The sequence below is a fragment of the Eretmochelys imbricata genome, chromosome 5 (assembly GCF_965152235.1).
Source record: "Eretmochelys imbricata isolate rEreImb1 chromosome 5, rEreImb1.hap1, whole genome shotgun sequence".
In the NCBI taxonomy this organism is placed as follows: Eukaryota; Metazoa; Chordata; order Testudines; family Cheloniidae; genus Eretmochelys; species Eretmochelys imbricata.
Genome location: NC_135576.1, coordinates 119,420,256 through 119,564,434, shown reverse-complemented (window position 1 = coordinate 119,564,434; position 144,179 = coordinate 119,420,256). Strand labels below are relative to the sequence as shown.

The 144,179-nt window shown below is 42.0% G+C and overlaps 1 protein-coding gene across 6 annotated transcripts; it reads right to left on the bottom strand.

Annotated features, from left to right (window-relative positions):
* Positions 1-30,432: 30,432 nt before the first annotated feature.
* Positions 30,433-135,239, bottom strand: LPAR1 (lysophosphatidic acid receptor 1). Of its 6 annotated transcripts, XM_077817755.1 has the most exons (6): positions 134,077-134,143; positions 128,094-128,139; positions 127,398-127,455; positions 96,831-96,984; positions 81,175-81,922; positions 30,433-32,732 (listed from the first exon to the last, which is right to left on the bottom strand). In XM_077817755.1, the coding sequence occupies exons 4-6, from the start codon at positions 96,888-96,890 to the stop codon at positions 32,431-32,433; spliced, it is 1,110 nt and encodes a 369-aa protein (XP_077673881.1). In that variant the 5' UTR covers positions 96,891-96,984; positions 127,398-127,455; positions 128,094-128,139; positions 134,077-134,143; the 3' UTR covers positions 30,433-32,430. The 6 variants fall into 6 exon arrangements, with proteins under 6 accessions (XP_077673881.1, XP_077673883.1, XP_077673884.1 ...); XM_077817757.1 differs by lacking the exon at positions 128,094-128,139 and having other exon boundaries at positions 134,077-134,174; XM_077817758.1 differs by lacking the exons at positions 127,398-127,455; positions 128,094-128,139; positions 134,077-134,143 and adding an exon at positions 135,040-135,239.
* Positions 135,240-144,179: the final 8,940 nt, after the last annotated feature.

Sequence of the window (144,179 nt, the reverse complement as noted above, 5' to 3'; positions counted from 1 at the left end):
CCTTCAGGATAGGTTGTAGATCCTTGATGATGCGTTGGAGAGGTTTTAGTTGGGGGCTGAAGGTGACAGCTGGTGGCGTTCTGTTATTTTCATTGTTGGGCCTGTCCTGTAGTAAGTAACTTCTGGGTACTCTTCTGGCTCTGTCAATATGTTTCTTCACTTCAGCAGGTGGGTATTGTAGTTGTAAGAATGCTTGATAGAGATCTTGTAGGTGTTTGTCTCCGTCTGAGGGGTTGGAGCAAATGCGGTTGTATTGTAGAGCTTGGCTGTAGACAATGGATCATGTGGTGTGGTCTGGATGAAAACTGGAGGCATGTAGGTAGGAACAGCCGTCAGTAGGTTTCCGGTATAGGGTGGTGTTTAAGTGACCATCACTTATTAGCACTGTAGTGTCCAGGAAGTGGATCTCTTGTGTGGACGGTCCAGGCTGAGGTTGATGGTGGGATGGAAATTTTGAAATCATGGTGGAATTCCTCAAGGGCTTCTTTTCCATGGGTCCAGATGATGAAGATGTCATCAATGTAGCGCAAGTAGAGTAGGGACTAGGATAGTATCCCTTTAAATAGTTTGTGAGCCCTCCTTTGGTGCTCCCTGTATTCAGTGTTTCAGAAAACAGCCAGAGCAGGCATGTGTATATGTAGCTAGGCCTTGCATGTTGTGAGTATGTAGTAAATGTATTTGATCCCCTCTGTACCCAGATGGTTCCTGTACATTACACTTGTTCTGTAAAAAACAAAAGACACACACAATTACTTCCATGACCCTAGCCGATTTGAAAGAGAGATCAAAACCAATCAATAGATTTAAATGCAAAAGGTCTCTTTACTTTACTTTACCCTTTACTTTCTTTGCTCTTTTCAGGGATGGGGTTAATTAAGATAAGTCAATCATCCTTTCAAAAGCCCTGTCATAGTATTTGTGCTCTACATTCACTTCATATTATTATTATTAATTAAGACTATGCCTCATTCAAAATTGCACATGCAATTTCACACCTAATTTTTGCAGGCAACTATCATCACTGCATATTCAAGTGGGGCATTTACTCAGGTTAATAACCAGCTACTGCCATCATGCATGCAAATCCTCACTTAGATGATTGTGTGTGCAAATTAGATCCACAATTGCATGCATGTTTTTTACATTTGTACACATACAGTTGAGCCCTATGTTTTTGCTGGAGAAGGGAAAGAACATGATTTGCAGTTCTTTTTGTTTGTTAAACAAACAAATCAGGAGATTAAAATTTGAAATGTTCTAAGAGTTTCAAGACAACATCTAGTCCAGGCTCCATATAATGACTGTCCCTCCCTGACTTGTTCTAATAATCAGATCCTCTTAAGCCATAATGGCATCATGGAAAAAAGGAGAACTATCAATGTTATGGTCAGTTGAAAACAAAATAGGGCCCGATCCTTGGCAAGAGATGCTCAGCAAGAGAACTGAGCCCTTGCTGAGCCAAAACAAACCTCAAAAAAAAGCAATAATTCCACATCCTCCATATTAAACAAACATTCCATTCAGTTTATCGACTTACATTGTTTTATTGCTTTGGTGTCCAGATTCTAAATTAAGTCCTACATTTTATAGGAAACCAGAGGTCAAAAGCGATCCTTCAAAAGCAATAGACATCTCTTGGCCTCTGCATGGCCTTTTGGACCACCCACGATCTCCTTTATTGCATGTTGTGGGCATGCTTCCAAAAAGAGCGGAAGATCAACTTCAATAACAATGTTAAACGTAAATTTTAAAAGATCTTTGTTCTTAGAACAGACTTCCAAAAATAAAAATAATGTTGAAAGGCAGCAAGGTGAAACCTCCATAAACTAGTGTTTTATGAGGGACTTCTCTGCTGCTTTCACCGACATATTGCTACACTTCGAACCAAATTGTGACTATCCTTCTCTGGCTGTACTAGATGTGTCACTGGCTCAGAAAAGCTTCTTCCTCCATTTGTGCACCCAAACAGGAATTAGGTGTAAAACTAGTTGTAGCCAGCTCTCCAGTTTCCCACCTGAAAACCAGCGACAGAAAAGTGGGTGCTGAACCATTTTTAAAGGAGTAGGTTGGGATTTTCAAAGCAGCATATGGGACTTAAGCACTTGACTCCTACTGGAATTCAGTGAGATTTGAGTAAGTGGTAAAATAGGTAGGTAAGGAGGTAAAATAACACAGCTCTCCCTCCTATGCTAAAAGTAGAGAGAAAACTCCCCACTTCTTTTCTTGGTTTGTGTAAATAGCACTCTTCCACAGCTCCCTCTCCTGATAGACTGAGGGCTCCCTATCCTGTTTCAATCTGACAGTGTTGCCAACTCTCATAATTTTATACCAAGTCTTGTGATATTTAATGTTTTTCTTAAATATCACAGCTCCAGGAGTCATGTGATTAGTTGAGAATCTTAGCTTTCATTTGCAGTAAAAGGTTCTCTTCAAGTACAGTGAAGTCAAAGCATGCAGAGAGTAGGAATTGGTAATAAGAAGTACTGCCACCTAATGGTTAAACTTTTATCCTACATTCTAACAGGCCATCTACAACTAAAAATTCAAATACACCACAAATATTCATCATTCTCTGATTTTATACTGACTGTCCTAGTGTCCACTCAACAATGAGGCACGACTTTTAAGGAGAGACATTCCAATCCACACTTGCAACTGACTAATTTTTTTTGTCATTTCCCTTTGATCTCCTCATTTCTGAATTATTTTGTCAAATCACTGTTCCTTACATGTACGTAACTCCTGTTGCAAAAAGGGGAGTTGAATGGATCACTTAAATTACTCTGTAAGTGCTACACTGCTGAGGGGAGGAGGTTCCATATCTATGTGCGGTTGATAACTCTGATATCAAATATCTTCAGTTTAGAAGTCAAGAGATGATTATTTTCTCATTGCTATGCCTGCAAAATCAGCTGGACTCTAGTAATCAAGCTGCTCTTTCTGTGTTTTACCTTTTCACCAGTAATATAGATTCTGCAGTCAGATCATAGCTGGAAATTTGGTGGGTGATGCAAGAGGCAGAAGAGCCTCCTGCTCTTTCATAGCTGCAGTAGGCCTGCTGTGCTAACAGGAGTCAATAAAGGAAGCAGATATGACTCCGAGACATTCAGGGAATCGAATAGCAGAGTAAGAAAAGGGATATTTTTTCCCTTGGTCATTTTCCTAATCATAACCACTCCTCAATTCTGATCATCATGACCTGCTGAGAGGAAAGTACATCCCACAAAAAGGCTGAAGAGTCCATCTTAATATCACATGTTCCTATGTTCCTAAAACTGAATCAATATCCTGCCAGTTTGTCTTCTGTTCATTGCCCTGCTTTTGTATAAATTAATTAAGAAATTATGCATCTTAAAGTTCTTTCTACTTTGATTTAATTAATCCAAATAGGAGGGGTTACTTTCTGCTTTGTGGGTTATGAGTTTGTCTAGCAGGCTAACATGATCACCAATTTAAAATAACCAGACACACCAAGAAGGAGGTTGTACAAGACGCAGACAAAGAACACAAGTACCCTGCAGTTAACTAGCAGAAGTCTAGAGACAGGCCTTGTTATCCTTACCACAGGATTTTGTGCACAAGATATAATAATAAAAACTCTGAGGTGCACTTTTAAACCATTTTAAATGACTTTACAGGATGTAGCAGATACAAAGCCAAGTGTTTGGAGCCAACTTGAAAGACTTGGGCTTATGCTGAATGTGTATAAAAAAATCAGTGGATCTATAAAATATTGGTGATAGTGGAACCCCAAAAGGTTTGACGAGTTGGACCAGATGCTTTCCTGAAGCTTATCTAAGTCACCATGCCTGGATCAGGCTCTTGCATGAGATTTCTGCTTTCAGATGAGCTAGAAATACCACAAGAGACTCTCAAATATTTTGGTTCCTCTGTTTCTTTTGCCAGCCAAAAGCATAAGCACTAGAAAATGACTGAAAAAGGGGAAACCAAATATTTTCAACACTTAGAGACATTGGGGTCAGGACAGATGAAGACTTGGGTGAAGTATCAGTTCTTATTTTATCTAATGTGGTTGGCTCAGCCCTATTTTAAGCGTGTTTTCAGTGGGAACAAGATTGGGACTAACAATGACATGACACCTGTCAACTTCAATTGGAGCAGGATCAAACCCATGGTGGTAATGTTCATAGATTATCAGAGTTGGAAGGGACCTCAGGAGGTCATCTAGTCCAACCCCCAAAGCAGGACCAATCCCCAATTTTTGTCCCAGATCCCTAAATGGCCCCCTTAAGGATTAAACTCACAACCCTGGGTTTAGCAGGCCAATGCTCAAACCACTGAGCTATCCCTCCTCCCTTGATACATGTGCAACAATGTTAGGATACATTCTCAATCAGGGTATGTGAAAAGATTGGGGGTGCACACAAACAAACCCATTCTTGTATGGCTGAACTCCCTCCCATACCCCAACCCGCTGCCCCAGCCTGGAGTCCCCTCCCACACCCAAACTCCTTCCCGGAGCCTGCACACCACCCCAAATACCCCACACCCTGCCCTGCCACATCCTTCACCCCAAACCCCTCATCTCCAGCCCCACCCCAAAGCCTACACCCCCCCGCTGGAGCTCTTCCCCTTCCCCCCGCATCCCAACCCCCTATCCCAGCCCGGTGAAAGTGAGTGAGGGTGGGGGAGAGCAAGCGATGGACAGAAGCGGGATTGGGGCCTCAGAGAAGGGGTGGGGCAGGGGGCAGGGCAGGAGTGTATGGTTTCGTGCAATTAGAAAGTTGGCAACCTTATGTACCTTACCCAGCCCCTGGTTCAGAGCACAGGCTAGAAGGCTCCCTTGTCCTGTTCCTATGGCCGCTTCTTTGTGCCCCTCCCTGCAGCCCCCGTGTGAGCCCAAGTTGCTATTAATTCCATAGTTGCATGCAGCGTAGATTGCCTCACCCACCTTCTCTCTTTTCCTATTAACTCCTCATTTATCAGGGCCAGAGAGGGCCTCTATGCCAGGCCTTGCTCAAATGTTGTAGACTCCTGCTCATCCTGTTGCATTTATTGAAGCAGGCTTGTTGTTGAAATGGTTGTTAGGTGGGACTTGCTTTGTTAAAAGGATGGACATTTAGTTCCCCAGCAAAATTGGACCATTTTCAAAAAATCAAAAAGAAAGGCAAAAACCAGTTTTCCAATTTTATGTTGGCTTTTTCACATCCTTCTAAAGCAAACCAGTTGAACAAACCCTTGGAGCCTTCTTTTATACGTTCTCCTCGGGAAGATGGCCTGGCCTGTTTCTTACAGAGGAATAGGGACAAAGCAGCATATGTTTTATGGGCTAGTCATAAAGCATATGCATTTTCCAGTGGCCTCACAGGTGGTTTTGTAATCTGGAGTCCTACCTATCTCCACATACCTTGCTGCTTGGCAGTCACACATTTAAGGCCTTCTCAGTGAGCAGTTCCACATTGTTACTGGCTATAGGACTCTAGTATCATGCTATTTTTAAATTAATACACAGCCAGTTTTCCCTCCCTTATGGAAAAGTCATATAGAGTTTAATAGAGCTAGTGGACTAAATTTTGCCTGCCTTACTCATGGTGAGTAATGTCTTACCCTGTGAATAGTTCCATTGACAACAATGAGTTGTGGCACAAGGCACTCCTCAGGGTGAATAAAGATGGCAGAATCTGGCCCTAAAGCAATTTGATTTTGATTTTCTGCTGGTTGAACTGATAGAGGGTGGGACTGCAAAGGGTATAGGGTTATTTTTTTGCTTTAAATATTAAGATATTTCAGGCAGAAAAATATTCTTTTCCCTCCCTCTGGTTGCACTATGGCCTTTCCCTACATTTGTCCCACAAAAGCACTCCCCCACCAAAGTTACTGTATATCACTTCCTCACTTGTCTCATGTTTCCCCTCAGCAAATGTACATCTAACTCCAGTGTCTTTTAACTCATGCATCCGATGAAGTGGGCTGTAGCCCATGAAAGCTTATGCTCTAATAAATTTGTGAGTGTCTAAGGTGCCACAAGTACTCCTGTTCTTTTTCCAATGTCCTTGTGACTGCCCAAAAATTCCTCCCAGACCAGTTTCCTGGAAACCAAGGGTCAGCTCCAAGATTTCTTCATTAATCATTAAGCTTACTGCAGCCAGCACCTACATGACATATGAGTTCTCTCAAACGAAACCCAGCACAAAGTGACCTCACACCTTTTCATATGCCACCCCCCTTTGCCTGCATTGCCCTCTCTGTACTCCAGGTGTCTCACTCTCTTCCTCCACGGCTTTATATCCATGATCCCTTGCATACAAATGAGCCTGATCCCGGAACTCTTAGTCAAATAGTCCCATTAAAACCAATATTAGAGAGAGAGAGAGAGAGAGGTTACACCTACATATACAGTCAAATCAAGTATGTTAATCTAAGTGTCTTATACATTCACTAGCTGAGGGAAGGACATTGTGAAAGTCGATGAGTGAACCAGGAAGGCCTTGCTGAATGGTGCAGTTGTATGTGGCCAACATCTTGCAACTGGCCACAGAGGCAAAGAAAGAAGTAAACAAAGGCCCCACTTATTGTCATTCTCAACACATCTGATCACTCTGCTTTTGAAGCGATTGAGCTTTAGAAGCAGAGTGATCAGATGTGCTGAGAATGACAGCATGGACAGTCAAAACCAGGGGGATCTGTCCAGAGATAGCCATTGGCTATGTCTGATGCTTGTTCTTGCCACTCAGTATGCTGCCTGGAAGTCATATTGAGACTCCTTAGGGGAACTATCCAAGCGGGGTGCCTCGAGCTGAGACAATGGCTTGGACTACTTGCCTGAGAAAGGATTAGAGGATCAGGTTCATCCAATAAATAGGAAGACATTTATATTTCGATTTGAGCATGTCCATTTTTTCATGGCACAGCAGCAGAAGAGGAAAATATAACAACAGGATAGGGAAAACTCCTAGCACAGCAATAACATGAGCAGATGACTGGAAAAAAAGTCAAGTAAATGCACAATTAGCATGCAGCTTCTCACATTCATATTGATGGCTCCCCACAGTCCTGCTCATATTTTTTTCCAGCAAGATCATTTCAAGTGATGGAATCCAGAGAGCAGCTGGCAGCATCTAGTCTGATTCACATGCCCTCAGATGCAACAGGCAGGTTTATAGCTAAACCAGTGTCCTTTGAAGCTTAACGGTATTTGTCCAAAAGCATCTTGACAGGCTCAGCAGCTGAGTGAGATGGACCTTTCTGCTTGACAGTTCTCACCATCATCAAATACGTGGATCACGATTCTAACATATCATGTCTCAGACCACAGTCCGAGTTTCTTTCCTTTGACATAGGTGGACAGGCATATTAAAATTTCCCACAAATTTCCTCCCGTACGTTGGATTTTTTAGACGTTTTAAAATCTAAATTTGCTCTCTTCATTAAACAAAACACAAAATTCTCCAAATCAATCTTTCTTTTGTTTTGGTTTTCTACTAGGGCAGCTATTGTGACAAATCATCCTACTCTTACCCGACATGACTACTTTTACAAAACTAGTTAGGCATCGTTATTACCAGCATTTAGTTCTATTGCATTACAGCTCCTAGAGGCCCCATCAAAGATCAGGGCCCTGTTGTTCTAGGGGCTGAACAAACATATAGTAAAGAGACATTCCCTGCCCACAATTAAGGACAAGACGCAACAGGTGGATGAAACAAATGGTAGGAGCAAAGCAGAGAGAATGAGGTCACAAGATGAGCACATTTTCACAGAGACTAGCTTTTGCCGGGGACAGAACAGGAATGGAGTCTTAGAATTTAGTAAGTAATCTAGCTAGGTATGTGTTAGATTATGATTCCTTTAAATGGCTGAGAAAATAGCTGTGCTGAATAGAATGAATATTCCTGTCTGTGTGTCTTTTTTGTAACTTAAGGTTTTGCCTTGAAGGATTCTCTATATTTTGAATCTAATTACCCTGTAAGGTATTCACCATCCTGATTTTACAGAGATGATTTTTTTTTTTACTTCTATTAAAAGTCTTCTTGTAAGGAAACTGAATACTTTTTCATTGTTCTAAGATCCAAGGGTTTGGGCCTGTGGTCACCTATGCAAATTGGTGAGGATTTTTACCAAACCTTCCCCAGGAAGTGGGGTGCAAGGATTGGGAGGATTTTGGGGGGAAAGACTTGTCCAAACTATGTTTTCTCAGGAACCCAGATAAAGTTTGGTGGTGGCAGTGGAAGTCCAATGGTAAAATAGTTTGTACCTTGGTGAAGTTTTAACCTAAACTGGTAAAAGTAAGCTTAGGGGGTTTTCATGCAGGTCCCCACATCTGTACCCTAGAGTTCAGAGTGGGGAAGGAACCTTGAAGTACTCCTTTTCTTTTTGCGAATACAGACTAACACGGCTGCTACTCTGAAACCTGTACATACCATGTAGATCACCTGCAGCCTCACTGTCCTCACATGACAATGTTCTGTAGGTATAACCCATGCTTGGTCGTCCTCTGATGACCAGACCACTTATAGAGGTTTGTATGATGCCCCAGGTTAGGCTGTCTACAGGGTTGACCCTGCGACTTCTGGATCTAAAAGCATGAACCTCTGTCACTTGAGTTAATCAACCAGGTCTCTTAGCCCAAAGGCAGTAGTGGACTCAGACAACCTCTAAAGGGGGACTTAAGCCAGTAGAGGGAGATTAAGAGATACACTAGCATCATGGGAGAAGCCAGTCTTAAGGCAGGATTAGGAGGAGAGGAAGATAATGGCTCCACCATTCTTACAGGAATGTGTTCCACCCATAATGGGTGGCCTGGAAGATAGCATGGAGGTTCTTGAGGGAGAAGTAGGCTAATAGGGGGTGACTATTGCAAGAGGCTGATAATGTGATAAGATGGGTACATTTGACCAGTAGGCTGGAGCCAAGCTGTGATGTTCCTTAATAGGGCGACCAAGAAGCTTGTATCTGATGAGGTGGAGCTAGGGGAACCCCTGGAAGGATTGAAAGAGGTGGTGATGTAATTGAAACTGTGAATAAATATCTCAGCATCCACAGGCTTGGGAAAATGTGGAACTCGTACATTGCTCACATCAGCCTGCAAAGAGCAGGTTTCATCTGTGGTGCTCAGGGTCCCCTTTCAGGTACAACAATAAAAAGGCCAAACAATGTTGATGACCCATTGAGGAACTGCACACACTCGCAAGGCTTACCCCTGGAACTGGGTACAATAGAAACCTCTCATCAATAGCATTAACAATGGGAACTGTTTGACCCAGGTCATAGCAAAAGAGCTTTCCAGCAAGTTGGAAAACAATATAAAAGGTGGGGGGGTGATGTCATGACTGGGCCCCACACCTGGAAACACCTGAGGAAAAAGACTGAACTGGGGGAAGTAGAAGGGATGTCTAGCCTGTGTATGGAAGCATGATGGACTGTTTGTACTATTTAAAAATGAGTCACTGCTTGATTCAAATCCTATCTAGTATATAAGACTTAGACTGCGATTTTGTTTATTTCTTAGGTAACCATCTTTGATCTGTTTGCTATCACTTGTAATCACTTAAAATCTATCTTTCTGTAGTTAATAAATCTGTTATATATATTTTTACCTAAAACAGTGTGGTTCGAGTGAAGTGCTTGGGGAAAAATCTTAGCTCAGGAAGGAGAGTTGGTGCCCGTTCACTTTCCTTTATAGAAATGATGGACTGGGTAATAACTCATATATACTGATCAGGCTTTTGACCGGGGCAGGACGGTACAGCTCCGGGGTCCTGGGCTGGGGAGCTAGCTGGAGCCTCTCTATTGTTGCTTCATGAGTGGCTGGCAGAACATTCATGAACACAGCTGGGTGTGGCCCCTGCCAATGGATGTTTGTGTGAGGGCAAGCTTGGAGGGCTTTGCAGCCTGTCACAATGTCACAGTGTGAGAGGAAACCCAGACCGGTAAGACAGAGGGCTCAGTGATACCCCGGGTCCAGGTGGCACCCCGGGATGGGGGGGTATCACAGTCTGTCTGTACCAACACCAATATTCTGAGCCTTCCAGTTCCCCTTTGATTGCCATTTTAAACCATTCTTTTAAGTATAATAAAAACATATTGCAGGCTAAATCTTGACATGGCAAGTGCCAGCCTGAGAGTGTTTTATCTTTAAACATTACAAACAATATCCTGAATGAGTGGAATGTAAAAAAACAAAAACAAACCGTCTGTCATACTCAGTGGGGTTTTTTGGTTTTGTGTTTCGCATTTGTCTAGTCATATTTTTATATTTACAAAATACTAATTTTCCGTGCAAATTATTTCCTTTGGCTAAATTACAACACGGGATGCCTTAAATACATCGGGATTTAAATATGGCACCGTGTGCTGGTGCAGCACCACCGTTTTAATGAGAGTTATATGATCAGGAAAGGTCATTAAGAGCATGACTGTCAAAGCGCACGGCATCCAGCTACGCACACAAAATATCAGGTGAGGCTTTGTGCCTAATTGGCATGTGCATAAACCAGGACTGTGCAGGCAAACTGGGGATATGCACATGCAAACGATCAGTTAGACATATTTATGTATGCATGTCTCCAGTTTGCACATACAGCTGTGCTCCCAAGTTAGGTGCAGAATTGCGTATGAATTTCGTGCCCAGTTGTGTTTTTCATCATTTGAAAACCAGGTTCCAGAGGTCATTAAGTGAATCATAGAGGTAAAAGATGGAAAAGCCCTTACAGTTCCTATGAACTGATACCCCTGCCCTCACAGGAATGTCCCTAACAATGCTTAGAACTGGCCACACTCTGGATCTGCTGGTTGGGTTGGGATTGGAGATTGAATAGCCACAGCATTGTCCAATCATTGTTTCCTGTGGTTTGAAGTTGGGGCCAGTTTCTCCTGTTGGGGATGAGAATCAGGACCACCTGGCGATGGGGAGGGGGTGGAAAAGGGGAAGTTTGCTCCAGGCTCCCAAAATGACAGAGAGGTGGGTAGGCCTAATTTGAGTGAGTCATTGCAACCTGGCTCATGGGTTCACAGCACCACTCAGATTTGCTAGTTCAGGGAGTGACTCACCTAATCTGGCAGGGCTCAGATCCCACCATCATCGCTGCTGGCATCATCTTGCTGGGCCCAAGGCAACCTGCCAAGCCAAGAGCTGAGAAGTAGGAGTGGGATCGCAGGCCAGGGATACCTCTCCCACTGGCAGTGGGGCTGGAGCTCAGGGAGAGGTTGGACTAGGAAAGATCTCACAGCTGTACTCAGGGTGGAAACCCTCATCCTCTTGGGGATGACAGTGACCCCACAAGCCTTGGCCTTCTCTGACCCCCCATTTCCTCCCATCTTCTTAACACTTTCATCTCCATGGTAATTTTTTTGGAAGGGTGGGGGCCTCCATTTCAGATTTTGTCCCAGGCCCCCCAAAACTTCTGTGCAGCTCTGCTGGGGATCTGTTTGGGGCTGGGGATCTCATACAGCCCGAGTGCTCCCAGACTGCAGTTAGGATGAATAGCATGTGGCCAACAGGCCTATAATCTATCAATGGCTGAGCGCAACTTCATAATGATCTCTTGTCCTGGTAGCATGACCCACAGGCTCCCTTTTCCACAGCTTCATTCTCGCAGCCCACAGCAGCTTATGGATGGCCTGTAAAAGATACAGCCAGAGGGAAGGCAGGAGTGCTGGAGAGAGAAGCCTCCTGGGGAAGCTGAATGGTTGGTGGTCAGAAAGATTTTCACAAGTCCCTGACCTTGGAATTCATCTCCCATCTTAGTCCAGAACAGCCTGAATTGCTTTACCTTCTGGCTACTTGCAAAGCCCGTATCTCAGGGCAGGGTTTTGTGGCCAGCTGGGTGTCCTTTGGGAATTGGCACAGTGCAGTGATTTTCGTATAGCCTGGGGATGGTGATGCTATTTTAGTTTGCCCTGGTTTTAGTGAGCAAAGACAGCGGGTGAAATCCGGGCCCAACTGAAGTCAATGGGAGTTTATCCAGACTTCAAGGGGGTCAAGATTTCACCTTGTCTTCCTAACTGATTGCACAGTTGCAGAGTGTGGGATTTTCAAATGTCCTCAGCATGGACCTAACTCTGCTCCCAGTGATGTCAGTGGATGTTTGACCATTTAGCTTCAGGGGAGCAGAGTTAGTTTGAGCTGAGTGCTCGAGAGCCAATGGATGGACGTTTTGTGATTGTTTAAATCCAGATAAATACATTTTCTAATAGAATGTTTTAGCTGCTTTGAAATACTCAAAGCAACAGCACCTCCACCATTAATGTAGGGATATCACTCCACAGTTTAGCAGACCTGGCAGTCAGGAATGTTTTAATAATCAGCCTCAATGTTCCCTCTCTTAACTTCACCCTCCTATTTATAGCCTCCCCTTTCCACTCTCCAAATAACTCCTCCTGCCCTGGTATTTACACCCTTCAGTCATTGTGTACGCTGTCATGCATGTCCTCTCCAGAGTCATTCCACAGCAAAGCTTTACTTAATCCTATAATCTGCCGTCATTATTCAATCCTTTCCATTCACAAACGATAGGAAATGGTCAAATTATGCAGGTAATTAGAGACAGCACTCATGTGTTTGTGCTGATATCTGATGGATCATGTTCTGAAGGGCCTTCAGAAAACCAGTTGGCAAGGTTTTTTCTATCCCCCATGGCAGAATGCAGTGTTTATTTCTTTAGAAGTCCAAAGAGGTGAAAGGTCAATGAGCAACTCTGGATTTTTAGCACTTCTACCTTAGCTGGAGATGGAGGAGGTGCTTTAAGAGCAGACCATGAGGTGGGCTTTTTCCTGTGACTGACAAGCATTTGGTCAGGCAGGTCAGGAATGTTAGCTATTTGCAAAGGGCCTCCATGGCTGGAATTTCGAGAATTCTCCAACGGAGGAAGAAAGTTACATTTGGCCAGCAACACACAAACCAAAAACATACTTCATATTTTCAGAAGCATCGATAACCAAACTCCTATAAGTTTCTGAAGCTTCCCTTCCTATGGCCTCTATTCATCATAAACATGACAACACAGTGAAGATTTTTGCATGTGAGTGCATGGTAGACGAGTGAATCAGCACATCACCAGCTGTGCAAACTTTATCAAATGCCTTATGGGAAGATTCCATCATAAAATTGCACCAGAGACTGTTTGGAAACAGGTGCTCTGCAACAACATTGCAAGGGCAACAAGGTTGTCTTACACAGGGTGGTCCTTAGGAGTAAACCACCAGGCAGTAGCGGACATGAAGGTAAAAGAAGGGGTGGGGAGGGAGAAAGAGTGGCAAGTTATTCCCTAATCTTTAAAGGGGTTAATGCTGTGGATTCAGTGTGAGTTGAGCACAATAAGCATCTTGCAAGATCAAGCCCTTAGACAACACTTACAAGGGGAAAAAAAACCTAATTCCAAGAACAGTTATACAAGGGCAGTACATAAAAGGCCAAATCCTACTCCTAAATCTGATTTAGGGCACAAAATTAAGAGAGGTAAATTCCAGATTTATAGTTTAAAATCAACTCTTATCTAAGTATAGTTGCCATCCAATAGTTGTGCATGTTGTAATACACCATACGTTCGATACTTTCCACTGCAGAGTGAGTTCAGAGAGTAAATGGCAGCCTTAACGCCAAGCGCCTTTGGGTAAAATCCTAGCCCCATTTCAGCCAATGGGAGTTTTACCATGGACTTCAAAAGGAGCAGAGTCAGGATTCTGGTTTTAGTTATGGAGGTGTAAATCTGGAGTGACCCCACTGGCTGCAGTGGGTTACTCTACATTTATACCTGTGTACATGATCCAAGAATCTGGTCATTAATGTTATGACAACATAACTTTTTATATTTCATATTCTTGGTTTTTATGGCAGTGCAAATAAAATATCACAAAGAGACACGGCTCCTGGGATTAAAAGCCTTTGACGTTGGTCATTGATTTAAATCCAGCCCAGTGTAGAGCCATCTCAAGGCCTATGGGAAAAGAGTTGATGGACCACTTTAGTTAGTGGACACAAAACGGAATTACCACCTTAGCTGAGCACTAAATGGATCCCTATAGCAGTCGTGATGGAGACACGAAGGACAGCATGGACATAGGGAAGGAACTAACCTCGAAGTCAGAACATCTCTGCAGGTCAGGACAGAAGTGCATTGTGAAGAAGCTTGCCTTGCTGGTCCTGGGTTGAATTGGTCTGTGGATAATTAGTGGGAAGACCAAAATTCATGAAAGCACAAGCAGCAATCACTTTCCTAACAAAGGGCAGCACCCTCAGTTTGCCTTTCTTAAAGTGTCTGGTGCACTTAAAAAGCCTGAGAGCAAAATTCTGCTCTTGCCTCAGCATTTTGATTATTGAGCCAGGTCGTCTGATCTTTAACGGCTTGAAAATGCTCACTGCTGCTGAGCAGACGGGTTTTTTTTTTTCTTTTTACAAGAGTGCAAAGAGAGATTTGGAAAAGGCCAAAATAAAATGGTTTCCTCTCGTGTTGGAACGATTGGACTGACTCGGGGAAGGAGGCAGAGGGGTGGAAGGGTACGGCATTCTTTACCACCAATTCTAATTCAGCTCATGTTGGCCAACATTTGTTACCACTTGATGGCTGATCATAGGCCGGTACAAAGTGAGTTTGTTGGTCTCGGTCCCATCGCCTGCTGAGAGGCATCAGTTAAATCATCACCACCACAACTGCCATTATTCGTGGATCCCCCTCGCCGAGGAGGCTAAGGACTGAGTGGGCACAGAGGCTGAACCATCCCTTCTCCCTCAGTGCCATGGAGGAGATATATTGCCCAGCAACATGGGGAAATGTGTGCTGCCACTCACTATGCTGCGTCTGACCTGTGCCTGACCAGATGATTCTAATCTCCAGTAACGTCAGAGAGACTAACACCTTTCCCCTACCATAGGGCCTCAATTCAAAGCCCTTTCAAGTCCTTGGGCATCTTTCCTCTGTCTTCAGGATTTTGAATCAGGCCTGCTGTCCCATTCAATTAAAAAAATCAAAATCTATTCAAAACTATGTAAATGAGAAGACTCACAGGTGGGCTGAGACCTGGTACTCCAGATTTTAGTCCCCTTGCATTAAAATGCCTGCTCTAGAAACAAAGCCCCTCAAACACCGAGTTTGCCACTCTGAGGCTTTTGATTATAGTAGCACGGCCAGGTGCTGTGATGCTAAGGCCCTTTTTATTGTTCCTAGGCTTGCCTGTGTTGCTTTGTGGCCTGTCCGTAAATAATGGCATGGGTGCACAGTAATGCTGCTGACTTCAGCGGTTGCACTCCAAATTTCTGGTCCCTCCAGTGCTGCTGTACTGTAGACTGATTGTCTTAATGAAATGCCTGCACTGTATGCCTTGCATACCAATCATACTCGCTTGGCTCCACAGAAGAAATGGGGAACACATTTCCATACAGCACAAAGAGGGAAAACAAAACAGGAAACACAGGGCTGGCAGCCTGACAGCTTAGGCTGCATCCTACACAATGCCCAATAGAAAACACCCCACAACAACTTGGCAGCTGGCTAGTGGAGGGCTGCTTTGATATGGTAAACAGAGTCCTTATCTTCCTCAAGGCTGAAGGTTTCATAGTGGAGTCTGTGAAGGCTCTCTCTTCCCATGTATGAAATGAACACGCCTGTTACAGAAAACCAGGGACCATAGCTTGGTGATGCTTTACACTAAATGGACATGGATTAATAATCCCATCTGACAACCACGTGTCTAGGTAAAGAATTCACTGCACTAGATGCCAAAGAAAGGCCTCAATAATTCACTACTTGCAAAGTCCTTCGGGTCTACAGCACATGTTAGGGCTTTATTATACTGTTCCTTCCCTTACTGTTTTGTCAGGGCAAATTCCCTCCTCCCTCCTCTTGTATTTCTACAGCGATGGCACCAGGGAATCATAATGAAAACAGACCTCAGGTCTGGAGGCTGTTCTCAGACCTTCCATCTTCTTTCTCATGAACTGAAACGAGAATGTGTCTGGCTGAATAACTAATACAAACCTTCTAAGCCCTTATGGAAAATACAGCACTCTTATTGCAGGGAACTGATTTAGGGCCCAATTTGCACAGGAGCTCAGCAACTGCAGCCTCTTTGACTTCAAGGGGAGGTTGAGTGCTCTACCCTTTCAAAAATCGAGCCCTCACGTGAGATCCTGCATGGTGCTCAGCAGTCTGGCCACTATCTAGCAAAACATCTGCTTAACTTGAAACACGTGCATAGTCCCATTGAAGTCAATGGGAGCACACGTGTTTCTAGTTGCTTTGCTGGATCAGGGGCCTAATGCTGGCGAATCTTCAGACATATCACAGTTAAAGCAGAAAGCCATTTACTTTTCATGTTTTTATTTTTTTCACCCTGACATCTGCCAACAGTGAAAGCTGTTTATGTTTCACCCTCTTCCTAGATCATCATATTTTGAGCCCTGACCAAATTCCAGTAGGTAATTTCATTCTGCTTTCCTATAAACACTGTCCTGTGTAGCTTCAGTTGCATATAACATCTGTGTCTTTTTGCCATGTAGTGCTGCAGTGTGCAGTGAAGTGGTTGCTGTCTTACACCCCAGAGGTGGCTGCATTTTTGAGGTGGGTAGAGGGATCTTTAGGTTATTATCTGTATTACAGAGGCACATTAGAGATCACTTCCATAAGCAAGATTCATTCATCATTCTGAAGTCTCTACAAACACATAATAAAACACAGTCCCTGCCATGAAAAAATAATAATAATCCAGATAGACAAGATAGGCAAAGGGTGGGAGAACAGAAATACTACCTCCCCTTTCAAAGGGGGAAACACAGATAATGTGCTTTCAAGGACACACAGAAAGTCTGTAGCAGAGCCAGGAATAAAACCTATATCTCCTGAGTCTTAGTCCAGTGGATTAACCATTCGAGCATCATTCCTCTCTACAGCTGAGCCCTAATGTTAGTTGAATGCAAATGGGTCTACGGGTTAAAAGCAGTATTATAAGTGACTGGTTAATTTTAGTGCTGCCGAACTCCCGTGTAAAAGTGCTATATTCTGTCTGTGCAAATTATTATTATTCCTAGTGCTATTATTACAGCATGTGAAGTCCAAATGTTTGTAACATCACGATCACTTCTATAGCATCAGAATGCAGTGCCAGAAAGGGCTGGTTAGTAGGGAGGGGGAATAGGCCCATGGAGGATCTGCATTGCAAAAGAGAGTATTTGGGAGGAATCTAAACTGGGGAGTAAGCGTCTTGGGGGTGCACTTGGGAGCAGTTTGCCTGAGGGTCTGGATGGGGAGAGACGCATGTCTTCTGTGGCCTATGCTTGTAACACACCAACCTGAACTGGGACCCTGCCAACGAGCCCACCTCTGGCAAGGCTGTAAATCGTTCAGCAATCTAGAAGTACCAGAACTAGGAGGGCAGGGGGGCTTGGCACCCCCATAATGGAAATATTGTGAGGGCTCCAGCCCCCGCAAACTTATGCAGTCCTGCGGGAGGGAGACAGAAATGAGAATGGGACCCAGAGGGGCTGGACCAGTTGCTGCTGGGCCCAGGATTGGGCCGGCGGGAGGAAGATGGACCCAGCGTGGATTGAACAGGCCCAGGAACAGATAGGATCCCCTGGGACCTTCATTCTCAGCCAGGAGCCAGCTCTCCCCCGACAAGGCTGTCATAACTCCCCTTGCTATCTCTCTGTGTCCCCATTCTCAGGGACTGTCTGCCCTCTCCTAGCAAACTTACAGCACAATTCTGGTCTGTAAAGCAGGACTGCCACTGGGCTGGGGGTAAATAAGATCAGGATCAGGTTAGGGCTGGTAAAGAAACCACAACTAGAGGGAAACCCACCTGGTTTTGGGTTTCATTACAAAGGCTCATTCAGCTTAACTGATGAATGATGGGACCTGCCTTGTTTTGCCCTCATATGCTTGAGTTGCACACAATATTAGCTAATGAAATCATGGTTTTCTTTATTAAAATCACACACACGTGTCATTATTAGTTCGTAGCAAACCACATGGGGCTTCACAGTAAATTTATGCTCAGTATGATTTTTTCCTCACTGCTAATGAAAAGCACACTCTTGTGTTTGGAACATTTCCATATTTTTGGACAATAGAGTTACTCACTGAAGGTGGAAATGGACAGCGAGGTTGCTTTAAACATTAATATTACTAGTAAAGCCACTTACTCCAAAGAGGTTTCAGAGTAGCAGCCGTGTTAGTCTGTATTCGCAAAAAGAAAAGGAGTACTTGTGGCACCTTAGAGACAGTGGCTGGATCTCTTGATGATTACCTGTTCTGTTCATTCCCTCTGGAGCACCTGGCATTGGCCAATGTCAGAAGACAGGATACTGGGCTAGATTGATCTTTGGTCTGACCGAGTATGGCCGCTCTTATGTTCTTAAGTCCTATATAGCCAAGGCAGTGTATACTTTTACCGTGTGCTCGTTGGCTGATGTAATCAAGGGTGAGGAGTCTAGGCTACAACTCACCACTTAACACATGTTAAAAGCATACACTGTCTTGTGTACACTTGACTTTTAGACCAGGCTAACTCACACCTTCTAACAACAGAACTTTACATCCTAGTCAAAACAAACCTGTAGGAACATACTGGGCCAGATCCTCAACTAGTATAAATATTTTAACTCCTTTAAAACCTCTGGAATTACATTGATTTACACCAGTGGATGAGTGAGTTCACAAGGTTTACAATTGCTTACAGAAAAGTAAGAGCAGGAAAATAAATTGTGTAACTCCACTCGGTTACACACCACTCTTAGCTCTGTCACAAAACTCCTGTGTCTTTAACAACCACAACTGCATTTGCAACAGGGGTCAAAGGCACCTTCCAAAGCACAAACAGTGGCTGCTGTTTTGCAATCTGCATTCCCTAATGATAGAAATGTAGCTCTATCTCTGTCTTCCCACATCCCAAGCAACATGCTTTAGCCTCCCCTTCCATGGCTGTTGCAACAGTGCAAATATGAGACATGTGAATGAAATCCGTCTAATTCTATTCCGTTATCTGACATCACTTTGGAAATCAAAGGTCAGATTCAGAAGCCAAGGGAGCCTATTCTCAAACTCTGCAACCCTTCTAGAACAGTATGTCATTCACTAAAAGTTAGACCATCTTTTAAGGACAGCCATAAAATAAAGAACTTTGCTTTCTACTGAACCTTTTTGGGTTTCCAGAATCAAACCTTTTGTACAATTTCAGAGCACTTAATTACGTTCAGTGGGTGGTTCATTCAATGGCTGGTTTCAGCCCAGCTCCCACAAAAAATCATATATATTTTGAGATTTTTATATTTTGCCTATACATTGTTAAATGCTTATCCTGTGAACGTTCATGATGTTTTGCTGAGTGAAATGGGCATGGTTTTCTTTCCAACAAGGGCAGCCCGGTTGCACCAATATTTAATGTAATTACCTAGAAACAGTCAATAACTGGAGTAGTCATTTCCTGCTGGCCTCTACCAATCTCAAGTAGTAGGGTGGGTGCAACCAAGGCTCTCCTCATTCCAGGAGAAAGTAAGCAAGCATAGAGCACCCTGTTACACCCTGAGTACCCACAAAATCATAAAAAACTCTAAATGTTCTTACTCCCCTGCATGTGTGTCATCATCCAGCTTTTAGCCATCCTTTGAGCCTCATTTCTTCATCTATCAAAGGGAGCTATTAATTCTTCTCTAGCTGACAGGAGAATAATGAGAATGAGCTGGATAGTACTTGTAAATGCTTTGAGATCTTCAGGTGAAAAGCATAAGAGAAGGACAAGCTGGATATGAAGAAATAGTCTATTGGGCCAGAAAGTGTGTATTCTATAGGTTATTTATTGATCCAATAAAAGGGACCACATTATCTACCTTGTAGTATATAGATAGAGGGTCGTATCCTTTTAAATGACTCATGAACCTTCTAACTGTGCTCACCATAGTCTGTGTTTTAGAAGCTGCCAGAAACCAGCCAGGGCTGCAGTGGGTTGTGTATAATTAATAAACACCACTATTTGGAACCCAGCTGTGGTGGTCTGGTTCCTTCAGGTTGCTGTTGCCATGAATACCACACCATAAACCCTTTTTCTCAAGGCCTGATGTTCATTGCAGAAGGTTCCTTTATTGAGGAGGCCTACAGTAGTCATGAAAGGGTGTGATATTTAAATAGTCACATTCCAAACCCTACTTTCTGCTGATAAAACTCTCTTGATTTTAATTTTGATTAATAAACAGGTTTACGCATTCATCCGTATGGCTTTAGACTGACAGCTATTTTTGCAAATCGCTTAAATACGAATTACGAAGCATACGAATGGCAGAGCCTGTTCCTTAAGTGCGTGCCAGCTAGCTAGTTGGGAATCTGTAAATCGTCGGGAAAAAAGTATGCAGGGTCACCAGATAGCTGAACCAAATATCACTTAATTCATGTAAACAATTCTGGCCACTTAAGATGAATTAAGTCTTGCCCTCTGGGGGTCACCCCATGAAAACAAGAGAGTATAAAGTAAACTGGATATGAACAGCATGATATTTATCAGCAGTAATGATCCTCTGGATTTTGCTGATATGGACTAGTTTATATCAAACCAGTGTTTTACATTCCTAGCTTCCCCCTTATCAGTCAAAGTAAATAATCTTCACTCAGTAACCTGTAAAAACCTTTATTTTAAAAAGGGATGATTTCCACAGATCCTTCCTTCATCTCCCGGCAGTGGAAGTAACACAACTCATTTTTCCCTGCCCATCCCCAAATCTCAGGTGTCTGGATCATGGCCTACTACACAGAGAATATTGCTACCCTTCTCCTCATATGCACACAGGAGTGCGAACACATGCCCCCCTCGCCTGTAGCTGGGTCAGTAATTGTTGTTATATAGCAGCAGTGCCTAGTGGACGTAACTGTGCTAGGTGCTGTCCATACATGTACTGTACAAATAGAGGAGCTTGTAATCTGGATAGTTAAGAGAAGCAAAGGGTGGGAAGGAAAACAGAGGCACTGAGAGCTGAAGTGATTTGGCCAAGATTATAGCAGGTCAGTGGCAGAGGTGGGAATAAAATCCAGCATGAAAACCTTGCCTCCTTGAAGTCAATGGCAAAACTCCTACTGACTTCAGTAGGCCCAGGATTTTAGCCCAGATCTCTTAAATCCCAGGGCAGTAACCTATCCATTAGGTAATGCTGCCTCCCATCGGTATTTATTTAGACTGGGATTTTCAAACTGCCTAGCACTGGCCTAACTCAGCTCCCACTGAAGTCAGTGTAACTCTGTGCCCAGGGAAGTCAACCATTTAGCAGAGGTAGGCCATCACTTGGCCCTTTTGAAAACCTCACCCTCTGCCTTCCTCTGTGGCTCCTGCTTCTTAAGGCCCCCTTCAAACACCCCTTACCCAAGCCACATTCCAACTGACTTCGTAGTGGTGAGTCTCCCCACCCCAGGTCAGTCATTTTTAAGCCTTGAGCCACCCTTGAGTCAGGAAGCTGTATGTTTTCTTAATGTGCCTCTTTAAGAAATGCCATCTGAGGTAGGCTGCTTGCTTGCGGGATAGTGCATTAGCTGTAAGATCACGTATCTGATGCTGGCATCTCCCCCGACACAAGAATTTTTAAACAAATTAAGTGTCGTCTGCTAGCGTCCAGCAACAGCCCCAACTCAACCCTCATTGTTAACAAATGGCAGAGAGGTCTAGAAGGCAACAGCAGCTGGAATGGCTCAAACTCATGCACGTTTTTGAGCAACTCCCTTGAATTGCCAAGTGTGTATAGATATAAAAGATCCCGAGACGACACTTGAGGAGAAGAGAAAAAATTGCAAGCTTTTTAACAACAGGGAAGAACAAGTCATCCCAATACCCAGAAACCGGGACTCTGGGACAATCAGAGCAATGAAAAAGCACAGGGTTTCAAGCTTTTCAGCATCCTTCAATTAGTTAGTGGTAAAGTGCCACTTATTTAAAAGTAGTTGAACTCCATGTCAAATGTGGGTGGGAAAAGGGAAGGCTTCTCCTTGTTTAAACTGGCTCTTTGAGCTCTTAATAAATGAAATGCACCTAAAACAACACAAAGTCTTTTAGCCTCCATCTGGAAAAAGCCATACCATGCAACGCGCATTATTCCTTTTGAAAACAAAAAGCCTTCTCTGAACTTGTCAGAAACCCCCTGAAGAAATCACCATCGAAGCTCTGCGTGAAAGGGTTTCAGTCCTCTCTCTTTCTTTAATTTTTCCCTTCCCCGTCTCCTGATTTCTCAAATCACTCCATTTCATTGAGTGTTCCAGAGGGTCCCATGCAAGGCTTTAGGCAGCTCAATGTTCAGCTCTGAGCAGCTGACGATGAAGAATTATGTGGACAACATGGGGGGAGTTCAGAGAAGAGCAACAAAAGTGATTAAAGGGCTGGAGGATTCTTATGAGGGAAAAGTAAAAGAGCTAGATCAGGGGTGGGCAAACTTTTTGGGCTGAGGGCCACATCGGGGTTCCAAAACTGTATGGAGGGCTGGGTAGGGAAGGCTGTGCCTCCCCAAACAGCCTGATCCCCGCCCCCTCCCACTTCCTGCCCCCCTCAGAATCTCTGACCCATCCAACCTCCCCGGCTCCTTGTCCCCGACCGTCCCCTCCTGGTACCCCCCCGCCCCTAAATGCCCCCCCCGGTACCCCAGCCCCTATCCAACCCCCCCCTGCTCCCTGTCCCCTGACTGCCCCGACCCCTATCCACACCCCGACCCCCTGACAGGACCCCTGGAACTCCCACGCCTATCCAACCCTCATGTTCCCCATCCCCTGACCACCACCCCCCGAACCTCTGCCCCATCCAACTGCCCCCTGCTCCCTGTCCCCTGACTGCCCCCCAGAACTCCCCGCCCCCTTACGATGCTGCTCAGAGCAGTGCCGGCATCTGCGCCGCCCGGCTGGAGCTCACAGCCCTGCCGCCCAGAGCGCTGGTGGCCTGACAAGCTGAGCCTGCAGGGGAGGGGCCGGGGGCTAGCCTCCGTGGCCGGGAGCTCAAGGGCCGGGCAGGATGGTCCCAAAGGCTGGATGTGGCCCGCGGGCCGCAGTTTGCCCACCTCTGAGCTACATAGATGGATTGCTTGGGCAAGTGATGAATAGAGAACATGCCAGCCATGTAGCACACAGATATTTGAAGGGCAAACACACCCAGGAAGGGGAAGAATTAGACAGGACAGTGCTATGCAGTATAATTAAGATCTCATCTACATGATGGTTAAAGCCCCATGGTCATTTGTGAAATACTGTGTCCGCGCATAGGCCACAAGTGATCTGACAACCAGTTAGAACAGGCTGATTTTCAACTGGTTTAACAACGGGTTAAACCTAAAAAGTTCAACTTGAACCAGTTTAGTGTCAGTGTCCATGCAGAGTACCAGGCGGCTGAAACAGTGCAACTAGTCCTCCCACTCCTGTCCCGCGGTGGGGCAATCTCCCAGCATGCTATGTACCCCTGCTCAATGGAATCCTCACCCAACTGCTGAGGGCAGGAGACAGAACTAACAAGGAACTGAACTCATTTCCACAAGAGAGAAAAATGGCCACAGGCATCATCACTTTCAGAACAAAATGTATGTGGACACAAACACCTCCCCCCGCACTTGGAGGGAGAGCTCACTGAGATGAGCCCTCCCTCCTATAGATTGGGAGAAGCTGAGATACTACAGAGCTGGGGGCCATGCATACCTCGACAGATAGATCTGTCTCTTTCCACGCAGGTGGTCTCCCTTCTCTCTCTCTCTTTCCTCTCAGTAGGGTCAGCCTTCAAGGAGCTTCCTCACAATGGTTTCTGTTGCTCACACAACCATGCTGTTGTCCAGAGCCAGGCTAAGGATTTTGGGGAGAGCTAGTAAGAGAATCCATGGGGGTATACGTCATAGGTAATGGACTCATTTTACAAAGAGCAGACATGAAGGTTGCCCTTGGCCACCTGCTGCAGAATCAGAATCAGCTGCATGTTCTTTTTTACACCTAGCGTAAGATTTACCTTTCCAAGGCTATCTGCGTATGCACTTATTTGCTCTAAAAGCTAAAAATCTTCATTCTGTTCCTCCAGGTCAGGGGCCTGTGGCCACAAGCTTCATGGGCCCTAAGAAGAGTTGTGCCCAAGATTCTCCCTGCCCTTGTCTTCTCCTTCCACCCTCTGCTTTCCCCATCTCTGTCTGGCTCCCCCTTAATTTCCCCCATCTGCTAGTCTCCTATTTAACCACCCGTCCCAGCTCCTAGGGGATTGGGACTCCAGGACTGATCATATAGCTGCTGCTTGGCACCTCTGGGCCACCTAAGAGACTTCCTCCACCCAGCACAAATCTGTCACCTCAACTTTTCCTGCTCTGAGACACACACAACGGGAGCTGGAGGGGAAGCCAAGCTGGGTGAGAGCTCTGGGTGACAGGCTGGCTGGCCAAGAGGAGGAGGAAAGGGAGCCTCAGCTGCTGGCCTCTCGCCTGCCAGTCTCCAGGAAGCAAAAATTTACAAAAAAAAATCATAAAATGTTGGCAGCCAGCCAAGAAAAGCCAGAACTATATGGGCAGCAGGCCAGGGAACAACAGGAATGAGAGGGTCTGGCCAAATGCCACAGGTTAGACAGGTCTTCCATAGGAAACCATCCTGCACCAACAAACAGATGGAGCAAATAGATGATCTAGTAAGTCTTTTCAGCCCTAACTTTATGATTCTCAGGTCCTTCTTCTCTTACATTAAATAGATGGCACAGCACCTCCCTGTTCTCCAGACTTGGGCCCTGCACCAAATGGGCAGACTTCTGAGAACCCATGAAGCTCACTGCAGAATCTGGGCCTTAGTATCTAAACTCTACACCAGTGGTTCTCAACCTATTTACCATTGTGGGCTGCATATGCGGCCCAGAATGTGTTATATGGACCACATCCAATACTACCTGTATGGCCCTGGGGATGTCACATGGGCCGCAGCTCTGTGCTGACTGGGCAGCAGGTTGAGAACCACTGCTTTAGCCTACTTCTCCAAATTATTGTTCAGTTTGGTGCCTAGTGCACGCCTAGCCCGTGTGCCCTGCATCACTGCACATGTTGTTTATTCAGTGTTAACAGACTTCAATATAAATACTCCGACTTCCCCGGAAAATGGTTATCCAGGTCTAAAAGAAATCCCAGAAGTACCACAATGTTTTCATGAGGCTTGATTTGTACAGTAATTGTTTATGTTGGCTTCCTGCTCGTTATGTCAAAGCAAGGCAAGCTTTATGGAAGCCTCTTTACGTTGCACATGACATGTCATGGAGGCTCCGTCGTTAAACTTTAAATATTACATATAAAGGACTTTTGGGGAAAAAATTGAGATTGTGCCTATTTTGCATCTTTATGAGGTGTTAAAAAAGCGTGAGAGGACTTTTTCCCAGGCATGTCAACTCTGGTTTTGCTGAAGGACTTACTCAGCTCACAGTATATAAAATGTTAGCTTTCTACCTTAATTGAAGGCCTTGGGTGGGTTGCTGATTCTTTAACAAAGACCTTTTTTTGCAAGAGTGTTAACTAGTCAAAGTTAAACAGAGGTTAAAAACAAACCAACAAGGGTTTTAAGCAGTCTGAGGGCTGAACTACCCACAAACGGGCACTAAAATAACTAAATCAGTTTTAGTCCACTCTCTTTCTTATTGTGGTGCAAGTCTGTGTGTAGACATGCTGATTTTGGAATCTAAGTGTCCTATTTCAGTTTAGTTTTAGCTGATATTTTATCTACTTCATCCAAATCAAAATGGGACACACATTCTGACATGGGAGTCTACACACAGACTTGCACCACAATAGTAGAAGATAACTGAAATTGATTTAGTAACTGTGTGTCTGTATAGAAGGCCCAAGTAAAAATCCCATCCCTTCTCAACTGCTTAACTTTCTCTACCAGCCGTTCTAATGCCATCATTTCACAAGCTCTTCTGTCATCATAGTGTGTCTTAGATTGTAAGCTTGTTGCGGGGTGTGTGTTTGTATAGGACCTAGCACAATGGGGTCCTTGTCCATGACTGGAAATGTTAGGTACTATGGTAATGCAAATAATAAACAAAAGGCTAAATTTCTATTGTGAATATCTAGCCGAAAAAATCCCAACCACTATCAGGCCGCCTTTACAAATGACAGAGCAGGAATAGAAAGCACAAGCCTAATTCTTTCCCCCATGCTTAAAAAACTCAACGCTATGTAACCAAGCCTACCATTATGCTCGCGTAACTCTCATTTATGCATTATGGCTCTCTATCCCCCTTTCATGGCTGGACCACATAGTGAGATTTATGAGTCTGCTACTGGCAGTGAGCTAACAGAGCTGGGTTTTCTTAGCTCAGGCAGTAGAAGCCTGTGGTTTTAGAGCCACAGGTTCTGAGTTTTGATCCCCCCATACCAACAAGCCACCTGGGGCATCACGATACACTTGCACCCAGGTAACCCCTTCAGAGGCATGAAGACCACCTGAGATTAAAATGCCACAATCATGGATTTAAGCAGCCCAGAATAAGGGCCAATGGGGGTTTGACAGTCTGGAAGAGGAAAGAGAATACAGAGCTACACTCAATGCCAAAAACGAAAACATTTAAACTGGCTTTGATTTTAATATGATTCACCAGAAATAAACATCCCACAATGCTGCTAAATCATCCCGGGGCTCCAAAAAGCAAGTGTATTGCCCGCTGGAATGGAGCTGATTGCACCTATATGCAGACATATTTGTAACAAACTGTCCCCACAGGAGAGCTCCCCTAAAAGGTCTTCTCACATACTTCATATTATACATGCCAAACACTTCCCTATAGTAGGTATAATCTATAAACATGTATCTGAACTTGACATACCATTAATTTGCCAAGTAGTGTTGGCTCCATCCGTAGTTAAGAGTTATGAGAAAGTACTTTCATTTAATTAGGGGGAAAAATAACTAGATTCCCTAGTCTCCCACATATACACCTCTCCTTACAAGGAGTTTATTACAGGCAGGGAGGGAACATGTTGTGGGAGCCTCTTGTTAAAGTGTTGGCAGCACTCTCACTGGTCTGGATTTACTTAGGACGATGTAGCAGACAATATGATGGTTTAAGATCACAATATATTTGTCCAGTTGTATTTTTATATTGTAGGGGTTTTTTCCTGGTAGCTTTAGAAATATTTATGAGGATGAGCAACTGTGTCTAAAAGCCCGTAAACGAAGAAAAGGAGAGGAAGGGATATATCGTATGACAAGGCATTGTCTCTGAACGTGAGGTAGCTGAGCACTTGAAAAGACTTTTGTGACGCTTTAGAAGGACTTTCTTCTAAAACTGGACAGCTGAATTAACTCATAAAAACTGGATGCAGTGGTTGGAAATTGAGTAGATTGTAATGGTAGGTAGCCTCAATTACGTAGACTAATCCCTAACGGCAGGATTGGAAGACTAAAATGTGATGCTGGGAGGCTCCATTAGTATTTATATAAAGCTTTGACCGTCTCTTAGCTCGTCTACGCTGCAATGGATAATTGTGTTTTAACACATGGTAAACACCACTCTTGTCGATTTTACGTAGACAAGGAACAAACATGTGTCACTAGTTGTGTTTCACCTTAACAACACTTGGCATTTCTTCAGTGCCTTTATTAAGGACTTATCTACACTACAATTTGCAATCTCATTAGTTAATGTGCTAAAATATTATTACAAATTCTAGTGTAAACAATCCTTTAATAAAGACAATAAAAGGATGCAAAGTATTTCATTTATATAAATGTAATTCATTATGTCAATAATGCAACATGTAAAGAATGAAAATACTTTTAAGGCAACGTCACCACATTTTATGATTAGAATGGACAAAACAGAGTTCTAGGTACAAAGCACCTTCATGGCTTGGCTAAGTGTCCTAGGGTAATAAGTCTTTCCTAACTGTATCTTGTATTATTCTCATGTATTTCAATGAATTTGTGTGCGCGCGCGTTTAAACCTCTCAAAACCATGGTGTCCCCTTTAACATCACTCAAGAACTTCTGTGCACATAATTTTATCGAAAAATTGTTTTAGGCGGCGTTCAGATAGGATGATGCTGGGAGCCCTACAAATATAGTCGAGAGAGATATCTGCTCCCTCTTGATAACTGTACGTGCTTCAACAAACATTTAAAACACAGTGCTGGTCAATACTGTTTGAAGTTTATGCAGATATTTTAAGAATAAACTATTGGCTCTTTGATGTGCAAACTACCTTGCCTTTAAATCGGGGAACTTTTGATGGGGAAGAATTCCCTACAGCCTCTTTGCCTTTTGAAATGCCCTGTGCCTGCGCTTAGCTCTACTGACCAATAACTGGCTGGGATGCCTGTTTGTAGATGTGACCCCAGGCATTGAACTCTAGATCCAGATCTGAACTTTAAGTGTAATTTGGATTTGTGGTTTTAGTGATAGGAGCCAGTCGTAAAGTTCAGCTCTGTTCCAAACTTCATTACACTCTGCTCTGGGTTTTCAGGTTAGGCACATCTCTAGTTATTACAGAATCTGAGCTCTTCAATAGATATCGGAGGTCACTGATCAAGAGGCAGGGTTCACAACAAAAGAGATGCTGCAGCTAGAACACGATGAAGATTTGTGTTTTTACAAACTATAAATTTGTACAATTAATAGCTTCAGAAAAATTTCCCTGCCTCATCATGAAAGTATATATCAAGACAGCTGCAGCTATCCACTCCATCTAGAGTAAAAACAGGGAACATGGAACACGGAACACAATAGAGGTAAGGAAGCTAAACATTCAGTGAATGTTCTGTTTTTTTATCTTGCAAAGAAATCTGTGGCACCCCCAAGAATGCCCTAACTCAGGGGTTCTCAAACTTCATTGCACTGTGACCCCCTTCTAACAAAAATTACTACACGATCCCAAGGGCTTTAGCCCCAGGCAGAGGGCCTGTAACCTGAGCCCCGGGCACTAGGACTCAGGCTTCGGCTTCAGCCCCAGGCCCCAGCAAGTCTAACGCTAACCCTGGCGACCCCATTAAAACAGGGTTGTGACCCACTTTGGGGTCCTGACCCACAGGTTGAGAACTGTTGCTAACTATTTCCATTTGTCCACAGAGAACTCTGACGCTAGGGCTGCTGCCAAATAACTGAACTGGGAAAAACATTTTGGTTATTGACATGCAAATGACCTCATCAAACATTTCACCTCATTAAAGAACTCCCATGCTTACAACTGTCTGAGCAAACACCACCACATTTGAACTTGGGAAATATTTGCTTGGGCGAGACATACAAATATGTTACTTATGTTGGGAGAAACTTTGGAATTTTAAAAAAAGTCTCCCAAAACCTTTTATAGGATTCCTAGAACCATTGTTGAAAAAAAAATTATTTAGCACTGTATTTTAACACAACTGGAGACAATTACACAACCGCCTAAAGAAACTGAGAAATCCAAATGACAGATTTCTTGGTTTCTCTGCCAAAATAAGTGACATGAGAACCATCAGAGACAGGAGGTTGAAAGAATCATTCTCTTCCAAACTCTTGTTTTCATTTCTTTGCTCATGGCAGCTGTGATTACATTAGCTTCCAAAAGAACTAGGCAGTTGGCAATTCAGAGTTCTCAAGGATATAGGACGGTAATTTCATTAACATACAGCACCAATTACATTTTTAAAAAGCCACGTGCTCAGTTCCTCCAGTGGAATCTTATAAAATAAGTTTTGCACTCTATTAACTTTAAGCAAACCGCTGAAGTTCACCTTTACGTAGTGAAAAGCCACCTGCGTAACAAGTGCTCCTGGATTAATCTCTTTGATGCATGAGATGTAATTGCTGTTGCAAGTTCAAAAATTCTAGCTTCCAGCACTGGCTAGTGTCACTCTGGAAATGGACACTGGTTAGAAGACGTAGGTGGTGACTTCTGCCCATTGTACCAGCAATTAAAATCTACATAGGGACCATCACTTGACGAAGAAATAGAAACATCACAAAACATTCATCATGCATGCTAGGCTTGTCAACCCTTCTGTCTTTTGCAAACGATTCTTGCTGATTCAATCTTTCCCATACCTTTTCCAAAACTTTCAGTCACCTACATTTTAAAATATTTGGGGGGGATGAGAGGTGTTTGCTGCCGTCTTCTGGACCTCATTCCGGGACTAGAGTTGGCTGTTTCACCAATCGGCTGATCCCTTTCCCCTTCCTTCTATGACAACCCACCAACTTTGAATTTCCACCATCAGTCCTACCGACTCCCACATGTGACATCAGAAATGCCTGCAGGAAAGGAGGAAAACCACTATTATACCCAGATAGTGTAGTGCCCCCCATTTCGCTGCAGGAGACACTGGAAGCTGGGAAGACTCTTCAAGTGCTGAGTCCTCTATCATGCCTACCTCCTCACTAAAGCAACCAGCAGAAGGGAAAGCAGATCTGGGAGCCAGGAGAACAGAGATGACATCCTCCCCAAACCTATTCCCCTCTTTGGGGAATCACCCTTATTCTCTGAGCACTGACAGGCATGCACACCAAACATTGTACACTCATTGAGAAAACTTTATTAGTGGCTTAGCGTGGAGGGTCTTTTCCCCCCGTTAAGTTCAAACAGCCCATCTTCTAGTTCTCATTGTAGTTACATGCGTGAAAAATCTGAGTTCATTGGTTCTCAGCCTCAGAAAAGAATATAGCTGTATGTGTTTTGTACAAAGTACGCGTAAATATCCGTCCCTTGTTTAACTGATGCATGATCCCTGGACACCTTCTCTAAGCCCACCTGCCCGCTCTCATCTCCCCCACTTTCACATTGCCCCTGCATACCTGCTAAACATTACAGGTGAAAATCCTGGCTCCACTGAAGTCAATGGCAAAACTCCCATTGATTTCACACACACTGGCAACTTTACGCTCTCTCTGCCTCCTTGGTGCTGAATTCCCTTTTTCAGGAATCCTTCTTAAATCTACATACTCTATCCACCTCTGCACAATAGCCTCATGACAGTATTCCAACACCTGTTACGTAACATTCCAGAGCTTTACACTGACTGATAAACCTCAAGCAAGTTATTATTTAGGCATCTAACAACATGGAAAATCGCCTCTCATGAACTTTACTTATGGTCCATTACATTGTTATGCACACTTGGGCGCACACACACAAACAAGTAATTTGGCATACAAAGGTCCCAAGTTCTTTAATACAAAGATCTCTTCTTCACTAAAATTTATTTGATGGCAGACCATGGATTTTCATTAGTATTTAATAATTCATACGAGTTTATATTTGGACAGGTGGTATCTCTTCTTAAAAGTAGCCATGTATGAGATGTCCAGATATTTGGCTGGCTTATCATAATGGAGGTTTCAGTTGTTTGACAGATTATATATTTGGTCTCATTAAAAAAATTAAATTGTACCTTAGCTCCAAGTAACTACCGTTGATGAGATGAAGGGTAAATAATTGTTTAGATACCCTCAAAAATGTCTCCCTCTCAGTGCAAAAAAAAAAAAAGATTTCTTTTTTTAAAAAAAATGTTTACAAAGTACGCTATATTATGCATTAAAAAAATCCCTTTGCATTCCACAATGAATGAGGAAAAACACTCCAACACCATAAATACATCTTACAAAACACTCTTGTGCTTCAGTTTAGCCTCAGGACTGTGTCTCTTTTAGAGCATTAAAGACATATCCTACGTTAAGGAGCTGACCATGAACAAACTTTGGACCTCTTGTGTATGTTACCTATTTCAAGACCACACTTCAGAAAAGAAAGTTAACTACCTTGTGACTAGAGTACTGTTTATTTCATAATCTAAACAAACACTGTAATACAGTCTATGCTTTTCTACTTTCCTGTGGACATTACAATGAGCATCTTTTTCCTAATTAAAATAATCCACCAACACAGAGAACAAGTGTGCTCTCACACCAGTGAAGAAGGTAGGAAGAGTCAGAATTTCCATCATTTTCCTGTGGCCTGTATTAGAAAAATATTTTTGTTTTGTTGTAGTTATGGTATCGTAGCAAAGAATACAAAGACTACAGCATGTTTTTTTCTCCCTGCACAGTTAATGTCCATCACAAGCATGCGGATGGTGATAAATATTAAGTGTCTATTAAATGAAATGCGTTCTTTTTTTAAAAACAAGACTAAGGGTCTACATGTAAATGCAGTGAAGCAGGTATACGCTTAATTAATCGGAGTTGATTTCAACTGGCACCAAGACAAAGCATATTCTGACAGTCTAGTTAGTGTAGTCTAAATAAGACTTTCCTAGTGCTACTTATGAATTCCATTGCAAGGCATCTGCTTTCTACTTTCAGAAAGTATAAGAAAGGACGAGGGCTATAGCATGGCCAGTTCTGCATACGTGGTTGGTGTTGTGCGTGGGTGCGTTTTCTGGAAAAAAAAAAAAAAAAGAGTTCTGTAGTCCATTAGTATTTAAAAATGTCTTGTGAGTTTGTTACTTTCCTTGTGCCCAGCCCTCTCTATGTGGTTTTCGAGCCTGTTATTGTTTGTCCATCAATAAAAATTCTCGGCGGTTCTTTTTGATCTTTCAGTTCCTTTTTAAACCACGGAATGATCATTACTGTGTACTCCAGCCAAGATGGTGTGATTGAGCGACGAAGCAGAGCGGTCAGAACCTTCGGTGGGGCCATTGGCATTCTCACTGCGCTGACAGCAGAGGATCTGTTTGAAGGTAGCACTCATCTCCTTGTCCCGGTAGGAGTAGATGATGGGGTTCATGGCAGAGTTGAATTCAGCAAGTAGCAGGAAGAATTTTTCATAGGCCAGGACATTACACTGAGGACAGCAAACATCAAGGAGCAACAAGACTAATCCTGGGGTCCAGCAGATTATAAAAGCACCTAGTGAGAAAGAAAAATCAAATATCAATGCTTTAATCACATAAAAGGCTGTGCAAATGATCTGACCAAAAGCAGCAATATTTAATTTTATTTTTCTACAATAAATATACTCCCAGCAATGATTTCTTTGAGAGGTTTCTCTCTTAAAATCTGAAAATAACGTTTTCTGGCAGCACTTCAAACCAGAAGAAGAGCCACCCCCCCCTTTAAATATCCCCTCCTTGGCAAATATATTTCCATTTAAAGGTGATAATGAGGAGCATTTTTCCACTTCAGCTAGAGACCTTTGATTAAATCTTGCTCTGGGGAGACAATGCTGCAATTTACTTCTCAAGCTAACAACAACAAAGACAACCCTTCTGTTAGCACTGTGAATGAAGCAGCAGAAAGAGAGAAGCGATGCAGGGAGTAATTCTCAAGGAAAAGAATTTGTTTGGGTCCTGCTAATCCATTTCAGGCCCATTATGTAACAGAAAGTACTAAACATGCCCTCCGTGCACTGAAAGGTAGTCGGTCAAAGGGCTTTATTTCCTTTCTTAGAGCTCTCTTCAGCAGAAATTCAGAAGCTCCTAAGGCTTCAGTAGCACGATTGCCAAAGAATCTTGCATTGATTAAACACTTTTTCTCCCCCCCCCACCCCCACTTGCAGAACAGAGTGTGGGTAAAGCTCAGAACAAAATTCTGTATTTAAGTGCAGGGATGAAATCAAGTAGCTATTATTTTAATAGGGACAGTGAATTTAGGTATGGTACTCTCTTACTGAGCACTTCAAGATGCTTCCAATATATACATAGAAGAGGAAGCTCTGACATGAAAATATTTGAGAGAGAAAATGGGGGGATTTCAATGCTCCTGAGATTTGCTGGATTGACATCAATGGAAAAATAAAGTCCCTGCGTATAGACATATTTAGCACAGCAATGACAATACAGGCTTCTGTATATTGCCCTGTACATTCTATTCTGTTTAGGTTCTTATACTGCAGCCATCACTATGGTATCTGTTAGCGTACCGCCATTGTGACTGGAGGGGTCAACTCAAGGGGGAAAATAGTTTACTATGCATGGCCCGTTCATCCCACAGCCTCTTTGCTGTGTCTGCCAAGAAGGTGTCAGTTATTCTCACCTATGGCAAATGGTGGTTTTGTGCAATTTGGACACCTTTCCATTGGAAAACAGATAGGCCATCAAACTCATTTCACACAGGCCATTGTTCAGCCACAGACCTTGCTCCAACAGAATGAAGGCCCCAGAACACTTATGCGAAGACTCAGGGTTGCACTGTTCTCTTGTTACCTACTTTTATAGACATGCTTGTATGCTCGGTGCCTCTGGGTGAAATCTCAATTATCTTTTTTCAAAATGGTTGAGTAAATAAATGCCATGCACTGACTGCACTATCCCCAGACCAATCCAAAGCAACACCACAATTTAAAGGAACTTTCAGACACCATTCCTCCTCAGGCACCTCCCATTCAAACTTCACCGAAAGACTGAGGCAAAGGCAACCTTCATAGCCCGAAGAATCACTGATGTCCGGGGTGACATGGAATGACTTCCAGGTCTGACAAATGAAGGGAGGACTGTAAAAGGAAGAAGGTCAGAATGGATATTCAAAGAGCATGGGTGAAAGGGCACTGCGTCCATCAAGAGGATTTTAGTGTTGGTTTTTTTTCAGGGAATGGGTGCTTTGCAAATATTGTGGCTATGCATAACAATAAAGTAGCCATGAGACCTTATTTCTCCACCTGTTGTAGCTCTTACATGATGCATCTGGTCTAGGATTCAAATGAAATATCTTTGTGGCAGAGACTGTCTCGCTCCATGTTTTGAAAATACTTAGCACATTTACAGGTTTCGGAGTAGCAGCCGTGTTAGTCTGTGTCCGCAAAAAGAAAAGGAGGACTTGTGGCACCTTAGAGACTTGTTAGAACATTTAGGGGGCTATCACAACAAGCAAAAATCATCATCATCATAAATCTGTCTTCTTAAAGAATAGGAAACAAAGGGTAGGAATAAATGGTCAGTTTTCAGCATGGTAAATAGCGGTGTCCCCCAGGGGTCTGTACTGGGACCAGTCCTATTCAACATATTCATAAATGATCTGGAAAAAGGGGTAAACAGTGAGGTGGCAAAATTTGCAGATGATACAAAACTACTCAAGATAGTTAAGTCCCAGGCAGACTGCGAAGAGCTACAAAAGGATCTCTCAAGACTAGTGACTGTGCGATAAAATGGCAGATGAAATTCAAGGTTGATAAGTGCAATGTAACGCACATTGGAAAACATAATCCCAACTATACATATAAAATGATGGGGTCTAAATTAGCTGTTACCACTCAAGAAAGAGATTTTGGAGTCACTGTGGACAGTTCTCTGAAAACATCCACTCAATGTGCAGCGGCAGTCAAAAAAGTGAACAGAACGTTGGAAATCATTAAGAAAGAGACAGATAAGAAGACGGATAATATCATACTGCCTCTATATAAATCCACAGTATGCCCACATCTTGAATACTGCGTGCAGATGTGGTCGCCCCATCTCAAAAAAGATCTATTGGAATTGGAAAAGGTTCAGAAAAGGGCAACAAAAATGATTAGTATTGAATAGCTGCCATATGAGGAGAGATTAATAAGACTTGGACTTTTCAGCTTTGAAAAGAGACTACTAAGGGAGGGGGATATGATAGAAGTCTATAAAATCATGACCGGTATGGAGAAGTAAATAAGGAAATGTTATTTACTCCTTCTCATAACACAAGAACTAGGGGGCACCAAATGAAATTAATAGGCAACAAACAAAAGGAAATATTTTTTCACACAAAGGATGTTGTGAAGGCCAAGACTATAACAGGGTTCAAAAAAGAACTGGATAAGTTCATGGACGATAGCAGAAGCTGGGAATGGGCGACAGGGGATGGATCAGTTGAGGAGTACCTGTTCTGTTCATTCCCTCTGGAGCACTTGGCATTGGCCACTGTTAGAAGACAGGATACTGGGCTACATGGACCTTTGGTCTGACCCAGTATGTCCGTTCTTATGTATGTTCCACTATCTGTGTTGTTGTATGTTCCAAATTTGGAATGGCTTGGGTAAATATGACATAACTGATTTACAAACAGTGAACAATTATGCACAACAGATGAATGGTACCAAATATTTAACTGTGATAAAATTTTTTTTTCCAAAGACATGCCTCATGAGAATAAACCCTTTGAGAAGATGGCATACAACACTATTAGCTGCTTGGACTCAGAGGGAACATAGTCTCCTACTGTTAATGTTTGGAATATCAACAAGAAAAGATGTATAATATGAGTAAGAACAAGATTATGTCATGGAGGTCAGAGATTCCATGACTTTCAGAGACCTCTGTGACATTTTCCACTTCAGCCCCGGCGCGGTGGGGCCCCCGCAGTTCTCAGCCACGGAGGGCAGCAAGGGGCCTGGAGCTCTCAACCACTGTGGTGGTGGGTGCTGGACCTCCCCCATTCGGCAGGGCTTAGGCTCTCATTCCCTTTCTCTGGCTGCAGTTGTCCCCCCGTCAATCCTTCCCCCCTATTATTTTTAGTAAAAGTCACAGACAGGTTGCCGGCTTCCATGAATCTTGGTTTACTGCCTGCAACCTATCCGTTACTAAAAATATCTGTGACAAAATATCAACCATAATTATGAGAAGATACTGCAGGAGTGAAGTACAGAACATAAAGGACCATCCTGAAACAAAGTGATGTTTATTTAGGTCTCTGCTTCAGTGCAAGATGGATAGTAGTCACATTCACACTTTACATCAACTAGTCACAATCTGTCAGTTTGGTCAATCATTGACGACAGTCTATTTTTCCTCTACCCATATATGCGGTCTTCAACCAATGGCTTTGCTTACACAAACAACGTGAGAGCCAATGAAAGAACAAGAGGCCCTCTTCTGAAGAAACAGACATTGCTGGAAGTAGATCTGACAAGTGTGATTGAGAAAAGAACACATTTTCAGGTTGATGGATTTTGGGATTTGTTTGTTTTTGCAGATCCAAAACCAAATGAAGGTAAATGGACTTCAAGCCATTACCCCAGCATGCACAAGTCAGGCTTTCTGCAAGGGAAGAGAACTTGGTCTAGTTTTACTCGAGTTTCATAGATGTTTTTATTGCAGTTACAGAGTGAAAACAGAGCCCTGTTTTAGCTAGAAACCTATCCAGTACCAACTGCAATATAATGTTGTATTAAGCTTCACTTTGATGTGATTATTGGAAACTCAGAGACAACTTGTTCCCTTAGGGCTCAAGTGAGCCCAGCCCTGTAACAGACTATTAGAAGCCAGTCCCACCTGTGGCACTGGCTTCCCCGGACAAAGGAGGGGCAGGGCCAACGTAGCTGGCCCTGAGAGGGAGAGAACATATGACACCAAAGAGTGGTGCACGTGTCACATTCCTCCTCTGCTTGTAGACAACACACCCAAGAACTCCCAATGGGCTGCTGTGTCTCTCTGCTGCCCCCTACTGCTCCGGTTTTAAGCCACAAAACAGCCTCAAGCCTTCACATTGTCCCACAGTAACCCACACGCCAAAGAGTTACGTGCTAATTTTTAAGTTACCAGACTGAACGGCAACTCTTTTAAAAGTTCTTCGATTAGCAGATGATGCATTTCCTAATTAGCGCTTTTTGCCCTTTTGCCTAAAATGGGATAAGATTACATTTATTGCATGAACATTCATTTTCTCCTACTTTACAACTGCAACATAAAATAGAAGGTGTCCCTGCCAAGTCACGCACCATGGTGATTTGCCTATTCCCAGTTTTCCAAGCTCAACAATTCCCCTGCTCCTCCCCCCTAAACGGGAGAGGAATATCAGCACTTCTTGCGAATATAAAAATAAAGTGTGTTTCGCTTGGACAAGAAAACAACGAGGAAAAGCCTGAAGGAATGAAAGAGACCAAGGTAATAAAATCTGAAAGAAAGACAGGAGGAAGGAAAAGGAAGTTATTGCACAGCTCTGATAAGATGTGATGTATTCTGAAGCACTCACTTCCTCCTGTTTAACCGTATAATTCCCCCCCTACATACTCCCCTCTATCCCAGGCCTGGCTGCAGCATTGCATTCACCATTTGCAAGCAATGCCTTTAACCTCGTCATGCCTGGTTCCTCATTTGAAAACTGGGGTGATTACTCCTCATATTGTAAAGTCTCACTTGGACTGGAAGCTGTCTGGGCAGAGAGGTCTTTTTGTTTTGTGTTTTCACAGCTCCTAGCACAATGGGATCCTGGTCCAGGATTCGGACTCCCTAGACACGACCCATAAAACAAACAAATAATAATAGTGACACTTACCCACCCAGGAAAAGTGCTTATTTACCTATAAACTGCTGTAAGTCCTCTGTATTATTAGTTACTCCACATTAGTCCTTCCATAAATATGTCCATCCAACTCTCCCATGCACAGGACTGTCCTCTCCCAGTACCCAAACTCCTCCCCACTTTTGTCCCCCTCCACTACGCTAGTCTCCGCTGCCCTGCTCTCCAGCCGGTCTCTCCTCCTGTTCCCATCAGAGGATTTGGCCTGGGCAGCTGCCTCTCTTGAGTCCACTCCCTACTCTGTTGGAGACATTGAGACCTAGGGCTAGGAGAAGAGGAGTGCTGCAGCTGTGAGGAGGATACTGGGTGTTGCAGCTGGTTACCTGCAGGGGAAGAAGTGTCGCAGCACTTGGATGGTGAAGGAAAATGCAGGGTCGGGAGACTTTTGGGGTGGGAAGGGCAGGAGTGGAGAAACCCCTTAACTGAGCAAAATACAGGCAGAAACGAGGCTCTGAAAGATCAAATCCTAGAGGAGTCAAAGCGTGGTCAAACAGAGCAACAGGGATAGCGTCCATACTGCATGACAATTTCTAGGATTTTAGTCATGACAAATGCTAAATAGCTAAGTATGATTAATTTCTCCATAGGGAAAACTGTTAGCTCCAGTAACTTGGAATGTAGTTAATTAGCCACAAGACAGCCACATGGTTTTCATGCCTTTCATATCAGTAAGCTTCCTTAGGCTGCAATTCTCGTGTGTGTAGCATGAAGAGCTAAACTCCCAATTAATTACATTAGCATTTATTTACAGCTTATTGTCTTTTTCCATTAATACAAAATTCAGAAGGTTCATTCTAAGTTGAATACTATTATCTGTAACAAGTAATAGTGAATACAGTTAATGGTTCTGCAAATATACAGAATAGGAGTAATTTTTCTTCTATTTCTAGCCAGAAATGATGCTCCCTGATTTTCTCCAAAATGGCTAAGGTATCACCCAAAACTCTCAGCTCAAGAACAAATAGTTATTACTATGAGTTTGAAGCTTTGGTTGGAAATTTTGAGTCAGGTTTTTTCACATAGTTTTTATTTCAATTTCTAAAATGTGCCTGTCTGAAACTCAAGCTCTATGAAGATATTTTTTAAAAAAAGGCCAAGTTCTAACCAACCCAATTCAGCTCTCCACAACTCATCACAACAAAAGCTCTGCCCTTCCACTGACTCCCTCAGAAAATGTCTAGGGAAAAAGATGTTCCCTTACAAAATACACAGAAAGTCAACAAACTCAGGCTTCAGCAGAGCAAAGGGGAAGCAAGTTCCAGATTTGAAATCCCTCCTCTCAGAATGAGCTAGCCGATAAACATATGTAGGGACAGTGGCTTTGTTGAACACAGGGTAAAAGAATTTTACCTAGCAGTAAATGCCATCACAACATGCCAACAGTTTCTGCCACTTTCAGAGAGTTCATCTGAGCAAGCTGACCCTCTGGTATGCATTGCTGAACAAATATGGAATAAGAAATGTGTTCCTGCGTGAGCGTGACACTACTGTACACCAACACAGAAGTGTTTTGTTTAAAGCATGGTTGTGCTCTGACCTATATACATTGTATTGTATGCTCTGCTGCAGTTCCCACCAGTTGTTTTTTTAATTAAATGCTTTGATTGTATGCAAGAGGCAAACGTGATCTGTAACCGTTACAATGAAATCAGAAAAACATGCCATATTCATCCCACCATAAAACAGCATGTACATATTGTAAGAGAATTCAGAGCAGGAGAACCAAAGCTAAGAGAAAAGGAGTACTTGTGGCACCTTAGAGACTAACCAATTTATTTGAGCATGAGCTTTCGTGAGCCACAGCTCACTTCATCAGATGCATACCGTGGAAACTGCAGCAGACTTTATATATACACAGAGAATATGAAACAATACCTCCTCCCACCCCACTGTCCTGCTGGTAATAGCTTATCTAAAGTAATCTTCAGGTTAGGCCATTTCCAGCACAAATCCAGGTTTTCTCACCCTCCACCCCCCGCCACAAATTCACTCTCCTGCTGGTGATAGCCCATCCAAAGTGACAACTCTTTACACAATGTGCATGATAATCAAGTTAGGCCATTTCCTGCACAAATCCAGGTTCTCTCACTCCCTCACCCCCCTCCAAAAACCCACCCCCATACACACACAAACTCACTCTCCTGCTGGTAATAGCTCATCCAAACTGACCACTCTCCAAGTTTAAATCCAAGTTAAACCAGAACATCTGATCCATAAACCTGGAACTCCTGGGCGCCCCATCATTTCAGGCATTGGCACCCTGACAGCAGGATTGTCTGGCTATGTAGACTCCCTCCTCAGGCCCTACGCTACCAGCACTCCCAGCTACCTTCGAGACACCACTGACTTCCTGAGGAAACTTCAATCCATCGGTGATCTTCCTGATAACACCATCCTGGCCACTATGGATGTAGAAGCCCTCTACACCAACATTCCACACAAAGATGGACTACAAGCCGTCAGGAACACTATCCCCGATAATGTCACGGCTAACCTGGTGGCTGAACTTTGTGACTTTGTCTTTACCCATAACTATTTCACATTTGGGGACAATGTATACCTTCAGATCAGCGGCACTGCTATGGGTACCCGCATGGCCCCACAGTATGCCAACATTTTTATGGCTGATTTAGAACAACGGTTCCTCAGCTCTCGTCCCCTAAAGCCCCTACTCTACTTGCGCTATATTGATGACATCTTCATCATCTGGACCCATGGAAAAGAAGCCCTTGAGGAATTCCACCATGATTTCAACAATTTCCATCCCACCACCAACCTCAGCCTGGTCCAGTCCACACAAGAGATCCACTTCCTGGACACTACAGTGCTAATAAACAATGGTCACATAAACACCACCCTATACCGGAAACCTACTGACCGCTATTCCTATCTGCATGCCTCCAGCTTTCACCCTGACCACACCACACGATCCATCGTCTACAGCCAAGCTCTGCGATACAACCGCATTTGCTCCAACCCCTCAGACAGAGACAAACACCTACAAGATCTCTGTCAAGCTTTCTTACAACTACAATACCCACCTGCGGAAGTAAAGAAACAGATTGATAGAGCCAGAAGAGTTCCCAGAAGTTACCTACTACAGGACAGGCCTAACGAAGAAAATAACAGAACGCCACTAGCCGTCACCTTCAGCCCCCAACTAAAACCCCTCCAACGCATTATTAAGGATCTACAACCTATCCTAAAGGATGACCCAACACTCTCACAAATCTTGGGAGACAGGCCAGTCCTTGCCTACAGACAGCCCCGCAACCTGAAGCAAATACTCACCAACAACCACATACCACACAACAGAACCACTAACCCAGGAACTTATCCTTGCAACAAAGCCCGTTGCCAACTGTGCCCACATATCTATTCAGGGGACACCATCACAGGGCCTAATAACATCAGCCACACTATCAGAGGCTCGTTCACCTCTACATCCACCAATGTGATATATGCCATCATGTGCCAGCAATGCCCCTCTGCCATGTACATTGGTCAAACTGGACAGTCTCTACGTAAAAGAATAAATGGACACAAATCAGATGTCAAGAATTATAACATTCATAAACCAGTCGGAGAACACTTCAATCTCTCTGGTCACGCAATCACAGACATGAAGGTCGCTATCTTAAAACAAAAAAACTTCAAATCCAGACTCCAGCGAGAAACTGCTGAATTGGAATTCATTTGCAAATTGGATACTATTAATTTAGGCTTAAATAGAGACTGGGAGTGGCTAAGTCATTATGCAAGGTAGCCTATTTCCTCTTGTTTTTTCCTACCCCCCCCCAGATGTTCTGGTTTAACTTGGATTTAAACTTGGAGAGTGGTCAGTTTGGATGAGCTATTACCAGCAGGAGAGTGAGTTTGTGTGTGTATGGGGGTGGGTTTTTGGAGGGGGGTGAGGGAGTGAGAGAACCTGGATTTGTGCAGGAAATGGCCTAACTTGATTATCATGCACATTGTGTAAAGAGTTGTCACTTTGGATGGGCTATCACCAGCAGGAGAGTGAATTTGTGTGGGGGGGTGGAGGGTGAGAAAACCTGGATTTGTGCTGGAAATGGCCTAACCTGAAGATTACTTTAGATAAGCTATTACCAGCAGGACAGTGGGGTGGGAGGAGGTATTGTTTCATATTCTCTGTGTATATATAAAGTCTGCTGCAGTTTCCACGGTATGCATCTGATGAAGTGAGCTGTGGCTCACGAAAGCTCATGCTCAAATAAATTGGTTAGTCTCTAAGGTGCCACAAGTACTCCTTTTCTTTTTGCGAATACAGACTAACACGGCTGTTACTCTGAAAGCTAAGAGAGGAAGTGATACACCACGGAATGAGGGAAAGATGGCGTTCAGAAGGTAGCATGCCAGACAGAATACCACAAAGAGCCAAGAATTGGTCATCCTACCGCATCATTGTTTCCAGCAACATTTCACCAGGCCAGCCATTGGAACTCCCTATAGACATCACCATTCCAGAGTCACCTGTAAAATCCTGGTTCCATTCAAGTCAATAGCAAAACTCCCATTGCCTTCCATAAGGCCAGAATTTCACCTCAAATATCACCACATTTGCTGCATTTTTCGGTCCATTTGCGAAAAGAATTTTCAATAAATTGTGTCTACCAAGATTACATCCCTCTCCTTCCTGAACCCCTATCTCTTTTTGATTCTTTCTTGAGATTGTTGGGATGTTGAGTTTGGTCCATTTTCACACAATGTAATACCCAGACTACCTATTATGCAGACATCCCAACTTTTCCCAGTATTTCTTTCCCCTCCCTTAAGGAATAAAGCACATGTCTGCTTTGATATCTGTTGCCATCTGACGCTGATCATTTAGGCATAGAATTTGTTCAGATTTTAGCAATGTGTGTGTGTGTCTCTCTCTCTCCTAGGACCGTGGCTGTTCTCCTCTTGAGCCACTTACACACTTCAACATTCTAATGACTTAGTATCTTGTGAAAACATCCTTCATGCTCCACCTTTGCTCTGTTTGTGCTGGGAACCAGTGCAAACATCTACTGACCTCACAGGGCTGACTTCATCCCGGGGCTTACTATTTAATATCTCACCTTTGTCTTCCTTACCCTTTAGTTGTTTTTTTTAAAAAAATCACTCCATCTTTCCACATTATTGATGTTTCTAGCATGCTGTTACAGTAGATATTTCTAGGGGGCATGCAGGATTCTTTGGCATATGTTAATCTTTGAACTCTTTTTCTGTTCTCTACCTACATCAATGTCATCACATGTTCTAAACCATTTATAATTCATAATATATGTGTACGTGATTTTCACTTCCTCACTGTATTCTTTAGGTTGAGTGCATAATTTTAAAATCTTAAAAAATTAAAATAAAAAAATTTTAAAAGTGTATATGTTGCTAGTTCTTTTTGCTTTTGGTTATGCTTCCTACAGTTCTACACTTTAGAAAGTGACTTTTTCTGAAGTATTATTTTCATTCCTTAACTTCCTCCATCCTCCTAGTATCTCCTCTGCTGGTTCCTCATCGCCATCCAATTACCTGCTTAACTGCTCAATAGAAGTGTGACGCTGTCCTGCGGTAGCTCAAGAGCCTGGGTACCACTCATAGGGCAGACTGTTAGGAAACATGACAAAAGCCCCAAACTGGTTGAGAGTTCTATTTGCACCAACCAATCATCAAGAGTAAACTCTGCAGGTACTATAACAGCCGTAACATGGAGTCACAGACAGTCCCCTTGGATACTCCCCAGTCTCGCCATCCAGATAAGCATACCTTTGTGACAGATGGTCCCTTACATCAAAGACCACAGCAATATTCAGGTTACTCCCAGTCCCAAAAGTAGCAGTCGCTCACCCCAGGTAAATTACACCTTTGATATCATACCAAAGACAGTGCTTGTAGCCAACCCTATAATAAACTATTTAAAATTTATTACTAGGAAAAGGAAATAAGACAGTTATTTACAAGCAGGTACACAAATGAGCTACAAGGTAAGCAGATACACAAATGAGCTACAATCTTAAGTTTGAAAAGGTAATAGACGCTTCTATAATAAGTAAGCTCTAGATTTCTTTTAGGGCCAACTCAGAGTCCAAGCAGCATAGAGATACAGTTCCTTCTTGTTAAGGTTTTTATTCGTTCCCTCCCATGTACTCTGAACTGTGAACTCAGCAGATGGGAGGAATTCACTTGCATGACTCTTTCATGGGGTGTGTGGAGGGAATAGCTGAAACACAAAGCCTTCTATCCTTTTTAATGTCTCACTATAGTCCATCTGGTGCTGATGGCCTTTTCCTGTTGGGAAGGACGTAACATCTTCTGCTGGAGATCAGCATTTCACACTAGTTAATCTCTCTCTCCTGTCTGGTGATAGTTACAGAGGCTTACGATACAAATGATTAAATATTACCTTACAATACGGAATACAGATGTTGATGAATGCATGAAGCAACTCACAAGCATTCAATGAACACTAAACGCATTCTTATAATCTTCGTGCCTATTTGAAGAATACTAACACACAGGTGGGCAAGACTGATTCCAACTATCTATTTGCCAGCTTTCAGCTGAGACCTGGGGACCTTGGCATGAGCCGACACCTAGTTTGCCAGCAGCACAAGATTTACCACTCTAGCCAGCCACTTCGGCTGCTTTGTCCATCACTATCTACCCAGAACTAAACATGTCACTGACAGTATTTCTGAAAAACAAAAAACTCTTCACAGTTAAGCCTTCATCTTATTTAATGTTTCCATCTCTATTGCAGGTCACGGCACATGCAGTTTATTGACACTAATGTCACTGGCTTTAACATGAATCAAAACAACTTTTTCCTTCCTGGCTGTTGTTAGAGGTTTGTGCACCCCGGGAGCAATGTCTCCTACACTGGCATCCAGAAAGCTCCAACTTCTAGAGACAACTGTTAAGTTGCAACGTTCCCGATGGAAAGGAATTCTATCCTAAACTAGTGAGGAAAAACCTATTGAAATCTGTTATATTCCTTCACATTTGGTGCACTGTAATGGAAGACCATCAGAATGTTCCAGAGAAAAGACTGCATTTGCCCATGATCGCTAGTGAGTATGAGTCACAACTGCACAGTGTGCTAATTAACTTCACAGGGCACATCTTGAACAGGACGTAGCATGCAGGATTCATCACCTAAATTCTTCACCACAGTCCTTTTCTCTCCTCTTCAAAGGAGCAGCAAAATCTCTGTGCCCTCTTCAGATTTTTCGTGCTAAACTCTTTTTGGGCAACTACACTGCTGGGTTTGCTATGCCAACCTGCTTGGTCACCACATTGTTGTTCTACCCACAGCTGAGCTCCAGTTTTCCACTACATTATAGACTGCATATTTGTCATGTTCTTGGCATGGTTGCTTCACTTTTTAAGAGAAAGAAAGGAAGAAAAAGAGAAAGAAATAAATGGCAGTTTTCCGCCCAATAAGATTGGCAAGTGACAATTTATACTGTGAGAAAACCAATCCTAGTTTGTTAGCAGCACATGAGGTCTAGGAAAAACAAAACATATACATAGTGAGTCTGCTATAGTCTCAGACTAATACACAAGCAAGTTTGCTCTGGAAGACTTGGCTTGATGGCAGTCTTTCCACTGACAGTTGGATAAAGCCCTAGAACAGTCCTATTGTTTAAACAGTAGTTATATGCACATGTGTTGTCTGTGGCTTGCTTATATCTAATGCTTGCAAATTACCAAATGCCCCTTCGTTTTCGATTTAGATTTAAGAGCTCTTGAAACATCTCACAGCAACAGCTAAAACCCAGGAAAATATGAAGAGAAAAAAGAAAACGGGAGGCAGTGGAGATGCAAAGAGCAAGACTGATCACCTTATCTCTAAGTTGTGGGTTCAATTCCAGCACCAGTGCCGACTGAGAGCCGCTGCTGTCTGCTAGCTGTTTAGTAGCCACGTGAAATAAATCTGAGGGTCTCTGTCCCAATTGTAAGGGACCATCTCCTCCATCAGACTTGACAGACTGACTGAGACACTCCTACAAGAGAAGCCAAATACTGAAGGGACATGGAAGTAAACCATACAGGTTTCCAATTATAATACCTTTTTTTAAATTAAGGAGCACACAAAAGTCCTGCATTTCACATATACAGTGTAAGTTATTTATTAAAAGGCATTCTTTGGGATTGGTGCATGAAATCTCCTTTCCTTGAACAACTGTAAAATCTTGGGCTGAAACAATTTAGCAACATGCATTTAACATCTCTTAAATTAAAGATCTGAAGGGAAAAAAATAATTCACCATTAATCCAATAACGGAATTTAGTGAGATTCATGAATAAGTGAGTTCATTTTTTCCCTAAAGGAAGACAGTAAACTGTTTATCTATAGAAAAGCATTTTAAACAAAACAGGAAATCATTAAGTGACAATGGTCAAGATTTTGGCTGGTTTCTAAACCAGAAAGTTATGGGAAGCTAATGTATGAATGAGGTCCAGCTGTTCCCAAGGAAATTTAAATATTTTTCCCCTCCATAAAATAAAATGACAGTTCCCGAGCCTCATCCTTGCCAAAAACCTGACACAAACAGGAAGTTTTGGTGTCTATCATCATCTTGCAAAGTTAAATAATGGCCTTAGCGCTCCTAAGGGGCACAACGGGTGACACAACCTCGCCTGTAATAGCAACTTGGCTGGAAGGGGTGCATAAAATATCGTCGATGACAGGGTCTTGCAGAGTCTGACCTTTGCGGTACTTGTGCCATTGGCACAGACCTATGTAATACTGTGTTACACATTGGACAAGGGTCAAGGAAAAGCAGATGATGGTTAAAAGAATTCAGATTTGGGGAGAGCTGGAAGGAGGAGAAAATATTTTCAGTGCATATATCCCCTCCCACCTGCAGCTTTTTAGGCTGGATTTGACTATTTGTTGGCAGCTGGACTACACAAATTTATAGCTTATGGCTATCACTGGATGTTATTTGCTTTAATTTTTTGAAAGAAACTGGCCCCCCAAAAAGTGAAGTAATTAATATTAGTTGGTCTGAAGCAGATGCTTAGAAGACTATGTAATCCCCCCCTTTCCTCCCTGGGTTACTTGGGAGCCAGCAACACTCACCTGCATGACCAGGCGCCTGATGCTGTTGACATTAAAAGAGATCCTGAGTATACCAGTGGTGATGTTGGATAGGTGAGAATCCTTTATCTACCCCTCTGCTGCAGTCCCTTTACTCCTAAAGGAATTTACAATTGGCGGTGCCTCCCTCTGGCTGATCCCTGTACACACTCAAGGGTGTGCCTCGGGAACCTCCAGGAATAAACCTATACTAACAACCACCACCTGTGGCATGGGTCTAACTCAAATACCAATTATAAATAATATACATCCCATATACTTAAATTAGAGTTAACACACTTTTACCTAACAACAAAGTCATGGGTATAACCGACTAAGATTAAATGTCACTATTAATTTAAATCCACAGAGGGCAGTTGAATAAAACCAATTAACAAATATACTATACAGTAATAAATGAAACTTATCTAACTGGCATTTACACAGCCACTCTTTACCCCACCCCGGAGTGTAAATTTCTCTGGATTTCAAGTCCTAGGCGCTTGCGTGGGCATGCTGGAAGATCTGCAGCTGGAGACAGCACTCAGTTAGTTAGTTCTGTGGATCAGTCCAGCCAAGGCAACAAGCTGCACAACCCCACTGACGATTGGAGCCAGCCCCACCAAACGTCAGCAGCTCTGGGTCCTGGTTCGGTGTGATGATCACTCTGCCTCTCCTCAGACTCAGTCTCTCTGCTGTGCCCCTCCCCTTGCAAGTACTTGCCCAAACCAGAGTGGGGGTTACTCCCAGCCCTTCACCCAGTCAGCTCAAGGCACAGCAATAGTCTCTGCCCTGGCTCCAGGGAAGCCACCAACCACCTATGAAGCTCCCTGCTCAATCAAGGCCCCTACAGGCTCTCGACAGCAGCTTCTGGCTTCCTAGCAGCAGCTCCTGGTATGGACAGAGCTCCACACCAGCAATCTGGCTCCTTTCCCAAAATTGAGCCCCATTGCCTGCTCTCCTTGCACTCCTTGGAAAAGCAAGCATCTCACTTTTTCCCCAAGGCATCATGGGAGTTGTGGTCTCTAAGTCTAGATTGCAGCACACAGGATCTTCCCAACTGGAACACTCCCAATAAAGTTCAGAGGCCCCTCTAGTAAAGAGGGCCTAGAACTACTATGTCCAAGATTTTTTAAAATGACTAATGAGTTTGAGGTGCCAACCTGAGAGACCTTAAAAGGACCGCCTTTTCCAAAAGTGCTGAGCATCCACTCTATGAGAATCCGGCCTCTTTAGAGATACCTCTCGTCGGACATTCAAAAACGTAGGTACACAAAATCACTAGGCAAGTTTGAAGATCTGGCCATATTTTTCTAATCAGAAGCACTTAGCCAAGTAGGTCTTTTTTATGTAAGGCATTAAGCGCACCTGAACTTATACTGGGAATTTTAGAAGTAATTTCGCTGTTACGAATTTCTTTGACACTTGGTGCCCCTTTAATTTTTAAAAAAGCCATTCTGAACCTTGCTACAGCAGTAGACATGCTTATGCAAACACGAGGGCTCACCACAAGAGGTCATCTGAGGCACAGAGTGGACAATTGGCACGCTGAATGAAGCCGCTTACAAACCAGACTTCGTGAGCACCTGAGTCTGCAATGTATATTTAACACATTGAAGACTTTGGTGTTTCCTTACTACCACACATATTGCAGTTTTTAATCACAGAAAATTATTTCATGCTGAAGTTGAAAGAACTTTCTTTTAAAAATGTCCTCCCCCTCCCTCTCCCCGCTTCTAGTATTTTGATACTTCTCCAAGTTCAATCACAATGCTACATTTAAACAATATGGTTTGTTTAATATCTTTTCAATGTGATTTCTTTTGTTGTTAAAGTCCTTAAGCATTACTTGTATTATGATTGGATCAGCTCCAACTGCAACTTAAGTTTCTGACAAAATGATGTGTGTATGAAGTTTAAATGTTAGGAGCTGATGTGATCCCACTATACGTAGGATGAAATTACTAGTGATAGCAGAAATAGAGTTATTAGAAACTCTTGGTTTTCTTAAGAGAGCTAAATTTGCTTCTAACTTAACACACTTCTGGAAGCCACTCAGACATTATAGCCATGAGGATAGTATAAAATCTGAACAGAACAGAATAAGAATCTAAGACAGATAATTGCAATGATCAGATTCAATTCAAATTCCAAATCAACTCTGAGCAATGCAGTTGTGTTTTCTCCCATCTAGTTATAGTTTAATGGTATCCAATTATGGCTAGGTAGTTAAGGAACAATCATAATCTTTTAAAGTAATTAACAGATCAACCCCAACTACATTAAAGACTGAATTTTGATCTATAAAACACTGACAGCTGCACTCCCCTGGGGCAATATAGATCAATACACCCAGAATGAAACACACAAGAGCTGGGGACAAAGCACTCTCAGCCAAGGGGATCTGGTTATGGAACAAACTTCCAGGGGAGATAAGGAAAATCCTGAGTCTGACTGTCTTTTTTGCAGGAAACACTGCAATACCTCCCTGTCTGAAAAGGCCTTTTCCACTATAAGAATGAGACTCAGCTATCAAACCCCCTTCTGCCTCTAAAGGTATGTCTACACTGGCAAGTTTCTGGGCCAAAAGTTATACCACTTCTATTAAAATGCTGGAATTAAACTGCTGTTGCGTGTCCATACTGTGCTTCTCGTGACGCTGGAGGCACATACACATTAGCAGCTCTTGCAACGGCAAAGACAGCAGTGCACGATGGTAGGTACCCCACTGTACAACTGGCTGCAGGGTGCTTTGGGAAGGGTTTGCAATGCCTCACGGGACAGGCACAGTGTCACATGATGCAGGTTTCCCAGTCCCATTGTTCCATGGGCACCCTACTACATTATCAGCAGCTTTTCAACTGAAGGTGGGGGGTGGGAAGGAAGAGTTTGTGACAGGGAGTGCGTGTGCGTGTGTGTGGAGGGGGGGAGAGAGACAGTGTGTTTTGAGGGGACAGAGTGTGTCAGCATGCTGTCTTGTAAGTTCAGACAGCGGCAGGAAGCAACCAGTCCTCAGGCAGGGGGAAGGGGAACCACACACACACACACACACACACACACACACCCTGCCTCTGTGTTCAACAGCACCAGCATTCCACATTAATGGCTTGCTTTGTGTCCCGGAGCCGATCAGCACAGCACACAAGGGCGGTCAGAAATGGTGCTTTGAAAGGAGAGGGGCGTGTGTCTCCAGGGCAGCCGAGTTCCAAACATGAGCAGAGCGGTCACTTGAGGCATTATGGGACAGCTCCAGAGGCCAAGTACAGCCCAGAAAGCAATCATGTGTCTACACTGGCAATAGAGCACTGGAGCCTCGTCGAGGTGGGTTCTGCAGCGCTGCAACTGAGGAGTTGCTGAGCACCAAGTGGCTTGGCAGTGTGTACATGTCTGCAGTTTGAGCGCAAAAAGCTGCTTTACTGTGCAGGAACTTGCCAGCGTAGACCAGCCCTGAGCCCCTATCAACCAAAAAACAAAGTTATCCTGAAACCAATAAACCTTCAATGAAAAAGATAAGTAATGAAAACTAATTAACTAAACAAACACACACACCCCGCAAACCTTACCTCCTCAAACAGAATTTTTACCCTGAATAGGGAGAGGTGCCAGAGACTCCTTGAAGTCTGCCAGGGACCTCACTATTGCTATCAACTTTATGTTGAAGACTGTCAGATACTATGGTAATTGGCAGGGGTATAAAACCCTCAGACAAAAGGCAGATAGTTATAACTCCATTTAGTCACAGAAGAAAGTCATTGGAAAGGGCACCCAAACTTTGCTCAAATGAGCGCTATACTGGCAACTTGTCTGAAGTCCAAAGGCGAAGTACAAATATGCATGAAATGGAGCAGAGCAAGTTTAATTCTACATACATTGGATCTAGGTGGCCTAGATCAGGTTGAACCATAATATGCTGGAAAATGTAGCCTCCAGCCTGGACTTCCGTATTCAAGATGACATGATAAAGCATAGAACTTTGGGGACTGTATTTAGCTTATACCTAACATTTCGACTGTCTCTGCTTCATAGTTTCCATAGCTCCTTCAAGTTTTCCTGGGATTCAGTTAACTGGCAGTGTCCGGACAAGCTCCCTTCACTACCAGGGAAATTAAAAGCAACAGAAACAGCCAGATGACATGCACTGGAGATGCTATACCACTACATATCAGTTAACAGAGGTTTAATTCATTTAAACTTCTATCTGTTGTAGATAATTCTCGGCTTTCACTGGTGTAGACATGTAACAAATCCACTGAATCTAACAAGTTCCTTCAGATTCACAATGTGTAAGATATGAACACCTGCCTCAAGGAGTTGAATTCCTTTTCATGTTGCTAATCAATCTGCATGCACAATATACATACACCTAGGCCTCTCTTGGGTCACTCGGCAATGTGTTCTCATATTCTAAATCCACCGATCAGTAAAAAACAAATACTCTCACCCTCAGAATAGCATTTGCCTTTCAGCTGTGGACATTACCACAGTCTTCAAGTCATCATGATACTGCTAAAAACCTATATATAAATAGGTGTGATAAATGAAGGGGGGAGGGGTAAGCTCCCTTTTATGGACACCCAGCCAGCCAGTAGCTATAAAATCCCTCTTAGTAGCTGTTCTCTAATTGCTCAACCTGTGAAGGGTTAAAAAGTCTCACTGCTATGCATAGGTTAAGAGGAAGGGAGTGGGCACCTGGTCAAAAGAGCCAATGGGAAGGCTAGAATTTTTTAATGGAGAAAAGACTCTCCTTTTGTCTGTCTGTTGTTATTCTCCCAGGAAGAGGCGGACAGGGCAGCAGTTATGCTGTGAGAAGCTTGGGGCCAGGTATGAAAAATCATCAGTATCAGATGAAACTACAAGAAACTACTCATTTAAAACCCCAGATGTGTAAGTAAATCAGGAAATGTCTAGGAAGACATGATTAGGTTTCTCTCTTATTTCTTTATGGCTTGAGGATTCCTCTGTGCTAACCCCAGGTGCCTTTGTTTTGCTTGTAACCATTAAGTGGACCTCAAGGAAGTTATTCTTGGTGCTTAATCCTTGTAGTTACTCTTTTAAAATCTAGCAATAGCCTGAGTTCCCAAATGTATTTTCTTCTTTTTAAAAAAATAAAAATATAATTTACCTTTTTAAAGAACATAACTGCATTTTTGGGTCTTAAGAGGTCTGGGCACAAGTTGTTTAATTAGCTGGTGGCAACAGCTGATTTCCTTTTTTCTTCCCCCTTTCTCAGCTCTTCCCGGGGTGGGGGAAGGGAGGGGGCTTGAGGGTACCCCACAGGAAGGAATTCCCAAGTGCGCCTTCCTGGGCTCTCAAAGGGGTTCTGCACTTGGATGGTAGCAGCATCTACCGATCCAAGGTCAGAGAAAAGCTGTAACCTTGGGAGTTTAATATAAGCCTGGAGTGGCCAGTATTAATTTTTAAAATCCTTGCAGGCCCCCACCTTCTGCACTCGAAGTGCCAGAGTGGGGAATCCACCTTGACAATAGCCTTTTGATAATCATGACGAAGGGCAGTGGTGTTAATATTTGGAAGGCTGCTCGGTCTGCATATTTTTGACAATATGACTATTTTAATCTTTGATTCCCTGTTTGCTGCAGGCACGACGAAAAACTAGGGTTGGGCTGTGGTAGAAAGGAATCAAAAACTAGTGCTGACTCAGCCTTCTTTCTCAGTACAACAGTCATTCTAATCTAGTAGTAAAAACACAGTAGTACAGCAGATGATTGAAACACTAGCAGGGCAATACTGGGTTTATTCCCCACCAAGAATGTTCCTGACAACCTAGAGGACACTGAAAACTGCAGTCCACTATCCATAGAACAGGCAAGGAAGGGAGCAGCAATGCTGCAACCTTTCCTACAGAGCTCTGTCACTTGTCTCAGCTTTGTTCTGGAAGTTCCTTTGCTCGGGATGAAAAGGGACTGCTGCCTCCATGCCCACTGGATTCTCCACTAAGATCAGTTATTGGCACGAAGGTGCCAATTATTGTCCACTGGGATTCAGACTAGACTGAGATCACTTATTTCGCATAGGTCACTCAGGAACTCTCAGATGGTAATAAGTTATGGTTACTACTAACTTCCAACGCCCTTATTCACCCTAGGAGTTCTGTGATCCTGCTTTCTCATGAGAATAACTCAAAAGCTGCTTATTTTGCTGACTTCCCACTTGCCATGGATTTTAGTCCTCAATGGAGGACACGTGCCTTTGACATGTGTATAAGAAATGTACTTTAGAAATTTTAATTTCAAGTGTTTTCTAACATTCTCTGCTGTGTTTGGATATCAAGGTGTTGAGACATATTTTACACAATGTACTGAGATGTAAACTCTAGAAGGATTGAGCTGGTATGGTAAATCCCATGTCCTAATAATTCATTCCCTTTATAAATATGCTACAATAATATTTTACCATTTCCTAGTGACATGAATGATGATCATGCAGATGTGTCAGATTTTACATTAAGGCCCCCCAGTCCAAACACGCTAAGGGCGGGCAGGCACACACACCCCCCTATGAAACACCAGGAATGCCAGTGAGTGCATAGGGGATGGCAAAATACTGGCAACCAACAAACCCTTAATTTCTGCTGCATGGTTCCTGCATTTTTCAAATCAGCTCTTATTGATTCTGCACACTATACCCACCAGCTGAAGTCTAAAACTATTTGCATGACCTACCACTGTGATAATCCACACTGATCATCCTCTTCTAACTAGATTATATCTGATCCATGGAAGGGTGCTTTGGCGATACCCACGGAATTGCCAACCCCATTAAATTGCAGAAGTAATTGCAGAATTTAACTGTTCTGATAGGCACAATGGCATTACAAGAGAAACCACCCTCAAAGTTATTTCAGTACTAGTAGCAGAAAGCTCATGCTGTCTCACAACTATAATTCACAAAATCATGTGTGTAAAAAATGGCTGAGAATTTAAAAAGTGGAAGATAACGGAACACAAATCCCAGCGATGATTCAACCTGGTGATATTCTAGACAAAGAGCTCTCAAATATGCGTCTACCTTTTCCCAGTTACTCCACAGTGACTGAAGAAGAGCTCTGGGTAAGCTCAAAAGCGTGTCTCTCTCACCAACAGAAGTTGGTCCAATAAAAGATATTACCTCACCCATCTTGTCTCAGATATTTGAGGCATTCAATTCTAAAATTATTCTAGCATTTTTCAGGGCTTCAGCATGTCTGATGGGGCCACGCTTTGTTGGGGTGTTGGGGCAGATAATACAACCTGGTCAGGGGAGGTATTTGCTTTCCCTATTAGCTCCAGCCATATTTGGTTGTTCTCATCAGCAAAGCACGCGCTGACAGCTCTTCACAGTGGTTGATGGGTCTGATGTCTGGGCTATGCAACTGGGGTTGACTAGCTGGTTGGTTTGTTATGCAAAACAGCTCTGCTGCACTGAGTGAGGAGAAAGCTCACTGTGTATCCTGTACTGCAGTGACAGCCTTATAACAATTGCTTGTGAAGCGGTGGATGGATTCAGAAGTTTTTTTGTGGCACTGGAGCTGTATCTTTCTGCCTGTTCACCTTAGGGGGTCACGGTGCAAGGAAGCGGATGGTTTAACATCCCCGCTGGACTTGTGTCTGCTCTCATACGGCCAGACAGGAATAGTGGTCACACACACTATTTCCTGCTCAACTCAGAAGAGTGCCTCATCCGTCAGTTGCCGCTCTAGCCACTGGATCTATCTGCTTGTCAGCTCCAGGCTAGACTATTGTAATCCACTACATTTGGGCAGATCACAGAGGCCACCTGGATGTTAAAGCACCCGGCACCCCACCTACTAACTTTCACAGAGCCGTGGCAGTGCTTCATGCTCTATGCTGGCTGACTATTGACTGAGTCCATTTAAAGATCCTGTTCATTTATAAATCCTTAAGTGGCCTGAGGCCTGGTTACCTCAACAGCTGCCTCTTGTTCTGCATCATGGAATGGTCCCTGTATTCATCAGGGACATTGTGTTAAGAGCTCTCATAGTATGGGAGGAGAGCTTTTCCGGTGCGCGACCTGCAGCTGTGGAACTGACTTCTGAACCTGAGTTTTACTACCTTTCAGACATGTTGCAAGATATCCTTCTTCCTGCAAATGTTTGCCCAACGGATAGGCAAGGCCCATGATTGCACTTGGGTCCTGATTCTTCGAATAAGAGAACATGATGGAGGATAGGAGGCATGAGAGCGACGCTCCCACAGAGGGATGTCTCTTGCTTAAGAATAAACGTAGGAAGGGAACGCCCAGGGTTACTGCAGTGATGGGGACCTTAGAAATCTGTCCAGTACAACCAGTGAAAAACAAAACAAGAAAGTATCAGACACACCACAGTTGTGAAAAATAAAAGAACAAAGTATGTGCTGATATATATATATATTTTAAGTTGTGCTTGCAGTTATGACAAGTTCAGTAATTCACAGAAGGTCTGGAAGACTTTTATTCAGTAGAAACTCACTTGCACTAAGGGATCAAAACAAGAAAAGAAATGGCTTTGTCTGCAAAGCTGGTATATACTAAGATTATACCATGAACAACAAATACACGGATGGATTGCCATATTTGCTATCAATTTATATAAGCAACCAATGGGCTTCTCTCTTCTGAGTATACAGGGGAGTATGCACCAAACTCTTGCAGCATTCGTATTGCTAGAACAGATCTGGCTAAATGTCTAGAGAAGGTACTTAAAAAATAAATCTCAAGATTTATGAAAAAAATGAGTGAAACATCAAATACATCTGTAACAAAGGAGGTAAAAAGTCATTACCCAAACAGAAGTTATATGATCGTCTCTGAAAAGCTAGTTAAGAGCTGCTACCTGCTTAGCATTTTTCCTGGCTGTACATCATGCATTTTCTGATGAGTACCAATACGAAAAAGGTCCGTCCTATGCAGCTATTGTCACAAGAGGATGAGCTGTCTTCCTGTGCTGAGTATATATATAACCACAGTTTACAAAGCTGAGAAAGCACAGTGTCAGGTAACATCTGCTGACAAACTGATTCCTGATCAAAACAGCACTTTGACAGTGTTCCTGGGACACTCCCATGCACAGTTAAAGGGACTAGCAACGTGTTAACTCAGGGGAAGGGGAAGAGTATGGGTTAAGGAATCAGAATCCCCAAGCATTTTGTATCCTTGTCTGTGGCTCATTTAACAAATGTTACTTTTGACATCTATTTGATCATAGCATTGGTAATTAATTAGTGACAGAGGATTTATTTTTTTAATTGAAGACTTTGTAGCTGTTTTTCAGTGGTGCAAAAACTCTCTTTATTAACACCAAGAAAAGTGCTGGCACTCCCTGGGCATCGTACTGAAATACCACCCAGGCAAAACTCCAGCATGTGTGAGTGGAGGTGAAAGACGGGAAACCTCCTCCGCTTAAAGCACACTCAAGAGAAGACAGGAAGTGAGGTAAGCATCCCACTGGGTTCTAGAAGAGGAGCCAAGCTAGCCAATCCTGCATCTCTTCATGGCATCTTGTTGTTCTTTCGGGGTACTTTCAGTTACATGTGACTAGTCCAGAAGGAATCTAATAAAACCAAGACCGTCTAATCCGAAAACTCATTCAGCTTGGACATAGCTATTATAAACAGAGGCCGTAAAGATGACCAGTTCTCTGCAGTGGACTCAGGTCTGTTTCAACAACAACAACAAAATAATAATTAATTCTATGCAAGTTTGAAAATAAAAAAATATGTTTTAATAACCCCAGAGCAAAATGACAAAAGATAACCTGCAGCAACACTAAACCTACATTGTATTTTCTTTTTTATACAGATTGCCATTCTCTCACCATGTTTCATTTGTTTTGAACAACCCACCCTTCCCTGTCCATGCTAGACTAGATTGTTATACAAAGGTCCCCTCTACAATGTACAAAATACTACATGCAATGCCCTTGCTACAACATGCTAATCCCCTGACAGGGTTAAAAATCACAGGTTTGTTTTGTGGTGTGGACAGGGACTTAATTTACATAGTTTTCCTGAGCCTTTCTTCAGCCTTGAGCTACAACAGGGAAGTAGTTCAGCAGAGGAACAGAGCATGCAAGATTGAACTGGATTTCAACCATGTTGTAACTAGATCTCCACACATGGTAATTTCTACAGTGTAACTGCGTCCAAAATCTTGTCAAATTATCTTATATTTCCTATGCTTCTACTAGTTACTGGAGTGAGCTCCAGTCCATAAGCCTATTTATCTTGTGGTGTCTTTTTCCAACCCAAAGGGAAGGCAATAAAAGAGCAGGGAGACAACAGCCCTTCCATCTCAGAACCCCGTAATGCCGCTACTTTTCAATATGATTAATTTGTACTATCCTGGAAGCCCAACCAGACAATAAAAACACAATTACCAGAGGTACCACAGAAGTACAAGGCCACTGTTTCACAATATTTGTCTTTAAACTTGTCTAGTTCCCATGAATCTGCTTCCCAAGCTCTTCCTGCGATTGAAGAATGCTAGAATGGTCTATCAAAATAACCCACCTAAATGCAGATGGCAAAATTCCAGTTGGGGAGGAGTTGGGTCTGGACCAAGGATAAGGCCAGTATGCAATAACCACATCTTGAAGGCAGTGCTGATGACATTACCACTAAGTCTGTCGCTGTGGAATGTTGGTTGTATCACTTCCCGCACAAGACCAGTGTACACTGTGAGGGATGCAAGTTTCACCAAGTTTTTTTTAAAAAAAATCTTCAGTGGTCCAATCTAGCCCACATAAGTCTTCAGCATCTGCAGCTGACTATAACTAAATGTTTGCAATAAACTATGCTAGGAAATGTTTGAGGTGTCTGTTATTGATAGCTATCATATTAGTACATGATAATGTTTCTGAACCCAAATATTAGCCTGGAAACGCCTCTCTCATTCTGGCAGTTCTTTCAACCACTGGCAACTGCCTATCTTTGCAACTAAGTTTTTCATTTGTTTTTTCCACCTCTATTTTTAATGCACTGATTAAAAGTTTATTTCCCAGGGACTTGGAGAGAGAAAATTCCTTTTGAGATTTATTTGAAACTGGTATGTACATGAAGTGGAGGAGTAAGGCTTGAAGCTTTGGGGTTGTAAGAACACAAAACGATACCATGGATTTACTAAGGTAAGCAAATGAATCCTTTGTACTCAGGACAATATATGCTGCATGCCCAACTCTGCATTCTGTGCTTTACTGATAAATTCAATGTCCACTCTTTCAAAAGGTGTTTCTATTAAAGACAAATGGGATTGAACCAAATATGGATCTACCCAAAAGCTTTGGGGGTGTTTGGCTCCAGGGTTTTAGTTACAGTAAAAGCCAGTCAATTTCTGGTCCACCTCTAGAGCCAAATTTCACCAAGATTCAGGGGGAGAAATCCTGGTGCCAACAAAGTCAATAATTAAACTCCCATTGACATCAATGGGATAGGATTTAATCCAAGGTGTCCAGATCCTGGGTTCAGGCTCATCTGTACTCCTAAAAGGAGAGGGAAATGTTAATATAAGATGTTTTAGAGTATCCTGTACATCTTAGGAAACTAGCTAGTCCTCAGATGATGGATGGAGTGTTACAGTACTCAGAATTCTTACCTGGAGTGAGTCCTGACTGGTCAGTGTCCCTGGTCTGAGTTTTAGCATGACTAACTTCCCCTGTTGTTGGTGCCTGATTAGTTCCTTGGATTGGGAGCAATCAGGGAGAGGCAGATAACATTGCTCAGACAAATGAAGATTTTAAATTTAGGAAATAAAAGAGTTAATTGGGGTAAAAATTTCAGAAGTGCCCAAGTCACGAGGAGCCTAAGATTCATTAAAACACAATGGGGCATTGGCACTTATGAAAATTTTATCTTATGTGCGTGCCTATAATGTTAAAGTCATGGAGCCTGATCTTTCCACTGACTTCAATGGGCTTTGGATCAAGTTCATAGCACACAATGTTACTACACACTAATGAGAGAGAGAGCAGGTGGGTTGTTAAGTACCATTTGAAAGGAAAACCAAATGACTCATAAATCATGGTACTGACTGTAAAAAAACAATTACTGTTGATAAGTGCCATTACTTACTAAGGATAAGTAAAGATTTTATCACAGATCTACCTGTACTTCACAAACAGGGGCATTTCTCAGTGCTCTGTTGACACAGATTAGTTCAAACTGTGAAGCAATAACTTCATAGTAACAGGCCTTCTTTTGCAATGTCATGGTCTCTTTCACATTTCAGACATGATCATCAGCAAGTTTATGATTCATTTTTAAGAAATAACATTTTGCAGACTGAGAAAAGATGGATCGAGTTATGTTGCCATAACAGTAAGCCCCAAGGAATGATCTGATATGAAAAGTGGCTCTTTGTACAATTGAGAGCTTTTCAAATATATTGAGGCTATTAAACTACTTTCTTAGCCTGCCAGATTGTATAATTTGATACCACAGTTCATCTTGCACACTCTCCATAGCACTGATAGCTACAGATGGCTGAATAGTTATCACTTGATTAATGAATATTTTCACGAATAAAAGAACTAAGAACAGTTCATTATGATGCATATATTGTTCATTATTCACACATACTTAGAGACCAACTAAGGCTTAGTGAAAATTTTTGAATCTGCAAAGTTTAACACGAATTTTTACTATTTCAAAATGTGTCACAGACAAAATATTCTTCAATATTCTCCCCATTTAAAAGTTTAACTCATCCAGTCAGTGAGCGGAAGCAATACCATGTAACTTAAGTGTCTGACCAAACACCACACATAATCAATAGCAAGGAATTAAGAGTTAAATTTTCAAGTCCCTAAATCTCATTTCCAAAAGAGACATCGGAACCTAAGTGCTGACTTCACTTCTGAAAAAGATGCTTCAGCTTCTAAATCATTTAGGTGCTTTGAAAATTTTATCCAAAATTAACAGTTTGCAAATATCCTAGTGGCTGAAAATTATGTATCCAAACTATTCAGCAAATACTTACAAGTAACTAATTAACAGTTAAATTGGTTATTTATATCAGAGACAAGGTGGGTGAGGTAATATCTTTTACTGGACCAACTTCTGTTGGTGAGACCAACAAGCTTTCGAGTTTACACAGAGCTCTTCTTCCGGTCTGGGAATTAGGCCCTTAGATCAGAATTAGTTCATGAACCATTTGTTAAAGGGCTGAATCCATAATGGCTATTATTGATATCTATCAGCTCTACTGTTATCTTAAACTTCATTTGTTTTATGGACAGTGAACAAAATAGGTTATCAAAAGCAGTTACAATATAGCAAATACTGTCAAAGAGCCAGCCCTTCTTCCGGCAGTCACACTCCATGCTTATTCAATCTTGAATGTGAAGAAAGAAATGCAGGGATATTTATGTCCATAATAAAGTTTTGCAACAAGTCAGCTATGTTTCATTTTACAAAACAGGCCCAGAATTATTGTGCACTGCCAGGATAAAAACCCAGGTAAAATTTGGCATCCAAGTCCGGTTCCTAGGCTCTGAGACCCTTGAGATTGGGCCCACTGAAACAGGAGAATGTGGAGTCTGAGCTGAAAGGTGCTGACTGTAATGCTCTTGCAGTATCTCCTGATAATCAGTTCTTCCACTTACCATCCAGCATCTGTGCAAGGTCCAAAAAGCGTAACTCTTGCCCGCCGTCTGAATGGGAGCAAGGTCATGAAGATAAGGTTAAAAATAAACAAGGGAGTGGAGATGAGAACAAGGAAAAAACGGTAGAGAATAAAACCAAAGAAAGAAAAGTCACGTGGGACAAAACATGAATCACTGCTGTATTCTCTGGAATGTGTTTAAGAGGTCACATTTTCCTAAGTACACACAGCTTTACATACACCACTTATGCTTATGTGGCAGGTCAGGAAAAGCGATATTGAACTTGTGAAAGCCTTCTGCTCATTAAAAATCGCATCACAACAAGATGGTGTGAATTTAGTGTTGGTGAATTTGCTGGATTTACAGTAATGGAGGCTGAAGTCCTCTAGCTACAGAACAACAAACTAATAATCTGGGAGTGATCAATTTATTTTTATATATTTTTAAATGGACATATCTACCACTACAAACTGCTCTGACCACACCATATAGCCATCAATGGTGAAAACTTTCAGTCATTATTAACTGGGATTGAAGCTAAGAAATCTTATTTCATGCAGACCACCAAATAGCCAGCAGCAGATAAATTTCTGGTCACCATTAACTCAGTCATTCTTATTAAGAGAAACAAGGCCCTATAGCCCAATAACCAACAGGCAGAGCTATCTAGTCTGCTGTGATTGCTGTCTGGCTTGTAGCATCAATTTAAAATGACACTTTCAGAAATGAATTTATGTGTTAAGTCATTTTTAAACGGAAAGTGGTGTAACTCTACACTCAATTAGAAAGTAATAGTTGGTCTGTCAGGCTGGCCATTTACATCACAAAGGAAACAGGAAAGTCCTCCATGGCCTGTGCTTTTAGCCTATGACTCAGCAGTCCACCTCTGATTCTGAAATAAGCACACTTGTTTCTTACAAGTTCATTAATTGGAACAAAGGCCTTCCAGTCTTTGGAAGCGGGGAGGAGGTGGGAGGGTAACACTGCACAACATTCAAAGAAGCTGCCCACTCAGAACTAACTAGGATATTTTCATTCTATTCAATTAGTTTCATACAATGATCATTTTCAAAATAATTTACACGCTATTTATCTTTATAGTGTGGATTAATTCCCTGCGCTGGTATACACAGACCAAGTTAAGTCCTGCAGAAGAAGGCAGACAATGACACTTGAACGAAAGAGCTACAACTCCAGAAGCACATGTCCATTACCATCTGTTTAGATGTGTTACATGCAGAGTATCTATACTGAACAACACTATCTCCTCAATAGCGAGCCAAGATTACATTCTATAGTTATATATAGTAAGATTTAACTCTGACTGGCTGTTTTACGGACATAAAAGTGCAGAGTTCTTCATGGAATAATCACATAAGCTCCAGAAGCTATGTACTGTACTGTGAACAAATGCTGATCTCTTGCATATTGTACAAAGTACATACTGTACCACTATCAATGACGTAGGAAAGCACTTTCTGCCCCTCATTTAACAATATATTTCCTCCTCTGATTAGGAACTAGACTTTTAAGCAAGATGTTTGATTGCTGAGATGTAATTTGGCAGTTTACTGATACACCTTAGTCAGCAGAAATAATAAAATTTGTTTCAGATCATAGAATCTCAGGAGGTCATCTAGTCCAATCCGCTGCTCAAAACAAGATCAATCCCCAATTTTTGCACCAGATCCCTAAATGGCTCCCTACAAGGATTGAACTCACAACCCTGGGTTTAGCAGGCCAATGCTCAAACCACTGAGCTATCCCTCCCCCCCATAGAATCTCAGGGTTGGAAGGGAGCTCATAAGGTCATCTAGTCCAACCCCCTGCTCAAAGCGGGACCAATCCCCAATTTTTGTGCCAGATCCCTAAATGGCTCCCTACAAGGATTGAATTCACAACCCTGGGTTTAGCAGGCCAATACTCAAACCACTGAGCTGTTGTTTCTTAGTTAACATTTAAGACCGTCAGCTTTTAAAAAACATCACTGGACTTTGGTTATTTTTGTTTATGCTTCCCTTTAGAACCATGAAAATAAAATGTCTTCCTTTATGGTCTTGACTACATTGCAGATTTCGATGTGTTTGGGGTATTAACCACTGTTTCTCTCTTTCTCTCCCGCCTCCCGCCCCCAGCTTGCCTGTTGAGATGTAATGGGGAGATAGGTGACCCTGGTTCTATTCCTAGCTCTGTTGTGAACTGCCTGTGTGACCTGGGGCAAGTCACTTGAAATCAGATTTTGAAAGCCATTTTCTATGCCCATAACATGCAGGTGGAACTCTTTGCAGGCATAATTTTGCCCTCACAATAGCATGCACCTGCAAGTTGGGTCAGATGGAAGTTTCATGTGTTATCTGCACAGTGGCCATATGGAGGCTGAGGCCCTATCATGCTAGATGTTGTACAGCACATGGTAAAAAACAATCCCTGAACAAACAAGTGTTTTATTTTATGGCTGCAATTATTTACTCAGATATCAAAATCACCAACATTGCAAAGTAACTGCTTCAACCCACTAAATAGACACCCACATGAGCTAAGCTGCAGGTGCAACATGGAAGCCTAATCACGAGCAGGCTAAACATTTGGCCCTTCATCCCTGGGCTTCAAATCTCCCATTCTGGATAAGGAGATCGTACTTTGCTGGATATAGGAGTTGCCAAACTAGACTCTCTAGGGCTAAATTCTTGGCTCTGAATCTGCCAGTTTTGTGCAATGGGACTGGTGTAGGGGGTGTAATTTAAAGCACTTCTAAACTGTTCCTACCCCAACCTGGGCTCAACTCATCTGTATAAAGTTTGACTCCCTCTCCCTCCAATTTTCAAAGTTGTAAACTTTGGAAAACTCAAAGCGTATTTCACACAGCAATGAAAATCTCCAACAAATGTACAGTGTCTTCTTCTGGGAGCAATTGCATGTGAATAAAATATGCATTTGGAATGCGGAAGCTGAGTTGGGATTGTCTGGGGCTCTGTCATAGGAAAATAATAAGTCGAAATTTTACCCTGTAATCTCTGAATTAAAACATCTCTCCCTGCATTGTTGCTACTTCAGAAGAGACCCACCAAGAATCAGTGATACACTGGCCCTCCTCAGTATGAAAGGGCAAAGGCCCAAGTCATAAAAACATAGCCTGGCCCATTTCCAGGCAATTCTTACATACTTTACTTGGGGAAGTGTGGAATGCACCTCTTGCCATGTAAATTAGGATTTTTGGCAACCCCTTCAAAGTATTGTTTCCATTTTAAACCAATACCCTGCAATGCACACCCAGTGGGTGGAGAGCTTCAAAGGGGGGCAGGTGCAGACAGGAACTGGAGTGGATTAGACTAAAATAGGTCCATGCATACTATCCCTCCATTTTGGAATCTCTCTACTGAATAAAATGCTTGTGAGTATGGCATTGCCTCTACCATACCAGAGAAACCCGCAGCTGAGAGGACGAGTTACCAAACCAGAAATAAAGGGCTTGGAACAAAATTTGCATTTCTTTCTACATGTCCCAACCCTCCTGCCTGTCCAACAAAACAAAACACACACGTCAGCTTAACAATAGAACAAAACAGTAACACACACACACATATCCCACCACAAAAAAAAAAACCAAGATAAAAACCAAAAACAAATCCCAGACTCAAAATAAATACTTGCAGGGCACTCCATGTCTTAGCAGCCCAACAGAATCCTAGGTCTGGCCTTCACCTGCCATTTTTACCAGTAAAATTATGTTGGTTAGGGTGTGATTTTTACCTAATACTGGAAAAAGTCATAGCATGGACACAATTATACTAGAGTAAAGGTGCCCTATATACTGGTATAGCTTATTCCCCTTCCCTTGCAGCAATAAGATATATCAGTATAGAAGTGCTTTGACTGGTGTAACTATGTCTACATTAGGGAGGTTTTGCCATTGTATGGGGGTTTATAAAGTGGTACAACTTTCTAAATTGGATAGGCCTACACTTTTAGCCTGTGCCCTGTTCTCCCTCACCATCCTCTCTGCAGAGGCTAGAATTAAGCTCCTTCTTTATAACCCTTTCACCAGTTAAATTAGAGCAACAAGGTGAAGAAGATACCATTAATATTGAAATGTTCTCATTGTACAGTGAAAGGAAAGAAACATTTCACCATATGTTTATCATACTTCTATGGTCAACTGCCTCATCACGTAATCACTTGCCCAAATGCAGGTATGCATGTCAGTACATTTTCAACTTTTTAAAAAAAAAACAACCAAAAGCAGACTCTTCAGCACTCCTTGTATATTAATGGGGACAACACAACTTACTTTGTACTTTAGTAATGAGCCAGTCCTTTCATTTTTCACACTGCATGTCAGTGGAAGAGATAAAATGTTTCAAAACACAATTTCTGTTTCTCATTTTTAGGTTCACATGATTTATAAATCACTAGCTTTTTGTTGTAAATATGTAGTTATCATTCCTAAAATATTATAGTTTCCAGAAATATGTACAGTTATATCCATATTAAAACGTACATATTTTGACCTCTGTGTTACTTACAAGACTGGCAATGAGCAGTGATCCTGACTCTACATATAAATCTGTTTCTTGGAATGTTAGCACAGCTGCACACCATTTAAGATGACTGTTCCATAGAATTTTCTTCACTTTTTGTTACTTAATTAGGTCCCAGTATTCCAGGACAAATATTAGTGAAAAAAATATGTGCACAATGTCAGTATTCCTGACGTTGCTTTGCTTGGCTACAAAGTGAAAATGCATTCAACTAATTCAGGTTCATACCTAGACCAAGATAGCAATTTGCTATTTGACTGAATGTTTCTTTTAGATATAGAATTTTTTCAAGTTACCTAATTTAGCTGTGCAAAGTAGTAGCTTCTTATGCGGACATGGCAATAGATTTATATAACACATTCATTTTAAAGGTCTGATAAGAGAACTAATCTTTATTCATTAGATAGCTAAAGAAAGAGTAAAATGCATGAGTTCCAGAAAAAAACATCAAATGAAGAAAAAATAACAAACCTGTATATAAGAGCAGAGTGGGTGCTGAGACCACATCAAAATCTTAAACGCACAAGCAAAAGAGTGAGTAACAGAAAAAGGAAACTACCAGATCAGAGGAGAGAGGGGGAAAAGCTATTTTTGCGCCAGGAGATAAAAAGCTGGAGGCCAGTAGCCTTTACTACTTCTGAAGGCTGTGATTTCTTTTCTTTAAAAGATCTCTTTCAAAAGAAAGGAGGAAACTTTAATGTATCTTTGCAATTATTCCTGTGTTGTTAATCACATTAATACACACACTGCATACAAGACAGTATATTTATATAATAAAACAGGGTTGTAGGTTTTTACTCAAATGCAAAGCCTATAATGAAACAGTGGAAGCTGTTCCTTTACCCTCCCACCCCCCTCCCCCCGAACTCAATTCTTAGGGTATGTCTACACAGCAACTAGACACCCACTGCTGGCCCACGCCAGCTAACTTAGGCTTGCGGGGCTTGGACTGCGGGGCTTTTCATTCCTGACTTCTAGGCTCGGGCTGGAAGATGGGAGGATCCCAGAGCCCGGGCTCCAAATGTGGGGTTTTTCTTTGCTGTACAGATACACCTTTAGAGACCCATTTTCAGTCAGGCTTATTATTACATCTTATGATTTTACACTAAAAATACTGATTTCATTTAAAAACAATAGTAATTTACAAAGAATAGATCCTCTCCTCCATTCTGGTTCCCAGAAATTATTTCAACCTACTCCAATACTCAGCTGTTTCCCTGATAGTACAGTAGTCTGCAGCAGCAAACTGCCCTCTGGATACAAATGGCACATGCCAATTTATGTAGCAAGTTTATATTTTACCTGTCCTAGTTGCAGAACGTAGCTGTTGCTCTGTGAGAGTATTTCTAAGGCACCTATCACCACGGTACTTAAATTTCTCCTTTTCACAGTCACGTCCAATTTCCTGGAATTGATTTTTTTAAATTAATTTCAACTAAATATGCCTTCATTAACTTCCACAGACTCAATATTGCCAACCCTAAGCATTCCAAAATCATGGTTCAGGCCTCAAAAATCATACAATTATCTTTAAAATCATGAGATTTTAAAAAAATAATAGATTTGGGATTCTTTTCATTTGCCTTCTGGTTTTTGAATCCTTAGGGTTCATACTTTCAAGTTTCTGCAACCATGAGGGATAAAAACTTCCTTTTTTTTTTTAACGAAAGGTGAGATTTTGATGTATTCATGACTCCAAGAGCTGACCCTTGAAGAAAACCACCAGATCTCACAAGACTCGCAATAAAATTCAGACACAGCAACACTGGAACCCTGATTTTGTTGTAATGGTTGCAATGCTAGAATTTGCATTGTTTGAGGTAGTTTTTAAACTTCATAGCAGCAGTAGGACATTACTAGAATCATAGAATCTCAGGGCTGGAAGGGACCTCAGGAGGTCATCTAGTCCAACCCCCTGCTCAAAGCAGGACCAATCCCCAATTTTTGCCCCAGATCCCTAAATGGTCCCCTCAAGGATTGAGCTCACAACCCTGGGTTTAGCAGGCCAATGCTCAAACCACTGAGCTGTCCCTCCCCCCAAACAAGTTAGATTTCAGAGAGAATACACCATTCTCAAAAATGATAAGATATCTAGTGGCTATTCGGAACAGCCAATGGTCTACTAGTTATTTAAATAGGCCAATTTGTAAACTAACATGTCATGTATTTTGTGGCAGACACATGGGGATGTAAGGTGGGTTTGGCAACCTTTATGCATGTAGGTAATCCTGCAAGTTGTCCTGACTGACAGCTGGCGGACAACTCACATGAACGAAGACTATTTAGATGAATAGAAGGGTCGTAGGCTCAGCCTCATATTGTTACTAATTATTTGCAATTCAGTAGTGCTGAGGTGCCTTAACTGGGGATCAGGGCCCCAAAGTTCTAGGCAAAACATGTAACAAAAATATGGTCCCTGCCATTAATTGCTTTCAAGCCAAGCATAAGACAAGAGGATAACAGATGGATACAAACAGGTAGGCAGAGCACAGGGGAACAATGAGACCCACCATTATGAACAGTGGGATAAGCAGTATTTTAATGACATCATCTCAGAGGTATTTTTAAGGAGGGATTTGAAGCAGGAAAGCTGACCTATCTGAAAACCCATTTGATATGCCTATAAGAAACATGACTGCACAGAACTGTGAATGTTTCCTAACACTGCTCTGCTGGACTGCAAAGAAAATGTACCTCAGACTGATGACTGAGAGAGAGGTCTCTCTCTGAGAGAGAGGTCTGCCTGAATGCCATCACTGCTTACTATGTTTTCTTTGCAATTTTCTCCAGTCTATGGTAGATTGCACTTTCTAGAGTAGCAGCAGACTCCTGGTCTGACTGACTGTAACCACACACATATATATATACATGGTTCATAATTTTTCAGTGAAAGAAAAGCTGTTAAATCAAACATAGGCTGTCAGCTAAGACATAAAGGCATCACTGAGAGATTACTATGTGTTCATAGTGATTTGTGGATAAAAACCATGGAAGTGTTCCTGTTACCATAAGGGAGTGCCAACACGTCAGTCTTTGCATTAACAACCTGCTTTCTCCATCAGCTACTGTATAGTTTTAGGCATACACTCCTTAGTGTTTCCTTTAGCAAACTTTTACCTGTACAAATAGCGTGAATGTCTTGAAAGGGCCTTAAAAAGGGATTACTTGCATAAGTAAGGACTATTGGCAAGAAGATTTGCAGAATAAGGACATGCATTGCGAGGTTTCCTTGGACTTTTTGTTCTATGTTATTTTTAAGCACATCAAATTTGCAAATATGTTGATGGAAATTTATTTCCGTAGCAAGGTTGAAAAATCAGACATTCACTGATCGTTATCAGTTTCTGCTTAAGTCACGTTTGCAGATTTAAGTTATAGAGTTCACTATCATAGAAACAAAACAATGGTTCCAAAAATTCCAAACACAGATGCTAAAGCCAACATTTTCAAACATGAGTGCATTTAAATCCATATTCTATCTCCTCTTGTGAGAGCAGAAAAAAACCAGCCACAGACATCAACATCAAATAAGTCTCTCCAACACATTCCTAATTTTAAGTTTAATACTGTAAGTACAATGGCCTGTATTCAAAAGCTAACATTTACTGACAATTTCCTATTCTATATGTAGGGAAATACAAAACTGGTATCTGATACCATTCTGTGTACTTCTGCTGGCAAATGTTAACTTTAATAGCCATCACTGTACTATGGCTATAATGAAAGGAAAAGCTATTTTTGGGTGCATCTACATATGAAAGTATTTTCTTGCTTTGCTGGAAGATCCTACATAAATTACACCTGGAACAGCTGCAAGTACTGTTTACTGTAATGTTTTATTATTAATAAAAATGAAACTCTCAGAAGTACACTACTAGAATAAAAAAAATTCTCTGTTTGTGACACTTTGGGCAATACATTTAGAACAAGCCAATTTTCATGACTCGTTTAGCACAAGAATTACACAATTTGACAAAAGTTAATAGCTGACATTTTTATCTAATTTTTTCCCCAGTGTTCTAGTTTTCAGTAAGGTCCTGTGGTTTTAGTTCTGTTTTCTAGTTAAGTTCTCTGAGGTACATGAAGGTCAAATGATTTGTGCAAGTTACAGTATGAGTCAGATTTGGCCTGGACAAGAAACCAAGATCCTCCAAGCTCCCAAACCCTTTGCTTTCAAACCACAGGCGACATGGGAACAAGTTTTCCAAAAATACAGTAGTTTGGATGAAACCATATTGAAACCACGAAACAAAAGTGGTATGGGCATCTTTCCTATAGTGTGAATGTCCCCCTTCTGTTTTAACAGATCCTATTGCACTGGAACATTGAGCGTGGGTCATTCTAAGGCCTGAGGTCTAAATCAAAGAATTTTACTTGCGTTCTGAAATAATCACATGTAGATCTTCTTATACCCACTGAATTTCTAGTTATGAAGTTACATACTTGGCCACCCCTTCACAGCATCACAGATCTTCCCATTGCTCACTAAGATCTTTGGGGTAGACAGATTCTCTCACAAAAAGGTCTCAACCTCTAGTATTGTGGAGGTGTCAAGACTGACAAGTACATCTTTGTATGCAGTATTGTCATAGACCTGATGGTCCTAGGATATTAAAGAGACAATGAGGGTGAGGATCTTTTCTTGAACCAACTTCCGTTGGGGAGAGACACAAGTTTTCGAGCTTACAAGAGCAGCTCTGTGTAAGCACAAAAGCGTGTCTCTCTCACAACAGAAGTTGGTTCAATAAAAGATATTCCCTCACCCGCCTTGTCTCTCTAAGTACATCCTTGACTGTAATGCCGTTGAAGGAGAGTAGTTTTCTCAGAACTATTTCATTTCCTTTAGGTGGGGCTTTCAGCAGCTACATTTCACTACTCAGCCAACTGTTCATTATTTCAACTTTGCCCAGCAGAAAACATTATTTTCTGTATTCCAGGTACAAGGATATGTCCAATACTTTTGTTAATGCATGTGTCATAAATATAAAGGGAAGGGTAAACACCTTTAAAATCCCTCCTGGCCAGAGGAAAAACCCTTTCACCTGTAAAGGGTTAAGAAGCTAGGATAACCTCGCTGGCACCTGACTTAAATGACCAATGGGGAGACAAGATACGTTAAAGCTGGAGGGGGGGAGAAACAAAGTCTTTCTCTGTCTGTGTGTGTGATGCATTTGCTGGGAACAGAAAGGAATGGAGTCTTAGAACTTAGTAAGTAATCTAGCTAGATATGCGTTAGATTCTGTTTGTTTAAATGGCTGAAAAAATAACCTGTGCCGAATGGAATGTATATTCCTGTTTTTGTGTCTTTTTGTAACTTAAGGTTTTGCCTAGAGGGATGTTTTGAATCTGATTACCCTGTAAGGTATTTACCATCCTGATTTTACAGAGGTGATTCTTTTACTTTTTCTGCAATTAAAATTCTTTTTTTAAGAACCTGATTGCTTTTTTCATTGCTTGGTTCTTAAGATCCAAGGGTTTGGGTCTGTGTTCACCTATGCAAACTGGTGAGGATTTTTATCAAGCCTTCCCCAGGAAAGGGGGTGTAGGGTTTGGGGAGGGAAAGACGTTTCCAAGCGGGCTCTTTCCTGGTTATATATCTGTTAGACGCTCGGTGCTGGCAGCAATAAAGTCCAAGGGCAAAAGGTAAAATAGTTTGTACCTTGGGGAAGTTTTAACCTAAGCTGGTAAAAATAAGCTTAGGAGGTTTTCATGCAGGTCCCCACATCTGTACCCTAGAGTTCAGAGTGGGGAAGGAACCTTGACAGCATGTTAATTATGCGCACCAGAATAGGGCCAAAGCCTCAATTTTGCTATTTAAAGAAACCCATTGAAAGAGATCCTAAAAAGTACTTTTAAACTGAGAGTCTCTACAAGTCACTATTCCAAGACTCTTTACCAAGAACTGAACTTGGAGAAAGAGTACAGAACAAGAAGGATTACTCAAGATTCATCTTTATCCCACGCATTGCTGAATGCGTCAGAGTTTCCATTTCCCCTCCAATATGTGCCTCCCTACAAAAGGTGTTAATCTGAACTGAATTTAGGAAAAGGTCTTTTATAAATGAGGCATCATTTCCTCCCACTGTAAGGTATTGGCCCTCCCACAGGGATTCCTCCCTCCCCCCAAAACGTAAGACCACATGCCTCCTTTAGGCCTCCACAGAAGTTCTTCAAACCATAGTCTCAAAGGAACCCAAAAGGAAAATAAATGTCCTATTAAGTCAAAGGAGCCAAACTTCCAGATGGTTTCTCCCAGGGCGAAGCCATGAATTCAACAAGGAAATTTAAAATATTTTAGAGAAAAGCTATTTACTGAAGATGCATCAGTGTTACTTGTGGATGTAGTAGATTTCACTGGGAGGGGCAGTAGGGAAAGAAAGAAATATCTTTAGTTTTAAACTGTCCGAACATCAAACCAGAAGTAGAGTTCACAGAAAGGACTTACCACAGTATTTTCTAAACTCGAAGTTCAAATTACAGTCGCTTCAGCTATGTGCGCGAGCATTGGTTTGTTTTTGGAAAACAAAACTGTTGAGAAGCCTCGAGTCAGACATATGCCAATAGTGTCCAATATGTCAATCTCCATTATTTTGAGGATCAAGTAGACCAGTAGAATTCATTTTTATTAAAGTATCATCCTTGACAACCAAACAAGTATTAAATTAGTTATGATAAAGCTGATTTCATGGCAAATAAGAGATAAACGATAATGAGTTGCAAGAAAATAAATTCTATTAGGAGTGCCAGTTGAGTCAAATTTAGAGAGATTCTTTATGCAAAGAGTGCATGCAAAAACAGTGTTTTTTCTCAAACCAAAACCAAATCACTAAATGACTTTCAAAACTAAGGTTATTTTTCTGGTAATGATTTACAGATTTTGGGCCAGATTCTCAGGTCATGCAAGTCTGAATAACTTCACTGACTTGAATGCAGCTATCTAGATTTACAGATGAGAATCTGGACCTATAGTTTGCTGATGCAAGAACTGACTTATCAATTGCATAACACATTTTTTAAATTTCTTATGTATTATAAGTGGGTCTAAACCAGTTAGTACAATAGTCAAGACAGATTAAACAGGAAAAAAAAATCAGAAAAGATTTTATGCCTGGGCTGGTAAATTATCTGCCTATTCTTTCCATGATGACAGTAATGACAAAAATTCAAGACATGTATGGCAAACTACATGGCAAAGGTATAGCATAGCTGGATTTTCCTCGTCTATCATCCTCACAAACTGATTGTACTCAACCTTTTATCTAACAATACCCAACATTTTACGCAGGGGACATGCGAAAAAGGGCTGCATTATAAAACTAGCAGTACAGATCATCTTTAATAAAAAAAAAAGAACTATAGCAGCTACCTCCTTCCATCAGAGCTTTGGACGTGTGTTAGAATTAAGTCACAATTGCTCTGAAAGTCCTTACGTGAAATCATCAAAAAACCCCAACGCAAATGACATCGAACACAAAAACACAAAGTAAAAACAAAAATCAGACCTCTCTCAAACATATTTAAAATGCAGAAATCCTTAAGGTATCAAATTTGATTTCACTTTTTCATTCAAATCGTATCTTTGATGGTATAATATAATAGTTATCAGACATGTACCATATCCATCATTTATAACTAATGATTTTACAGTATGTTACAAACTCATTGTTTCTTCATGTATAAATACCTTCAGTGTAGTAAGAGAATTTAATCCTATGAAATACATTAGATATGATCAATTTCGTCTATAGATCATCAGCTGCAACTTCCCAGTTTACTCGACCATGGGCTAAATTCACAGTCTATGTGCTTTTAAAATATACCTATCTAAAAACACCAGGAGACCAAATACTGCTTCTCCTGTTTTAGAACAGAAAGTCATTGATGGCCAGACTCCGATTCCTGATGCCAATTCCTGAGTTTACAGAACTTGTTTTCCCTTTAGGCCTGAATCAACACACAAACAGCATTACCGTGCAGGGTTGGCGAAGGATGAACAAGCCCCTCACATTGAAGAGATTCTACTATGCTTCCCAATTCCAGGAGCACCCCGGTTCTTAAAGGTGCCCTTTGCAGAGTGGTTGTGGGAAGCAGAGCCCCCCACCAACACCACAACTGCCTTCTCTGTCAATATTAAAAGAAAACCCCTAACAACCCTCCAAATCAGGCCATGCCTGCTAAACAGAACAGTGCTTTAAAGTTACGAAGAGATACGCATTTTCAATGTTCTCCTGGGGGACACAGATCAGCACCCAGGTCGCACCCTCCAGCAGCACCTGGCTTAGGCCGGGGAAGCTAATGATCCAACTAGTGGACAATATTCAATGATGAATCCTGGTCACGCGCCACCTGAGGCAGAAGAATGATCTCAGGGAAAATGATATTAAGGCTTCAATGCACTTTGTGTTGACAAACTCTACAGGAACAGGATGAACAGATGAAACCATGAGTTTCCAGTCAACAGGGTGCCACAATTAACCACAGATGCCAAGTTAAATCCCTGCTCTACTAAAAGATCCTGATACCCTGATACTGACGTGTCGCACCGCTACAATGTAGTGTTTGCTTTCGATCATAGAAATAATGATCTATTGGCAGGGAAGGTCTGCCAGAGTTTAAGTAAAGCCACATCCAAGCTCTGCCTAGACAATCTTGCCTTCACCTCAGTCCCTGAGTCCACTCACCTGAGAGCTGATGAAATCCAGCTAATAAAAAGTTAGGTCAGCGGCCTTAAGATTTGAGGAAGTAATAGACATTCATGAAATGTAAGCATTCACCATCATATGAGCTGTGTCTATATGCCAGTATGGGGAATTAGCTCATTAAAATTGCTAAATGATATGGGGGTTGCTTTATATTTAAACAAAACTTCTCTAATGCATGACAAAGATGGGTGGACACACTTGTGAGGTGCACTGTCTGTCAGTTACAACAGACAGACAACATACATATTGAAAACATCTTTTAAACAAGTCAGTCTCCACAGTATTGGCTGGTTTTCATCCTACCATGTAACAACTGCATGTCAAAATCAATCAATCACCTGGTTAGGGGACAAGTTACTGATAACACAGTGGAATTTGCTGTAACCAACTGCATATGTCGAGAAGTAGGTGACTTCCTGCTATATTCCTTTAACCAAGCAAAATGAAAATTACCCCCAGCCCGGAGGATTAATTCGGTTCATAAGAGCTCACTATATTACCTTAGTTATTGTCTGCCACATTTCATTTCAGTTTGGTACCCTGCTTGTGAAAGAGTTTCAGAGTCAGTAAAAAGAATTAAAGTCTCTTGTGCAAATCATAACTGTGGCAGAAAAAACACTCCCGTCAACAAGCAGTTCTACCCTTCCAGAAGTTTACCGTGAACTTTCAGATGTTTCCATCACATTTATCTCTCCATGGCAATGGTGGGGGTGGCCTTTAAAGAAAGTGACACTCTTATGGCAAAATGGTTAACAACTAAAATTCATTATAATCCTGCGTCCACCTCTATTTCCAAGTCTTGCAGGTTAAACTAAACTGATCACTCTCACACACTGCCAGTGCCCTTACATTTCAGGGAAAACAAATTGTGCGGGTTTTCCAGTTCCCAAGGAAGTCTAGGTGCAAGCAATCAGGAATTCATTGCTTGCTCCACCTAGGTCACAGAAGGCAGCTACGGAGTTAAAGTCAATATACATAACTAATTCTGGTAAAATAATATTGACAATGTGCAGGGAGGGAGGCTAAAAAAGGAAGGAATAAACCTGTGGCTCTGTTATATGCAACTTTGTCACATTTCTATCATTTAATTGGGAAGAGTTGTTACTATAATTTCAATAAAAAGAAAAGGAGTACTTGTGGCACCTTAGAGACTAACCAGTTTATTTGAGCATGAGCTTTCGTGAGCTACAGCTCACTTCGAGCTGTAGCTCACGAAAGCTCATGCTCAAATAAACTGGTTAGTCTCTAAGGTGCCACAAGTACTCCTTTTCTTTTTGCGAATACAGACTAACACGGCTGTTACTCTGAAACCTATAATTTCAATGACAGACACAAGAGCCAATTCTGCAAACTCTGACTACTGGCTGTAGTGTTTGCTCTTTTGAGTAGCCCCACTGACTCCCTCCTATGGAAGCACAGTAACAATACCACACTGTATTATGGATAGCCTCTAATGAGGCTGCACACTATAATGTGCGCCATGAATGACCCTCACTATTTGTTCATTTGTATTACCATAGAGCAGCGGTTCTCAAACTGTGGGTTGGGACCCCAAAGCGGGTAGTGACTCCATTTTAATGGGGTTGCCAACGCTGGCATTAGATTTGCTGGGGCCCAGGGCCCAAGCCCCCTGCCTGTGCCCAAAGCCAAATCCCAAGCCCTACCACCCGGGACCGAAGTCCAAGGGCTTAGGCCCTGGGCAGCGGGTATCAGGCTTCAGCCCTGGGCAATGGGGCTCACATTCCAGGCCCCCTGCCTGGGGCTGAAACCCTCGGGCTTCAACTTCACACCCCCTGCCCCGGGGTGGCAAGGCTCAGCCTTCATTTCTTCCTCCCCGACCAGGACAGCGGGGCTTGCGCAGGCTCAGGCTTTGGTCCCACCTCCTGGGGTCGTGCAGTGATTTTTGTTGTCAAAAGGGGGTAGCGTTGAGATGAAGTTTGAGAACCCCTGCCATAGAGGCTCTGAGAGATAGACTGTCCCTGCCATGAACAGCTAAAATTTGAAACAGATAAGACACTTTTTTGCTTACCCTGTGTGTATCCCCATGTTACAGATAGGAAACTGAGAAACAGAGATTAAGGACCAGATTTTTAAATGTCTTTAGCCATCTAAATATGCAGATATATCCCAAGTGCTTTTAGGAATTCCACTCGCAACCTATCTGTGTACCTAGACACCTAAATAGCATTAAAAAAAATCTGGCGGTAAGTACTTTTTCCAAGGTCACACAAGTACTGTAGTCTAAGATGATGATCGGATTTGAACTTAGATCTCTAGAGTCCTGGTTCAGAGCTTTAATACCCGACTTCCTCATATAGCAGTGAATGTTTCCAGCCCTGCATCTGGCTAGCGAAGAAGATTCAGATAACAACTTAACTAAAAACCCAACAGGAAAACTGGTTTAACTTCATCCTCAAAGAGCGTTCGAAGATAAGCAACAAAAGGGGAAAGCTGCATGTTTTAAGCTTATTGTATCAGTTCGGTTCTTTCTGCAAATTCCCTTTTCTACTTTAATATAACACTGCAATTATGAAATGCTGTCGGTATGGTTTGAGTCTCAGCCTAACCGAGACCCTGCTTTACGTCTGTGTTTGTTATACGAATCAATTCTGCATAAGCAGAGCAAAAAGGCATGTTATGGAGAAAGAGCTTTATGTTCTTGTTATATTACAGATTTCCAAAGAGGCCTTGTTAAAAGAAAGGCCTCAACTATGAAATCACTTCCTTCTGTTTAAAATATTTTACTCAAGGGGAAAACATAAACGGGCATGAAAAGCAAAAAAAGAAAAAAAAAATCTAGTTTCTGCTTTGACTCAGTCCCAGGATTCAACACCCTAGCAGCTCTGTGGGATGACGCAGTGTGCCGGCTCCCGACCGCTCCAGCCAGAGCTTCAAGCCCTCTTAGTCATTGGGGAAACAATGAGTCCTCTTATGCAACTCAATTGGATTCCACCCCACACATGTTGACAGCATAGCCATCAGAAGAGGATTCTTTTCCCTCTTGGGTGGCTGTCCGCTTGGAGCAAGGCAATGAGATGTGGGGATGGCAGACACTGTTAGGCATTTACTGGGGCTGATAAACAAGAAGTTCTTTTGTTTATCCGCCTCCCCTTGAAACTGCAGTAAGGATGGACGGAAAAGAATTCTACACTCATGGGCTAACTTCAGAAAGACCAGTTTATGTAAGTTTAGAAATCAATTGAAAGAATCCCTTGTTGACTGACTTATGGGGAGGATATTTATGGATTCAGAGGACTATAAAATAAGATCAACATTACATCTCTTTGCAGTGTTTGTTGATTTATATTTGAGGATTCCTCTAGAGCCTCTTTCCCCAACTCATTTTTCATTCTGATCCTCACCTTACCCTCCTCCCCACACTGCACCAAAGCAGCTCTGTGCTGAGCAAACCCGGTCTTCCAGTTCTAGAGGACTAGCACGCACTAACTGCATTCTTGAGTCAGCTGCAGGGAATTTCAGGGGAGAAGATCTTGTGAGAATAAAACCAAGGCACTTCCTTTCCCCTCTCTCTGTAGAGGGGCTGAGCTTTGCCTCAGACTTTAGTGCACTACATTGCATTGACGGCTAGACCACCAAGAAAGCCCAACTTCTACTCTTCTGGGTAATGTACTGAGGCAGAAAGGGAAAGCTGATTTGGAAAGAGCCAAGTAGAATAGAGATAAACATTCCATGAGCTTTTCCACACGGGTCTGAAAATATATCTTATCCCATGGCTGGGAAACCAATCCCAGCACAGTTTCCCTATAGTGTACTTGTGCAGTCAGTTTGCTATACAGAAAGACATTTAGAAGCTGCTATAACTGAAATCAAGCTCATTTTGCTCACCATGAACATTTTCAACCAGACCTAAAAGCAGGCCTCCAGAAGTCAAGATTATGTTACCCCCCCGCACCTTCTCTGGCTCCCCTCCCCCCCCGACAGTCTGATTTCTTACTGAGATCCATACTGGCGAATAATATAGTGTGGATATAGAATGCTATGCTTTGAAAGTCTCACTGGAAAGCCCAGCTAGAAACTTCCACCTCTATTCATTGTGCCGTGATTGCATGAAAGGCATCACTCACTGGCTGATGGATCACCATTAAACCATGCCAACAAACTGTTGTCCTTAATACTGAGGAATAACTCATCTGAGAATTAGAGGAAATTAAACCTGAAGGCCAGAGTCCAAATGCATCTGGAGGCCAAAGTGGGAAAGCTATGTCCATGTTTCATACATAGGCAAGTGCGCTGATTTTCCGAGGGGTTCAGCACCGGTGACTGTACAGGTGGTCAAAGGCTATAAAAACCATGCAACCTATTCAAGGCCTTCATTCAGTAAAGCACTTACATATGTGCTTAAGCCCCAATGGGATTTAAGCCCATGCTTAAGTTCTTTGCTGAACTGGGGCCTTGATGGTAACTTTAGAGACCCAAGTTTGAATATGTTGGCCTCAAATACTAATTTTTACTTTTTTCGGTAATCCTTACAGTGGTCATCACTATGAAATCAGCATTTGCAAATCACAGCCACAAAGGCGACAGCTATAACAACTGTGTGGCTATGGTTGCTGAATGTTGACTTTTAATTGGCTTCTACAGATAAGGAAAATTACTGGAACAGACTGGTCGTCTACCTACTTCAGTCCCTTGGTCCCCACAGCCACCAATGTCCGATACTCCAGAAGAAGCCCCCCAAACATATAGCTAATGGCAATAATACACCCAGTAGAGTGGTACAGTGAGTTCCTTCCTGACCCCAGCTAGCAGTCAGCCCAATACCCTGGATCATGAGGATTCACAGCCCTTGTAGATTGTCCTAGCAAGTGTAACTACAGCTTCTATTTTTCATGTAAGCATCTAATCTATTTTTAAAAGGCTACTTCAAGTGCCCTATACTTAATATCCTGTTACGCCATTTCATAGAAGAGTTGGCCACACAGTAAAACAAACACAGTAAAGTGCTGGAACCTGCGCATTCATTCTTGTTTTTTAAGGAAACCAATTTTATAAGACTTCTCAAGAAGTGTTTTATGGGACTACAGCCACGTCTACACTAGCACTTATGTCAGCAAAACTTTTGTTGCTCAGGGGTGTGAAAAAAACACTCCCCTGAGCAACACAAGTTTTGCTGGCGTAAGCGCTCAGATGAGCATCTGTCACCGACATAGCTACCATTGCTTGCTGGCCTGCTTTTATTATGCCAACGGGAGAGCTCCCTCCTGTCAGTATGCTGCGGGCACACAAGCGCTCTTACAGTGGCACATCTGTATTGGTACAGCTGTGCCACTGTAAGCTTGCGAGGGAAGACATGGCCTAAGATTTAGTGCATACAGAGAATATGAGCATCACTGAATGGATGTCAGCACTATTACAGAATCAGTAATGTCAAGTGCAATGAGCCTGTTAAAATTATGTAGCAATCTGCATATGCTAACAATTATTATTCAGAATAACATACCAAGGAGCCATGGTGGTTGTTATTTAAAGATACTAGCAGTGACATTAAATTAGTGTGATTTATGCTAATTAACCTTCTGAGTTTTTTCTACTGTTTTCAGCAATGCCCCAGGAGAGAAGGTCTCTCAGTTTAAGTTCTCAGCTCAGCCTTACTATTAAGGAAAGGCTGTATCTGATACTCAACTCTTCAGCATAAACTTCTGGTTGAACTGCGAGGAGAAAGGAGAAGAGTGGAGAGAGATTTCCCCTCACTTTTACCTGCACAGACAATCTTAGTCCCAAGCATAATTGGCATTAACTACCACATGAGATTTACTCAGTATTTTTTACTATTTCAAAGCACGGATAGAAATGCTTACTATTTGCCTGGTTTACGGGATTTAACCAGCCAGCTACGTGACAGGAAGTACTTTACTGCGACACAGTTGAAAAGAGTGGCAGTTCATCCAAAAGGGAAAACATAGATTTGCTTTCAGAAGATATGCTCAGAGCTGAAGCTTTCTTCTGAACCTCATCTGCCTGCCTGAATTTGGCGAAAGGGAGGTAGGATGGGTTGGGTTTAAAAACAGTGCTGAGTGGAGCAGGGCAGTCCATGAATCAAGGGAAAAGTTTACCCATTTTATCTTACCCACCTCAAAACAATTTTTTCTACCCTAGAGAGAAAAGCAAAACATGATAATGATGCAAGTAAAGAGACAATACAGTAACATGGATTGTTGGTAAATTTCCAGCTTGTTCTTGCTATGGCACACAGACATTTGCTCCTCTACCGAAGCGTGAGCTAAGTCAGCACACCAACACTTACCTGCTTGTATTGATGAAACTAAAGCACAGATGCTTGCCTCTTGCTCCAAGATTAATCAGTAGGCAGTTAAATATAAACTTCCACCAATTCATGTTAATGTAACTAATAATATAACAAAGATGTCCATGCATTTGAACATTATATAATAGAGATCTGAACCTAGCGAGACATACTTTCACTTCACTTGGTGAGATATAATAGTTTTTGACATCATCAGTCACTGAACAGAGGGAACGGTTTTGTGCCACAAAAGCAAGTCAAGCATTTGTTACCTGGACTATCTCCAAATATGGCAACAGACACCTGTGAGAGTGCGCCACTTCTTGAGCAACAAGAGAGGGAAAACACAGCGGGTACTTACCTGGGAGATGAAAAGCATGCAGCAAGTAGCAGCTACCTCTGTGCCACTTCTGCGCTGCAGCTGCTTAGCTCTGCCAAATACACAGGCCTAGCACCAGGAAAACTCTCGGGGGATAAAGTTTCTATGAAAGAGGGTATATGTTTGCACTGGGCAGGTTTATAATGGACCACGAAATGTAAGTGAAGCTCCCCCTGGGGAAGGGACTGTTTCTGCCTTTTGCATATCAGCATTATAATCCATGTCCTGTTTTCCATCACTCCCTGAAGTGTTCCCCTTAAAAAAATTATATTACCAGGACAGATGTTGAATTATAGAATGATTGAGGTTCAGATATCACTGCCATAAATACGGTAATTGCAAGACTGATATGAACACTTGGTGTTCGCTCGCTCATCACTCCCTTTCCCATCCCCCACAAATTTATGATGTGCCAATGGGAAGGTTGAGCATGCATGTTCCAGTTCTCCTCTAGCACTAATGAAATGTTTTATTAACTTACGCTATGGGAAACAGAGAGGAACATTTTTGCTGAAGCAGACACTCACCAAGCACAATGACCACGGTCTTCAGAAGACTCATCATGGTGTCCCGATTTCTGCGGGGCCCAGAACTATGTCTGGACATTCTCATAGTCCTTTGGCGGACATACCCAAAGATATGAGCATATAGGACCACCATGACCAAAAAAGTGACCAGGTTGAAAACTGCCCAGAAGACCAAATAAGAGTCACTATAGAGTGGCGCCATATTGGAGCAGTGAGTGATATCACAGATACAGTTCCAGCCGACACTTGGTATGGCACCCATGACAATGGCCATAGTCCAGATGACAACAATTACTACCACCACTCGTCGGTTGCTCATCCGAGTATGCAGCTGCATTCGGAAGACTGTAATGTGCCTCTCAATAGCAATGGCCAGCAAATTGGCTACAGAGGCAGTCAGGCTAGTGTCAATGAGACCCTGGCGAAGAAGCCAAGTGCTTACAGTCAATCTTCTAGTGTTGGGTCCCGTGTTAAACATTAGGTAAAAGTAGGCCAGCCCTGCAAAGAAGTCCGCAGCAGCTAAGTTGGCCATTAAGTAATAAATAGGAAAGTGGAAGCGGCGGTTGACATAAATAGCCACCATAACCAAGAGGTTGGCCAGCATTATGAAGATACAGACGGTAATACCCAGTCCCATCACAAGCTTGCTGACAGTGTTCCATTCAGTGGCTAAGTATTTTCCACTCCGGTTATAAAAGAAGGCAATGTTTTCATTGTAGTAGCACTGGGGTTCACTCATGACTGTGGACTGAAAAAAAAAAAAGAGAGAAAACAGACATCAGAACTTAAAGCAGCATTCCAGGGACTGCAAACCTGCCTCTGCAAGTAAGGCACATGCTGAAGCAAGGAAACATGAATAATACTGCAGACAACATATTTAAATTCATATTCAAGATGACAATACAATTGTTGTTACAATGCTAGAACTGGCAGTCAGACTACAGGGAACCAAAGGTGCTTATATCCTGCTTGTATCCAGTCTTTGGAGGTAGAATTTTTTCTGTGGTAGCTGTAAGCTGCCTAGTAATTCTGACAGCCTGCTACACATACAGTCCCTCTAAAAAATAAATCAAGTTTAATACAGACAGTGCTGCCCATGATATGTAACGTGAGAGCTTTAAACAGTATTAAAAGAACCATTAAGTATGTTACTGATACATAAAAATAGACTAGACTGCCTTGGGTAACTGTTACCATTCCTCTTCTTTCAGGGCACCTCCTTTTTAGCATGCATCTCAGCAAGCTCATCACTCAAGTTTTCCAATGGTGACATTCAGTAAAGGCATTCCCCTACCATTCCTTCTGTTCTCTCCAGCATGGAATGCATGAGCTTACTTTAATAGCTGATCTCTGATTGTAAATGTCTTGGTGCAAGGGCTTGTCTACTCCATATCCTTCGTAGTACTCAGTACACTGCCCAAGAAATAAATAAAAACACCACAAACAAAAGCAACAGGCCTGTTATTTTCACTATTTTCCCTCCCTCAATTTTAGTCTAATCAAGTCCCTCAACACCTGAGATTAAATAGCTTAAGCATCACTCCTTGCTCAGGTCTGTGCCTTAAATCAAAGTATCACCCAAGATGGCTTTTTTAGTTTGGGGTGAGGTGAAGGAGGCAGGGAATATTCAGAAAGTTTTAGCCATACTAATATTAACAGCATCAAGCTTTATTTCTTGATTTCCTGACATTACAGCTGTATCAGGAACCAACTTAGAGATGAATGGTTTTTATCTATTCATTCTCCTTTCAGGATTGCCTTTTGAATGCTTATATGGGCTCAACAAACCAACCCTACACCCTACCAGTATCTTAAAACTTTTCTTAAAACATAAAAAAGGGCACTCTCTCATTAACTAAATTATTTCCTTCCCAAATCATTATGCAGGATGGAATTCCCAAAAGGCGAACTCCAGGGTACATACACTTATATTATTGTTGCGGCACTATGTAGCACAACTTAAAGACGGTTTTAAAAAAATCTTCTATTTATTCACGCTGTCTGACTCTCCACTCTATTACACTAGTTTTATGCCTGTGGAACTCAACTGACTGCACTGGAATTTCACCTGTGTAAGAATGGGTGGGAATCATGGAGTGGAGAACAAGGCCCACTATTAGAACTGGTCAAAATAAAATAATAATAAAAAAAAATTTAATGACAAAATTGTTTATCCTCCTCAAAATAATTCAGAATTTTTCAGCCAGCTCTACTCATTGTGTATAAACCTGTACTTTTAGTATTACTAACCCGTTAGAACTAAGTATGCACACAACTGGGAAACAGAATTGGGGGGTGGAGCGGAGTAAAAACAGCCCCAGAAAGATTTCTTTGGAATTATTAAAAGTTATTTGCACTAATTTTTATTTGTGAAAGTCAACACTATTAGGGCAATTCCTGTAAACCAACATGGCAAAACTTTCCACGTATACACAAAACGTGTTGCAGAGCAGGTAAAACTTAAGGAATAAAAATGTCCTTTTAGTTACAATAATTTTATCCTCCAACCTAAACACTTCTTAGCAGGCTGAGCTTAACTTTTATAACTCTTTAAATAAAGCCCTTTCCTAGACGTTTGGCCTTTAAGTCCTAATTATTTATCAATTAAAATCTCTTATAGAATCCCTCAATTGAATAGGACAACTCATGTACAGTGGATACCTTCAGTAGGACAGACTTAAGGACATAACACATATGGCTTTAAATTCTTTGTTTAAAGATTGTGAGAGAATAATAGGTCAAGTATAAAAACACTTGGGAGAGGGGAAGTCGTATAGGATTTAATTAGTGAACATTATAAAAAGCTTTGCCAGAATCGGATTATCTGAAAACCAGACTTTTTGCAAATTTTACAGGAGTAAACTGGATGAAGTTCTCTGGCCTGTGTTACGCAGGGGGTTGGACTAGATGATCTAATGGTGCCTTCTGGTCTTAAATCTATCAATGGATGTTCTCTGTTACATTCATGCACTAAGTTTAGTGGCTGGAATTTCTTTTTCACAGATAGTCAATCCCCATATTTATGGTCTAGCTTCAGTGTTGCCTCTCCGCAACCGATTAGAGAAGCCAGTTTATCCTTGCAAATACAGTTTTGAGGACTGCATTTTTGTAGTAGTTCTGCAAAATAGAGCTAGCTTAAAAAATGCAGTTCATATAACAGTTGAGTATATAGCATTGTCACCTTCCTGTCAGAACCCCCACCACGCCATACACCCATAAGCAAGCTATGATAAAATCAATGCATTACAGGTAGCAATGTTAAGTGTAATGTATCTCAGTTATGTATAAAAAGCCAATCACCAAGCCAGCAGGAAATATATATGCACACAATGCATATATGAATATAGGGTATGCTTAAACTAGGATTGGTTAAATTCAGGAATGCTACAGAACTTGAGTATCCTAAAAAAGTACCTGACTGTAGAGTCTAATAATACTGAAGACAGTGGGGCACAGTGCTCTACAAACTGCTCTTTCGAGGAGTTTCAAAAAGAAAGAGCTTTGCTTTTCAGTGGATGTTAGTCTAAAGTCTGTAATTGCTGGTAAGAGTCATCTCTATTCCCAAGGGAAAGAAAGGCATTTCTACATTTCAGACATGCAGGTGTTTGCTCTTGAGAAGGAAAAGGGCAATTGATTCATGGTCACTACTGGAGTTTTAAGAGACCTCAAGAGGCACATCTGGGATAGTAATCAGGTGTGGTTTGCTGACATAGTTCAAACAGGGAGCTTACAGCTGATCAGCTCTCCTAATTCCAGCACACATCTTTATAGAAGAGTTAACCACCCAACTACTGACGCTGAGATTCCAAGGCAATTCATTTATATACTGAATGGTTCTACATGACAGCTTATGGCCAAGCAATAAAAGAATAGGGGATGTCTTTGGACATCCAAAGTGTTAACCTAACATAATGGCATAAGCATACAGGCCTGTCCCCAGCTCCTGCCCCTTCAGGAAAGAGGCAGGGAAGTTTATATTTTAATTTCCTGAAGTTTTACTCTCAGCATTTCATAGCCCAGTTAAAAACAGATGTTCAAGGTCCTAAACTTTACCTTATCCATGTAATAGATGATTTTTGCAGAAGTTGATTTAAACTGAATTGCAAATGTTCATCTTAAATACATCTTTATAATGTTCAGGAAATAAGTCTATTATGAAGCATAGATGAGACAAATGAAAGGCAGAAGAGAAGGAAGCCAGTCTCAGAGTACCTGGTTAATCACATCAGGCTGAGCTTACTTCTCAAAGAGCCAATTCCTCCCGAAAAAATAAAATAAAAGTTTGTTAAGAGACGGTCACATTTGTAAAACTGTATTTATTAAAACATTATTAGAAATAGTTCTAACCAAAGCAAGACAAGGCCAGGAGATTCAGCACTCAGATTTAATGAATAAAATTCACTCTGCCCCTCTAACCAATGCCCAATCTTCACTCTTGCAGGAAAGCCAACCTTGCACAGGGCTCAAAGATGGCTATTTCCTATCTTTTTTCCTTTAGGCTCATAACTTCCCTTTTTTAAAAACCCCACTAGGGCCAAATCATTGATATTGTCTTGTGACCACCCTGCAGGATATAGTGGGATGGGGAAAGAACATCCTGCCTCAGCTACTCTCCCTCCTCTGCCAGGTGTGTGAAAAACCTGGTATTAAGAGAATTGCAAGAGCATCCACTCCATCGCTCTGGGGAATGGCACAGGAACAGCTCAGGGGCTAGCAAAGAGGAGCCAGTGAGTCAAGAGGACCAGGATATCTGAGGTTGGTGAAGATTCCATCACCACCTTTTCTCTTATGGTAGAGAATGTGAGTGAGAGGGGGGTGCTGGCTGGCTGAAGCAGGAACTCGAGAGAAGAGCTCTGGGAATTCACTGCAGCAAGACCAGGTTTTCAGGGTGAAAAACAAATACTGACAAGTTTTCAGACCACTAGCAATTTACTGATATTTTCTAAATGGAGCATACGTTAGCACTGGGAGGGTCTGAAGGGTTAATGGTCATGGTATATAAAGCCTGCTGGGACCTGACAGTTTTCAAAGCTCATTAGTGAACAGCTCTAAAATTAGCTACCCAGCCTACCTAAAAAAGAACACTCAAGTGCGTTATCATTGTGTAATCTTCAGACCTGGAAAATGGCTCATTCTGGAATTTCCAAATGTTTATTCAATGGTACCTGACGTTTTAAAAGCTGAAAGAATAAAAAAAAAAGTTTTAAAATCCCCCCAATAAGTTTTTATCAAAAAAGCAAAAAGCTCATCTAGAATTAAAATTAAAAATTCTGCCACATTTTTCTTATGTTGTTAGAAAACATGCAGAAGGGATGAAGGCTTTTTGGTTTTTTTTAAATGTTGAGGGAGGGATCAAAATCATGCGTATAACAAAACATCAAATAAAACTCAATGCCTGAAATTTTGCAAAGGGATTCAAGTTGTATGCAGCCTTCCCAAAGCCAATGAAACTCAGAGCAGACTGATTGCTTTTGCAAGATGAGATCTTGACTACCTTGCTTCCTAATTAACAAAGATCCCGGAGAAAAGCAGTAATCTGAGTGCCCTCAGAGAGATCCAGAAGACAGTTTCTTCAGCAGAAATTTAGAGTCAGGAAGGATGTGGGATTCTGTACTGAGAGAGACTTGGATTCACATAGAGTATTTACTACAGGAGTTGTCAGGAAAAAAGCACGGCTGCTTTGAATTTAACTACATGACTTTAAATCTACCAATGTACCCAGAAGGCTAGACTTGAGAGACAAACCAGCAATCCCAGCCAGGGGCCCAGAATAAAGGGTAAAAGGTTAGTCAGCATATGAATAATTCCCCACCCATGCCATAATTACAAAACCGTATTTCAGAAAAGTAACATTGCAAGTTGAAAAGGGTCTGGTTAGTGGTAAACGTAGAGTCAGAGCACAGACTAAAATGACTCGGCTGCAGAGTGCAAGATAAAAAGGAGGTACAAAAACCAAATGTAACAAATACTTTTTTTCCTACTTTTTTTTTTTTTTTTTTTACACACAAATGTATTCATCAAAATGTATTTTTGAGTAAAGATATTAACCCTTATTTTCAAGTTCCTAAACTTAGAAGAAAGTAAATGCCTTGCTGTGAAGTTCACAAAAGGGGAACGTGGGCACAGAGAGCCTGATTCTCCACTGCCTCACATCATGTGTAGCTATTTACATCTTATAATAGGAGTGTAAAACATTATCTGGTAGCAGTTTACATACATTTTGAACAGTCATTTTAGTTTGTGCTCTAAATCTGCATGAGAATCATGCCCAGAATGTCCACAGCCCATGACTGCTAAGACCACCACAAAAACCCAAAAGAACTGTAGGCATCAAGAGATGTACTGAAGGAAAGTCAACACCTTCTTTGGTTTTATAGGTAACCTGCCATATCATGGGGCAGCAATGAACAAGTCTGGCTGCTCACATACATGAATGGGCAGTGCTAATAACCATACTGCTCCTCTCTAAGGGCATGTCCACACGTACCGGTAGATTGGCACTGCAATCGATGCAGCGAGTGTTGATTTAGCAGGTCTGGTGAAGACACGCTAAATCAATGGGAGAGCACTCTCCCGTCGATTTGTGTATTCCACACCTCCCTGAGAAGCATAAGGGAAGTCGATAGGAGACACTCTCCCATCGACACAGCGCAGTGTAGCCATCACGATAAGTGGATCTAACTACGTCGAATTCAGGGACGTTATTCATGTAACTGAAGTTATGTAACTTAGATCAATTTAGTGCGGTCGTGTAGACCAGCCCTTTGGTACATCTACAGTGAAAGTAAAGATAGGATTGTTGCACAGATGGGGATACCTGTGCTAACTTTAACCTAGCTAGCACAGGTAACGATTGTAGTGCAAATGTGGCAGAACGGGCTTCAGTACAGGCTAGTAAGCCCTCTGGGTTGCCTGAGTATGTACAGAGATAATACCTTGTTCCCAGTGAAGTTAACTAGCTCATCTTCCTCTACCAGTCACACAGGTGCTCAGGGAAAGGACTATGCATTACCTGCTTGAGACACAGAAGAGGGAGAATGTTTCAGTTACGGCAGGGCTCTGGAACCAGTTCACACGTCTGGATTGAACCCCAGCTCAGGGGAGTTTTCTGTTACTCCATTTTTTACTTATGTTACATGACTGGTTTTCTGGTTATAAACATTATCCTTTGAAGAAAACCCTGGCTGACTACCTTGGTGCTTTTGTTTCTCCCAAGCCAACCCAACTAATAGTGCAGCAAGTGAAACCTTATACCTTCTTCTGAGGCTCAAAATTCGTATTTCCAAAGTCATATATTTTTGATACACCTTCAAGATGTAAGCTGCGAGTTCTATTAACAATGGTTCTGCCTCTCATTTATACTGCAGTCCTTTTAAAACCCCTCCAACCATGTAAAGAGGTCTCAAAGGGGTGGCAATTCTTATATTTACACCCATTTTAAGGTCCTTTCACATGGTTCTGGCAATAGGAATCAAGCCCAATATCTTTAGTATGCTTTTTGAACAAGTTGTGTTATGGCCCAGTGAAAGCTTGAATGACTATGGAGTGTAGCATCTGTCCTCAATATTGAGCGGTTTATGTGAAAGCGTACCAAAAGGAATGAACAGCCACTGGGGACTCTGCAGAAAGGAACAGTTTTACTACAAGAAAGCATAATTCATTGGAGACACAGATCCTGTTGGAAGCCATGATTACGACCTCCACAGGTTGCCTGTAAAACCAAAGTGGGTATTGACCTTCTTTAATGGTTATTCACTGTAAACTTATTATGAAGAAAAATTAAAAAATAGTTCCCCTGGAATGAGAAAAGAACAGGCAGCAGGAAGTTTGGCTCTCTGACTCTCAAAATCCTTTTCTTACCAAGGGACGGTTGAGCAGTCTGCCAAAGGGTCCAACAGACCTAGACTCAGATAAATGGAGTACTGGCAATTTTACTGAAGTTTTGTTTTGAATAGTAAAAGGAATTATGTTTCAGTCAGGTCCAGTTAGCCCTTTAAAACGTTACTACCGCATGCTCCCAGTCCCCCTGCAGATACCCTCGCTATCACTGCCAAAAGCATTTCCCTGCCGCCAGGCCAGCAAACAACAAACAACAACACACAAAAAACCCAACTACATATTTGGAATTTGTTGTCCAAGGCAGTTGAGGGAAATGAGAAGCCAAAAAAAGTTTAGAAAGATTTCAAAAAGTGACATTTAAAAACAAGCAAACAAGAACACGCTATCAATAAAGCAAGTTCCTTTTCTGATATTTCCAGGCTTCTCAGAAGAATTCTACCCTGGAATGAGGAAAATGTAAAGTTTCTGGTGGTGCTTTCCTTTTGGGAAGTAAAGAGGACTGACTGAGAATGAGAAGCTACCTTCTGTCTTAGGTCTGTCTACCAAATGGCTACTACTGGCTCCTTAACATGCAAGTGGTTTTAGATGAGAACTTAAAATGGAAACCGACATCTTCCAAAAACATGTAATCAGGCTGAGGTAAGGGAGAGGGGATGCTATTCTTCCAAGCTCTACTTGCAAAAAGAAGCTCTACTCCCCTAGGATGTCACTCACAGTAAATCATGCAGATGTTCAAAATATGATCACCCCCTTTCTCTGGAATCCTTGAGCTTGTCGCCTCCTTGGAGGGGGTTGAGATATCCCTGGGCTTTGACTCCTTCTTGCACTGGGGGTGAAGAGAGGGGTTTGAGGAGTGAGACAGGGCAGGTGTGGTACTCTTCCAAGACCACTCTTGTGCTACAATACCACTGTCACTCAGTAGGTTGTGCAGCTCTTCATAATATGGCCCTTTATCTTTACATGCTTCGATGAGCAGAGAAACAGTTAACAATGGTAACATTAAAAGTATTGCATTAGGCATCTGAGTTAGTATCTACTGAGATTACTAGTCCAGTCCACGCACAGCTTGAGTCTCAGATTCTGCAAATGAATCTGCAAAATCACTGCACCAGCCAGCCTTGAAAATGTGGACCAAATGCACTTCAGCAACCATAACAGCCAGAGACTGACCGACTGTAATGAAAAACCTGTATTCTGAAACAAGAAAGCATCATGAAAGAGGTGCCAGCTTACCATTTTCAGATAATGCTGAGCACCCAACCTAAAATGATCAGGCTCCTTTAAAAGGCGTCAAGCCAGGCAGCCATAAAATCACTCATTACCACCTTTGGAAATCTTGGCCAGAAAATCTCTGATGTCATTGGACTGCATTGCACAGTAAGTTGGGATGTTCACTTGGCAACTGCAGGTTTACTGCTCTTATTAAAATATTTGTAATTGCACCAGTTCCCAGAGGCCTCAATCAAGTTCTAGGCCTGATTGTGTTAATTGCTGTACAAACACAGTCTCTGCACTGATGTACTTTGGGATGAAAGAAGCTATCAAAATGCATTTAGAGCTTTCAGTCCATAGTGAACTGTAACGCGTAGACTTTGTGCCCAATCCTATTTATATCAAAATACTGATTGGCTTCAATGGGTGCAAGATTGGTTCTCTACAATAGGATGCTTGGATCACTCTCTACCTCCAAATAAGATACACCTTCCAGCTTTTCCATGCAGTGTACAAGCAAGGTAAGCATATGGGAAAACTTACCCAGTAAGGAAAATGTTTATTTAGAATTATGTTTACTAGTATAGGACATTTAGCTTGGGGTAGAAAAACAAGTTTTTAAATGGAAATAGTAAGACTACTCAGTATTTACCTCTTGAAATACTTTTTCCTGGCAATATACTGGACCTTTGAGTACACAGACAGCATTGATCAGTCTCTCAGTTTACTTTGCTTTGATGGACTCTTTCATGAAACACGTGTAAACGGAATATATGAAGATGTACATAACAGAACCCCTCTTTTTGGGACACTGGCAACAATGGGCTCTCTATCAGTGACACATTCAAGCCCAACCAACCAGAAGTCCATAAAACACAATGCTATTCTACTCTGTAACCATGAATACATATTTTGAACACTGACCATTTCATTTGGTGCAATGAGAAAGCCACACAGTATTTTAGTTTCCCCTTATGAAATGCCTCTAATTGGGTGGATTCATGTTTATCACTAGTTATTCATTTCCTGGCCTGTCTGACCACTGCGGATTTGCTCTCTCATTCGAAGTACTCAGCACTACCAGAGATCTGGTTTGGTAATGTCTTTAATCTGTTTACTCACCTGGAGGGGGAAAAATGCTACATACTTCACTCTGCTCAGTCCTGCAATTGGGAGCCAACCCCAAACCACAGACAATGCTGTTTTGTCTAAGTGGAGGGGACAGTAATAGCTTTGCTGCTCTTTTCTATATTAAGGCTGTCCTCAGGAGTCAATAGTTATGAGCATTAAAACTAAGTCTATTATCAAAACAGACTTCAGCGGGGACGCTGAGAGCTACAGTTCAACAGCCTATCAGGAATAGCCACTGTGGAGGCAGACGAACCCAAATCATCCTACGACAATCTAGACTAGGGAGATACTAGTAAGATAAAAGAAAAGGAGTACTTGTGGCACCTTAGAGACTAACCAATTTATTTGAGCATGAGCTTTCATGCTCAAATAAATTGGTTAGTCTCTAAGGTGCCACAAGTACTCCTTTTCTTTTTGCGAATACAGACTAACACGGCTGTTACTCTGAAACTAGTAAGATAGTCTCATTAGTTTAAATTACAGCAACACTTTCTGCTGGAATGAAAAACGTATCAACATTTCTCCCCTCTAATGTTTGTTGTTCATTTTATTCCAACACTGTCAGTGTAATTCCACTGATTGTACTGCAATTAAAGAGTTCAATTAATCACCTTTTCAAAGCTGCTGGCACTACCAGTATTTAGCCACATGTCAGTGACTGGAGTTTTCTACTATGCCACATTTGGAAGAAGCAAACCCCAATGCTGTGCATTTCCCCCTTTTCTGAAGCAAATAGTCATTTCACATCACCTACATTAAAGGTCATGATATCTTGACCAAGGATTTCACCTTCACAATGGGCATAAGGAATGTAAGGAGGAGGTCGGCATGTCAGCATGTCTTATAGGATTATACAGTATAATGAGACAGGGAAAAGAGTTCAGATTAAGCACATGGAAGAATAAAGCAACAGTGCCAATAGAGGGCTGCTAGAAATGGGATTGAAAATACACAGGTCCAATATCAGCTACCATTGCATTCTCCCTTCCCTTTTCCCCTCCTACTCACTGCCACACTTTTAAAAAGGTACAGCATTAGTACATGGGAATCCAAGTCTCCTCCATGAAGAAGCAGGAACACATGGAGAGGAGGGGGGAACAGAAACTTATTCCGTTTCAAAAAGAGGAGAATTGCTTTCTGACGACTGGTTTGGCAAGCGCGGAGAGGACAATGAAAGCTGTCTTCTGTACTCCCTTTTAGAGCCATTCCAGCTATTTATTTGTGTGTCTCCATTTACATCTAGCACTAGGTAGCTCTTGCTGGCAAAAATCCTCTGCTGGCAAAATCAAAAATCAAAACATAAACAAAAACACAAGAGAACGACAGCCTTTCTAGCGTGTTTGAAGTGCTCGAAGAGCTCTTAGTTCATAAGAGCAAATAATTTCTTCTTGAAGCTGTGAAGTGTAAACAGGATGGATCAACTGTTTCTGGCTTCTAATTTCCCACTGTGGGAAAAAAATATAATAATCTTTCCCTTATCCACCACCTCATCTTTAAAGGCAACCTTCTAATCATTCTATGCAGTAAATTATCTTATCTAGAACATCATTAGTTATCGTTTCCCCTTGCAAACAATATACAGCCTTCCAGGCATCCTGAAATGCTTCCTCAAGATTCCTGCTGGCCACTCAGTAAAGCTTTCTACCTACTACACTATGAGACTCCTACAACGTCTCTCTCTCTGTAGCATTTTAGCCTTGATGAAGGTGAGGGGGAAAGATTGTCTGAAAGGAAGGAGGAAAAAGGAGTAGGAGGAAGTCACACTTTAAAAAAATCAGTCCAAGACTCTGAAGATGAAGAATCATGTTTGTCAAGTCCTGGTTACGTTGAGTCTTTACTACTACTTCAGCGAAGGGGGGTGATTTTTTTACTATTATTATTTGTATTGCAGTAATGCCTCTGAGCCCTAAGCATGAATCAGGATCCCAGTGTGCTAGATGCTGTACAAACACAAAACGAAAAGATGGCCCCCTGCCCCAAAGAACTTACAACCTACGGCTATCCATTTCTGTATGTGGGAAAAGTAACCAACACCTGAGAGATTTATTCTTAGATTCTTTCATCGTTCCAGTGCCTTTCCTTGAAGGATTTGAGAGGCGTTGGTACGTACAGTGAGCAGCTTTAACAGAAGTTATTCGTATTTCCTAGTCACCTCCCTCTCCTAAACTTCATAATCTTCACAAACTTCTAAGAAATAATCTGCATAGCCATCAGGATGTGCACACATCTTCACATACAATGCGAGCACAAACTTGAGATGGAGAACATTTTAAGTTACATGCAAGTTTTAACAAAAGGAAGTTAAATTATATTGAACACTGTACTACATACAGTGACAAACCATAACCGTCCTTCCTGATCTACACATAATTTCACATTAAACAAAAGAAAGATTAAAATGGGGCAAAGATTTTAGGCACTGAAGGCAGAGAGGGACATTACTTATTTTGCAAGTTAGTGGTGAATCGATCATAGAACATCAGGGTTGGAAGGGACCTCAGGAGGTCATCTAGTCCAACCCCCTGCTCAAAGCAGGACCAATCCTCAACTAAATCATCCCAGCCAGGGCTTTGTCAAGCCTGACCCTAAAAACGTCTAAGGAAGGAGATTCCACCACCTTCCTAGCTAACGCATTCCAGTGCTTCACCACCCTCCTGGTGAGAAAGTTTTTCCTAATATCCAACCTAAACCTGCCCACTGCAACTTGAGACCATTACTCCTCGTTCTGTCATCTGCTACCACTGAGAACAGTCTAGATCCATCCCCTTTGGAACCCCATTTCAGGTAGTTGAAAGCAGCTATCAAATCCCCCCTCATTCTTCTTTTCCGCATACTGAATATAAAAAAAGAGGAGCTAACAGCCATACCAAATTGAATTGCAAAATTAATGTACAGTATGGACAGATTATGGATAATCTATCCTTGTACCAAAGAAAAGCTACGGAAAAACAGTGATCTTTTATACTAGTTAAATTTTGACTAACTCTTTAAGTCCCATGTTAAAAGATGTGATAGACCCAAAGAACCTTGTTTGAGGTTAATGTAGGATAATCTTCAGTAAAAAGATACCACTAGAGGATTTCTACTGTTATTCATTATTAATTAACTCCAGCAAAAGTGGCCAATAAGAATATTACAAATTCTTACAATAAGACTTTTAGAAATAAAATGGCCTAACCATTTGGAAATTAGAAAGACAAGTCCCTACTGTGGAATGTGACTATATCTTTTTAAAATGTATTGGAAAAATAAAAATGCCTAAAACATCTGAACACTTTATGAGTTACTGGAATGAAAAACAAATGGATTCGTTTAATGTGTAGAACAGCCTCCTGGAGCAGAGATTGCTTATACTAGGTTTCAATTCTGGATGAGCAAACTGCCCTGAACATTCACCACTCTTCAGCTATAAATTTTACTAAGATCCCTTAAGCCATGCACCCAAGTACCTAATCATTTTTTATCTGTGGTAACAGTATGCTGGAAGGGGGAAAAGGGTGGTGTACCGAGAACCTGAGACAGCTCAGCAGGGTGAGAGGGCTTATGAAGGGACTCTAGTGAGGAGGTTTTCATCATTCAGAAGACTTTACCAAAGCATCAGAACCTTTGACGGTGCTGAAATTAGTGATGGGCAATTCTCAAAAAGATTAGACAGCCTAGTACCACCAAACAACTTTTGGAAGCTCATCTGAATTTTCAAAACTTTCAAAAAGCACCTGTTACCCACTCCAGAAAGTGTTCAGGAAGGAGATCACCTTACCAACCTTAGTTTTTGGGGTGACAGTGAAAGAATTTTACCTCTGGAAGTGCCAACAGGTGCAATTGTAGGCCCCACTCCTGGACAAGGATCTACAAGTGTGGACTCTTGTTCCTACACAGAGACCTACTGAGGTCAGTGGGAATCCATCCATGATTAAGGGACCATGGACCTCCCCGTGCAGGATCAGGGCCATAATGAAAGGATGAGGGTGGGGCAGAGAAAAATTAGATTTGCTCTTTCTAAAATAAATATATCCAGTGTTCTCAATGTATTTCCTAGATAACTGTCCACTGAACGTGAGGAAATCCAATTACATCCATAAATTGAGTTTTCAAAAAGAGGATCAGTATTTTTTTATGTAAATTAAATGTAATACAGCTCCCGCAGGAGGTATGCAACCTTACTTCCAAACACAGAAGAAGAAAAAAATCCCTGAAAATGTTGTCTCAATCGCCTCTGCAGCAAAAATGATGTCACCTCTGCTGACTAGACAGAATAATATACGCCAAAAAACTATATTTTACTGAAGCATTGGGACTTCCTAGGTAGCCTGGAAGACATTTTAGTTTTATTAAGTTTTAAAGATTTAAAGTGCTTACAGAGAATACAAACAAAATAACAAACAAAGAAAAATCTCTGTGTGTTTAGTTTGCATTAATTGACTTGGTTCCAACATAATCATCATTCCCATAAGCCATTTTGGTTCCTTATGTTCATACCGGCTGTAAAAAATAAAATAAAATAAAATAAAATAAAAACCACACACACCTTACGTTAGCCTACTAATAGCAGCAATTCAAAATCTCACGTAGTAATTTTTTTTCACTTGTAGTGATCCTGGATGACATAGCGTATTACAAGCTATATGCCAGTTGGTTTACAGTCATTACACATTTTAAATTGACTAGCACCACAGTCCTAAAGTCAGATTCATGCAGGTGCACTGATCACAATGGGAATTCATTCAGACATACAAGTCTACCTATCTGGATCTTAACGAAGAATCAGAGTCTAGTTTTGTAATAGTGCTGTGATAAGACAGACATATAAAAAGAGATGAACTCACAAGTGTTTAGAGATTATATCTACACTGTGTGTACACTGCAAAAAAAAAAAGTGTGTTAACTCGTGTTAACTAACCTGCGGTTTTTTTGTTTGAGGGTTTTTTTTTTTGTTGGTTTGTTTTTGCAGTTTAGACATACCCTACATGTGGCTGAATTGTTCTTTTTCTAATGTAGGGGTAGTACAGTCCCTGCTAGCTCATGCAATATTTGGTCAACGTATGTGAATTTAGTACCAATATTTTGGCCAATAGAGACTTCCTACGTTTTCTGATTAACAAAAACAAATGGAGAGTAATTGTGTGAGTGAGAGAGAGAGAGAATGAGAGAATGAGAGAATGACTGCGCCTAGAACAATTAGGCCCTGATCCCAGTTGGGACCTCAAGGTGTGACCAAAACACAAATAACAGTGGCCTGTGAACTAGCTTCCATTAATAAAGTACTGTAGCTACTAACAGAATAGCGTCCCTTCACAAAAAGGACAACATTATGCAATGAATGCCGAGTATATCCAGAGTACAAAACATTAGGAGGAATTCTATCAATGACTGGAAACCAAGCTAGCCAATGATTAGGAATCCAATCTTCACATCTTTCTGTACACAAGTTTGATCAACTCTACTCTACCAGAATTTTGTATTAGTCTACTCACCTCAATTATCTGTGGTAGAGACATCATTGAGGAGGGCACCAAAGCAGACGGCGCTGCCATGGTAGCTCAGCAGATGTTAACTATGTTAGGCCCTTCCTCCACACCTGAAGTATTGACACAGTTGGTCAGATCTCAGTCATGCTGGAATCCACTCCTAGAAGGAAGGAAAAAAACCTTCAGATCATCAAGAAAGCCATGTAAGCATAACCACCCAAATACCAAACTGCCTCCAAACCAATCTCCGATTAATTTAATTGCATGGCACAGTTTGCCTATTGGATACATGACCATTTAAAAAAGACTTCCAAGATAAGTTTCAAAGGGCACCTTTGAAAGTTTGGTTCAGGACAATAAAATATTTAACCCAGCCATGTAAAACTAAATTTTAACATACTGAATCCAGCAACATGTTAACAAAAAAATTCCAGTGTATGTTTTAAAAGAAATGAGATATCGTGACATACATAGTACCAGCATTACGTGCATGCATTTCTTCACCAGGAAAATTGTTTCAGAAAAAATCAGTTTTCAGCTTGAATGATATTAACGATTTCTAAAGTACCAACATGATAAACCAACATTTTATTTTTTATTTGAAACAAAGATAATATAACTACTCTCAGATCTCTAATTGTAAACCAGAGATGGATCTCCCCTCCCCTCCAAACTGTCTAAATACTGCAGCATGATACAGTATGATCACATTAACTGCATAATTTTTCCCCATCAAAACAGACTAACTACTAGTAGCTTGAGTCTCAACATAACTGATATTCAGTTTTAAAAGCAAAATATGCTTATTCAAGAATGCAATTCAATACTTGAAAATTCCCCAAACTTCTTCAGAAACATCCCAGTGTTATATTTAAAAAAAAATACAGACATTACTGCTCATTACCCATCTCTAAAGGAGACAGGCATTTGTAGTTAAAGGTAATATAATGATCTCAGCTTTCCCAAGACGTGTTGAAATAATTTGGAGGATGAACAGAAGTCCCGCAGCCCTTGATAATTTTCAGTTTGCATTCATTCTTTTTTGTTTGTGCTACTTACACCACTCGAACGGTTTTTTGTGAAGTATGATAAATGTATTCCCTTAGGTCACTTATTGGTTTAAGGTTCAATTGTTTACTGATTTTTGTTTTATGGGGGGAGAATTGATTCAAACATTTTAACTTTGTCTTCCGTTGCCATAGATATATTCTTTCTAACATCCTCATTTTGTCAGGTATCTCTTATACAGTTTTAGATAATTTATCTGGATAGTTTAATTGAGTGCGTAAAATGATATTTTAAACGAGTCCGCCACTTCAGTAAGTATGCTAAACCATTTCAGAAAACAGCAATGACCCTTTTTCTGAAAAATTTTAAGTCTGGCCTTTTGCTGCCTGTGTCTAGTGTAGACTTGTTGTGTTGTTGATCTTCCAGCCTTGTATTACCACTGGTGCATTCCAGAAGCAGTAACAATGGTGGGGGCATGAGTGTAGACAAGGCACTGTCATTTATACCCCTATGTCATCTCACCCTTACCAGAGCTAGTCCAGATGTCATTCTGGCAAAAATGCCAGCAGCTGCCTGATCCCACCATTGCTACCACTAGTATAGCTAGTAATGCAACAGTAGAGGTTTAAGAAAAAGAAGGGGAACAGACAACACCATTGTGTCTTGGTAATTAATACGCATGCATGCAATACAGTTGCAACATTCTATGCATCTGGTACTCTGTGTGAAAGGAATATACTTCAAATGGTCTCTCACTTAAGTTGCGGGTATTTAAAGGTGTACTCAAATGTAGTTTGAGCTACTGGTCTCAGGCAGAGATACACACATTTGTGAACTCTGGGCATGATTATTGCAACTCATCTATAGAAATGAAGACACATTCTGAAAAAGCTCCCAATGATACAAAACAGAGCGGCCTGTGCGCTTCGGAATAGCACATTGCACCTCCTCAAGCTGTACTGGCTCCCCACTGAACATGAAGTACAGTTCGAAGTCTCAGTCCCGATTAAAGTCCTTCGTAGGATCAACACTAGGTGCCTAAGAGATGTTTTCTTCCTTGGTAACCATGACAACCTCCCACAATGGCTACATGCCACAACTCTTGAACAACATGGGGAGATTCATGGAGTGCCGGAGACAGACCTTTCAGAGGAGCTGGGCCTACACTACGGAACTCACACTCACGGACAGAATGATGGTGCTCAGGACTAAATGCAAAACACACCGACAGCCAATATCTTGGTAAACAACTCAAGACATTTCTCCTACACGTTTTGAAGGAGGTAAGGGGAGCGATTGCCTTTACCGCTATTTCAGTCCTTGCAACATGCTCCGATACTAGAATAATGGTTCAAGACAAATTTGATTACATTAGACATGCCATCGTTAAAGTTTTTCCCACAAACCAAGAACAAAGGTGCAGTAGGAAGACAGATTTGTTAGTCAAAAGCAAAAGAGTTCCCTATTCAGGTTGCTTTGGCTGAGGTTATACCAGCTTCTTTGTGTATTTCCCTTCATTATATGTGCAAAAAATGAAATAAAGAACGGTGAAAAGAAATTAAGTTAGTGTGTTCTCTGAAACTAGTTTTAAGATGATCAAATTCCAGTATCTCAACTTTGAAAACGGAATTTAGCAGTTTCATTCACAAACAAAACAAAAATCCCCAGCATCCCTGTATACTGACATATATTAATGGCCATGGAAAAGATTTAATCGTTTTGTAGGCAAATTTAATGCTGTCCCTACCTAACATTGCCTTTCCTGGAAGATGTTGTGGGAAACTGCTCCCACTGACTGTACTGAACATCCAACAGATATACAAAAAAAAAAAAAAAAAAAAAAGAGTTAATTGGTATTTATCAGACTGAGGCCACAGTGTAGTCATCTAGATCAACCCTGCCAGTAAAAAAAAAAAAAAGGAGTACTTGTGGCACCTTAGAAACTAACAAATTTATTTGAGCATAAGCTTTCGTGAGCTACAGCTCACTTCATCGGATGCATACAGTGGAAAATACAGTGGGGAGATTTTATATACACAGAGGACATGAAACAATGGGTGTTACCATACACACTGTAATGAGAGTGATCAGGTAAGGTGAGCTATTACCAGCAGGAGAGGGGAAAAAAAAAACAAAAAACCCACAACCTTTTGTAGTGATAGTCAAGGTGGGCCATTTCTAGTAGTTGACAAGAATGTGTTAGGAAGGGGGGGGGGGTGAATAAACATTGGGAAATAGTTTTACTTTGTGTAATGACCCATCCACTCCCAGTCTCTATTCAAGCCTAAGTTAACGGTGTCCAGTTTGCAAATTAATTCCAATTCAGCAGTCTCTCATTGGAGTCTGTTTCTGAATTTTTTTTGTTGAAGAATTGCCACTTTTAGGTCTGTAATCGAGTGATCAGAGAGATTGAAGTGTTCTCCGACTGGTTTTTGAATGTTATGCTCAAATAAATTGGTTAGTCTCTAAGGTGCCACAAGTACTCCTTTTCTTTTTGCGCATACAGACTAACACGGCTGTTACTCTGAAACCTTTTTGAATGTTATAATTATTGACGTCTGATTTGTGTCCATTAATTCTTTTACGTAGAGACTGTCTAGTTTGGCCAATGTAAATGGCAGAGGGGCATTGCTGGCACATGATGACATATATCACACTGGTAGATGTGCAGGTGAACGAGCCTCTGATAGTGTGGCTGATGTGATTAGGCCCTATGATGGTGTCCCCTGAATAGATATGTGGACACAGTTGGCAATGGGCTTTGTTGCAAGGATAGGTTCCTGGGTTAGTGTTTTTGTTGTGTGGTTGCTGGTGAGTATTTGCTTCAGGTTGGGGGGCTGTCTGTAAGAAAGGACTGGCCTGTCTCCCAAGATCTGTGAGAGTGATGGGTCGTCCTTCAGGATAGGTTGTAGATCCTTGATGATGCGCTGGAGAGGTTTCAGTTGGGGGCTGAAGGTGACTGCTAGTGGCGTTCTGTTATTTTCTTTGTTGGGCCTGTCCTGTAGTAGGTAACTTCTGGGTACTCTTCTGGCTCTGTCAATCTGTTTCTTCACTTCAGCAGGTGGGTACTGTAGTTGTAAGAATGCTTGATAGAGATCTTGTAGGTGTTTGTCTGTGTCTGAGGGGTTGGAGCAAATGCGGTTGCATTGTAGAGCTTGGGTCTAGACAATGGATCGTGTGCCAGTAAGTTTCCTATTCTTAATTCACTTTCCTCAAAGCCAACATATATTTACCATGCCAAGTAAGAGCAGATAGTAATGTAGGAAAGCTGTGTTCCACATGCTTCTCTGAGTCAGTCATGTCTTTTTTTGTTTAAGCTCAGTCTCTGCCTGCCATTGTGTAAGGTATTCCTCCCTCTTAAATAGGGTCATCCTAGAAAGCTTGCTTCAGTTTCATACATAGCCCAGCATGCTTACATCACATGTAACTGAAACCGACCATCTTCCATGCACTAGGGTCAGTTTTTCCATCTTCTTTATATAGCTCTCCACTGAGCCCTCTTCTCCCCAGCTTAGCTCCTGCAAGAAATCTTTTCATTCTTTCCACACGGCATTCTGCTCCAGATCTCTGCTACTGTCCTCACACTGAGGAAAAAACATGGGGACCTAGCCTTCCCCAAAAGGCCTTCAGAGGAAACTAAATAACCAAGACAGAGCACTTTAAAACTCCCAAATCCTTTGCAAAACACAGTTTTGGCTATTTTATAACTCTCTGATATATAGACTAAACAATGATGCCCTCTGACAAACACAGAAAGCAGATTAACACTGTGGGAATATTAGTGTGCGCTTATTTTATTTTTTACCAAAAGAAACTTCATTATTTGATTAAACACGAATACGTCAGTAAAGCTCTTTTCTAGTCCTTGGCCACTAGCTTCCCCTGCCGCTGGTTTTATAGATTTTATCACTTTCTCTCTAGCCTTGGTAAGCCTAGCGTAAATGCCTCATTAGGTCTTAATACCTTCTCCAAAGACAGCTGGGGATAATGGTCCACACACACTATATTTTTCCCATTGCTTCTTCTCTTCTCTTTTTTTATTCCCCAAATGTTGTTACTGTTGGAAAACAGTGGTCAGGCTTCTAATGAGAAAAAAGGGGAGGCTCTGGGGCTGGGCCAAGGGGTTTGGCGTGTGGGAGGGGACTCCCGGCTGAGGCAGGGGGTTGGGTATGGGCTCTGGGGTGGGGCCAGAAATGAGGGGTGCAGGAGGGGGATTCGGGCTGGGACGGGGTGGGGGCTCTGGGGTGGGGATGAGGGGGTGGAGTGTGGGAGGGGGTTCTGAGCTTGGTCAGGGGGTTGGGGTGCAGGCTCCAGCAGCAAGTTTGGGTGCAGAAGGGGACTCAGGCTTGGGGCAGGGATGTGGGAGGGTGTGTGTGGTCTGGGAGGGAGTTTGGGGGTGGGGGTGGGCAAGGGGTTGGAGAGCAGGGTGGGTTTCAGGCTCCAGGAGGGAGTTTGGGTGTGGGAGGGGGCACGGACTCGACTCACCTCGGGTGGCGCCCCACAAGTAGCAACATGGTTCCCAGCCAATGGGAGCTGCACAGCTGGCACTCGGGGCGGGGGCAATGTGCGGAGCCCCCCTGGCCGGCCCTTCGCCTAGGAGCCAAGGGACACTTTGCTGCTTGCGGGGAGCCGTGTGAAGCCAGCTTGGGAGCCTGCCAGACTCACACCAACCAGACTTTTAATGGCCCAGTCAGCAGTGCTGACCAGAGCTGCCAGAGTCCCCTTTCAACTGGGCATTTCAGTTGAAAACTGGACACCTGGCAACCCTATCTCCTTATACCCACCAGACAGCATCAAAAGACGAAAAAGATTCTGAATCCATTCGTCCTTAAATTGATTATGTTCACTATATCATGTACCAAAGTGAGAGATACAACACAAAAAGCGTAAAACCTATTAAATGCTATCTTAATTTGATTTTATTTAGAAGTTTAATGCATCTTGGCTCATAACTTCTCGAATGGGGAGAAAGTGGTTATATCTGTTTCCATAAAAACTATTTGTTTTAAGGTTTCTCCAAACAAATATAAACTAGAGTTAATTCAAAATTCCTAAACATACTCTGAGGACACATCTATTTATTCATTCACTTTGCCATATTTAATCGCTTCTACAAACATATAAATTATTTCTTTTAGCAGCTACGTTTAACAGCCAAATAAAGAGAAGTATTTTAAGACTCTTTTGGGAATCACTCGCTTAAGCAGCAGAGGGTGCCACCAGATACAACGAGGGCTGTACTAGAATGTGTGTCCCGTGGTGTGAGCTTCTTCATTTGTTACATACCATAGATACTTTGACTAGATGCATCAGAGATATTTTAAAATGTTGAGCACAGCACCAGAGAGGCTACAGGCCTGACCTGCAAGATGCCAAGTGTCTAGGGCAGGGGTGGGCAAACTTTTTGGCCCGAGGGTCACATCAGTGTTGCAAAACTGTATGGAGGGCCGGGTAGGGAAGGCTGGGCCTCCTCAAACAGCCTGGCCCCGCCCCATATTCGCCCCCTACCACTCCCCCTCAGAACCCCTGACCCATCCAACCCCACTGCTCCTTGTCCCCTGACTGCCCCCTCCTGGGACCCCCTACCCCAAACCACCCTCCCGCTCCCTGTCCCCTGACTGACCCCTATCCTCACCCCCACCCCCGACAGGCCCCCCAGGACTCCCACGCGCTATCCAAGCCCCCCTGTTCCCTGACCCTTGACTGCCCCAGAACCTCCACCCCATTCAACTGCACCCTGCTCCCTGTCCCCGACTGCCCCCCAGGACCTCCGCCCCAATCGCCCGCTGTCTACCCCCCGGGACCCCACACCAAACCCCCCCCCCCACCACCATGCTGCTCAGAGCGTCAGGAGCTTGCAGCCCCGCCTTCCGCACAGCAGCATAACAGCAGGGGAGGGGCTGGGGGTGAGCCTCCTGGGCCAGGGGCTGGGCAGGGTGGTCCCACGGGCCAAAGTCTGCCCACCTCTCGTCTAGGGTGACCAGACAGCAAATATGAAAAATTGGGACTGGGGATGAGGGGTAATAGGAACCTATAAAAGAAAAAGACCCAAAAATCGGGACTGTCTCTATAAAACCAGGACATCTGGTCACCCTGCAAGTGTCTCCTGACAGATACTCTCTCATTCACTGCATTGGCAGTTGAAAGTGCTCAGTAATATGCAGGAACTAGCCAGGAAAGAGGAGAAGGCAGACCATAAAGAGAACCAAAGAATCAGAGACTTTCTCTGCAAGTGAAAATGGCAAGCGATATGGCTAATTTTTACCACCTAGTGACCTATTTGCAGTGAGCTGTTCAAACATAATATGAAGAGTTGAGAAGTAAAACTGAGACCACAGGCCTCTACACGGGTTACACTATTATTTCATGGGGTTTTTTTGGCAAACAAGAGTCACTCTAATGCTATGGTCACAGGTACCACATACAATCTCCTCATTCTGAAAGTTTACTTTGCATATGAGACTGAAGAACTAACCAGCACTGTTTTTTATTTGAATTGTATGTCCGTATATTAGGGAAACCAAATACATAACCTCATCTTTGAGGACTGAGTTCATTCTACACAAAAGGCACATTTCCAGCTCCCAAAATTTTCTTTTAGAAAATGAAAACTGGAGATGGGTTTTCAGGGCAACAAAATGGACCAAACAGATTTAAATTAGCTTGTAATTTAAAGATAGGTTACAGTGGTTATTTGTATGAGGCATTCAAGGTCTTTTGCAGTTCATACGGACATGGGAATTTGTCCTATATAAAAAGCAGAGAGTATATAGATTTTAAGTATTTTAAGTAATCACCAAAACAAATAATGAAACAGTTAAATTAAGTACTATCAATAATTGTATATTACTAATATACTGTAGTATACCACTAAAAATAAGGAAGCGTGAGACACCACTACAGCTCTCTGGTATTCAATTTTGGAGAAGTGAGAAGAGATCGAAAATGTTGAGCTTATACAGCATGAAGATTAGTGAAGAACAGGGTGGTGGTGTTCTGTCGACAGGCAGAATTCTGTTACAATAATTGACGGAAGTATCAGAAGTTATGAAGAGGTTCACATGCCCTGCAGGGGCATCTCCTTGTAGCTAGGTCTGGGAATTAGCTCTGGCCCCATCTGGCGCCTCCTTCCATCGGTTGGTTACTCACGCTGCGGCCCCGTTCTCCCTTTGTAACTCTGCCCTCCGACCAGGTCACTAGATTGTTTATCTGGACAGGTAGGACTAAGTCCCATCGGACAAGCTGTCCATATGCTATTTCAAGCAGTCTTCCATTCCAATTCCACGTCCTGTGCCACTCTCTCAGTGACTGGTAGGGGAACCCAGGCCTGCCTTCTATTCTGGGTTCCAGCCTTGAGGCCCTATGACTAGCAGTTTAATCCCAGACCCTGTTATTTCCCTGGGCTCCTTTCTACCCCTCCTCTCTCTCCTTGCCTATCTCGGAGTTTACCACTGGAGCTTCCTCCACACCCTGCGGCTACTTCACCCCTCTAGGCCTCTTGTAAGACTGCCTAGTCCAGGCAGGATCCAGGGCTTATTCTCCCCTGGCCAACTCCCTTCTCTCTAGGGAATGACTACAGACTTCTTACCTGCATCCCCTCTCCTGCTCTCACTTCCTAGCTTTATGGTTCTATCCCAGCTGGGCTTCATCTGTCCTAGGACCTATCAATCCCTGGTTCCCCTCCAGGTGCAGCATTTAAGATTAACTGGCCCCACCTGGCCCACATTAACCTGCTCAGGTCTTGGATGTGGCGTACATCCCATCACAGAAGTATTGCCGTTTACTTCCAGTGTGGTTGTAGCCATTTTGGCTCTAGTATAGAAGAGAGACAAGGTGGGTGAGGTAATATCTTTTAGTGGACCAACTTCTGTTGGTGAGAGAACAACAAGGAGTCTGATGGCACCTTAAAGACTAACAGATTAATCTGAGCATAAGCTTTTGTGGGTAAAAACCTCACTTCTTCAGATGCATGTGTGGATACAGACTAACACGGCTAACCCCTGATACTTGTTGGTGAGAGAGAGGTTTTCGAGCTTACACACACTGAGAAGTTGTTCCAATCAAAATAAAAAGTAGCCTAGAGCACAGTAGCCTGCTGATTCAATGAACCTCGCCCCAGTCCTCCACTTTCTTCACTGTCTTGCCACTGAATACCAAGTTTCAGAACTCATCTTTTAAGTCCACCATGGGAACAGCACGAGTTACTGGAGGGACTGCCTACCTCTGCGTGACCACGGCCTCCCACAACGGCTGCATTCCACTGGAGCAATCTAATTGTCAACCTAAGGAGTGAGGCTTGTGTGAGCAGAAGTCAACTTTTAAGAAGATCTGCTTCTTGAAGAGATCAGAATGACCACAAATCTCAATGAATGTGAAGTTAAAAATACCTCCATGTTTCAGAACACGCAGACACCATGTACAAGAAACCAACAGATCAAGGTTCATTCAAAAGTACAAAATACTGAAAATTGATGGGGACAATGTATTAACCAAAATCACTGATGCATGGAACTCTCTCTTCTCTTAATGTATATATGCACACACACACAAATAGTGCACATCCACAGAAAATCCCTGTAATAGAAGGGGAAACAGGATATGAGAAACGGGGTCACATCACTCACAAACATATGTATAGTTTCTGCTGAGTATTTTTTTCATAAAATGCTTATCTGAATTCCTCAACTAGCCTATCACGTGCAGTAAAGGAGAAGTCACTAAAGTAGTAGTAATTAAGCAGCTCATCTGGACTTAACAGCCAAAACCAGTAGAGAACATGTCACAGCAGCACTAAAACACTGAAATCCCTGTCACAGTCAGATACACATGCACAGATTAACCTAAACCAACAGCCCAAAGCTAGTATCGTGTGTGTTGCTGCAGCAACCTGCACTATTCTGAGTAACTAATTTTTATGTATTATATATAGAACCCTGGTTGGAATCCAGCTGGTGGCCGGATAGGTGGATTTCCCACCGGAGCATTCGCCTAGAACCACACTGCTGTGAGCCCCGCCCCTTCATCTTTCATAACATCTTCTAGCTTATGGCATCTGGTAAATTTTTAAAGTGCTGGCTGACAAGAAAAATCTTAAAATCTGTCCAAGTAAAGGTTAAGACAGTTTCTAAGAGCTCTCCAGATTTAACATAAAATAATAGAGCATAAAACCTGAAAATACATAGGAAAACCATTGCACAGGCAAATTATAGAGGTCGGATCACAAACTAAGCAGGGGGGAAAAGTCAATACTGCCTGCTTGTACTGTGTCTGACTACTTGACCTGCTTAACAGAACTATTACAGTGAGAAGCTTCTGATAGATTATCAGGTTCTTGAAAGTGCTCCATCTGGAAATTAATAGGTCCATATTAAAAATACTCCACAACTCTGGCTGGATGATATACAATAGGCACTGCTGTAGAAACACACATACACGCACACAAAGTTGATTATGGTCTTGCATCAGTATAAAAATCAGGAATAATTCCATTTAAGTCAATGAAATTACATGGATATAAAGTTAGTGAGTTCAGAATCAGACCCTGAGCCCCTGGGGGAAAAATAAAGGAAATAGAATCCTCAGACAAAATTTAGTAGAGCAAAAAGGCACAGTGCCAGAAAATGCAATCGCTTATTAAAGAGGAACAAGTCTGAACCACAAAAGGACAAGGGCAGCTTCTTACTAATGAGGTTTTGACAGCTTGCTGTATTACAAGGCATTGAAAGAGTGCCAAGAATTAGTGAGCAGATTCAAACACATCATAACCAAACTATGAAATGGCAGGTGTTTAATACAAATATTGCTCTAATTATGCCTACTGTTTATAGACACAGTTATCTTTACAGTAAACACATCCAGCAAACAGACAACTATATATGGGGAAGTACATAGGTGCCATACGTTTAATGATGAAACTGCAGATTATGGAATTTCTTCTGCTTTATGAACATGACTAATCTCTACCAGATGCTATTTGGCCACAAGACAGTATTCAGCATCTAGAAAGCTTCATTTATTTTAAAACGCCAAGCATTGGGTTCGCTAAGATAATTGACACCGTAGTATAGATCTGACATACACAACACACAAATATCCCTAATGGATAAAGTGCACATCTCTCAAAAAATGTTGTACTTGATCATGTTAATCTCTGGATCATCTGTCCCAGACTCAACACGAAGAGGAACAAAAGTGTCATTTTTAAAGTTATTTTTAAAACGTAGAAGAATAGAAGAAGTAAAGGTGAGGTTGGAAGTACATGGGCAGTGGGACAGCATATTGTTTGAACTCCACAACTAATTTGTTTGAGACCCTAAGTATATATTTACTTCATTGGAAAGAAGTCGAAGCTGTTATAAGCAGACTCATTAGGCCGAAGGGTAAACTGGGATTTTAGAATTAGTAACTTTTCACTATGCCAGATTCTCTCTTTGATGATCTGCTTCAACCTTACAGTTTTAAACATTGAACCCAAATCAGAGCTAGGTAAGGAGTACTTGTGGCACCTTAGAGACTAACAAATTTATTAGAGCATAAGCTTTCATGAGCTACAGCTCACTTCATCGGATGCATACAGTGGGAAATATAGTGGGGAGATTTTATATACACAGAGAACATGAAACAGTGGGTGTTACCATACACCCTGTAACAAGAGTGACCAGGAAAGGTGAGCTATTACCAGCAGGAGAGCAGGGGGGAAAAAACCTTTTGTAGTGATAATCAAACTGCTGGAAATGGCCCACCTTGATTATCACTATGAAAAGTGAGATCTTTCCAAGGGACAATGGCACATAGACAGACCCTCAGACATGCACCCATGAGCCCTGGATTGTCCTACAACTCCCTTCCTTAGCTTCTGGTACAGAGGGCCAGGATAGCAGCAACTCACCTCTGCATCTTCTTCCAGACACAATTTCTTCTGGTGGGCACCCATTGGCTGAAACTATATCCCTTAACCACTCTGTGACTCACTTTCTCCATATCAAAAGTGAGGGGGAGGGTAACAGTACTGCCTGCTATACCGGGGAGTTCTGAAACTTAAATCCTTATTTTTTGGAAAGTTCTTCGAGGAACTTGGATGGAAGGCACAACAGACTTACCAACAACTATGTGCCCCACCTGAAACTGGGTGCATACCCTAATTATTCTTTGTCATTGTGATCCATTTTTTACAAAATATCTAAAACCAAAAGTACATGAGAAGTAAGTCATATTGCTCCCCATATTTAACAGTATGTGTCACTTTTATTGCACGCTAACTAAATGCACTGTTTCGTGTTTGTGTTTTTATATATGCACACACAAAGTGAATGTTTTCACTGTTCACTTTAACAATTTTACTGTTTTAATATTACATCTAGGCACCAATGTAATAAAAATTAACACAAAAATACTCAAAAGAGTGTTTGTTAAAGATATTTATTTTATACACATAAATGTAAATTTGTGGTTGTTTTGTGGGGAGAGGGAAGGAAGAAAGGGTCGCAGTGGTTCCTGGTAGTTTTCTCGAGAATTTTATTGTAGCATCATTTGGTCAATGCAGGCGCTATTATGTGCTAGCAAACGTCACCATAAAGTATGTAAATACGAAAGAGAGAAAATGGGTCTAATTCTGCTCTGTTACAAAAGAGAATCTAGTTTAGTATTATTATATTACAGTTGTGCTACGCACTACTAAAAATTTTAAGCACCTCAAATTACAACCACAAAATGTTGTCCTCTAGCTTCATCATCACAGCATAGACCATGTTACACCAAATTTATGGACAACTAGGTTAAAGTAGCTATAAGAAATTTAACAATATTTCTATTAGACAAGAACACCAAATTGAAACCATTCTTGAAAAAAATGCTTAAGCAATTACTACGTTTTGTTTTTTGCAAGCGACCAAGGGCAATATTTTTATTAAGGCCACAAGGCCTTTGAAAACAGTGTTTTATTTTCAGGCCAAAAGTCAAACCTGGCAAATGCAGGTGAGAATCTATCGACTTCACCGTGACTTGACCCAGGTCTAAATTTGGCCAATTGTGCAACAGGCATTGGTTACTCTCGTTTTCTATGCAATAATTTACTCCAGTAGTTTACTTCAAACAAACCACTGTATAAATATGGCAACTATTTTTGGTTTTTATGGCTGCACCAGTATTTTAAAAAATGTGGACGCACAATTAGTTTTTATGCCAAAGTAATGTTTTATTAGGAGACATTGTCTTATTTTGTAGCAGTGAGCAGATTGTTGAATCTTGACCTTGAGTTCAGTACATGCTGTACTAAGACAAATAAATTTGCAGAAGCTAAACTCATGTGAAACTTTACCAAAATGACCTAGCTAAGCACACTGACTCAACTCAAATTGATTAAACTGTTATGATCCCAAAGATGCATGTTTGTTTATTCCCCCCCCCCAACCACCACAACCCATTACTCATTCCAGAATGTATTTTGCCTGAAGCTGCAATCTAAGATAAACTTCTGCACTCTGCATTCAATTGCGAGGCGATTACAAGGATTACAATACATAATGCCTTTGTTTCAATAATTGGGGGTCTGGATAGCGATAGGAGAAGAGAATGACAAAGAGGAGGGATGCATATACAAAGATATTGATGTGACCAGTTACTATACAACATCAAATTACTTAGATCTTTTGAGCAAGAGAAAATGTTTGCTGACAACACACATATTTAATGGGAAAATAATCTTTTCAGTTAGTGGAAAAGTTCAAAGCTCTTGCAAAGCTATCAAAATGTCCAGAACTGACATCTTGCATAAATAGAATTTATAACAATTAAACGATGAGAATTCAAGTAAATAAAATACATGGCCCCAATCCTGAAAAAAAGTATGAAAGTACTTAATTTAAAGTACACAGACTTCAGTGGGACAACTCACTTGTGTTTGCAGGATTGGGTCTCATTTGTTAACACACTCGGATGTGTCAATCTACCAAGCCAGTATCAGCCAGTGTTTAGAGACATTTGTTTATAGACAGTTATCTACATTCTCATTTCAGCAAATCACTCTGTTTATCATCACTGATCAACTACGTGTCTAACAAAAATCAAATTAGTACTTCCTTACTATTAATATCTGTGGCCAGCTCTATGGATGACAGAAGTTCTGTAATTTTACCTGATATTCCAGAAATTTGGTTTAGACAACTCCTACAAAATTCTATTCTCCCACAATTCCCAACAAAAAAGGAAAAAATTCATAACGAATTTGGGAGGGCTTCTGAGGACATGAAGTGTCACCTCAGAATAAGAACTTAAACAAATAAACATTTTTTTTAAAAAAAGACCAGGTATCCCTACAATGTACTTTGAAATAGGGAAATCTGTAATATGCCATTTAGAGGAAAAAGGTTTTCAAATCGAATGACAAACCAATATACACACATTTGAAAGCAGCAAAAAGCAGATTTCACGGAACCTTTGCCAGTTCAAGACGGTGTTAGGGTGGTGTATCAATTCAGGATCAGTGAACAGAGAATTTATTAATTAAAGAGGCCCATTTCTTTCAACTATCTATTCAAGTCTCTTCTGAAACCCTACTTCTGCCATGATACCTAAACAAAACTTGCTGACGCACAATGGCAAATTTGAGGGGTAATTAGAAATAAACAATTTAGTAGGCTGTATAAATTAACAACCCTGCCTTACCAAGATGTGGTCAGTCGCCAACTGGATCACTTTACTTACACTGTGCACCCCTTGCTCCTCTCCTCTTCAGCTTGTGAGCTTCTCTGAGCAGGGACTGTACCTCCTTTTCTATTTAGGATGTGCCTAGAACAGTGTGGTGCTACCAAGTAGAGTTAATAATCCCATGAGAGCTTATTAATGTAGACTGTATTTCAGTACAGTCAAGAATGAATGAATTTTATTCTATGAACTTTGTTATTCAATTAACTTTGGCCTGAGGGGAAATATTAGCTTGACTCCTTTACCAGACTTCATTATACTGAACATGATAAAGGGATTTTGGCAACCATTGCTATTTCTCTATTAATCACTATTTGAATACATTTTATAGTATTGTAATTAAACCAGTTTAAACAGCAGCAAATCTTCAATTACAGTGCATAACGCAAAAGAAATTCCCTCAATAGCAACGAAGGTAAGAATCTCTTTCAGACATCCACAAGACAGAAGAAACAGGAGTTCTTCTTAGGTTTCAACATTGTGCTTCAACTTTCCGTAAAAGGAAGAGGCAGCTATTAACTGTTCACATGGTTTTGGACACAGCAAATGACACAAGTAACACCACCCTTGCAAGATATGTAATATTACCAGACTTCTCAGATGAAAAACAGCTATATTCTCCTACATAAAATATGTATCCCAGAGCCCTAACTGCCCTCAATTATACTGACTGGAAGCATTTTTTATTGGAGTGAACAGAGAGAGAGAGGGGTGGAAAACAAGAGCTGGCCACAGAGGTGCGCATTCTGTTCCCCACTGAGCTTTTACAGATGAATATGGATTCCTGAAGTTTTAAGACAAGTTGTCAAAAGTCTGAGCAGGCAGTCCCAGAAAACTGAAAGACAACTCCTTCATCTCCCCTATAGCAACATGTAATGGAACAGAACTCAGCTGTATGTTGCACATTGAAGAACACCAACACACAACTCCATGATCGCCAGAGTATTCACAACACACTAGCACATCCACCTCTCTCTCAGACGCTCCTTTTCTTTGTTAGCAGCACATCTCAAACACTGAGAGAAAATCATCGGAGGCAAAATACACCATTTAAACTGGGTTCATATCATATCCCTAAAAATATAAATGGCATTCGAGAATCTTAAATTAAAGAAGGAGGGGAAGGAGCCAATCTATACAGTGAAACCTCCTATAAATGTATTCAGTAAAAAACAAAAAAAAACCTTTGGCAGTGGTCTCTGTCCATTTTCCAGAGGACAAATGCCCACATCACAAAAAACCACCAACACCATAACTGGCTCTAAGGAACTGGCAACCTTTATCAAGTCTCAGCAGAGAGGTCAAAGACTGATTGAATAGGCACAGAAACCGAACTACTATCTCACTTCTCCAGGAGTTTCCTCCATGTCATTAAGGCATACTGACAAGGAATGGGAGGAAGTTTGCTGCATCTCTATTCTAGTTTTGAGGGCTGTCAGTATAGCACTTTTCACAGGAGCGAACTTTACAGAGACAAAATTAAAGGCAGCTCCTAATCAAGATCGCATAATCTGAACGATGTGGCAGAATTTGAAATCCAAACCAATATCCAGCTCCATATTTTGCAAAAAGGCCTCTCTTCCTCTCCTTATAGTGGGATGGAGCAGTTATTTCTTAGCATATAGTCAATTGCATATTTCTTAGTACATAGTTAATTGCCACTTTTCATTTGGTATTAAATAATTACATCTCTTTTCAGCTCATTTTATTTAAAAGACAACTTCTCTTGTAAGTGGCATTTTCTCCAACAAAATCAGTCTCTACCCAGATGGGGTTTTGCTTACAAAACTCCTGAGCGGGCACTAGTGAAAGTGGAGAATTTCTGAGAACCAAAACAGATTGTGTCTCAGGTCTCTGACTGGTTTTCCCAGTGTGAATTCCATCATGCTTTACTTATTAAAAGACAGGCTTTGAGCTCAGATCAGAGATAAACAATGGGATGGAATGAAAGGGACGTAAGGGACATCCCCCTTCAAGAGTGACTTCAATTTTACTTGGTTTACTTACTAAAGCACTAGACATTTGACCTCAAAAGTTTTCTTGAAGTCTAAACTGAGGGCCTTCCTTCAATAAAAGTTCTATGTGTTCAAACTCTAGTTAATTAAGGTAAAAGGTCAAAAGCATGTTATTAAAAAAAGAAAATCAGATCAACCTCCTTCACTTCCACCAACTTGCTGCCCCCATACCGTTCACTCTCAGGGCTCAGAGACAGTTATTAAAAAGGGGCTCTGGTCAAGCTTCCAACTTTCTGTGGATATAAAGGATTTTCAAACCTTTCATTTTCACAAGCATTGTACAAATATTCACCTTCTTAATATAAAAGACAGAGTACTTGTCAAAGCGGATTACCCAGGGTATAACTGCTCTGAGAAGAGACCATCTTCTGTGCCAACCAATTTACCGTTTCTGTACAAATTAACCCCTACATTTAATTTTGTACCATTCACTTGCTTCCCCCTTCTGCATCCCATCACTTGTTCTTTCTTGCTACAAAAGCAGGTTTCCCTAGTTATTTTGTAAACAAAATTTATCCTCACATGCCGTAATATTTTTCCACAACATGACAATTAACAGATGATCTCAGACTGAGGGATGATTTACATCAGTTGCATTCACAGCTCAGCTTTTGCTCAAAAATGACATCAGACAAACCTCTTGAAAAGGACCTTTGTGGCTAATCAAGGAAAGAGCATTCTCCCAGCAATACTGTGCATACTATAAAACAGCATCTTTTCCTGACCGAATACATTCAGCAACAAGTTTACTACAAACTGGAGAGACTTGTATTTTGAGCAGCCTCCACATATAAGCCGAATAGTTTCACTGACTCTGCAAGGATATTGCTTTGTCTGAACACAGGCACAATTGACTGTTCCTTCTTTATTGCTGTTGTTCAATTGGTTCTTTAAATAATCATCTGCCATTTATCTGCCAACTTCAACAATGCACCATAGTACAAACCAGGGGGCCACTGCTAGGAATAGGCTCATTAAAGCCAGTGGGACTACTCATATAAATAAGGGTATGCAGGACCAGGAATCAGGTTCTCAGAACAATCTCATGTAAGGAGAACACTCTGAAGCAACAGTGAAGAGGTCATTGTATTATGAGAAGAAAACACTATGAAATATCATCTGAGCTATAATTCAACTATTGTAACGAAGTCCAAGAGCCCTCAACATTTTACTCTCTCTTATACAGAAGGCTTTTCCATGTGTCTAATCATTCCGTTCACTAGAGTTACCAATTTTGGTTGGACACGTTCCGGGAGATTTCCCTCACATGACATAATCCTTAATTAAAGATTAATCTTTAATTCCTGGACGGTTGGCAACCCTACCATTCACCTGTCTTTGGACCCCCTCTATTTTGTTTGTATCTTTTTAGATAGAGTGACCGCAACTGAATACAGTATTACTTCAGGTGTGGGCATACAGCTAATTTATATAATGGCATTGTATTTTGAGCGTGCCTTTCTATCCCCTCTTTTATGTAACTTAATGTTTGTTTTGACTGCTTCTGTACATAAAGAACCTTTCAAAGAGCTATGCATGACGACACCTAGACCCTTCTCCTGAATAGTTTATTTAAAACAATGTTGATTATGAGTAGTTCAAATTACTCCTTTGCATTTGTCATTGACTTCAATGGGGGCAGAATTAGGTTAACACAGATCACTTTGGAATACCATCCAAGATTTCTGAATTAGATATTTACTGTTTATTAGGACTCTCTGAATGCTTGAAATGAATGTTATTCTTCCTGCAACATGTAAGCATACAATGGTTTGTTTTTGCGGATGATTCATAAGTAAGAGAACACTGGCTCTGCTTTTTAAAAAGACAAAAAAAAAATCACAGCAGCATTTGGGCAAGGGGATTTACCCTCCCCCAAGAAAAGAATTAGATAGCAAGTGGTATTAAGAAAACAAATCAGAATAGATTTCCTCTTTACATGCCTTGACAATGTTCCTTTAAGATACATGGAAAATACAAAGAGCACCTTAGAAAAAGGCTATAAATCTTAGTGCTAGCGTGAAATTATCTTAAAAGTCTCTTCCGTAATATAAAAACATCCCATCATGCATGCAGTAAGATAAACAATAGCATATCTGATTAAAGAAAATTATTTTCTTGACTGTGCTTTCTGTGTACAAAACAATTATTTCCCTTCCCTTAGGGTATTAAACCAGATTTTTATCTCTAAGAAGTCTATTTCCTCAGTAACAGAAATTCAGACCTGAACAGCACATTTTACCAAGCTCTATGTAGCCTGAGGATACATTTTGAAAGGACAAACCCAGGGTACTTGATTTGATAAATGACATGAACTCAGAACACAGTTTAGAAAAATGCACTAAACTGCAGCGTCGGACTGAAGACTGAAATCCACTAACCGCTGAATAGGTGCAAAATAGGCAACAGCAGTTCAAGTTTCTCCACACTGTCCCAGCATGCCTGAGCCCTGGCCTTCAGAAATAAAAGGGTCCAAAACAGTCCAATCTCTTTTCCTATTCAGATCTGGATTCTTCAGTTGAAAGAGCCAACATTCAGCTGTCCACAATGATGACCAGGTTCCTATCTCAAGCTGAGTTTCCAGAGTTCAAGTTTTTCCCTCCATTACGCATCTATGAACACTGAACTTTATATACCATTATGTCAGTCATTCATCTAGCTTGGTTAAATCGCTCGTAAGTTCTTCACAGTCTTCTCTGGACTTCACTAATCTAAATAACTGTCATCTCAAATTTTGCTACCTCACTGCTCAACCCTTTTTGCAGATCATTAACAAATACATTAAAAACATGGGAGCTATCACAAAACCTCAAGGCACCTGGCTGTTAACCTTTTGCTATGATAGAATTGGCCATTTATCCCTATTTCTTTTTCCTATGCCTTAGCCAGTTTTTGATTATTTACACACAAAGAATGCAAATTTCGGAGAAGCTTATTCCGTGACACTGAAGCGTTTGATTCTGAGCTTCTTAAAAAGGTACTGATAGGCTGTAGTTTACAGGCTTTCTGGACACATACAAAGAGTGTCCAGGTTACAGTATGTTTGGCAATGGGATCTAAAAAGGGGTTAGATCTTGTTGCATCCGATGAAGTGAGCTGTAGCTCACGAAAGCTTATGCTCAAATAAATTTGTTAGTCCATAAGGTGCCACAAATCCTCCTTTTCTTTTTGTAGTTCTTGTTGGTAACTCTAGTATTGTGGTAGCACTTAGGAGCCCCAGTTATGGACGAAGGACCCCCAGTGTGGTCAGCGATGTACAATTATTGTTCAGGCAAACCTTGGATTCAGTTAAGGAAGAATGTCAGATGTCTTAACGTCATATGATGGGTGGCCCTTTCTTCATTTGGGGAGTTTACTTTATCCATCATGTGTTAAGTTCAGGATGGGAAGAATGAGATCAAAATCCCCTTGCTCATTTAGCAGTGGAGAATAGGAGACTTTCTTTGAATGTCCAAAATATCTTCAAAAAGAAAAGGAGTACTTGTGGCACCTTAGAGACTAACCAATTTATTTGAGCATGAGCTTTCGTGAGCTACAGCTCACTTCATTGGATGCATACCGTGGAAACTGCAGCAGACTTTATATACACACAGAGAATATGAAACAATACCTCCTCCCACCCCACTGTCCTGCTGGTAATAGCTTATCTAATGTGATCATCAAGTTGGGCCATTTCCAGCACAAATCCAGGTTTTCTCAACCTCCACCCCCCCACACAAATTCACTCTCCTGCTGGTGATAGCCCATCCAAAGTGACAGACAGATCCGCACAGACACACCCCTGGAACCCCAACCTGGGATATTCTATCTACTGCCCAAGATCCATAAACCTGGAAATCCTGGGCACCCCATCATCTCAGGCATTGACACCCTGACAGCAGGATTGTCTGGCTATGTAGACTCCCTCCTCAGGCCCTACGCTACCAGCACTCCCAGCTACCTTCGAGACACCACTGACTTCCTGAGGAAACTTCAATCCATCGGTGATCTTCCTGATAACACCATCCTGGCCACTATGGATGTAGAAGCCCTCTACACCAACATTCCACACAAAGATGGACTACAAGCCATCAAGAACACTATCCCCGATAATGTCACGGCTAACCTGGTGGCTGAACTTTGTGACTTTGTCCTTACCCATAACTATTTTACATTTGGGGACAATGTATACCTTCAGATCAGCGGCACTGCTATGGGTACCCGCATGGCCCCACAGTATGCCAACATTTTTATGGCTGATTTAGAACGCCGCTTCCTCAGCTCTCGTCCCCTAAAGCCCGTACTCTACTTGCGCTATATTGATGACATCTTCATCATCTGGACCCATGGAAAAGAAGCCCTTGAGGAATTCCACCATGATTTCAACAATTTCCATCCCACCATCAACCTCAGCCTGGTCCAGTCCACACAAGAGATCCACTTCCTGGACACTACAGTGCTAATAAACAATGGTCACATAAACACCACCCTATACCGGAAACCTACTGACCGCTATTCCTACCTGCATGCCTCCAGCTTTCACCCTGACCACACCACACGATCCATCGTCTACAGCCAAGCTCTGCGATACAACCGCATCTGCTCCAACCCCTCAGACAGAGACAAACACCTACAAGATCTCTGTCAAGCTTTCTTACAACTACAATACCCACCTGCGGAAGTAAAGAAACAGATTGATAGAGCCAGAAGAGTTCCCAGAAGTTACCTACTACAGGACAGGCCTAACAAAGAAAATAACAGAACGCCACTAGCCGTCACCTTCAGCCCCCAACTAAAACCCCTCCAACGCATTATTAAGGATCTACAACCTATCCTAAAGGATGACCCAACACTCTCACAAATCTTGGGAGACAGGCCAGTCCTTGCCTACAGACAGCCCCGCAACCTGAAGCAAATACTCACCAACAACCACATACCACACAACAGAACCACTAACCCAGGAACTTATCCTTGCAACAAAGCCCGTTGCCAACTGTGCCCACATATCTATTCAGGGGACACCATCACAGGGCCTAATAACATCAGCCACACTATCAGAGGCTCGTTCACCTGCACATCCACCAATGTGATATATGCCATCATGTGCCAGCAATGCCCCTCTGCCATTTACATTGGTCAAACTGGACAGTCTCTACGTAAAAGAATAAATGGACACAAATCAGATGTCAAGAATTATAACATTCATAAACCAGTCGGAGAACACTTCAATCTCTCTGGTCACGCAATCACAGACATGAAGGTCGCTATTTTAAAACAAAAAAACTTCAAATCCAGACTCCAGCGAGAAACTGCTGAATTGGAATTCATTTGCAAATTGGATACTATTAATTTAGGCTTAAATAGAGACTGGGAGTGGCTAAGTCATTATGCAAGGTAGCCTATTTCCCCTTGTTTTTTCCTACCCCCCCCACCCCCCCCAGATATTCTGGTTTAACTTGGATTTAAACTTGGAGAGTGGTCAGTTTGGATAAGCTATTACCAGCAGGAGAGTGAGTTTGTGTGTGTATGGGGGTGGGGGGGTGAGAAAACCTGGATTTGTGCTGGAAATGGCCCACCTTGATTATCATGCACATTGTAGGGAGAGTGGTCACTTTGGATGAGCTATTACCAGCAGGATAGTGAGTTTGTGTGTGTGGTTTTTGGGAGGGGGGTGAGGGAACCTGGATTTGTGCAGGAAATGGCCCAACTTGATTATCATGCACATTGTGTAGAGAGTTGTCACTTTGGATGGGCTATCACCAGCAGGAGAGTGAATTTGGGGGGGGGGGGGTGGAGGGTGAGAAAACCTGGATTTGTGCTGGAAATGGCCCAACTTGATGATCACTTTAGATAAGCTATTACCAGCAGGACAGTGGGGTGGGAGGAGGTATTGTTTCATATTCTCTGTGTGTATATAAAGTCTGCTGCAGTTTCCACGGTATGCATCCGATGAAGTGAGCTGTAGCTCACGAAAGCTCATGCTCAAATAAATTGGTTAGTCTCTAAGGTGCCACAAGTACTCCTTTTCTTTTTGCGAATACAGACTAACACGGCTGTTACTCTGAAACCTGTCAAAATATCTTCAGCTTTCATTTTAAAAAATTAGTATTGCACTTGTTCATATGTATAAAGTGGTCTTCAAAGTCTGCACGCTGCTCGAGTGCATTTGCTAATGCTTGGAGCTCTTCCCAAGCAGCTTCAGAAATGCTGGATCTGTATGTTGCCACAGAAAACAGTGCTGCACTAGTTCATGCCTGGAGGCTAAAAAATGTGTTTGCAGTGTTGTAGTCATGTTGGTCCCAAGAGGTTAGAGAAACCAGATGGATGAGGTAGTAAAACTTCTGTGTTGCTCTAAAGTTTGTCTCTTTCAACCACAGAAGTCGGCCCAACAAAAAATCTCACCTTGCCCACCTTGTCTCTCTAACAAACATTTGGTCAGTTTCAATGTTGCTATTGAGGACTCTGAGGGATGCTGTGAAACAGACAGCGGGCATGTTGGTTGCATTCTGCAGCTTAGGAAATCTTTGAGCTGAGCTCATATAAATATCAGTTTGGAAGTTAATTTGTCTGAGCGTTTTCTTTCCTCTTGTGAACAGTCCATAAACTGGATGTGACTTTTTTCTTAAAATTAGCTTTTCACTGTATTATGTTTCTGAGCTTCTTGGTGCACAGGCTGTCTCTTGCTATTTGGAGTGCGCAGCATGACCAACCATGAGTCCTGGATTCTGTCCTCAGGATGCTACTGCAATAGAAATACTGGTAAATGGTGAATAGTCTTTCTGAGCCCTATTTTGAGCTTATTGGTTTTCGCAAACTGTTCACAGAAATATCTCCATTTACTGTTTGGTCATTTTAATGACATAGTCTGGTTTTTGTCCTGTGCCTGGGTGATCCAGCCACTGCAATTAGTAGGGCCACTGAATCTCCCCTGGGAGGTGCAGTTTAGTGGAAGAGATATAGCAGGAATGAAGAGGCTTGTGACTTCTTTAGGACAATTAAATATTGTACCTGCTCTATTATGTATAATATAGCCAAATATAATCTATGTACGTCCACTCCAAATTTAAAAGTAGCTAGGCTCCTTAAGTGAAGGAGTGAGAGAAACAGTATAAACCAGACTTATTGGTTGCCTCTCTAGGAAACTTTACAATCAATTTTCTCTTGTCACATGCACAGAAAGTTATTGTGTGAATGTTATTTATATCTCTAACAGTAAATAACTGGTTTTAAAATAAGGTGTTGGAATGAGGACTTCTGATAGGAATATGCCTATTTGTACACATATTTTTGCATGCCTAAAATCTTCTCCCCAAATTTTCATGTGAACAAAAATTCGTCAACGAGATGTTCACAGGAAAAACAAGCAAAGAAGGGTCTGAACATGGTTGGCAGAATTGTGAGTCAGTTTTAGTGAAGGTGCCTGTGAATAGCTCTGAAGAAGCAGTCCGTGAAGGGGAATGGATGGACAGAAAGGTCCCACTTCCCTTCCAGCAGTTAAAAGGAAGGAGGTTAGTTGTGGGACTTGAATTTGATCAGATCCATACCTATTGTGGACTGATCTGGAAGTCTGCACCCCTAACTTTTGGTGGTAGGCTGGTTTGCAGGTATAGATAATTGTGCACATGTGACGGAAGAGGAGAGGGCTTTACTTAGTTACAGTGCTAGTCTTTTCCTATTTGGTAGAACATGTTACTAAGTTGGCTGTAAGCAACTGTAGAATCCAAGTTATTGTGGAACTACAGCCAAGTGGGATGCAGCACTAACTTTGTTTAGGGCATGTCATGCAATAAGTACCAGGTGACTATGGCTATTGTCTGATAAGCCTGAATGCAATGGCATGTGTGTATGTTCCTTTCTGAACACCTCAAAGCAAACAAACAAAAAGCTTGTTTCAGGAAGATGAGGTACTTGGTAATTTAGACCCCAGTATCCTGTGCAGTGCCTTACTGAAGTCACAGAGGGGATCAGCCTGGGTGCAGTGGGTCAGGCACATAGGTTCATTTTGGGGCCACCTGTGAGTTCCAAAACCAACCGTATGAGGAGATTTTAATTTTCCTTTTGTTCTCTGGATCCCTAGGACGCCTTTGCACTCTGACTGTATCTTTACAATAAAAAAATATGGTTTACTGGTTTCCCTATAGCGCTTTACATTTACGCTTTTGTTGAGAACTATCATGACACCATTCTGAAGTGTGCGCCCATGTCTATCTCCATCCATGCAAACGTTCACTGAATCCCATGGGGAGGGTTTGAGGTAACTGCCGTTTTAAATATTTGTAGAGAATTAAAAACAGTTACAGTAGTTGCCCCTGATGTTTTTTTTAAACCGTTTTACACTTTCTTACCTTTTAAAACGTTTTCCCCTCCTCTCTTGCTGTGTGAAGGACCCAAGCAAACAAGCAGGAACTTATTGACTATACTAGGAAACAGCGAAATCGAACACACAGGCAGTGCTGTCAACTGAAGAGCGCTAGTGTTATCAGTAGTGTTGATTTTAAAGATGGCTGTATCCCTCCACTTTACTTTTCTGTCAGACTTCTCTTTTTTGAATTCCAGGGAGAGCATCTTCTAAACTTTCTGATCAGAACGCTTGCCAATTCTGTCTATTCTGTGGGCTAGGGAATTTTAAAGTTGGTTTATCTAAGAACTAAGATTGCTCAGTTGGGTGTATGCTAAAAAAATAAAGTTATCTTTTTGCTGTTGTTGCATCCTAAATAATTGCACGATTGTGCAAAGTCTTCAGCATGTGGTAACTTGTTTTCACACATCAATCACTTGCTAAATTGAGAACTAAAATTAAAGAAATACATGTTCCTCTTTCCAGGACAAGCTTTCGAACTGATCCACATTTAAAAATCCTGAACGTACTGAACGACCAGCATGACCTTCCTGACGATAAAAATGAAAACTGGCCTCCTGCTTCAGCTTTCTAGTAAACGTTGTTGGCAAATGAAAGGTGGGGCACAACTGGCTGAGTCGTGGCATTGAAGAAATTGAGGAAAGCAAAGTATGTGGCAGAGGGGTGGGGGATGGGAAATCATCCCTTTAGACTGCTTTTGATCTTTAAAAAGAAAGCAATGTCAGCAACCAGTCTTGATTTTAAGTCTGGTACTATAGCCAGGACTTATTAGTGCCCATCAGGAGCATGTGAGATGAACAGAAAGCAATGAAAATTTTAATTTGCAAGCCTTGGGATTTTGGTTGTTCTGGGCCACTTGGTTTGCTGGCCTTGTATTGTGCCAAAGATCAAAGGTATGATCTTCTTTCTGGGTCGCTGCTGTTCATCAGATAAGTTTGTTTGCGGCCTTGGGTGGAGGGAGGGACATGAGAATAGAGAATTTAAACCAGGCTATTAAGATAATTCTTCTTTATTGTCAATTGTTAATTGTTGCCAAACTTTAGCCACCCTAACTACTCAGAATACAGTACTGCAGAGTTACTTAAACGAGCAATTAACTGGACCAAAGCAAATGTTAAAGTAATATTGCACCAGAAAATATTTTCATATTTCCAGTTTGTTTTGAGAGGCTGATAAAGTTACTGTGTCTGCAATAATGTGAGCCTGAAACCCATTAAACAAAGGTCTTGACAGTCTTCAATGTACAGCTATAGCAGGGAGAGATTGGCAAATGTCTATTTAAGATAACACGAATTAAACTCCCATTTGCACACCATGGTCAGGGTCCATGTAAATCTATATTCAGATGTTACATTTGGGATTTGGCTTGTTTTAATTCTGGACCTCCTTGACTTCAGCAATTCCGATTATTGTATTTTGTGGTAGTTTATTCTGCCTGAAGATTGAACAGCTGTTTTGTGGATGTGGAAGGAGAATGGTGTATTTGCTTTAGCTGTGCCCCCCTCAAGGCTGTTTAGAGAATTGTGATATTCTGTTATCATGCAGATGTAGATATCTAATGAAAAGGATATAATCTGAATGTTTAAATGCAAATTGGCTTCAAAAGAATGTCAGTGAATTGTTCAATTAAGAAAAAGGGCCTCTAACCTATGAAAGAAGCATGACTTTTTTTTCACTTTCTCTTTTTCTTTGAAAGGTTAGATTAAGAGTGAGTTTGCAAACTTCATATAAACTACTATACATGTCAGATCTTGCTGCTTTTTCATACTGAGAAATGTTGGAGAAGGGAAAGAACTTCCTGATCTCTTCCCATTCTCCCTATGTGTGAATATTTTACACCTGGGAGTAGGGGATTTGTTTGCCTTCTGTTGTCTTAACTCTGCATAGAAATAAATACTGCTAATGGTAATAATTCTCGAGTGCACTTAGACTCAAAAACTGTAGCTAAAAGTTTGATGTTTTTTCAGTGAATTCTACAGGATTACTATGTTGTGAATAGTATTATTTCATTTATTCTAAATGTACTATTCTTTAAATTGCATTGCATGACTTCTTGTTTTCAGATTATCAGTCAGGATAAAAAGTAGTAACTGATCGATTTTTCCATGGCCTTGCAAACACTTAAGCACATTATTTACTTTATTCTCACAGATATTCACATTGAAGTCAATCAGAAGGAGCAAGAGTGTTACCTGTATGCGCAAAATTGCACACCTGTTTGAGGTTATGGCTACACTGGCAACAGAACAACAAAACTTTTGTCTTTCAGATGTGTTAAAAAACACTCTCCCGAAAGACAAAAGTTTTGCCGATGATCAGCGCCGGTGTGAACAGCGTTTTGTCGGCAGGAGCGCTCTCCTGCCGACAAAGCCAACGCTGCTTGCTGGGGGTGGAAGATTTTGTCAGCAGGAGACCCGACAAACAGCAGCTAAACTGTGCGCCTTTTAGCGGCACGGCTGTATCGACACAGGCGTGTCGCTAAAAGCTGCATAGTGTAGACATAGCTTCAGAGTTTGCAAGACTGGGGCATTAACTTATGCTGCAGACCTATCTTCAATGAGCTATCCATGGTGACTATGATGAGAATTTCCATCCCTCCCCATCCTCTCCATGTTCCTTCAAATCCAGAGTCCATCGGCAGATACCCGGAGTTCTGATGTGTTTTCAGCGGTTTATTTTGGAAGTATGAGCAGCTTTCGAAAAGTGCCAGAAACTGTTGCAGATTCTGGAAGCAGCATAACACGGTGCTGCATTTTTCTGTTTTTATTGGCTTTTATACAAAAACTACCCTTTTTATTTTAAGTTACTAGGCAACCACGGACAAAAGTGACTCCAGACTGTACAGTCTGGTATCAGTCAAAACCGGTAAACAAACCTTTAAGTGATCCAAAAGATCAATGTAGATGTTAGTTATACTACGTCTTTCAGGGCAGAGTCCCTGTAGTTAAATCACAATCTCATGGGCTGAGCAGTTTGTGTTGCCTTCTTCCAGTATGGTTGGTTTTTTCTTTCCCCCCTCCCCCTCTTGTTTTCCTGGTGGTTCTTTTTCTTCACATTTATATCTGACTAGCAGTACAACATCAAACAAAAACGTTCATCTCATCTGACTGAATCAGCAATATTTGCACCTCCAATAATGAAATTTAATTTTGTTTTGTTTAAATGATAGTACATTAATCGACAGTGAAAAGGACTAGTTTGAAGAACAAGTTAATCTTTCATTGAGTGTCAGTGAAATATGGGGGAGCATACACTAGAAAAAATCTAGTCCAGGTTAATTATAGCTGAAAATTGTTCTGAACTGGTAACTTGAGTGATAGCTACTCACACAAGAAGAGAGACTAACACGGCTGCTACTCTGAAACAAGAAGAGAGGTAATTCTCAAATTAGTCTTACGTTATTTTGATTTCTGATGCTATTCTGACTGGTTATTCCCCCCCCCCCACCCCGCAACCTGTCATGCAAAATCTTTTATACTCTAGTGATTAACATGAAGTGTAGAACTATCAAGTAAACCCTGAAAAATGCTATTAAGTTTAAAGCAATAAACATTACCCCAGGCAATGTAACCAAATTGTCCATTTACATCCTGCATTACAGCTTCCTTACCACATCAAAGCAACACCCCTACCATTTAACACAGCTCATCTCACAACTACTTACACATTGTAAAAACCACACCTAATCTCTCTAATGAATCACTCAACTCCTACCTGTTCCAATGCCTGTGTTGTATGAGAACCACAAACCACCCAAGAAAAACCCAGCTCATATAATTTACCTCTCTGTTCTACTACCCAGACTGTCAAAAGAAGAGTCCCACTGGTCTAGGAAGATACAAATAAAAAAAACACGTTGACTGCCCCTGACCTGAATAACGGACAGATATCATTGGTAAAATAGAATCACAATTTTAAAAAGTTATGTCCCAAGAAAACTTAGCTGATGCAAACTGAAATGCTGTTTTGCTTTTCGTTACCCACAAAGGGCAACCATGAGACAATTTGTTAATGCGCCGGCACTGCTGGCTGAATGTAGCAGTAACAGATATATGTACGGAGATTTAACTGCCAAGATCAATCCCTCAGCCCTTCTAGAATTCCCAGCTATGCAGCTAGACCTGAAATTTGCAGGCCTTTGCATTCTTCTGCACCATTGATTTAAATAATTAATATTTGTAGTCTAATAGAACACTCATTCTGGAGGGAAAGGAAAAAATGGACATAACTTGAAACAATGTAACAACATTAAGTCACCAGTGTCACCACTAAGCCTGCAACAACGGCTCAAAACCAAACTTCAGCAAGGCAATTCAATGATTATTATGCCAGCACCAGTGACAGAATACCTTGCAGCTGAATCTACACATGATAGATCAACTGAAATTCATGTGGAACCTTTACGGATACCTAGGGCCCTACCAAATTCACGGTCCTAGGATTTTAAAAATAGCAAATGTCATGATTTCAGCTATTTAAATCTGAGATTTCACGGTGTTGTAATTGTAGGGGTCCTGACCCAAAAAGGAGTTGTGGGGGGGAAGGTTGCAATACTGCTACCCTTATGTCTGCGCTGCTTTCAGAGCTGGGCACCCGGCTAATAGCCGACACTTTCTGGCAGCCCAGCTCTGAAGGCAGTGCAGAAGTAAGAGTGGCAGTATCCCCTAAAATAACCTTGCGACCCCCCTGCAATTCCCTTTTGGGAAACCCTGCAACCCCCCCAATTTGAGAACCTCTGGTCTCCCTGTGAAATTGGTATAGTGTAGGGTAAAAGCACACAAAAGACCAGGTTTCACAGGGGGAAACCAGATTTCACAGTTAGTGACGCGTTTTTCACAGCCGTGAATTTGGTAGGGCCCTAGCGATACCCCATAATAACGGACAGAACAACTTCAAACAAAGAAGCAAGACATGTTATGCCCATATCTTTGTGCAACAGGAGGATGAGCATATTGGTTGTCTTTCATCCCACATGCACACCCCCAAATAAAAGGAGTAGTCAGAGTGAGCTATGCAGTATCAACCAGGCACTTCAGGTATTGGTTACTTATTACTGCAGCTGATATATGTGTTAAGCTCAGTAATATTAAATAGCCACCAATATCTAGTAAGAAGTTATAATACATAGGTCTATATTAGGGCTGTCGAGCGATTAAAAGAATTAATCGCACGATTAATCGTGCGGTTAAACAATAATAGAATACCATTTATTTAAATATTTTGGATGTTTTCTACATTTTCAAATATATTGATTTCAATTACAATACAGAATACAAAGTGTACAGTGCTCACTTTATATTTATTTTTTATTACAAATATTTGCACTGTAAAAAACAAAAGAAATAGTATTTTTCAATTCACCTAATTCAAATACTGTAGTGCAATCTCGGTCATGAAAGTTGAACTTACAAATGGAGAATTATGTACAAAAAAAATAACTCTATTCAAAAATAAAAAAAATGTAAAACATTAGAGCCTACAAGTCCACTCAGTCCTACTTCTTGTTCATACCTTGCAATGCCGGCTACAAAAGTGCCATTCAAACGTCTGTTCTCACTTTCTGGTGACACTGTAAATAAGAAGAAGGCAGCATTATCTCCCGTAAATGTAAACAAACTTGTTTGTCTTAGCGATTGGCTGAACAAGAAGTAGGACTGAGTGGACTCGTAGGCGCTGAAGTTTTACATTGTTTTGTTTTTGAGTGCAGTTATGTAACAAAAAAAAATCTACATTTGTAAATTGCACTCTCACGATAAAGAGATTGCACTACAGTATTTGTATGAGGTGAATTGAAAAATGCTATTTCTTTTGTTTGTCATTTTTACAATGCAAATATTTGTAATCAAAAGTAACAAAGTGAGCACTATACACCTTATATTCTGTGTTGTAATTGAAATCAATATATTTGAAAATGTAGAAAAATATTTAATAAATTTCAATTGGTATTCTATTGTTTAACAGTGTGATTAAAACTGTGATTAATCGTGATTTTTTTTGAGTTAATCGCATGAGTTAACTGCGATTAATCGACAGCCCTAGTCTACATATAAAGTGAGGACTGAATCTCTAAGTGCAAAACTCACTTAACTTGAGCTTACAACCAACATCTCCATAATAAAAACATATAGCCATAGTCTTTTTTTTAATCCAAACAAGAGCCAGCCATCTTCAAATGGCCAATAACGTCCAAGAACAGTCTTTGCTTACTGCTGACATAGGACAGGTTGCCAACACATCATTTTACATGTCCTCCCTAAAAGAAAGAAAGAAAAATACTTAAAAATGGAAGATAGCATGGGTTCCCTTTGCCAAATTTTACCATTCTCTTAAATCTCCAACGTGTTATGCAGAATGGCCTCGACTTTGATTTCAATCCCATTTTTTTGTTGTTTTCTCCACTGCATATTATAGGATGAGATTTTTTTTCTAGCACACAAAGAAACTAACATATTCATTAAACCATGTCTGAAATTCACCCTGTGCAGAGACGACAGGTTTCAGAGTAGCAGCCATGTTAGTCTGTATCCGCAAAAAGAAAAGGAGGACTTGTGGCACCGTAGAGATGAACAAATTTATTTGAGCATAAGCTGCTGTAGCTCACGAAAGCTTATGGTCAAATAAATTTGCTCGTCTCTAAAGTGCCACAAATACGCCTTTTCTTCCTGTGCAGAGAGGTTCATACAGCACTTCAGTCCCTTAAATAAGGACTGAGTAGGATTTAAGTGGTGCATAGACCTCCTCCTAGCTGTATTTCACTCCACATGATTACCAAGATCATCAGCACCCTTTTCAGTAAGCTTTAAAAAAAACATACCAACAACAAAAAAAAAACATTTCAGAGAACTTTGCCTGTTAGTCAGAAATGGAAGCAGAAAGAAGATACTGGACTTGCAAACTTTGTACCAACACATTTTTAATAACAGGTAAGATAGCCTCCAGTTTGTATGTAGCATGCCAAATTCAAGCTTAAAATTTTTTTCCCCCAAATGCTTGGTTCTATGATGTTTAAAAATCTTAACATTGGTACAAAACTTTAGTGTACCACTCAATTCTCATTGCTACAGACAGCCCAAACAGCGTTCCCTCTAATATCATTTATAGTCTAATTTTTTGATGTAACTGCAAACTGCTTTCTTGTTCTCTGCTCATAATATTTCCACCAAACAGATCACCTATATAGCTGCTTGCGTGAGAATCACAGGCTATGAAACTGCAAGGAACAATGCTTAGCCCTGCTTTGCCCTGTATTTCCCCATTAGAAATGGGGTAACTTTAGTCATCCAACTTCCCTGATAATATTTTTAAAAATAAGTGTCTGCACATTTGCCAGTGCAGGATTCTGTCCAGGCCATTCATCCCAAAATTGACCTAAACAGAGTCAGAGGCAACATGGATATCATATCCGCAACAGATGTCTGCGCATACTGTCAGAAAGAGGTAAAGTGTGCCAACCAACCAGGATCTTTTAACCTGAGCAGACAAGTCTAAGGGTAATGTTTTCTTCTGTCAGAAGTAGAAGAAGAACATTTGTTTTCTTTTTAACAAGAAATTCTTCTTTCCTCTAGAGTAAACACCACTTGAACTAAACTACTCACAGTTTTATACCCACTAATCTAATTGCCTGCATTGTAGAGGTAAAAATGAAGGTGGACTTTCTAAGAGGAGGATGCAGGACATACAACATGATTAGCAAGTTGATCCATGCACAGCAAACTATCTCTACAGAAACTCTGAATAGGTCATATTGACTTTAGAAAGAATATTGTTCCACCATACAGAAAAGCAGAGCCATCCTGGTCTGAAAATGGAGAAGCCAATTAAGAAAGGAGCACCTATAGACAAATTGTTGTCATACAAAGTAGACTTTTCATGGTTACAAATTTGTAAAGTAATATTCGCATTCTCAGAAATATTAGAACATATTTTAATTCTAGAGCATATTCTTCCGCCCACCAAAACCCAAGAATCTGGAATTCAGGGATATAGTTAATCAGCTCGGGGCTACTGGTGGGGAGGGTGGGAACAGAAAGGGAGGAGGAAGCGGGCTGGAGATATTAGAGCAGACGTTTCTCAGACTTTTCCCCGTTTCTTCACTAAAAAAAACCAAACACACACAAAATACTGGACTGGTTCGTATGTTAACATTTTGTTATAGCACAAGTGCTGAAACAGCGAGAATGTACTGGCAATATTTGCACTTCTTTTAAAGCAGTTATACCACAAAGATTAACCTAAACAAAACCCAAATCCCTCGAAACACAAACAGCAGTCTTTTTCCTGTGGAGTACTACTTTCTTTTCTGGAAGCAATCTTGCCTTCCTCACCTAAATCCTAACTTGGGGCTTAATCCAAAATCCACTGAAGTCAAGGAGTGTGTTGTCATTGACATTCATGGCCCTTGGATCAAGCCCTTTAAAGTTTCTTTTAAAAAAAATATATATATATGAAAGTTCCCCAGTTACTTGAAAATTTCCAGGACAGTTCTTACACTGCAATACTGTAGAATGTAATGTTTATATAACATTGCCTAATAGCATATGCAGACACACTGTTGTAAGACACACATGGTGAAAGTTGTATTTTGACTATTACTTAAAATAGCTCATGAGCAAATTTCTTGGGAAATAATACGGATTTTTTATATATCATTTAATTCCGACAGCTAAAATGGGTGTGTCAGCCCAGACCTCTTCCATTCAAAAAGGTAAATTATAACAACCTGATATTAAAGGGGCCCTTTCAGTTCAAAATCTAGTCAATTAAAAGGAGAGTTTCTGCTAATATCTACAACCACATTTTCCTATTTTTAGAAGTCTTTTTCTCTCCTTTGCTGCTGTTTAAAAGATCCTCACAAACAAGAGCAGAACCTGTGATGGGGTGGGGAGGGGGAGAACAATGAAACTGACTATGGACAAGATGTTAATCCACAAAGTAAACATACTGAAAAGACCAGACTTTTTGTTCAGTTACATGTTTCTTATTTGGGTATTATTTGTCACAACTGCAGTTAAAAATGGCACTTCTGTCTGAAGTTTTTGAATTGACAGTGGCCTTTAAAAATACATACAGCTTTCATTCCCTAAAGAGAAACAGCTGAAGTTGACAAACTCAAATTATATTCTTATTGCCATTTTTCAAAGATACCAGTCCCACTGTGTAACTATTTCATTCCTTAGGCTTCTTTTAGGTGTTCCTGACCCATAGAATCAAGTATGTATGCAAAGTGGACACATGCTTTCTTAAGATCCAAAATACCTTGTGCAGTTTTGTAAAATTATATATATATTTATATATAATCAGTCACCATATAGGACTTCTGCATTTACGGCTTGGGCACTGTAATATGGTTTATAAAAAGTTAGCATGGTGACAGGACACCACGTAACATTGCCCAACCCCCAGCACTTAAGATTTCTGATGGAAATATCTCACATCTGGAAGTTAATGAACAAAACATCTGGGAACTGAAAGAGACAAAATGGTGGAACAATCCCAAGGAGGAAAGCTGCTTAAAGAAATATTATTCTATTGGTTTAAACGAGAGACTTCTATTTAACTTTGGCCACATTAAATTCAATGAAAGATTTCACAAAACCCCTGTTACCTTATGATCAGGCCCTTCTGAAGCAATTCACTCCTCATTAAGATACTCTGAGCTGTTCATCACAATTGTGTTACTGTCTGCCCTATTTAAACCCTATGTACATTTACAGGTTCCAAACAATTTCTCCTTCAACTCTGCATTATAGATTTTCTAACAACCTTCATCTCTGTGCTGAGAATGCTTTAATAGTTGTCCAATTTTCTCTTTGCATATCTTAGGATGAAAATTGTTTTTTATATTTATAATGCACTGCAAAACTTCCCAGTGACAAATATTTCATCTTGACTAGATCTCTTAGCACCTCTTAACATGAGTTAGTTGTTGCCTACTTGCACAGATCACTGGTTCAGTTACTAACCGGACTCAAAAGCTGTTTTTCATTTTTAAGTCATGTGTTTTGAAGTAGAGGGGAAAGGAAATATCACTAGTCACTTTTCTCCTGAAGTTTTTCTTCTGTAACTCTCTCTGTATAGCTGATAATATAAAATGATTCCAAGGAGTCTGTGACTAAGAGTTAAGCACCCAATTTCCACTACCCCACCAATGAAAAAATGAATACAAGGGAACAACATCAAATGGCAGAATTCAAAAAGAGGGCTCTCTGAAGTACATTTAAATGTATTTTCTTAATTATTTTGGTTAAATGCTAAACAAAACAAAAATCACACTCATACCACCCAAGATCACCAGATCCCTTGAGTCATTAACATGATTTACAGGTTTGTATTACAGTAGAACCTCAGAGTTACAAATACCTGGGGAATGGAGGTTGTTTGTAACTCTGAACAAAACGTTACGGTGGTTCTTTCAAAAGTTTACAACAGAACATGGACTTAATGCAGTTCTGAAAATTTACTATGCAGAAGAAAAATGCTGCTTTCCCTTTATTTTTTAGTAGTTTACATTTAACACTGTACTGTAGTTGCCTTTTCGGAGGGGAGGGAGGTCTCTGCAGCTGTCTCATTGTGTACTTCTTGTTCCAAATGAGCTGTGTGGTTGACTGGTCAGTTCGTAACTCTGAGGTTCTACTGTAAATACAAATCTTAAGTATGGACCTATCAAAGGGATTATATAATTGTGTATTTATAAATAAAATCACAGTGAACCAGTTCTGTTTTGAGATTCCAACTAATGTCAGTACCTAATCCGTTGCTGAAACCACTGGAATATTTCATTTTAATGATACAGTACACTCATGCTAATAGAAGGCTGCATGGCATGCAATTTTGACTGCCAAATTGAAACATGATTCTCAGACCTTAGTAACTCATTTTAAACCAAATGGGACAACGTAACAAACCTGACTTGGCATGAGAGAGTCTCTTTCTTTCTAAAGATCCGCTCGTTTTCTTTTCCAGTAGTTTCGTCTAGGCGAAGTCAAGTCACAGCCAGCCAAAATTTAGACAAAAAGTTACAGAAAGTATGTCATCTACTGAAGCTCAGAAGCCATATTTTCTCAAACTTTTAAAAGATTATAGCAGTGAGGGAAAAATATCAAGACAGTTTCTACTTCTCAATCAACAGAAACCATGGATCTTTGTAGGAAAAGTCAGGGGATGTAAGAAAACTAGGAGAAAGACTCCATGATTAAAGGCTGGAGCTTGCATATGAGAAAGACAGCTCATATCAATGGGAGTTTGGGGAAGAGAAATATTGATAGAAGAGCTATCAAAAGAATCTTCTATTGAATTTCCAGGCAGAGAAGTTTCCAAGTCACCACAAAAAGCAGGAGAAAAGTAGAAAGGGGGAAAATAATGGGAGGGAAAGGAACAGAAGAGGTCTCTCCATCTCCTGTTTCACTCTGGTTCTACTCTCTTTCTTCTCCTTTCGTTTAACTTCAACCCTTTTGTCCTCAAACTTTCCTACAGCTCCCTGTTCTCTCTAACTTGTTCATATGTCTGCACTCCCATCTGCTCTTCATTCACCGAACTATAGTTCCTCCTCTTGTCCTTTTACAAGTTCCACTAGAACATTCAGACTGTAGTTGATAACGTTGGCAATAGGGTCTCTGTCTCTATTGAGCCAGCTTTTCTTTTAAGTGACTGATAGGAAAAAAGAGGTGGCAACCACTGAAGTAGGACTTTTCAGTGTGTGTCTGGTATAAAGAAATCCAGGGACATTGCATGGAAAAGCTGGATTGGTCCTAAGTAAATCAATGCTGGCAGCACTATTAATGTCCATTAGTCAAAGAAACCACCATTCCAGGCAGATTTTTAACTGTTTTGATCATTATGTTAGTAGAGAAGAAACAAGACTGGTATAGCAAGATTGCCCATTAAACATGATTAGTGGCAAGCTATTTACAAGACAACACACTATAAAACATACACAGAGAGTAATAGGTGATAGGCACAAACACCATGCTGTCTATATTCATACATACATGCACCAATAAATTAAGTAGATCAAAGACTGAGATACCAAAATAGAAAACACGCATATTTGTTTTAAGAGTGTATGAATCAAGAACCATGCCGGGAGAATCTGGTCTGTCAAGGTCTGAGCAACATGGGTCACAGCCCTGCCCGGGGACAGGAGAGATCCAGGCAGTGAAAGGGTCAACCATTAAGAGCTGGAGCGCCTCACCTGCGTCGACCACCTCAGCCAGGATGGAAATACTAAGTCTAGGGCAGCTTCACTCTTGGGCATCACAGGCCATATGGCATCCAGGAAAAGACACAAAACAAACTCTGAGCCATATCCCTCCAGCGCAGCAAGCCTCTACCAATTCCAGCCTCCAACTCAAACCTAGGTCCCGCCCCTCCCTTGGATCTCCCTTGGCCGCTCGGAGCTCAGAGCCCAGCTGCGGTTGGGATTACGAAAGGGGAATAACGCAGTGAAGAAGAAAAAAAAAAAATTATTAAGCTCAACCCTTAGGACCCGCTCGGGGACGCGAGGCAGCGACCAAACCACCGCAGGGGGGGAAGCCCCGTTCCCAGACGGCACCCAGCGGCCGAGAACCCGCCAAGCGCCACCCGCCTGGAAACCAGCACGCGACCGGGCGGATTTCCACAGCCCGCCGGCGGCGCGGGCCGAGCCCCTCTCCCTCCGTTACCTTGGACCCGGCGGCGAGACCCACCCGCGTGGAGCCCAGGCGCGCGAAAGCCGCCGGCGCGTCCGCCGCTCAGAGCGGCAGCGGTGAGAGGCTGGCGGGCTCTGGGCAGCCGCGGCTCCTCATTCCCCAGCCCGGAGGGGCGAGGCGACCCGAGGGTGACCAGAGGTCCCGATGACATCTGGGGCTTTGTCTTATTTAGGCGCCTATCCCTTCCCCCCCCCACGCCTCCACCCGCCACCTCCACCCGCTGTCCGGTCACCCGAGGGGAACCCCACCACCCCCAAAAGCCATCGCTGGCTCGCACAGCTGCTGGGGCGGGGGGTTAGGATCAGACCCTGGAGCGGGGTTTGCTCCGAGCTGAGGCGAAGAGGAGCGGCTGGAGAAGAGAGGCGGGGGGGGGGACGGAGATTAAAAGCAGCGGCTGCCCAGGGCGCAGAAAGGCGCATTACGGATGGACAGACAGAGGCAAACCCGGACGGGCTCCCCGCGGTTACCTGGGCTGGCCGAGCTCGCCGCCTCCTCCTGCAGACGGCCGGCCGGACCCCGTCCCACGCGGGGCAGAGAGACCCAGCGGGCGCCGCTCCGCCTGCAGCCCGCCCGGTGCCGGAGTCCCGCTGCAGCGCCCAGCCCGCTCACTCTGCGGCGGGAGAGCCGAGCGGGGGGCGCGCCCAGGCGGGCTGCAGCGCCAGCGCCATCCTCCGCCTCCTCCCACCCCGCCGGGCGCCGCGAGTGGGGCAGCGGCTCCGAGCGCGCGGGGCTGCGCTGCGCCGGGGCAGTGGGGCGCCGCCTGCTGCAGGGCCGGGGGGGGGGTGCACGGAGAGCGCCCCCCTCCTCCGCCCTCCGGCCGCCGCAGGCGTCACCCTGCCCGCCCCCGCGATCAGCCCTGCCCCGCACGCCCCCTTCCGCCTGCCCCCGCGATCAGCCCTGCCCCGCACGCCCCCTTCCGCCTGCCCCTGCGATCAGCCCTGCCCCGCCTGCCCCCGCGATCTGCCCTGCCCCGCACGCCCCCCTCCGCCTGCCCCGCCTGCCCCCGCGATCAGCCCTGCCCCGCCTGACCCCCTCCGCCTGCCCCCGCGATCTGCCCTGCCCCGCCTGACCCCCTCCGCCTGCCCCCGCGATCTGCCCTGCCCCGCACGCCCCCTCCGCCTGCCCCCGCGATCTGCCCTGCCCCGCCTGCCCCCGCGATCTGCCCTGCCCCGCACGCCCCCCTCCGCCTGCCCCCGCGATCAGCCCTGCCCCGCCTGCCCCCGCGATCAGCCCTGCCCCGCACGCCCCCTCCGCCTGCCCCCGCGATCAGGCCTGCCCCGCCTGCCCCCGCGATCAGCCCTGCCCCGCACGCCCCCTCCGCCTGCCCCCGCGATCTGCCCTGCCCCGCCTGCCCCCCTCCGCCTGCCCCCGCGATCTGCCCTGCCCCGCCTGCCCCCGAGATCAGCCCTGCCCCGCCTGACCCCCTCCGCCTGCCCCCGCGATCTGCCCTGCCCCGCACGCCCCCCTCCGCCTGCCCCCGCGATCTGCCCTGCCCCGCCTGACCCCCTCCGCCTGCCCCCGCGATCTGCCCTGCCCCGCCTGCCCCCCTCCGCCTGCTCCGACGATCTGCCCTGCCCCGCACGCCCCCTCCGCCTGCCCCCGCGATCTGCCGTGCCCCACCTGCCCCGCACGCCCCCCTCCGGCTCCCCCCGAGATCTGCCCTGCCCGGGCTGCCCCATCTCCCCACGTACCCCCTCCATCTGCCCCCTCTATCCCGCACCTACCCCACCTGCCCCCGCGCTTGGGCCCTGCCCCCGCGCTCCTGCCTTGCCCCGCACCCACCTCCAGCCGCTTCCGCACTCGGGCCCTGCCCCCACGTGACCCGCACCCCCCCACACACTTGTCCCTGTGCTCCTATCCTCCCCCACTTATCCCGCACACCCCATGTCCCCACGTATCCCATCCATCTGCCCTTCCCCCAACCTGGCCCCCACATCCGACCCCCTCATGCCACTTCCACACACCCCTCCAGCTGCCCTCCTGCTCATGCCCCTCCCCCATCTGCCTCCCACATCCCACCCCCATGCCCCACCTTCTCTCCACCTGCCTCACACACCCCTATAGCTGCCCCCTTGCTCGTGCCCCTCCTTTCTCCTCCCCCACACACCCACCCCCAAGCTCATTCCCCTCCTGCACCCACACCCTCGAGCTGCCCCTGTCCCCATGCCCCACACACCCCTCCCTCTGCCCAGTCCCTCTTCCCCACCAGCCTCCACCCCACCCCCATGTTCATACCCCTTCTCCCCACCGGTCCCCCAGCCCCCGTGGTATTTCTTTCTCCCGGCTCCATCCCCACCCGTTTTGTCTCCCTGATTGTCCCATTCAGCAAATCTCTGTGCCCTGTGTCTGGCCGTCTCTCCTCTCATTCACTGGCCAGTTCTCCCTTTTCCTATTTAGCACCTGTATTTATTAAACCCAGCGTTGTGCTCTGTCCAGATCCCATTCATCCCCCCACTCTCCTATACACATGCATATAGTTTCCCAGGACTCAGGGTTTCATTCAGTTCTTCCAGGTCTCTTTCTTCCCCCGCCAGTCATTGCAGCCTTCATGGATAGCAAACACTATAGCTAAGAAAAGGAGTCCTTGTGGCACCTTAGAGACTAACCAATTTATTTGAGCATGAGCTTTCGTGAGCTACAGCTCACTTCACATCCGATGAAGTGAGCTGTAGCTCACGAAAGCTCATGCTCAAATAAATTGGTTAGTCTCTAAGGTGCCACAAGTCCTCCCTTTCTTTTTGCGAATACAGACTAACACGGCTGTTACTCTGAAACCTGTCACTATAACTAAGGCTGAGTCTGTCACCCCGGGATTGGTGAGGGGAAGAGTTTCCTGAAATCCATGCAAAAGCTGCTGGTTTCATGATCATTACATTGTGGGTGCGGGAGCACTTGCTTTATAAATCCCATTGCTTATGATGTCGTCCTGTCCTCTGATTATTAATAAAGACTTCGGTTTTTCTCCACAGACTTTTCTGCCATTTATCTCCTTGCCTTTCCCCTTCTTCACAACATGAAAACCTTCTCTGCTTCCCTCCCTTTCCATTCATTCCTCTGCCTTATTTCATGTAGCTCAGCAGTCTCCTCCTGTCTGTAACTCTCCCCTGCTTTTCACAAACATGCTACCTATTTAGTCTTATAATAACCACATTCTCTTTCTCCATCCTGGCATTCCTGGGCTTCATGAATCCTTAAATCCCTTTCCTTGCGAGTGGATTCCAGTTCCTTACCCAGCCACAAAAAAGTCAAGTTTTCAAATCAAGTGTAGTTCAATCTGGATGTATGATATCAACAGATTAAACCTTTAGGTGCATTATGTGTATACATCTTACAAGGATCTCTTGCAAGGACCAGTTGCAATTGAGCCCACTGCCTATTGTCTTCTAGATACAGCTTTTTCCATGTACCCTTGAGAGGTACATGCTATGAAATAATGAATCCTGCTTGCCGATTATATTCAAAAATGTATTAGAGCAACACCCAATCATTAGGAGTTCTGTCAGCATATCCTTACAAACTCCAGGCCTGAGTCTCCTGGCAGTTACATCAGTGTAAAGGAAGAGTAACGACATTATTACAAAGTTTCAATCATTCATACAACTGGTGTTAATCAAAGAAGAATTACATTCTTTGTTTTTAGTTGCGGGGGGGGGGGAAACCTAAGTTATTTTAAACTGATACAGGCTGATTTTTTCTCTCAATATTAGCATTCATGTACTATCTACATGATAGATAAGGCTAAGAGTTTAAGAGTTTACACCTCACCCCATTTTCGGCATGTGTGACTTTATAGAGTGGGTGTTGTGGCCATTGGGGGCCAGGGGTTGATGAGGGTAAAACTGCCCACTTCACAGAGTGGCTGCATACATGAAACGGGGCATCAGGGCTGCTACTGTAGTTAAGAGCTAATAGAGATTCTACTATCCTTCTAAAGCTACAGGGTACCACATTATTTGTGATCCATATGAAGAGAGCATATGAGGATTATGTATCTTCAGTGCACCAATAGGATTATCAATTTGCTAAAGTCAGGAAACTCAGCGTTCAAGTTTTCAGGTGGACCTCAGCGACACTTGTAAATGTTCGTGTGTGAAAGGCAGGTGCAGGGTGTGATCCATCCACCTTCTGTCAAAGCATGGCCCAAGGTATGTGTTTGTGGGGGGTTGAGCCATGATGGAACTGGTTTAGCAGTCGAGAGTGGAAGGTAAAGAGGAGATATTCAGCAAAGTTGTGTTTCCAGTTTGTATTTCAGAGTGTGTAGGTTTGCATGCATCTGAAATTCAAAGCAGAATTTGGAGTTGCTAAACCTGTATACAAATGCAGGCCTTAACCCAGGCAATCAAAAATGGATCAGGTTTTGCACAGCTCTGTTTATTTGCACAATGGATCATTTGAAATTAGAGCCTTTTTATGACTTGACAGAAACACGCTATTATTTCAGCTCTGTATGCTACATAAAAGAGGTTAAATATTTCCACTGTGCAGACTTTTTTACCATAAGCTTTTACTATCAAATAACTTATTTGTATTGCAGTGGCATCTAGGGGCCCCAGTCATGGACCAGGGCTCTACTGTGCTATATAATGGAAAGAGAGCCCCTGCCCCAGAATTTATAATCTAGTGGCTGCAATGATGTAGTTCTCTTTGGAAAGATTCTATAGCTTTAAGAGATATTCCTTACACTTGAAAGAAGGAATACAGACAAAATCAAACATACACTATAAAGTATATCAAAGCCTTGTCATGAAGAAAATATTTCTTATTGTGTTTCCAAAGGAAGCGGAAGACAATACCACTATCCTTAAATTACATCCCTGTTTGTGCACCATCAATATAATAGTACCCACTAGACTCAGTGGATACTGATGACTGTCATGTAACAGGGTATTGCTGTTACAAAGATCATCAATATCAACATGAGCAGATCTCTGAATGTAATATCTGGTTAACTCTTTGTTGTTAGGCATTAGGAAGAACTCAGCATTGTTGGTGTATCAAAAATAGCAATTTAAATTTTTAAACAAAATTGCACATCTAATTCACAGACTGATATACTGCTACTGAGCATGTACATTGGGTATCTCCATGGTAAAAAGACCAGTTACATGTTTACCTGGCTGTTTGCATGCAGAAATACCTGATTTGCACATGCAGCCATGCCTACTCCTGTGCATAAAATCAGAATTCAATGACACACCGTGACAGACTGTACCCCTATCTCCATCCTTTTTACAAGACTATGATAAATTTTGTACAAAATATGTCTTATGAGGTATCATTTAAAACTCATAATCTGCTGAACATTATTGTCCCAGTAAAATATGTGTAGCAACCCTGCATGTAAAGTTATAAGATTCTACTGCATAAGGTTGCTGTGATATGTTCCAAAGTTAGAGAAGCAGGCCCAAACCAGTTTTTCAGAGACAAAATACCCCCACCAGGTATCAGCATAATCAAATGGAATATCATGGACTATCACCCAGCTAAGCGGCCATTCTTTGGCAAGAAGAAGAGGGTGAGCAAGAACTTTACATATTGGCAATGGAACAGCTGGGGTTTTCCATGTAAACATTCTGGCTGTCACCTGAACCCCAGCTGGAGGTAATCCTCAAAGAGGCGAGAAGGGTATAAGAATGAGAAACAGATGCTCCCAAATCACCTCTATCCCCTCATCTCTACTCACGACATCAACAATATTTGAAAGACAAAGGAAGCATTCCTGAACTGTGTGTGTGTGCACGCATGTGTGTGTGTTGGTGTGTCCTGTCTGAAGCAATCCAGCCAGACTGCTGTAAGCTTATGGTGAGAAAAAACTTTTTTGCTTTAAGTTCACTTAGCTTGTTAAGTTACGTGTTGGTTACAAAGAAAATAAAAGGTAAAAGGCAAACTAATTCTGATTTTTATACCTCATTACTTGCAATCACTTAAAAACTATCTTTCTGTAGTTAATAAACTTGTTTTATTATTTTGTCTAAACCAGCGTGTGTTTGGATTGAAGAAGTGTTTTTGAACCTCCGCTTGAGATAACATGATTTGTGCATATTGTTTTCCATTGATGAAATGACAGACTTTCTATGATCTTGTATTGGCCAGAGGGAGGGAGCTGGGCAATACAAGATGCACATTTCTGGGAACTAGTCTGGGACTGGAAGTTTTCTGGTGTCATCCTGTATGTAATTCATGAATGACTGGCCAGAGCATTCATCTAATTCAGCTGGGAGTGATTTTGCATGCTAGAGGCTACGTGTAAACTGGCAAGGAGTGATTGTACTCACTGCGAAGCAGTGTAAAAGGCACCCCAGATTGGGGAATTGAGGGGACACAGCTGTTCAGCAGTCCAGATTGTACCCTGGGTGGGGTAATATCACACATGCACATGCTTTTTTTGTGTGTGACCTTAGGGGTCCTGCCCTGAAAATCCAAAAATGATTTCCTCAACATTATAATATTTTAAAACTCCTTAATAGTAAAGATGATCTCGTGTCGGGGGTAACACAAAGGATGAGATAGCACAGCTACTTTCTGTCATGTGAGGGATCTGGAGCCTTGATTCTGCAGTCAGAGTTGGATGGGACTCTTTGCAGGGGTATAGTTGCTTGGCCTATGTTTGCACTTCTTAACAATCATGAAGATGATCACATGGAGTGGGAGGGATGTGCTAGTCTAATTTGTTCTTCAGCTCTCTGGCAGCTGTCTCTAAGAGTTTGTCTTCATGGCAAAAAAAAAAAACGGGGGGCATGCATTCTTAATTTGGGTTAGCTAATTAGAGTTAAAACAGTGAAGAAAGACACAGCAGCTCTTCTTTTAACTCAAGTTAGCAGCTGGAAATAACATCCATAGAGGACCCGAGGTTGAATTTGAGCTAGTAACCCAAGTTAAAAGTCAACGTACTGTGTCTTCATTGCTATTTTAACCCCAATCAGCTAACCTGGGTTAGCTAACCCAAGTGAAGGTTAATTCTTTTTTTCCCTCCCAGTTAAGACATACCTTAAGTGACAGTCTCATGGGAGCCTGGCTGACCTTGCTGTACTTCCAGGCAAGTACAACAAAACTGCAAAGGATGGAGCTATATAAAGAAAACGACACATATTGAAAGTAAGGTGGTCACTGCCACATCCCCAGAATATCAGACATTCCAGTACTTCCGGGAACAGCGTGAGCCCACCCTGCCAGTGTGACCTCACACTCACAGAGGATGCCATTTTGAAGAGCGCATGAGGTCATGTCGGTGGGGGCAGATCTACATGCTCTTCAAAATGGTGTTCACTGTCCACAATTCTGGACAAAAACATATCTGGTTTTGTCTCAGTACCACACAGGGGACAAAACTATAGAAAAAGAGGACTGTCCAGCTTACAATGGGACAAATGGCTTGCCTAATTGAAAGGATAGAAGTTCAAATCCTTTTCTTGGGAAAGGTGATGGCCTCTGTGGTTAAACCACCAGTGATCTTTCAATTACCATTAAATCTACTATAAAGTTCAGACATACTTACTCGGTATTGTAACAGTAACTTGTTATTTATCCATATATCAGATAATCAGATAACAATTGTTCACGCTGGCTGTAACCATGAAAGAAATGAGATCTTCACCGAGTCTTAGGAACAGGCAGATATTTAATACCAAGAGAACACCAGACGTCTGGAGCATATTTACAAAATCATGTACAGATGTATTGAATATGATTAAATATGGAAGCAGTTTCTCACATCTAAAAGCCTGGAAAAATGCATATTTCAATAATATGTTATCTAAATTCTATGCTCCTATTTTTGTAAGTAGATTTAAATCATAAGTACCTTTTACCTGTACACACATACAAACATATTTATATTTAATTCTTAGAACTGATACACTTTCAGCACTTCTGGAAAATTAGTCATGAAAATCTAATAGAGGCTAGGCAGCTAATCCCCCTTCATCATGAGCTTGAAAAATTATTCTAATGCTTTTGATTTAAACTGAACAAACAAATCCAGGAAATTCAGAATTAAGATGGAAAGTCTGGTGTCTGCCCATTCATTTGTTTATGTATAATAATAAAGAGTTCTTTTAACAGTGGATGATTTCATATAGGATTTGCGATGTGCTATCTCCAGGTACAACAGGTCTTGTTAAGGAAAAAAATTCAGCCTTATTTGGGTTTTTTATGCTTCAGGTCAGACCACAAATATTTTTTCTTTAATAAAGCAATAAGAAAATCCCAAACCTCAAGAAATGTCTGAGGTGAGCACCACCACAATTAACTGCACTACAAAAATATTTTAAGTGGACATTGTTTAGTTGAACAAATGAAAGGGCCTTAAAAATAAACAACTCTGAAAATATTGTAATTTCTCAAACCAAGGCATCTCAGCATTATCACAGCATGTGTTATGCAGCGTAGCTATGACTCATGCAGAATACTGTAAATGCTTTTCAGGGCTTGATATTTTATCCACTATATATATTTAAGACCAGAATGTTAGTTACCAATTGTAAGTTCTGTAAGGTCTGTAAGTTAAGACAGATCTGAGTAAATAACAATGGTAGCTGATATCCTGTGAATACTTACTCCTAGAAGAAGCTTTCTGCAGATGGGAAGCGCCACTGAAGGAAAGCCAGGGTTTCAATGCAGAGTATTTGCCTAGTACCTTTTCCCAGTTGCTGACTTTCAAGTGGTAAATAATCACCCCGACTTTCACAATGAGCAAAAAAACAAGCTAATCCCATTTTAAAACAAGGCCAGAACAAGCCAGTCCCAAAGAACCCCAACACTCTATGTGACTAGATCCCCCTGGCCTGCAGTCTGGGACTGTGGTGGGCCCAATGTGCACTCCTGACTCTCTCCTCCCTTTGCCCCTGCTTGCTGGGAGCTGATCAAAAAAAAAAAAAAAGGAAGCAACAAGCTTCAAACCAGACAAGCTATGAGCCAACAAGCAACTCACCTGCCAATTAAGCCAAAAACAAGCCCATTTTCTCCTTTTTTTTCATGGGTTTGGCATGTTTGTACCTTTCCCAGCTGACTCTGTATGGCTTCCTGCAACAGTTTTAAAGAAACAGTACAACACAGCCTCACAGTTCAGCAGATCCTCCAAAAATCTATAAAGATTTCAAGGCAAGAAACAGTTTTCTATGCAGGGTCCCTCTCTGGCATGGAGCCTCACCTTCTCCCTGGTCAGGTCTATCAAAGTTGGTTTCCTTCTGTAGAGTATTCATACCCTAGATAGTAAACAGTATTGTACTGCAGTGTTGACCTAGTGAGTATTATATAGCAGACCTGAAGAAGAGCTCTGTCTTCCAAAATCTTCTCTTTTTCACCAATAGCTGTTGGTCCAATAACAGATATTACCTCACCCACCTTGGGTCTCTCTAAGGTATGTCTATACTACGAAAGTAGGTCGAATTTACAGAAGTTGATTTTTTAGAAGGCGATTTTATACAGTCAATTGTGTGTGTCCCCACACTAATGCACTAAGCACATTAAGTCAGCGGAGTGCGTCCACAGTACCGAGGCTAGTGTCAAGTTTTGGAGCATTGCACTGTGGGTAGCCATCCCACAGTTCCCGCAGTCTCCGCTGCCCATTGGAATTCTGGGTTAAGCTCCCAATGCCTGATGGGGCAAA

Coding starts and splice junctions, on each gene's coding strand:
- LPAR1 (XM_077817758.1), bottom strand. CDS start 96,890: ATGGCAGCGCCGTCTGCTTTGGTGCCCTCCTCAATGATGTCTCTACCA. Junction 81,923..96,830: donor CTCTACCACAGATAATTGAG/GTGAGTAGACTA, acceptor TTTTTTTTTCAG/TCCACAGTCATGAGTGAACC. Junction 32,733..81,174: donor GACCGTGGTCATTGTGCTTG/GTGAGTGTCTGC, acceptor CTTTCTCACTAG/GTGCTTTTATAATCTGCTGG.